Source organism: Betta splendens, chromosome 3 (assembly GCF_900634795.4).
Source record: "Betta splendens chromosome 3, fBetSpl5.4, whole genome shotgun sequence".
NCBI classification, from domain to species: Eukaryota; Metazoa; Chordata; class Actinopteri; order Anabantiformes; family Osphronemidae; genus Betta; species Betta splendens.
Genome location: NC_040883.2, coordinates 58,920 through 161,776, shown reverse-complemented (window position 1 = coordinate 161,776; position 102,857 = coordinate 58,920). Strand labels below are relative to the sequence as shown.

Here is a 102,857-nt window from a genome sequence, read left to right as displayed (position 1 = left end):
AAACAAGAGGACAGGCCTGTCTGTGCTAAAACAACAGATAAACAGTTGTTACAATTCAAATATAAAATCTAAACAGTATATACCAATTAAAATTAAAATTTTCTATTGCCTATCTTACTGTTGGTACATACAAACGTACATACCCTCACTCCTGAGCTGGGCAGCAGATGTCTGTGTACCAACAGTCTGAAGTGATTTCTCTGTTTGACAGCCTCCTTGCATGTGGGCAACTGGGATTTGCCCTCCTACAGTATAGAAAAGACCGTTACATTTACTGTAAATTGTATTGGTCCTACAAATATAATGGCTATTGTACACAAGCCAAAGGTTACTGACCAGATAAGCAGCAGTTATTGTAGAGATGTGACAAATTAGCAACTAAGCTTGCAACACAACACAGTAATCATTCCAACTAATCATGTTAGAATTTGATAGAACAATGACATAACCCAAAATCACAAGTTGATTTAGGCTGTGACACAGGACGGGGTAATAACAAACATAACCGCGTTCATCTGCAGTTTCTTTTTGTAGCGATCGACCAGCTGTAGCTCTAAAGTGCAAAGGCCTAAAGGCATGCTAACGGCTAACGCAACACACAAATAGGAGAGGCAGCACGTCAACAGGACAAAAGCTCGATCCACCGCTCCCTGCCTGTCGCCGATCGAAGGCCCATCACACACACAGGTGTGTGACTGCGCCAACTCAGAGGAGCACATTTGAAAGGGACAAAGGCTCGGTTGACTCACTGTAGCCGTTAGCAACGCTAGCGATTAGCCTGTCTCACATGTGGGTTACTGCATTTTAAACAGACCAAACTAACATATTTAGATATCACAAGTATCAAGCACAAACTTACTACAGCGAGCTAGATCCACCGCTTCCTGCCTGTCGCCGCAGGAAGGGCGATAACGATCAGCTGTTCCCCACAGGTGTATGCGATTACAGAAAAAGGACAAATGCTAGACCCACCGCTCCCTGCCTGTAGCCGCTCGATGCCGATAGCCATTAGCTTGTCTCACATGTGGGTTACTACATATTAAACAGACCAACCTACATATTAAGTATCAAGCACGTACTTACTACAGCGAGCTAGATCCACCGCTCCCTGCCCGTAGCCATTCGATGCCGATAGCCATTAGCTGTTTTTCCACACAGGTGTGTGGCTGCAGGAGCCCACATAAGCACATTTGAAGGGGATAAAGGCTCGGTCGACTGGCTGTAGCCGTTAGCATAGCTAGCTAGTAACTTGCCTCACACATAGGTTACTACATTTTAAATGGACAAACTAACATTTTAAAACATTATACGTATCAAGCGTTTACTTACTTCAGTGAGTGGATGACAGACTGTAGGAATAGATCCTTTTTTTCCCAACAGGAGCCGTGAAACAAATCCAGCATTGTACGCACCCTTGTTTGAAATGCACATACGTATAAATGCTGAGGCAGTGTTTCTGGCACCGGTCCGTTAAAAATAAAAGTGACCCACAAAGTCCTCACTTGTTGATCCCTTGGTAAAGTGAACAGACTTTGGTGTTGGTTAGAACACCTAAGAACCGAACTATTTCTATGGGAGGACTTGGGCGCTGCCATGCTCGTCTGTTCACGGTGAGTGAGAGGGGGGAAATGGCGGAAGTCCAGTTTTGGTTCGGGATCATTGTGGGGGGTGGTGGTTCTGGATTTGCAAGGAGAACTTCCTACCAGTGTGACGAAACCTGGGGAACGGCCTCAGAGTAGTAGATATCTCTCTCCATTGGATGAGAAAATTTACGTTTTAACTATTTAAGTGATCAAGTATACTTGGTTTCTACTTATAAGTATAAAAAATGTTTTTCATCTAGATTTGTAATTATACTCAAGTATATTTGACTTAAACTGACAAGTATACACAAAAGTATAAATGTGTTAGGTTAATGAGTTATGAGTTAACTGAACGTATAAGGCAGTAATATTCTTATGGCAAATGCATAGCGTGCTACATGCATAGTGTGAAGATATTTGATGTGCACATTTTAGTTTAAAGCCAAGAAAATTCTGGATTAAATCCAATGAACCATCTCGTAAGCAAACAGCACTGGAAATCTTAACCGCTTCTGGTCTTACAAACATGTATGTTGCTTTATATCTCAGTGATAAATATGACAGACTAAAGAAAACATACACCACACATCTTTGATATGGTAGACCTATACAAAGTTCTGACATTTTCTTGCACTGGACAGAGCCCAAAAACCTTGCTTTCATTTACTGTCCCATTTGTTTGTATTTTTTTTATTAAAATGAAATCCTTCCATAAATAGCGCTAATAATGCTCTTGGCATTTATTGGAAATTCCCTCCACAACATATATTTTCTGGCTATTTATGTAGGGACTTGGTTTGGTCCATAAAAATATCTATATAATACAATAGAGTGCCTATATTGGATTCAAATACAAAAGTTGATATAGCCTATAATAGCCCTTAGGGTTTCACACTGTGCGATGTCTGTGATCAAGTGTACAAAATTTTAAACAATTAGTTTAAAAAAAAATGATTTCAACATGCTAAATGCTTACTTACATTTACTTACATTTCATCTATAAAACTAGAAACTACAGGTGTCGGGGAAATATTGCATTTAATCAATGAAACATATTTTGCTGATTTATCGTAACCCTGTAAGATGTGCTTATCAAGGACAGGGAGAACCTGTGTGTAGCATCTTTGTCCCTAACGCTTGCGCTGTGCAGAAAATTAGTTCACTAATTTTTCTACAAGTGTTTTCATGGCCAGAAATTGATTGCATTGTTGTTCTGATTCCTTCTGTGAATTGGCTGACTGACGGTAAGCGTACAGTGTCACTTCCGGTTACTGAGGTTTGCTGCCGCTGTGTGTGTACGGCGTTACTCTCCGCTATTTTCTAAATATTATCGTTTTATATCTGGTAGTGACTGCTAGGAGTGGCAAAACAAGCTTGTAACACTCAAGCATCCTTTCCTTTTATTTAACGTCCTGCTAATTTACACTGTTATCTAAGTGTTTTCTCCGCTAGCGTAGCTCCTAGCTTACCTTCCTGCTATGGCTTCCCCCTTTTCCTCTCCCTCTCGCTCTGTTCGGTGCTCGGTGTGTCTTATGTTTAGCTTATCCTCCGCCTCCTTTAGTGATGGTAATGGTATCTGTAATAGGTGTACGCTAGTTGCAGGGTTGGAGGCGAGGCTGTTAGACTTAGAGTCTCGGCTTCGCACTTTAGAAAACAGGCCAGCTAGCCAGGTCCCTTTAGCCGGTGCGGAGCCTCCTAGCTTAGCTGCTACCAGTCCCCCGGCAGGTCCCAGGCAGCTGGGTAACGACTGGGTGACCGCTCGTAAGAAACGTAGCTTTAGGCGCCCACGGTTCACCACCAACCGCTTCACGTTTCAAACAGATTTTCCCCACTCAGCGACACACCCGCTGAGAAACCCACTCTGATCATTGGTGACTCCATAGTCCGAAACGTGAAGTTAGAGAATCCAGCGGTCATAGTTAAGTGTTTGCCTGGGGCCAGAGTGGGCGACATTGAGTCTTATCTTAAGCTCCTGTCTAAGGATAAACGTAAGTACGCTAAGATCGTAATACACGCAGGAGCTAATGACGCCCGGTTACGCCAATCGGAAGTCACTAAAACTAACATTGAGTCGGTGTGTGCGTTCGCCAAAACAATGTCGGACTCCGTACTTTTCTCTGGTACGGAGCTTACCCCTCCCCAACCTATACAAAGTTCTGACATTTTCTTGCACTGGACAGAGCCCAAAAACCTTGCTTTCATTTACTGTCCCATTTGTTTGTATTTTTTTTTATTAAAATGAAATCCTTCCATAAATAGCGCTAATAATGCTCTTGGCATTTATTGGAAATTCCCTCCACAACATATATTTTCTGGCTATTTATGTAGGGACTTGCTTTGGTCCATAAAAATATCTATGTAATACAATAGAGTGCCTATATTGGATTCAAATACAAAAGTTGATATAGCCTATAATAGTTCTTAGGGTTTCACACTGTGCGATGTCTGTGATCAAGTGTACAAAATTTTAAACAATTAGTTCGCTGAGAATGAAGTAAAAAAATGATTTCAACATGCTAAATGTTTACTTACATTTACTTACATTTCATCTATACAACTAGAAACTACAGGTGTGTAATGTCCCAATGTGACCAGCGATGACATGTATAGCCGGCTGTCATCGCTGCACCGCTGGTTGTCTAGGTGGTGTCCTGCAAACGATGTGGGCTTTGTGGCTAATTGGAGCACTTTTTGGGGAAAACCTGGGCTGATTAGAAGAGACGGCGTCCATCCCACGTTGAACGGAGCCTCTCTGCTTTCTAGTAACATGGCCAAGTTGCTTAATCTCCCCACTCCGTGACAACTCAGAGTGGAGCCCAGGACGCAGAGTCACAGTCTTACATGCCTCTCTGCATGTTCTCTACAGCCACCACCCACTCCTAGTCTTAGTTATCACATAGAGACTGTGTCTGCTCCCCGACCACCTAAACTATACAAGTCACACACAAATCAGAGAGGAGTGACTTACCAGAATTTAATAAACACCAAAACAGTTCCTCTTACAGAACAAAGTAACAGTAAGCTAATAAAGTGTGGTTTATTAAATATCAGATTTCTCTCATCTAAATCCTTTTTAATAAATGACTTGATAAGTGACCATCACGTAGATCTGTTCTGTCTCACTGAAACCTGGCTGCAGCAGGAGGAATATGTTACTTTAAATGAGTCGACTCCAATGAGTCACATCAACTATCATGTTCCAAGAAGTACAGGTAGAGGTGGAGGAGTAGCAGCAATTTATAAATCAGATTTATTAATTACTCCTAAACCTAAACATAGTTGTAACTCATTTGAGAGCCTCACTCTGAGGCTTTCTCAACCAGAAACCAGTTGTGTTTTGTATTGTTTACCGTCCTCCTGCTCCATATTCGGAGTTCCTAACTGAATTCTCTGAATTCTTATCTGACCTAGTTCTTAGCACAGATAAAGTCATTGTAGTGGGAGACTTTAACATTCATGTAGATGTTGACAGCAACTGTCTCAGCACTGCTTTTAACTCCCTAACAGACACTATTGGTTTTACACAGCAGGTAAATGAACCCACTCATCGTTTTAACCATACCCTCGATCTTGTCCTGACATATGGGGTTGAAATTAATAATTTAATAGTTCTTCCCCAAAACCCTCTGTTATCTGACCATTTCTTATTAACTTTTGAATTTAGCATAATTGACCTTACAATAGCTGGAAAGAAATGTTACTATAGCAGATGTATATCTGACAATGCTGTTGCCAGATTCAAGCAGATGATTCCATCATTTTTTGCCTCAATGTCTTGTAGACACCCAGAGAACAGTCACCTTAATCCTTATGAACAGGCTGACTGTCTTGTAGATGATGCTGCAGCTTCTCTATGTACAATGTTAGACACAGTGGCTCCTCTGAAGAAGAAGACAGTGAATCAGAGGAGGTTAGCTCCGTGGTATAACTCAGAGATCCGCAGCCTAAAGCACAGGACCAGACAACTAGAAAGACAGTGGCGTTCCAACAAAATAAATGTAAACTGCATTGCATGGAAGGACAGTCTAATGAAATACAAAAAAGCACTTTGTGCTGCTAGAAAAACATATTATTCCTCCCTAATTGAGGAAAAAACAAAACAAAAACAACCCCAGGTTTCTTTTCAGCACTGTAGCCAGGCTAACAAAGAGTCATAGCTGTATTGAGTCTACTATCCCCTTAAATCTCAGCAGCAATGACTTTATGAACTACTTTACTAATAAAATTATCATCATTAGAAAAAACATTCAGCAGCGACAGAAAGCACTGTCTAGATCCATCAACTTTAAATTTATTAAATCCTCTGTCTTACCTAGACAGCTTCTTCCCCATAACTCATATGGAGTTAACCTCAATAATCAACTCTTCCAAGTCGTCCACTTGTCTTTTAGATCCAATCCCAACCAGATTACTAAAAGAAGTTCTACCTTTAATCAGCTCGTCCATATTAAATCAAATCAACCAATCTTTACAACTAGGCTATGTACCACAGGCTTTTAAGGTGGCTGTGGTCAAACCTCTATTGAAAAAACCAACCCTGGACCCTGGACAACTAGCCAACTATAGGCCCATTTCAAATTTACCCTTTATCTCCAAGATTCTGGAAAAAATCGTGGCTAAACAAGTATCTGACCACCTGAGTGGGAATAACCTGTACGAAGATTTTCAGTCAGGATTTAGAAAATAATCACAGCACAGAAACAGCTCTGGTTAGAGACAATAATGATCTTCTATTAGCTTCGGACAATGGTCTAGTTTCTGTCCTTGTCCTGTTAGATCTTAGTGCTGCATTTGATACAATTGATCATAACATTCTATTACAGACACTAGAACATAGAATCTGGATTAATGGAACAGCATTGGGATGGTTTAAATCCTATTTGTTGAACAGAATACAGTTTGTTCATGTTAATGATGAATTCTCAACATGCACAAGGATTAGCTATGGAGTACCACAGGGTTCTGTGCTGGGTCCAATTCTGTTTAGCCTATACATGTCTCCTCTAGGTGAGATTATTAGAAAGCATTCTATTAATTTTCATTTTTACGCAGATGATACTCCTTGGAACCAAATGAAACAGATCAACTAGTCAAAATTCAGGGTTGTTTAAAGACATCAAATCCTGGATGTCCCAAAACTTCCTTCAACTAAACTCAGATAAAACCGAGATTCTTATTGTTGGGCCTAAAATCTGAGAGAGACACTATTGAGTCAGATAGCCACCCTGGATGGCATAACATTAGCTTCAGATTCTACTGTGAGGAACCTTGGTGTCATCTTTGACCAGGATCTCTCTTTTACATCATACATTAAACAAATCTCCAGAACCGCCTACTTCCATCTTAGAAATATAGTTAAAATCAGAAGCATCCTCTCTCAGAGCGATGCAGAGAAACTGATCCATACATTTGTTACCTCTAGGCTGGACTACTGTAACTCCTTACTCATAAGGTGTCCTAACAGCTCCTTAAAAAGTCTACAGATTATTCAAAATGCTGCAGCCAGAGTTCTGACAGGACTTAGAAAGAGAGATCACATTTCTCCTACATTAGCTTCTCTGCACTGGCTGCCTGTAAAATGTAGGATAGAATTTAAAATTCTCCTACTCACCTACAAAGTACACAATGATAAAGATCCTTCTTATCTTAAAGACCTCATAGTTCTTTATGCTCCCAGCAGAACACTTCGTTCTCAGAGCGCTGGGCTACAGTGGCAGCGGTTCAAAGTGACTAGGGTTTTTACTGCAGTACCGCCGCGTCGCCACGGCGCAGCGAGTGCGTCGCTGACTAAAGATTTTTAATCCTGCAGCCGGCTGGAAAAAATCAGGACGCTAGTCTCGTTTTAACCACCAGGTGGCGCAGCGTTGATTAGAAGCCTCCAAAGCACTACAGCGTAACTGAGGTCCGACTGTTCATTTCTACCTGTAGCACACATATATTACACCAGACCTATTTTACTACTAAGTATCTGTTGTGTGCTAAAACATGGGGAGTGTGAAGGGCAACAACTTGTTGATGGCTTAGTTATTTTCTGTTCACTGCGAAGTTATAATTGTTCTGTGTGGTTTAAAACAGGCAGCGCCACAGCAGCAACACATTCTTGTTTTCATTCTCCTCAGCTTTTTCGTGTCTTTAAATAGAAGGCGTCTCTTAAAAATATGTACACACCCACCGCTCTAACATCCGATACAACATATTGGCTTCACATAATACCATGATTATGCGTCGCGGTTTAATTAATATAATTTGAATGCGCAAGTAAAGACGTAGAGCGCAGTCCATCTGCGACTACAGCCGCTTATTTAGGTTTTAAACTTCCACAACTTGTTAATGAATGTTTTCCAATAGTCGTAGATTTTACGTAAATAACCGTAATAATCATAGGAATTTGTTTTACAGCAGTTGTCGGTCGTAATTTTGACAGGACGCCAGAAATCAGCAGATCTACAGCGACGCATTACAGCAACATGTTTGTTCCTACGCGTTTACTCTGTGTCTGCAGAACTGCAGTTTGACTTGTTTTGACTGTGCGTGTCATTGTAACTGAGGCTGAGAGACTTATTCGACCCGTGTACTTTTCTACATTTTCGTTTCCCATCCGTCCATCCAGCCACTTTCACCGGCGTTTTCGTTTCTCTTTCGATGAGCGGCAAACGGATTTTAATCAAAGCACCGCCTTACAAACCAATAAAACAGGCAAAAATATTTGTTTTTTACAAAAAGACACGGAATTGGAGTTAATATGTTTTATTGTTTAGAGACAAACGGAAAACAAAAAGTCGTTCTCTCGTTACCTTTGCTTATACTGTGGTGGAGACATCAATCTCTTACACAAACACGTGACGTGTTTCGGAGTCACGTGTCCAGACAGAGAGTGACCAATACACAAATGTATGGATGTGCAAATGCGGGCTACGAGAGGAACGGGGGAGTGGCGCACTAAATGTAGCGACTGAATGAGTGGCTGATGTGACTTATTCGGCCCGTGTACGTTTCAAAACTTTGATTTCCCATCCGTCTATCTATCCTGAATAAAAGCACCGCATTACAAACCAATAAACTGAACAAAAATATTTTTTAACAAAAACACACGGACTTGAATTTTAAGCTGTTTTTTTCATTTAGAGAAAAACGAAAAACAAAAAACCTCTGCTTTTAATTTTTAATCGAAGCTCATCCGTGGACGGGTCGCGGGGCAGCAGTCGTAGCAGAGAGCTCCTGACTGCCGCTCGAATGAAACACGAGATCGAATGAAATGTGATGTGTTTCATACTCAGATGACTTGGATCTGAGTTCGACCAAGCTTTTGCTTGTCTCACGTTTGCTCACAGTCGCAAAGGAAATCTACACACCCCTCCCCCTCCTTTGTAGAGGCGCATAGACATGCTAATGTGTTGCTACTACTCGATCAGCAGGTGAGAAATACTTCAGCTCCAGACAAAGCTCCGTGGGAGACTGGGCAGCATCGGGCGACGTGATCAGCTGCAGATCTAAGACTCATTAATGCAGCAAGTAGTTTGTTCTACATACGTTTACTCTGCAAAAATAAACGTATGTATTTATCGTAGCTTTCTGATCTAAATTATTTGTAGCACTTCGACATTCGTTTAAAATATGCAGTGCTTTTTAAAATGAAAATACTAATATTATTATTTATTACCTTTATTGTAAACACAGTATTAATTGCACAATTTGGACTGGCGAAGATTTGCGCTTCTTTCATAATAATCATGGATAATCAAGGAAGAAACTGCAGTTGATATTTGTTATTCAGGGACGGTTTAATAAAGATTCAGTATGGTTTTTGACTGAACTGTCAGCCAAGGTACGTGCATTATCAAATGAATGCGCCTGTCAGCGGGGAAGACATCAACTCTATTCAGTCGCTCTTCAGTCGCTGCTGCCGTCTCCTCCCCAGTTCACACACCTTAACACTAGGACTACTGGGTTTTCTAAATATACCAGTTCCTACTACAAGGTGTTCCTACGAAGTTAACCAGCTGTTTATTTCGTTATTACTCCTTTCACCTGTACCACATAAAGTCATTGCAGAGCTACAGCCATGTTCCTACAAAGTTAACCAGCTGTTTATTTCGTTATTCCCTCTTTCATGTCCGTCTGTTGAATGAAAGTGGGCGTGGCCATCCACGTCCCAGAGCGGTGACACTGGGGGATGGGAAACGCTTATCAACACGCAGGACAAAGATCTGCGTTTCTCTGCTGCTACAGCCTCGGCTGCGTTGTGTTGTTAGTCTCCCTTTCACCTGTACCATATGAAATGTGTTCCTACGAAGTTGCTCAGCCGCTTTCAGAATTCCCCATACAGGTTTGAACAGGGCAAACATTATTTTTATTTACAAAAAAAATTAATACGTTTACAGATTGACCGGTGATGCCGCACAGGTTGCTCTCAGTTAAAACAGCTGTTTGAAGCAGGGAAAAGCGAGTTAGCTGTCCTTGTCGATGCCTTGACAATGTTTTAGCATCGGTTAGATCTCTGAGCCCCGACTTTTATGTCTTCTTTGGATTAAAAAACAAATGTTGAATGTTCTCAAATAATATAATATTGCCGCCCTCCGCGGCTCCCAGTGTTTGTTTTTTTCATTGAAAACGTGGGTGTTACCGGTGGCAGACCTCTGGTCTAGATCATCCTTATTCACTTTTTTAAATTGTAGTAGTGTAACCTTAGTTAGTATTCCTTTTTATTTTTTTTATTTTATGTTTGGGAAACGTGACATTTCAGCTACTGTGATTTTATTTGTCATCAACATTAGTTCCTACCTGTCCTTGTTGACGGGGGACAAGAAAATGTGACGCGCGTTGGATAAGCGCGGCGTAAAGACAAAAGTGTACATGTGCCGTACTGTCTTGCCGTGTGGTGCATTAAAGAAGCATTCCACGTAAAGAAAATTGCCCGTACCAACAGCAAGAAATCAGGGTTACAGTAGCTTGTCTGCCATAAATCGAACGCTGCACGCGGGAGGGCGCACCGTTCAGCTTCCTATTTTCGGTTTTAAACTGCCATAATTTGCCATAATTTACTTACGTTCATAACTTCATACTATAACGCGACCAGCGGTTCATGGTCTTGGCGATTCATGCACTAAGTAATACAACGTTGTCATCTCGTGATCACATGATGATGATGAGACGCTGTTTTTCCAATAATTAAAATAAAAAAACTGCTTCCACTCAGACTCGAACCCCGGACAAAAAAAAAACGTTGTGGCCATGCACGTTAACCACTAGGCCACCAAAAACCTGATCATTGGTCGTTCTACAAGAGCCTATATGATGTAAGCAACTACGATGTTTCAGGACCAAAAGTGGGAGTCAATCGCCACCTACAGGCCAGAAGGACGTAACACACTCCTCCCGCAGTACAAACCCGGCACTGACGCGGCAGATTTGAAACCCAAACACGGTGGGGGTAGACACTTTTACCGGCTGCCTCTGTACTTGTGGTTCCTAGAGTGTTTAAATGTAAAACGGGGGGCAGAGCTTTTAGCTACCAAGTTCCTCTCCTCTGGAACCAGCTCCCTCTTCAGGTTCGAGAAGCTGACACACTCTCCACCTTTAAAATTAGGCTTAAAACCTTCCTTTTTGATAAAGCTTATAGTTAGAGATGGTTCAGGTCACTGGCAATGATTGTTGGTCACAGGAACCATTTCTTAGTTAAGCTGCAATAGACATAGACTGCTGGGGGACTTCATTTATACACTGAGCTCCTCTGTTTCCTTCTACCTCCTCTGTCCAATAACCTCCCATCATTGTCCCATGTTTAACTAACCTTGTCTCTTTCTCTCCAGTAGTTGTGCTTCTCTCTCTCTCTCTCTCTCTCTCTCTCTCTCTCTCCCTCTCTCTCTCTGTTGTTGCTTGTTGTTGTTGCTGTGCTTTTCTCTCTCTCTTTCCTCTCACCCCAACCGGTCGAGGCAGATGGCCGCCCACATCCAGTCTGGTTCTGCTGGAGGTTTCTTCCTCGTTAGAGAGGGAGTTTTTCCTCTCCACTGTTGCTGTCAAATTAAATGCTTGCTGTATGTGGGATTTGTTGGGTTTCGTTGTGTGAGGTTTTAAACCTTACTTTGTAAAGTGCCTTGAAATAACTTTGCCTTGATTTGGCGCTATATAAATAAATAAATTGAATTAATTTGTCCACAGAAGCAAACCATGTTGTCTTCAGTGTATAGTGTTTGAGAACCATGGCCAATCTTACAACTCCTACTAAAGGGCTACAGCACCGCCTGCTGTAAATGAATTAAATTAACGACTGACTCAAAATGATTCGTTTACTTTACTGATCAAGACTTACAGTAAAGATCTGAGTCAGTTGAAATAACGGAACTTCCCATCACTAATGAATAGAATAACATTTGGGGCATCCACAGAGAGTCAGAAATTATTCTGTAGTCTGACACACATACATCTGGGCCACATACTGTACATCTTCTATTGACCCCTGTGGTCTGACCCGGTACAAGTGTACTGTACCTTTCAACCTGTTCACTCCCCTGGACATCTGTGTCTCCCATCTTAATGGAATGGATATGTATAGTATAATGTGCAGAACTATGTTTATAAACAAGGTCTGCCAGTTTTAGAACTGGAGGAGCTGTTAATGTGTCTTTACATGCTGGTAACACAGCACGTGGTTGTTTGGGTTGGCTGACGTGGCAGGCAAAATAGTCTGGACCACAGCTCCCAATAACTCCAGTACCTTCGTATTGTAACACACACACACACAAACACACACGCTATAAGGTTTGCTCTTGCAGTACGCACGTTAGACGCAAGAGGCGCGGCCTAGAAAGTGAGACTCTTATTTTGAAACACAGTACAACGATGAGAAAAAGCCGGTACTCAAGCGCAAATTAAGTAATGGATTTATAGTTTTCTTTTTCAGACGACATTGACTGAAATCAAGGCCTTTTCTGGTTAAGTTTCCAGTAGATAAAATACAAAGAACATCCGTTTTCTCGTTTTCCCAGCTTTCATTCTGAGGGGGAAATCAAACTCTTGCGTACCCGGACCGTATTCTCGTTTCTCCCCTGATATGAGCGAAAGACGGGATTTAATCAAAGCAGCGTGTTAAAAACGAATAAATGAGCTGAAAACGGTGATTTCAAAACCAGACAAATAAATGGATTTAAAGCCGCTTCCTGTTTTCTCGTTTTGAGGAAAAACGACTCGTTTTCCCAACTTATAATCTGGTTGGGAAATCAAACTGTTAGAACGTACAGTACACAGATCATTTCTCAGCGGGTGTGTTGTTGAGTGGGGAAAATCAGTTTGAAACATGAAGCGGTTGGTGGTGAAGTGCGGGTGCCTGTCTAAAGCTATGTTTCACCCATGTGCCGAGGGACTGCTAGCTGCTAAATTAGGAGGCTCCGCATTGTCTAAAGGGCCTTGGCTAAACGGCCAGTTTTTTAAGGTGCAAAGCCGAGATTCAATGTCTAACAACTTCCCCTCCAGGGGAGGAACAGAGGCAAGCCATAGCTGAAAAGTAAGCTAGGTGCTATGCTAGCAGAGAAAACACTGGATAACTGTGAAGATTAGCAGGATGTTTAATGAAAGAATGGATGCTTGAGTATTACAAGCTTGTTTTGTGACTCTTAGCAGTCGCTACCAAATATAAGGTGATAATATTTAAAAAGGAGTGGAGAGTAATGCCGTACACTGGTATAGGCAGCAAACCTCAGTAACCGGAAGTGACAAGATACGCTTACCCTCAGTCAGCCAGCCAATCCTCTTGATGTGTAGGAGCAGCGACTGTAGTCCGAGCTCCTGTAGTACGGTATACTGCTACTTTTGATATGCGATATATATTTATTTAATTATATATTAACTTATAATAATAAAACTCCATTGAGCCCACACGTTCATCCCTGAAATTTAACCCATCCCCTGGGAAGGTAGTATAAAGTGTCATTTTCAAGCACACCTGGGGGTGTGAACCTCTGAACTTCTGCACCTTAAGCCGCACTCCCTGAAAACTATTTGCTTATGAAACAGTAAATGAAAGAAAGGTTTTTGGTCATTGTCCAGTGCAAGAAAGTGCCAGAAGTTTATTTAGGTCTACCATATCCAAGCTGTTTGAAAATCTTAGTAAGTGCTTCTGGTCTTACAAACTTTAGATGATGGAGCTGTATATTACAGTCATAAATATGACAGCCTAAACAAAAGATACAATTGTACTAGGTACATAAAAGATTGTTCATTGGGTTTTATCCAGAATTTTCTTGGCTTTAAAATGAAATGTGCACATCAAACACAGTACTGTATCTGCACACTGTGCAATGTAGTACGCTATGCATTTGCAATGATAGTATTCCTGTCTTATACTGTACATTGAGTTAGCTCATACAGTAGCTCATTCAACTAACATATTTAGACTTTTGTGTATACCTGTCAGTTTAGGTCAAGTGTACTTGAGTAAAATTACAGATCTAGACGAAAAACACTTAACCTCTTTTTCATACTTGTAATTAGAAACCAAGTATACTTGATCAGTTAAATATAGCATAGTTTGGTATATCTTAGTATATGTGTATTAAAGTGAACTAAAAGGATACATTTTCCTTTTTAGTATACAAATAGTCTAGTATGTACAACTTTTTGCCAAGGATATGGCCAGGACGTTCGTGGAAGAACCACAGGATGGGATGCAATGAAAAACGAAAAAAGAACTACAGTTTATCTCTTGATTCAAACTAGTGGCATGTTTCTGTTGTCTATTACTGACCTTATGTGACAATAACAGGATCCCTCAGCACAATGTTGGCTTCAAAAGTTCTGACTTGTTAAACAACACTGTTGCTCAACCCTAAGACTTTCTGAATCAACTCAGGATGAGATAACGTTTGGTAAAAGTGTGTTTGGACAATATTCACCTCCTACAACCAACACTGACAATTTGGTTGCAGCTGCTGCTTTGACCTATAATCTTTGGCTAAATCTGAGTGTAGTCATTTCAGTCAAAGGAAGGTTACATTGCAAGTATTTTCTTCAAAGTCATAATTAAAATATTTTAGGACAAAAATAAAGCTAAAAAGTCTTCAGCAGAAACTGCTTCATCTTTCCAAGAAAGACATTCGCAGGAATTGCATACGGGTGGTCCCCGGTTCGAATCCCCCGTTAGGGGGACCTAACAAGGTCTGTGTCAGGTGTTGGGGAACCAGAACAAGGCTCTGTTGGAATGCTACTACTCAAGTAATGCATGCAAAGACAGTGAGCTAAAGAGGCTTACTACAATCCATGAACGCCTGGCAGCACAAATGAACCAGCTGCTAAGGGATGGGACCCACCCTGAATGGCTAACCAAAGGGCGAACAATCCTGATAATGAAGGATCCCTCAAAGGGTACAGTCCCATCCAACTACTGGCCAATAACCTGTCTCTCCACAACATGGAAGCTCATGTCAGGCATCATCGCAGCTAAGATAAGTGGGCACATGGGTCAATACATGAGCGAAGCACAGAAGGGCATTGGTAAGGACACTAGAGGACCCAAACACCAACTCCTGGTAGACAGAACAGTCGCCCAAGACTGCAGAGTGTGACACACCAACCTGTGCACAGCCTGGATCGACTACAAGAAAGCCTATGACTCAATGCCACACACATGGATCACTGAATGCTTGGAACTGTACAACATCAATAGAACTCTGAGGGCCTTCATTGCAAACTCGATGAGGTTGTGGAGAACCACCCTTGAAGCCAATGGGAAGCCACTTGCCCAAGTATCCATCAAATGTGGCATATACCAAGGAGATGCACTGTCCCCACTGCTGTTCTGCATAGGTCTGAACCCTCTCAGCCAAATAATAAACAAGACTGGCTATGGATACCGACTCTGGAACGGGGCCACCATAAGTCACCTCCTCTACTACATCAAGTTGTACGCCAAGAGTGAGTTAGACTTCGACTCGCTGATCCACACCACCAGGAACTATAGCTTGGACACTGGGATGTCATTCGGGCTCGAGAAATGTGGGAGGATAGTGACAAAGAGAGGCAAGGTAATCACCACACAAGGGGTCTCACTCCCAGAAGGAACAATAGCAGACATTGAGGACAACTACAAGTACCTTGCAATACCACAGGCGAACGGCTACCTTGAACAGGCAACAAGGAAAGCGGCAACAGCCAAATACCTCCAACGAGTAAGGCAAGTCCTAAGAAGCCCGCTCAATGGCAAGAACAAATCCTGGGCAATGAACAGCTACGCCCTGCCAGTGATCAGATACCCTGCGGGAATAATAAGGTGGCCAAAGGAAGAGATACAGACCATGCATGGAGGGTTCCACCCTAAATCCAGGACCCTGAGACTGTACGCTAGCCGCAAGGAAGGAGATGTACCACCGGAACATAACTGAAGTGGCTGATCTCAACAAATCCTACCAATGGCTTGAAAGGGCTGGGCTGAAGGACAGCACAGAGGCACTCATCCTGGCCGCACAGGAGCAGGCCCTGAGCACCAGAGCCATAGAGGCCCAGATCTACCACACCAGACAAGACCCGAGGTGTAGACTGTGCAAAGAGGCCCCTGAGACAGTCCAGCACATAACTGCAAGGTGTAAGATGCTGGCAGGGAAAGCATACATGGAACGCCATAACCAAGTGGCTGGCATAGTATACAGGAACATCTGCGCAGAGTATGGACTGGAAACCCCAAGGTCAAAATGGGAAACACCTCCCAAGGTGGTAGAGAACGAGCAAGCCAAGATCCTGTGGGACTTCCAGATCCAGACTGACAGAATGGTAATGGCGAACCAACCAGACATTGTGGTGGTGGATAAAGAGCAGAGGAAAGCCGTAGTGGTGGATGTGGCAATACCAAGCGATGACAACATCAGGAAAAAGGAACATGAGAAACTAGAGAAATACCAAGGGCTCAGAGAAGAACTGGAGAAGGCTTGGAATGTGAAGGCCACAGTGGTGCCTGTGGTGATTGGAGCACTGGGGGCAGTGACCCCAAACTGGAGGAGTGGCTACAACAGATCCCTGGAAAAACATCTGAAATCTCAGTCCAGAAAAGTGCAGTCCTAGGAACAGCAAGGATACTGCGCAGAACCCTCAAGCTTCCTGGCCTCTGGTAGAGGACCCGAGCTTGGAAAGTGGATGAGACCACCCGCGGAGGGTGAGAATAGAGTGTGTATATATATATATATATACATACACACACACAGAGACTACCCGTGGAGGGTGAGAATAGAGTGTGTGTATATATAATGTATTTGAAACTGCATGACATATTGTGTTGTCTTTACTGTATGGAAGGGTTAAGGAAGGACCTTCATTATATTATATATTATTACTATATTGTATAATTATATAATTAGATGTATAACGAGGCATTTAATGAACCCAATAGATTTGTAACTTACAGAATATTTATGTAGCATTAAAACTGCTGAGGGTGCTACATTTGAACTTCATTAAATAATTTAAATAATGTCTTTTGACTTTTTAAGTTTCTATTTTTCATTACTTCTGCTGATCTTTTTTGTTACATTATATTTTATACTGTAGATGAGATACTGTCGTTGTGGTTGTGAGTTACACTCACTCTTATATAAGAACACAATTTGGACGACATGGGTGAAAACAGCTGCTGATACTGTACCAGGCTACACCCATGAACATGCATCACACGAGACCCACTCAAGTCACAAAATCTCATTTGGGTGGACAATAAAATATTAATGGATCTATAATGAACTTCTTAACTATCGCTAAAGATGAAAGTGATAAGAAAACAAAAGAACTCTGGACACACCTCGAATAGGTTTAAACTTTTACCACGTGAGTCAGAATTTGATTAAGCAAAGCAAACAAACAAAGTCAAACATAGAATGCAGTCATTTCTTTGTACATCACTGACTTATATTGGATCATATGTTTGGTCCTTCTATTATTCTGTATATCTGACTTACACTTTATAGGAATCTACATGAACCTTGAATAATGTTTTAAAAGAAACATTTCCTTCATGAAAACACTGGCTTAAACATATGGTTTGGATTGTTTTTAATCAGTTGTGGTCCCTCAGACATTTTCATTTCCAATCATTTCTCTCCAAAATGACAAACATACAACAGCCTTCTATGCGATTCAGTCACATCACCACAGTTGATACTGTTAACTGTACTGTATATAATCAAAGTCAGGTTTTCTCGATTAGCATTATTTGTGAACTAATAAAGTTTTAACTTTATTCATAACTTTTGAATCTTTTCACACTATAGATAATATGACAATCATTATTTCCACACAGCTCAGGATTGATTCAGTTGCTACTGTGTCAGGTTTACATAGTGAAGCTAATATGCGCATAATATATTACATAATAATACTTAATTTACTTAAATTCACCTTATACCTTGTTTTTTTCTTTCTTTTGTGTTAATGTTTTTGTTTTTGTCTACTGTCTTTTTGCTGCTGTGAACAAAAGAATTCCCTTATTGTGGGATTAATAAATCCTATCTAATCTAATCTAATCTAAAACCAATAGTCAGGTTGTGAAGCTGATGTGTTACTTTGTCTGCATCTCAGATGTAAGCATAGGTGCTGTTTAATCATGTGCTTCACAGGAGCTGATTGAGGGACTATGGAACAAGGGCAGTACCAGCCGCCATGAATCACCAGGTCCAGTCAGTGCCGCTCCCTTATGTGCTAGTTACCACCTTGGCCTCTGCTATAAATGAATCAGCCTCTCTTCAATGCTCTTCAGTGCCCCATAGAGAAGCAAGCGGCTATGGACCAAAAGTGGCTGCTCTGGCTGATGCTGTCTGCCATTGTAGCTGTTCAGCACATTGGTACGTACATTATACAGTAGCATACATCATGAAAACACATAACAAACATGTTCTCTTTAAATGTAGTTTGCTTAATAATGACTTAATAAAGAACTGATTCCCTTTAACAGAAGCAAAGTCTGCTGTGAATGTGTTGTGGTCGATGCCCCAGATTCCTGAAAAAATCACAGGTGAGCTTATCCTTTGGTACAAAGCTTGACATACGGTAGGTGGTATGAACTTTCATTTGAACAAATAAATTAAACATGTTTGCTTTCCTGACCCTTGGTTGTAGGTGTGAGTCCCATACACAATGGCCAGGTTTGCAGTACATGGGGAAACTACCACTTTAAGACCTTTGACGGGGATGTCTTCCAGTTGCGCTCCACTTGCAACTATGTCCTGACCTCTTCATGCAGGAGTAGCTACAATGATTTCAACATTCAGATACGTCGACAGGAGACTGTTGGCCATCCCAGCATCACACACATCATCATGAAGCTGCAGGGCTCCATAGTGGAACTCTCCAAAGGCTCTGTGGTCATTGATGGCAAAGTGTAGGTCTACACTATAGAAACCTTTTCCATTGTTTAAGGTGGAGTCTAACACATGTTTGGGACTAAAGATGTGCTACTGGTGTTATTTGTGCTCAGCTGAATGTAAATGAATTATTTATATTCCTGCAGGTGGGCTTCTCTGACGTTTTATTTATTCACTTACCTCATCTCATTAAGCAGAATAGCAAATCGTAACATCTGCTGCCATTTTAGACATTGCTGCCCTGCTACTAACAGCTCTATTCCCAGTGTCCCCTTCCGGGTTATGAGTGAAGTGTGAATGATGTGACTTTTATTGTTTTTGCAGAGTCATTCTACCCTTCAGTCAAGCTGGCGTACTCGTAGAAAAAACTCCCACATACATCAAAATCAAAGCAAATGTGGGATTGGTCGCAATCTGGAATGAGGAGGATTCATTTCTGGTGCGATTAGTGATTATATATAACCACATTTGTGTGTGTGTGTGTGTGTGTGTGTGTGTGTGTGTGTGTGTGTGTGTGTGTGTGTGTGTGTGTGTGTGTGTGTGTGTGTGTGTGTGTGTGTGTGTGTGTGTGTGTGTGTGTGTGTGTGTGTGTGTGTGTGAGAGTCCAGTGAGACAGTGGAAACAGTCGGGGGATTACCAAACTGATGCTCTCATTGTTTCTCCTTCTAGGTGGAATTAGATCTGAAGTACAAGAACCAAACATGTGGCCTTTGTGGAGATTTCAACGGGGTCCAGATCTATGATGAGTTCTACAGCCACGGTAACTTCCTAAGTTTCTTAAAGTAAAGACAACACAAAGCCACTGTAGGTACATACTATCATTTTTACATTATCCAACCAGGTGTAAAAATATCAGCTTTGGATTTTGCCAATTTCTGGAAAATGAATGGTCCTACGGAAAGCTGCTCTGTTTCAACACTGGATTCTCAAGCACAAAGCTGCGATAACATGGTGAGGACTCACACATTGACTGAATCCTCAAGTTGACAAACCCTTGCCACAACAACCCTGTGGTCTGAATTAAAATCTATCACTAAAAACTGTTTCTGCCACTCCAACCTCTAGAAACCTCTGTGTGAGCACATCCTTACTGGACCTGCCTTCAGGAGCTGCCACAGTCTGCTAGACATGGCCTCCTTCAGCTCAGCCTGTGTCGCAGACCTCTGCCACTGTGGCAACGGCACTGGAGGAGCTGCCGACCCCTTCTGTCTCTGCAACACAGTGTCAGAGTTCTCCCGACAGTGTGTTCATGCTGGTGGCCAACCAGACAACTGGCGAACTCAAGAGTTCTGTTGTGGGTATAAGAAACATTAGAGATTGACAATTAGGCTAAACCAAAATCACAGAATCATACAAAAAAATGAGACAAGCAAGTGTTTGTGGTTTGACTGTTACTGATTAAGCAATAGCAAATTAACAGTGATCTATTCTGAAAATGAAATAAACTGGCTCGTTTCTTCAGTATCGTACTATAGTACCGAAGACATTACTTTTACTCTTAAACAATCATTGGGTTTTCAGTGTGCTTCAGTTTGTGTCTGTCTGAAGTTGAACCCTTACCTGAATTCAGGGTAGATCGGCTGATTCAGCCTGACAGGACTTAGGGAAATTTAATGCTATATAATTAAAAGTCGAGCTAAATCAATCATGTCATCCATAGACATAATGCATAACAGAACCATGAATCAGGGACTTGAGCCAGGTTAAAACTGTAGCTTTAAATAATTTAATGCGGAAGTCAAGTGTTTGTGTTTCCACAGGGAAGTCATGTCCTTATGAAATGCAATACAGCGAGTGTGGGAGTCCCTGTGCTGACACCTGCTCCAACCCACAGGCTAGCCTCACTTGTACCAACCACTGCATTGATGGATGCTTCTGCCCCCCAGGTACGTCAGAGTTCAAACACAGATAAAAAAACAAAAGAAACGTTGGGATATGTGTCATCATGGTACGGCCATGACTCCTTTCAGGCACAATACTGGATGATCTAAGCGCAAAGGGTTGTGTTCCACTGAGCAAATGCTCCTGCAGTTACAACAGCAGGCTCTATGGACCCGGAGAGACCTACACCAATAACTGCAAAACATGGTATAATACACAATGATGGAAAATGTCTTTGTTTGCCCATAGTTCCACAGTCAGATTAATAAATCTTCTAATCTATCTGTCCCTGAATGTGTTGAATCTTAGCTAATTAAATTCTAACATAAACAACAGCTGCTTTAAGTTTGGATAACATCTCAATTAAAAGAAAGTTTTGTGTGTGGAAAGTGTATGTGAGAACGGCCAGTGGACATGTGAGGAGGAGAACTGCCCAGGAACGTGTTCTATGGAGGGAGGAGCTCACATCCACACCTTCGATGGAAAAGTCTACAGCTTCCATGGAGACTGCTCCTATGTTCTGGCTAAGGTTAAGTACTGCATATCATGACTGCATCCTCTCACTAACGAGGGGGACGAAGACATTGATGACCAGCTCAGTATTATCCCATTCATCAGACTAATTATAGCGGAAAATGATATGACTATATTAATGAATATAATAATTATTTGTTACAACACCACCAACAAATGTTGACATGCTGCCCTGTTGCCCATTTCTTTTCTATCCACCACCCATGAAGGAGGACATGACCGATCTTCTTCTATGTTATAGTCACTGCTGGTGCAGTACAGGCTGCAATACTAAGAAAAGATTGTTTGATTCAATCTATATAGTATAGTATTAAGTGGAGAAACTATACTATATACTGAGAAACTCTGTTATGTTAAGCTACTACTACGGATGCTACTGTAGGACTAGTATGTCACCACATTAATGTCTACTCTGCCTTCAATGGTTTTGTGGTTGTATTTGTAGGACTGCAGTGGATCTCAGTTTGTGGTACAGGGAGAACTGGTGCAGTGTGGACTGACTGAGAGTGAAACTTGCCTCAAGTCTGTTACCGTAGGACTCTCTGGAGGGGCTAACGTGAGTGAAACACACAAACACAAGCTCTTAGAATAACATATTTACATATACACTGTACTTCATGGCACTTCAAAAATATTTTTGGCTTGTCACCTAAAAGGATTTTTCAGAAAATCTGCAATTTGTAAAGAATAAGATATTTGCATTTAATAGCATTAAACAAACAATTAAAGCATCTATAGTTTCAATAATGAGGTGACCCAGGAGGAGGAGTATATCTATGCCACAGAGTGGCGACGACAAGGTGAAGCACTGAAGCTTTTCCATTTAATTGGTTCACTCATTTGCTCCACTAGTCAATCTAGTGGACAGAATAAAGGTCAAGCTATTACAATAGAATTAGAACTTTTAACAAACTGTAACAAAATGTTAGTAGATGTCTGAGGGGCCTGTATATTATACAGTACATTAATTCACTGCACTGCACTGTAAATGTTAACACTTGAATGGAATGACATTGGTTGACATTGACATAATGGTTACACATAAAAAATAAAATATAAAAATAATAAAATAGGGTGTAAGGTCAACATGATTTTGTAACTTGAACGATACTTCCATCCACCCATTTTCATCCGCTTATCCGGGGCCGGGTCTCGGGGGCAGCAATCTAAGCAGAGAGTTTCCGACTTCCTTCTCCCTGGACACTTCCTCCAGCTCTTCTGGTGGGACCCCAAGACGTTCCCAGGCCAGCCGAGAGACATAGTCTCTCCAGCGTGTCCTGGGTCTTCCTCGGGGCCTCCTACCGGTGGAACATGCCCGGAACACCTCCCCAGGGAGGCATCCAGGAGGCATCTGAACTAGATGCCAGAGCCACCTCAACTGGCTCCTCTCGATGTGGAGGAGCAGCGACTCTACTCCGAGGTCTTCTCGGGTGAGGGAGCTCCTCACCTTATCTCTAAAGGAGCGCCCAGCCACCCTATGAAGGAAGCTCATTTCAGCTGCTCGTATCTGTGACCTTGCCCTTTCGGTCATGACCCAAAGCACATGACCATAGGTGAGGGTAGGAACGTAGAATGACCGGTAAATTTAGAGCTTTGCCTTTCATCTCAGCTCCCTCTTCACCACGACGGACCGATACACCGACCCGATTACTGCAGCCGCTTCACCGTTCCGTCTGTCAAACTCACGCTCCTTCCTTCCCTCACTTGTGAACAAAACCCCAAGATACTTGAACTTGGTCCAGAACCATGACCTCAGATTTGGAGGAACTGATTCTCATCCCAGCCGCTTCACACTCAGCTGCAAACCGCATCAGCGCACGCTGGAGGTCCTGGCCCGATGAAGCCAACAGGACAACATCATCTGCAAATAGCAGGGATGCTATCCTGTGGTCCCCAAACCATACCCCCTCCGGCCCTGGCTGCGCCTAGAAATTCTGTCCATAAAAATGTTGAACAGAACCGGTGACAAAGGGCAGCCCTGGTGAAGTCCAACATGCACCGGGAACAGGTCTGACTTACTGCTGGCGATGCGAACAAAGCTCCTACTGCGGTGGTAAAGAGACCGAACAGCCCTTAGCAAAGAGCCCTGGACTCCATACTCCCGGAACACCCCCCACAGGATGTCACGAGCAATGCGGTCGAATGCCTTCTCCAGATCCACAAAGCACATGTAAACTGGTTGGGCAAACTCCCACAAACCCTCAAGCACCCTGCTGAGGGTATAAAGCTGCTCCAGCGTTCCACGACCAGGCCGAAAACCACATTGTTCCTCCTGTATCCGAGGTTCGACTATCGGACAAATTCTCCTCTCCAGTACCCTGGCATAGACTTTCCCAGGGAGGCTAAGAAGTGTGATCCCCCTATAGTTGGAACGCACTCTCCTGCCCCCTTTTTATGAAGAGGGACAACCACCCAGGTTGTCCAGTCCAGAGGAACTGTCCCCCTCGTCCACGCGATGTTGCAGAGGCGTCTCACCCAAGACAGCCCCACAACATCCAGAGTCTTGAGGTACTCAGGACGGATCTCATCCACCCCCGCTGCTCTGCCACCGAGGAGCTTACTAACTACCTCAGTGACCTCAGCCTGGGTGATGGGCGAGTCCGCCTCTGAGTCACCTGCCTCTGCTTCCTCAGCAGAAGGCATGTCGAAGGGGTTGAGGGGATCCTCAAAGTACTCCTTCTACCGTCCAATAACATCCCCAGTTAAGGTCAACAGCTCCCCACCTCCACTGAAAACAGAGTTGGTAAAGGACTGCTTCCCCCTCCTGAGGCGCCAAACGGTTTGCCAGAATCTCTTTGAGGCAGAGTGATAGTCCTCCTCCATGGCCTCCACGAACTCTTCCCAGACCTGAGTTTTTGCCTCCGTAACGGCACAGGCTGCAGCACGCTTGGCCTGCAGGTACCCATCAGCTGCCTCAGGAGTCCCACAGGTCAACCAGACCTTCAGCTTCATCTTCAGCTTGATGGCGTCCCTTACCTCCAGCGTCCATCACCAGGTTCAGGGATTACCACCACGACAAGCACCGGAGACCATGCGCCCACAGCTCCGAACGGCCGAGTTGACAATGGAGGCGGAGAACATGTTCCACTCTGACTCTATGTCTCCAGCTTCCCTCGGAATCTGGTCGAAGCTCTCCCGGAGGTGTGAGTTAAAGGTCCGTCTGACAGAGGGTTCAGCCAGGCGTTCCCAACAGACCCTCACAATACGTTTGGGCCTGCCAAGTCGTTCCAGCCTCCTTCTCTGCCAGCGGATCCTACTCACCACCAGGTGGTGATCAGTTGACAGCTCAGCCCCTCTCTTCACCCGAGTGTCCAAAACATATGGCCGAAGGTCAGGTGAAACGACTACAAAGTCTATCATCGACCTCCGGCCTAGGGTGTGCTGGTGCCACGTGCACCGATGGACACCTTTATGTTCGAACATGGTGTTTGTTATGGCCAAACTGTGCCTAGCACAGAAGTCCAATAACATAACACCATTCAGGTTCAGATCAGGGAGGCCGTTCCTCCCAATCACGCCTCTCCAGGTATCACTTTTGTTACCCAGGTGGGCATTGAAATCACCCATGAGAACGATGGGGTCCCTAGTTGGAGCGCTTTCCAACACTCCCTCCAGGGACCCCAAGAAGGCCAGGTACACCACACTACCGTTCGGCCCGACAAATGACAGTGAGTGACCTATCCCCCACTCGAAGGCACAGGGAAGCGACCCTCTCGTCCACCGGGGAAAACTCCGACACATGGCGACTAAGCTGGAGAGCTATGAGCAAGCCCACACCAGTCCGCCCCCTCTCACCGCAGGCAACTCCAGAGTAGAAAATGGTCCAGCCCCTCTCAAGGAGTTGGGTTCCAGAGCCCAGGCTGTGTGTGGAGGTGAGCCCGACTATTTCTAGCAGGTACCGCTCGACCTCCTGCACAAGCTCAGGTTCCTTCCCCCCCAGTGATGTGACATTCCATGTCCCAATAGCCAGATTGGTTTTTCAGGGATTGGGTCGTCTAGGCTCGACTGCTGCCCAATCCAATTCCTCCTGCGGATGGTGGGTCCACGTGAGGATGGTCCCATATCGATCTTTCGGGCTGTGACTATTCCCATGGGGCCCGGCCACCAGGCGCTCACATACAAGCCTCAACCCCCGGGCCTGGCTCCAGAGTGGGGCCCTGTCTGCGCCATACCGGGCGATGTCTCGGTCCTTGATTGTCTGCTTCTCATAAGGGGTTTGTGAACTGCTCTTAGTCTGGCCCGTCGCCCAGGACCTGTTTGCCTTGGGAGACCCTACCAGGGGCATTTAGCCCCCGACAACATAGTTCCCGGGGTCATTCGGGCACACAAACTCCTCCACCACGATAAGGAGGCGGTTCAAGGAGGAGAACAATACTTTTATCAGGTTTTAGTTTTGGGGTGGGGCTTGGGGAGTGGAAGGTCCAAGGTTCTAAGCCCCACCAGACCACCAAGTGTGTCCTTGAGTAAGACACTTCACTGGGTGCCGCACTGCGGTAGCCCACTGCTCCCCTCAGGTGATGGGCAAAAATGCAGGGATTCATTTTCCCAATGTTCAATTACTATTATTTCATCTGCTGTAGAGAATAAAATGCACAGAGGATGCAGGGGTGCACACATGCTGGCATTTTTCAGTCTGCCAATAGTAGACTTAATCAATAAACCAACAAATAAGAACAGAAGAAAAGAAGAATTGTACCTAATTATCACACAAACCATGCTGGCAGAAATTCAATACAAAATTGGGGGAAATCTTTCTTTGGCTCCATCTCTTTCTTTGGCTTCATCTCTGACTACCTTTACAATTCACAAGCTACAAATCACAAAAATCTCGAACCAATTCCGGAACCAGTCATGTTGTGCGTGTTTCTACTGGCAAGGCTTCATGCATTACCAAACACGTCATAGAAACTATCTCCGAGATGTGCTTCTTTAAGTATTTACTGTATCTAGTAAGTCCTACTCGAGTTTATTCTCAGAATACCTTGTATCTGGAAGCCATTTTGAGTAGGTTCTAAGTCTCCCGTCTAAGTCTCTTGCTGTCTGGTTTTCATCTGTGTGTGTGTTTTGTTGGAGGAGGACAATCTTGTGTTTTGTTTTAGTTTGGGGCCATGAGGCTCCTCTGACGGGGACATTGCTTTCCACTGAATATTGTCATGTAGAGCACTTTTTGTCTCAGCTCCCACAGTCTGACTCTGTTCAGACAAGAGCAGGGGGGTCAAACTGGAGCCACTCTCTTGCTGGTTTTCCACCTCTTCCTACTCCAGCCCCTACTGATCACCTAGATCCAGTCTGTTCAGTCTATATACAGCTAGATGAGCCAACTGATGCAATGGATCAAGGTGATCAGCAGAGAGACTTGGAGTACCAGCAGGACAAATTCAGGTTACCTGTCCTACCATTCAGACTTGTCTGATAGCAATGCCACCTGTTGATTCTATATAGCGTACTTTTTCTTTGACACTTCCAATTTTTAAAGACCTCAATAATAACTCCTTGTCCTCTTTCATGTAAAGGTGATCACCATCCAGCCCAATGGCAAGTTGTTTGTGAATGGCATCTATGCCCAGTTACCCTTTTCAGCTGGTAAGTGACACACTATTCTGCAGTAATCATCTCACCTGACATGGTGACCCGGTGCTAAAGTGACATTTTGACTGTTGTTTGGAGTTAAATTAGCATCAGATTAGATTTGTGCGTTTGTGCACATCAGATCCTGAAAGCTCTACAAGCAGTACACAGCAACAAGCTAGTCCACTGACTGATAACCTAAATTATATTTAATGATGAGACAGACATGACGGCTCATATTCATATGTATGAAGTGTGACGATGACGCAGTTTGAGTTAAGGTGGGTATGTTGCCATTGTGACTCTGTGTGATTATTTATCAGAGCACAATAAACATGTTTGCTTTAGGTGAGAACATACTTTAACAATGCTTTTAAACAGCCTGATATGTAATGCAGTTGTTAGACAGGCTTGGATTTCAGTGCAGAATCACAGTGCTTTTTGCTGATCAACACCGGCCTACAAGGAGACAGATGTCCTTTGTTGCTGCAGAATCTCTCAAGATGTCACCGATACCAAAGACACGGGCACAAAGCTTGGTCTGCGAAATTGTAATTGTTTATTTAGTTCGCAGCATTTACTTTCAACCGTGAGCTGAGACCTACACTGCTCTGACTCTGCTTTGCTTCACCCACAGCTTACTTATGCCTGCCGGCAGGTAACTACTGCTTCAGTAAAGGAACAAGACGCTCCTGACCGTTCATAAAAAACACGACACAAAACACAAGTTAAGCACTTGTCTTTTACACAGTAAACTGTGGGCACCAAGCACCAAGATCCTGGACTGAAATCTAAGCCTGTCTAACAACTGCATTACATATCAGCCTTTTTAAAACCATTGTTAAAGTAAACGTATTTATTGTGGTCTGATAAATGATCACACAGAGTCACAACGGTGACGTTACTAGAATATACCCACCTTAACTCCAGCTGCATTATAACATAGCATGGCATTGCCAATAGTCTGTTAGCTAACATGTTATGTACATGAACTTCTGATAGAAACACCAGTTTAACGTTGGACTCCATACAATTGTTACTGTATTATTGTAGTATTTGTTTTGTTAATTTTACAGTTTGCTATTGCTCACTAGATGTAACATGAACTGATTATTCTGTGATTTACATGTAGGGATATGTTGGAAGAATTTACTGACAAATTTGAGATGCCTTATCTATGATGCTTTGATCCTGAAGGGCAGAGAAAAAATAATATATTGTATAGAAATATTTTTTGTACCAGGGTCTCACCCACATGTTTGACACATTTAATTTTCCAAATCTTTTTCTGAACCCTCAGCTGGGATCTCTGCCTTCTGGGCCTCCTCATTCTACCTTCTAGTCCAGACCTCGGTTGGTGTTTTGTTGGAAGTACAACTCCAGCCAGTCATGCAGCTTTACATAACAGTGACCAGTAACTACAAGGACAAGACCTGTGGTTTGTGCACTACAATAAATCAGTATTATTGGTCATATGTCTGTGCTGTGCATTCCACATATATTATAATCTATAAGAGATTAATTTAAGATATTGTTAACATATGGCATACACGAATACCACTGGAGGAAATGTCCTTTAAACTTCTTTACACAGTGTCCCTCCTCTAATGAGCTAACTAAATGCGACACTTATTGGCGTCCAGCTCATTGATGGGTTTGCATTAATGTAGAGTTGCATCCCTGCAGGCCTGTGTGGAAACTTCAACATGAACCAAGCGGATGATTTTCTTAAGCTCAGTGGTGTTCCAGATGCCACAGCAGCTGGTTTTGTCAACAGCTGGAAGACACATGCTGGCTGCCAAGATGTTAGGAACAACTTTGAGAAACCCTGCAGTCTGAGTCTAGATAATGGTAGGTGTTGGGTGATTTTCATGCTTTTGAGTGTTCTGTATCAATATGTCTGGAATAAGTGATTTGTGTTTGTGTGGATGACAGAGAAGTATGCACAACATTGGTGCTCCATGCTGAGTGATCCTCAGGGAGTGTTTGCCTCCTGTCACTCAGAAATCAATGCTGAGCCTTACAAAGAGGTACAGTAGGAGTTCATAGCTACTAAGTTTAGTTGTGTGTGGTTTATGCCCACATAATGATGCTTCTTTATTTGCTTTCACACAGAACTGCATGTATGATAGCTGTAACTGTGAGAGAAGTGAGGACTGCATGTGTGCTGCAGTTTCCTCCTATGTCCATGCTTGTGCAGCTGCAGGAATCATGATTCATAATTGGAGGAGGACAGTCTGTGGTGAGTAGACCTGAAGTCAATTCTTCAAGTGTTTGCCAGAGCATATTTATATAATCCTATACAGAGAAATGTTTATGTTTAAACACTTCTATTTACAGTTATACGTTATTTGTTCTGTTCTTTAACTGTTTAAAAATACTGACTCCTCTTTTGCTTTGAGTTATTTGCATTTTAAATTGTTTTTTTTGAAGGCTTGTGAATGTCCTGCATGTTGAAGTTGTTCCCTTAGTTCTTTTGACTGATATTGTGGTGTGATACCTGTAGAGAAATATGCCAACTCATGCCCCAGCAACATGGTCTACTCCTACAAGATCACATCCAACAGTCGCACCTGTCGCTGCCTCAGCAACACTGATGCCAGCTGTCACTTCACTTTCCCACCTGTTGATGGCTGCGTCTGTGCAGAGGGAACCTTTTTAGATGAGTCTGGTAAATGTGTCACATTAAAGGGCTGTTCCTGTTATGACAAAGGCACCGTGGTGCCGCCCGGACAGGTTGTCAACAAGGAAGGCGTTATGTGGTATGGAGATAATTATTTTTGTTATTGTTATTGTTGCTGTTTTTATTGAGTATATTGTACATTGGAGTACTGCATACAATTTAGTTTTTTATGCAAAAATATTAAAATAAATTAAATGAACATGAAAGTTACATATTTTTGTATTTGAATAAAAAAATATTGCCTTTTGTAGTTGCAATTGAGGAAAGTAATGGGACTTACAAAGTCCAACAATGTCCTGTATATGTTTAATCTTCTTTTAGAATCTTGAACCCTTTTATTCTTTACCAGGCAATAGCGCATGTTAATTATTTAACTTGACTTAGTGTTGTATCTTTTTTACACCAGCACCTGTATAGAAGGCAAACTGAACTGCATTGGAGAGTTTGTTGTAGAGCCATGTAAGTAGTGTCATATAAATACAATACTAAAGTGATTAAGTGCCAATTTCTTAACTCTACCAGACAACTCAGGTGACTTTTTTGATATTTAGGTAGGAAAGACTAAGACCTAGTCACAAACTAAAATAAACTTTCACTTTCTATAAAACACATGTTTCATTCATTGTTGTATACAGTTCTGTACTGCTGCAAATCTGGGCCAAGAAATGCACTAATTCTAATTCTAGATTTATTTTCTCAGCAGCGTGTTCTCCCCCAATGGTGTTCTTCAATTGTTCAGCTAATGGTCCAGCTTCAAAGGGAACTGAGTGTGAAAAGAGTTGCAACACGTTAGACATGACCTGTGTGAGTAATCTTTTCAAAATACAAGAACGTCACAGCATATCTTAAACACAAATCTGATGTTCAGAGGTGATTCCGAATTTCCGTTTCTCCAGGTAACCACAGGGTGCACATCTGGCTGCATGTGTCCATCTGAGATGGTATCTGACAGTAAAGGAAGCTGCATCAAGCCAGAGGACTGTCCCTGTGTTCACAACGGCATCTCTTACCAGCCAGGAGAGGCCACCAAGGTGGACTGCAACACCTGGTAGGTCAATCACAAGTCAAGAGCTGAAAAGTTGACAAGTGCATTTTGTGGTGTTCCACAGCCTTCACTAACTAAACTGCAAGTCTGTCTTTTATTGTATGCCCAGTGGTATTTAATCTGTGGCCGTTTACAGTACTTGTATAGAGAGGAAGTGGAAGTGCACCACTAATGAGTGTGATGGAACCTGCTCAGTCTATGGGGCTGGACACTACATGACGTTTGATCAGAAACGCTTCAACTTTGATGGCAACTGTGAATACATCCTCCTTCAGGTATAATAAACAGTTAATGGGTGAATTAATGGAACTTTTACAAACAAACCTCTCCTCTTACTTTTTCTTTCATCTGTAAAACTCTAACCACAGATATGCATTGGCTGTGTCTGCTTTTGTTCTTCTTCAGGACTACTGCGGCAGTGCTCACAGTAATGGAACTTTCAGAGTTATCACTGAGAATGTCCCATGTGGAACCACAGGAACAACTTGCTCCAAGACCATTACAATCTCTGTTGGGGTAGGCATGAGGGAAAAAATTCAGAAGTACAGCCAATATTATAGAAATTCACATAAATAAACATATACTCAACAAGCAACAAGATTGCTTGTTGAGTATATATTTATGGATGTAAAAAAAAACTCCCTTCTCACCCCACGCGGGTGGTCTCTCATCCACTTTCCAAGCTCGGGTCCTCTACCAGAGGCCAGGAAGCTTGAGGGTTCTGCGCAGTATCCTTGCTGTTCCTAGGACTGCACTTTTCTGGACTGAGATGTCGGATGTTATTCCAGGGATCTGTTGTAGCCATTCCTCCAATTTGGGGGTCACTGCCCCCAGTGCTCCAATCACCACAGGCACCACTGTGGCCTTCACATTCCAAGCCTTCTCCAGTTCTTCTCTGAGCCCTTGGTATTTCTCTAGTTTCTCATGTTCCTTTTTCCTGATGTTGTCATCGCTTGGTATTGCCACATCCACCACTACGGCTTTCCTCTGTTCTTTGTCCACCACCACAATGTCTGGTTGGTTCGCCATTACCATTCTGTCTGTCTGTATCTGGAAGTCCCACAGGATCTTGGCTCGCCCGTTCTCTACCACCTTGGGAGGTGTTTCCCACTTTGACCTTGGGGTTTCCAGTCCATACTCTGCGCAGATGTTCCTGTATACTATGCCAGCCACTTGGTTATGGCGTTCCATATATGCTTTCCCTGCCAGCATCTGCAGTTATGTGCTGGACCGTCTCAGGGGCCTCTTTGCACAGTCTACACCTTGGGTCTTGTCTGGTGTGGTAGATCTGGGCCTCTATGGCTCTGGTGCTCAGGGCCTGCTCCTGTGCAGCCAGGATGAGTGCCTCTGTGCTGTCCTTCAGCCCAGCCCTTTCAAGCCATTGGTAGGATTTGTTGAGATCAGCCACTTCAGTTATGTTCCGGTGGTACATCCCGTGTAAGGGCTTGTCCTCCCATGATGGTCCCTCTTCTAGCATCTCATCCTCTGTTCTCCACTGCCTGAGATATTCACTCAGCACATCTGTGGTTTGTATCTGTTCCTTTGGCCACCTTATTATTCCCGCAGGGTATCTGATCACTGGCAGGGCGTAGCTGTTTATTGCCCGGGATTTGTTCTTGCCATTGAGCTGGCTTCTTAGGACTTGCCTTACTCGTTGGAGGTATTTGGCTGTTGCCGCATTCCTTGTTGCCTGTTCAAGGTTGCCGTTTGCCTGTGGTATTCCAAGGTACTTGTAACTGTCCTCAATGTCTGCTATTGTTCCTTCTGGGAGTGAGACCCCTTCTGTGTGATAACCTTGCCTCTCTTTGTCACCATCCTTCTCACAGTTCTCGAGTCCGAATGACATCCCAATGTCCGAAGCTGTAGATCCTGGTGGTGGGGATCAGTGAGTCGATGTCTCGCTCATTCTTTGGGGTACAGCTTGATTCATCCATGTAGAAGAAGGTGACTTATGGTGGCCCCGTTCCCGGAGTCGGTATCTATAGCCAGTTTTGTTTATTATTTGGCTGAGGGGGTTCAGACCTATGCAGAACAGCAGTGGGGACAGTGCCACCTCCTTGGTATAATGCCACATTTGATGGATACTTGGGCAAGTGGCTTCCCATTGGCTTCATGGGTGGTTCTCCACAATCTCATTGAGTTTGCAATGAAGGCCCTTAGAGCTCTATTGATGTTGTACAGCTCCAAGCATTCAGTTGATCCACGTGTGTGGCATTGAATTATCAGGCTTTCTTGTAGTTGGATCCAGGCTGTGCACAGGTTGGTGTGTCGCACTCTGCAGTCTTGGGCAACTGTTCTGTCAACCAGGAGTTGGTGTTTTGGCTCCTCTGGTATACTTACCAATGTCTGTGCTTCGCTCATGTATTGACCCATGTGCCCACTTATCTTAGCGGCGATGATGCCTGACATGAGCTTCCATGTTGTGGAGAGGCAGGTTATTGGCCGGTAGTTGGATGGGACTGCACCCTTTGAGGGATCCTTCATTATCAGGATTGTTCGCCCCTTCGGTTAGCCATTCAGGGTGGGTCCTATCCCTTAGCAGCTGGTTCATTTGTGCTGCCAGGCGCTCATGGATTGCAGTGAGCTTCTTTAGCCAGTAGGCGTGGATCATGTCAGGGCCAGGTGCTGTCCAGTTTTTCATACCTGAGACTCTTTGTTTGATGTCTGCCACTGTGATAGTCACTGGATTCTGTTCAGGGAGGTTGCTGTGGTCTTCTCTCAGATCCACCAGCCACTGTGCATCACTGTTGTGTGATGCCTCCCTCTCCCATATCCCTTTCCAGTACTGTTCAGTTTCCAGCCTTGGTGGGTCTGCTCTGTTGTTATTACCCTGCCATTGAGAGTACACTTTCGCAGGTTGTGTTGCGAACAGCCGGTTTATTCTATGCTCGCTGGATAGCTCAATCAGTCACAGGACTTGCATGTGGGGGGTTCCCGGTTCGAATCCCCCTAATAATATATATATATATATATATATATATATATTTGTAGGTTAAGTTCATTAACAATCCATGACTGACATGTTGTTTTCTACAGGGTGCAGATCTGATTCTAATGGATGGAGGCTACAAACTCGTGTCAAGTGGAAGTGAGGAAGCTGTTCCATTCCAGTATAGGACTATGGGTATTTACCTGGTTATTGAGGTCAACAATGGACTTGTTCTCATATGGGACAGGAAAACCAGCTTATTTATTAAGCTCAGCTCAGTTTATAAGGTGACGCTGCACCCTAATACCCTTACTGTGATAAATTATCAAGCAATATATCAATATTTAAATAAACAGAAGTAAGACATCCATTAAACAACAATAATATCAGAAGTTTTTTTTTTCAGGGTCATGTGTGTGGACTGTGTGGCAACTATGATGACAATGCAAATAATGACTTTACTACAAGGTCACATGCTGTGGTTGTGAATCCATTGGTGTTTGGCAACAGCTGGAAGGATTCACCCAGCTGCCCTGATGCTCAGAACATCTCCAACCCCTGTATAGATACACCGTTCAGACAGTCGTGGGCCCAAAAGCAGTGCAGCATAATACAGAGTGACGTGTTCTCTGCCTGCCACTCCACTGTAGGTTGCTGTTAAAATCGAAATCTTTCTTCTGTTTTACCTGAAAGCAGCTGTACCTATTGATGCAGTGCTGAGTCAGTGGACATCCTCCAGCACTGACCTAAAATACAATAAGAATACAAGTAGCTGCAGTGTATGTGAGAGCTTTGGGGGGCTGGAATTTCTTTTCCTGATTATTCCATTCACTTGCTTCTACGGCTGCAGCTTGTTGAGGAACTTACACTGGTCAACACGGAAGCAGATGTTGTGTGATAGAATGAAGAGTATTTGAAAATTACTTTAAAACCTAAGATCACACATTGGTCACAAACCTGAAATTGACCACAGTATATCTATTACAGCTGTTGTTTAAGCAGGAGGGAAAATGGATTTCTAAGTAGTGATTTTTGCAGTACACTGAACTTATACTTATATCTTGAAGAATATTATTTTAGCTAACTTTAGTTTGACAATATTAATGCAGGATTTTAATTGTGTAATGTTTGATAATGTGTCATATTCTCTGATCTGGTTATGCCCTGTCACAAAAGCTTTATTTAAAAAGTAATTAATGTCTGGCTGTTCCTAAGCAGTTTACTCAAACCCTACATGAGTGTGTTCTTATACATCTGTTTGTAGGTGGACCCTGCACCATACTTTGAGGCGTGTGTGTTTGACTCCTGTGCCTGTGACACCGGTGGAGACTGTGAATGTTTCTGCACTGCTGTGGCTGCCTATGCAGAATCCTGTAACCAAGTTGGCATTTGCATAACATGGAGAACTCCCAGTATCTGCCGTAAGTAAGATGATGTTAATGAATAGCTAATTATCTAGCAGATTAAGTAATAATTGACAATTTTGTTGTTACAAACTGAAATTCAAAATCCATATAGTAGATTGTGAAACTGAAACTGGGCCTGATGTGTTGTTCCATCTGTGCTGGGCCATTCTTCGGTGTAGTAGCTGTTTGGTTTTGGTGCCTGATCCTGTGAGTAAACGAGTTTCTGTATGAGTGTATTAGTGGGTTTGAAATAAACAGGTTAAGGTAGTTCCCAAAAATGCTTTTCAGAAACAATGTGCATGTACAGTAAGGAATGACCAGGTTCCTCCACTGATTCTGGGTCTCAGGCTGTTCTGTTGTACTTTTTCTGGACTCTGATGCTGTCTTGTTGAAGGCCCATCTAGGGTATCTGCAGGTCTTTTTTTCAGATAGCGACGCGTATACATGCAGTGGATTGGGGTGCTCGGCTCGACTACTTCTGTACATACTGCCTACTATCAAGAAAGATACTTGAAGCCCTAATTCAGTTAGGAAGGATCGAAGATTGGTAAACAGTGTGAACTGCACACACATCCGAAGTTGGACTTTTTTCCTCCAGAGTTAGAGTGGATTACCGCGTCCTTTCCTCCAGTTGTTGGTGACACCAGTAATCATAAAATGCCTTGAGAGAATCGTTCTGCAGTACATCAGAGATATCATCCCTGCTGGTCTGGACAGGCAGCAGTTCACCTACAGAGGGAACTAATCAACTGATTATGCAGTCCATAGCAGTCCACTCAGCCCTGTCCCCTCTGGAGCATCCAAACACTTAAGGACACTTACGTTAGGATGCTGTTTGTTGACTTGAGTTCAGCGTTTAACACAGTTATCCTGGACGATTTGTCTATGAAACTGAAGGAATTGGGTCAAGCTACATCACTGTGTTCCAGGATAAGAGACTTTCCCACCAACAAACCACAAAGGATAAGAATTGGGAACCACACATCATACACTCTGGTCCTAAACGCAGGCACGTCACAGAGCTGCATGCTTAGTCCAGCCCCCTTCTCTACACCGACGACTACTCTGCCATCCACCCATTACACATGTTCATAAAATTGTAGGTATGAAAACAACGACCTTACCCTAAACACCAGCAAGACCAAAGAGGTCATTGTGGATTACAGGAGGAGCAGGAAGGCAGAACATGCCCCTCTTCTGGTACTGTACATGGAAAAAAAATCAATTGATGAGTGATATAATCACAGACACATATTTTCCCTCTCTAACAAAAAGTTCGGCCTTTGGAAACACAGATCTGATTTCTGACAGTGTCGGGAAGTGCACGACATTGAAGGTGCGCAACTGTAGCTCAAACTGTCGGGGCTTCACACTTATTGTGTGTGCATAAAGCTGCGGTGCGACTTGGTCTTTGTCTTGTAGGTTTTTGTTGAGTGTGTTGTTGACGGGAGATCAACTAAAAATGCCAGGTCTGCCAACCATAGAGGATCACCCAGCTCGGGAAGAGGTCGGTCATTTTCCTTCCAAAACTGGTCGACCTCTGATCTCAAAGAATGAAACTGCTGAAGGAGAGAGCCATGGAGCTTAGCGAGTGCCCTTCTGAACGGTAGAGCAGGTCACTGTATTTAGCATCCACGTCAGTTAAAAATGTTTGACATTCTCTCTGGTAGAGTACTCTAAATATGTTTACCTTTTTACAACAGTGTTTATCACTTTTCCGTGTGCTTTTTGGTGGATGATACAGTGCATTTTAACTGCTTCATCTCCAATCTCCTGCACCTTGGTGTACACCAAAGAGGCCATTCCTTTCTGAGCTCTCTCAGAGCTAGCACTCCATTCGTTGTAACTTCACACAATTTGTCCCACTGTGGCAAAAATTTTCTTCTTTAATTTTGATTTGTGGAGCAAATGACTTAATCAATTAAGTAGCTTCACCTAAAATTAAAAATAAACTCTAGGTTGAGCAAAATGAGCAAAAAATTTGGAATTTGCTGTGGGCTACTAAGGCCACTTTGGAAACCCCTGCTCTAAAACCTTGTCTCAACCGCTAAACAGCCCCCATGCACTCACTTCCTCAGATGGCCCTTACTTAGATATGAAACAGTTTTTGGTACTCACTAACAAAGTACAAGAGAGCACACACCAAGGTCAAACAGTTCTCACTTTTAACATGACACTCAATGAACAATCTAGTCTGAAACTTATCACTATCACACTAAGTCTTTTTTGTGACCCTCTTCAGCTCTCTTCTGTGATTATTACAATCCTCCTGGTGAGTGTGAATGGCACTACATGGCCTGTGGATCCCCTTGCATGAAAACCTGCAGGAACCCATCCGGCATTTGCTCTACACAACTACCTCCCCTTGAAGGTATGATATGAGATTTTTGTAACTTACCTAATTTTAATGTAAGATTTAATGTCAAAATAGAATGGAACTCTAATAATGTCACTAATTTAATAATGAATGACTAAAAATGCTTAATTTTCAACTTCTTCCAAATATTAAATGACTTGATTTGCTACTTATGGATTTTTGCTCTTCATTTAGGATGCTATCCCAAATGTCCTCCCACTCAGCCATACTTAGATGAGGACACAATGACATGTGTTAGAAAAGAACAGTGTGGTTGCTATGATAATGAGAGGAATCACTATAATAATGGTGAAAAAGTCACAACAACTGAAAATTGTCATACATGGTAAGGTTCATGTACCTATAATTAATGAAAGCATGTTGAGTTCAAATTAAAAAATACTTTTTGTGTTTTCCTTTTTCTTGAAGCATATGCAGCTCAGTGACCATCAAATGTGATTATGATGTCCAAGGTATGGACTTGAAATTAGATTTTTAAACTTATGCTAGGATCATATGTTATTGACGCACACCTTCTTTTTCAGCTTGTACTTGCACATATAACGGAAACCAATATCCCATTGGTAAGACCATCTATAACACAACAGATGGACATGGGAACTGCATGACAGCTGTGTGTGGTATGAATGGTACCATTCACAAAAATTCATACCAGTGCCCACTGACAACAACTACTCAGTCCAGCCAGTCCTCATCCCCTGTTTTTACATTTACCTCAACAGGTAGGCATGCAGTGATCATAGGAAAAACACAAAGCAAGCAGGTGGTGTTAGTTAACACATATTAATTGTGTTTTCACAGAGCCAGCCACACACTCAACATCAACCCCTAACACACCACCTACAACAGAACACGCTTCGGGAACACCTTGTCAAGAAATTTTATGCTACTGGTCACAGTGGATAAATTCAGACTACCCTCAATATGGGCCAGGAGGAGGGGATAATGATACCATCAAGCACATTATCCAGAAAGGTTACGATATCTGTGACAATCCATTGTCTGTTGAGTGTCAAGCTGTGCACTACCCAGGGGTTCCCTTAGCACAACTAGGACAAACAATAACATGTAACACGCAAACTGGACTGCTGTGTGAAAACAAATTACAGTTTCCACCCATATGCATGGATTATGAAATAAGAGTAAAGTGTTGCAAGACAGTGCAATGTGGCACAACTACAACTACTACTACTGCTACATCATCGTTCACCAGAAAACCAGCACCACCTACCAGCACCACTAATACTACACCTTTAACTGCTAGTCCCACTACTAAATCAACCATAACAACCACAACAATGCACCCAACCCCTACCATCTCCTCCTCCACCACCACTACGACTACACATTCCACTACTACTCCCACTACTACAACAACCACAACAACAAGCACAACAAGAACAACTCATCCACCTCCTACCACCTCCACCACCACCACTACTAATACCCCTTCAACTACTACTCCCACTACTACACCAACCACAACAACCACTAGGTCACAACCCACTACACATTGTCCCAGTGGTCAGGACATGACCTGCACATGGTCACAGTGGATAAATCTTGGAAAGCCCACATCAGGTCCCAATGGTGGAGAAGATGAATCCATCTCGAAGATCATCTCTTCTGGCTATCACATTTGCAAGATTCCAGTAGATGTTCATTGCAGAGCAGTTCTTTATCCGGGTCTTTCCATATCACAGCTTGGACAAGCTGTTACTTGCAATAAAGACGTGGGTCTCTTATGCGACAACAAGCAACAAGGGCTTCAGCAAGAATGTTTTGACTATGAGATTCAATTCAACTGCTGCGAATGTTTAACTACATCTCCAAGTACGACTGAAACCCCTTTCACAACATCAACCACAACAACAAGTCAGCCACAATATACAACCACCACTACTACTACTACCACAACTTCAACAACAACTGAAACACCACCCACTACTACATCACCTACAACAACAACAACTACAAAAACCACAACTCGGCCACCTCCTACCACCCCCACCACTACTAATACCCCTTCAACTACTACTCCCACTACTACACCAACCACAACAACCACTAGGTCACCACCTACTACACATTGTCCCAGTGGTCAGGACATGACCTGCACGTGGTCACAGTGGATAAATCTGGGAAAGCCAACATCAGGTCCCAATGGTGGAGAAGATGAATCCATCTCGAAGATCATCTCTTCTGGCTATCACATTTGCAAGAATCCAGAAGAAGTCCATTGCAGAGCAGTTCTTTATCCGGGTCTTTCCATATCACAGCTTGGACAAGCTGTGACTTGCAATAAAGACGTGGGTCTCATATGCGACAACAAGCAACAAGCCCTTCAGCAAGAATGTTTTGACTATGAGATTCAATTCAACTGCTGCAAATGTTTAACTACATCTCCAAGTACGACTGAAACCCCTTTCACAACATCAACCACAACAACAAGTCAGCCACCATCTACAACCACCACTACTACTACTACCACAACTTCAACAACAACTGAAACACCACCCACTACTACATCACCCACAACAACAACAACCACAAAAACCACAACTCGGCCACCTCCTACCACCCCCACCACTACTAATACCCCTTCAACTACTACTCCCACTACTACACCAACCACAACAACCACTAGGTCACCACCTACTACACATTGTCCCAGTGGTCAGGACATGACCTGCACGTGGTCACAGTGGATAAATCTGGGAAAGCCTACATCAGGTCCCAATGGTGGAGAAGATGAATCCATCTCGAAGATCATCTCTTCTGGCTATCACATTTGCAAGATTCCAGTAGATGTTCATTGCAGAGCAGTTCTTTATCCGGGTCTTTCCATATCACAGCTTGGACAAGCTGTGACTTGCAATAAAGACGTGGGTCTCATATGCAACAACAAGCAACAAGGGCTTCAGCAAGAATGTTTTGACTATGAGATTCAATTTAACTGCTGCGAATGTTTAACTACATTTCCAAGTACAACTGAAACACCATCCACTACTACATCAATTACAACAACAACTCCACCACCTCCTACCACCACCACCACCACCACTACTACTACTACTACTACTACTACTACTACACCTTCAACAACCACTGAAACAACTACTACACTGTCAACAACAACTGAAACACCACCTACTACAACATCAACAACAACCACAACAACAACAACTCAGCCACCTCCTACTGCTTCCACCACCACTACTACTACTACTTCTACTGCTACTAATACCCCTTCAACTACTACTCCCACTACTACACCAACCACAACAACCACTGGGTCACCACCCACTACACATTGTCCCAACGGTCAGGACATGACCTGCACATGGTCACAGTGGATAAATCTGAGAAAGCCTACATCAGGTCCCAATGGTGGAGAAGATGAATCCATCTCGAAGATCATCTCTTCTGGCTATCACATTTGCAAGAATCCAGAAGAAGTCCATTGCAGAGCAGTTCTTTATCCAGGTCTTTCCATATCACAGCTTGGACAAGCTGTTACTTGCAATAAAGACGTGGGCCTCTTATGCGACAACAAGCAACAAGGGCTTCAGCAAGAATGTTTTGACTATGAGATTCAATTCAACTGCTGCGAATGTTTAACTACATCTACCAGTACGACTGAAACCCCTCTTACTACATCAACCACAACAACAAGTCAGCCACCATCTACAACCACCACTACTAATACTACCACAACTTCAACAACAACTGAAACACCACCCACTACTACATCACCTACAACAACAACAACAACAACCACAAAAACAACAACTCGGCCACCTCCTACCACCACCACCACTACTAATACCCCTTCAACTACTACTACAGCAACCACAACAACCATTAGGTCACCACCTACTACACATTGTCCCAGTGGTCAGGACATGACCTGCACGTGGTCACAGTGGATAAATCTGGGAAAGCCCACATCAGGTCCCAATGGTGGAGAAGATGAATCCATCTCGAAGATCATCTCTTTTGGCTATCACATTTGTAAGCATCCAGAAGAAGTCCATTGCAGAGCAGTTCTTTATCCGGGTTTTTCCATATCACAGCTTGGACAAGCTGTGACTTGCAATAAAGACGTGGGTCTCATATGTCACAACAAGCAACAAGGGCTTCAGCAAGAATGTTTTGACTATGAGATTCAATTCAACTGCTGCGAATGTTTAACTACATCTCCAAGTACCACTGAAACACCAGCCACTACTACATCAATTACAACAACAACAACAACAACAACAACAACTCCGCCACCTCCTACCACCACCACTACTATTACTACTACTACTACACCTTCAACAACCACTGAAACAACTACCACACTGTCAACAACAACTAAAACACCACCTACTACAACAACGTCAACCACAACAACAACCACAACAACAACAACTCAGCCACCCCCTACTACTTCCACCACCACTACTACTACTACTTCTACTTCTACTAATACCCCTTCAACTACTACTCCCACTACTATACCAACCACAACAACCACTGGGTCACCACCCACTACACATTGTCCCAATGGTCAGGACATGACCTGCACATGGTCACAGTGGATAAATCTGAGAAAGCCTACATCAGGTCCCAATGGTGGAGAAGATGAATCCATCTCGAAGATCATCTCTTCTGGCTATCACATTTGCAAGAATCCAGAAGAAGTCCATTGCAGAGCAGTTCTTTATCCAGGTCTTTCCATATCACAGCTTGGACAAGCTGTTACTTGCAATAAAGACGTGGGTCTCTTATGCGACAACAAGCAACAAGGGCTTCAGCAAGAATGTTTTGACTATGAGATTCAATTCAACTGCTGCGAATGTTTAACTACATCTCCAAGTACGACTGAAACCCCTTTCACAACATCAACCACAACAACAAGTCAGCCACCATCTACAACCACCACTACTACTACTACCACAACTTCAACAACAACTGAAACACCACCCACTACTACATCACCTACAACAACAACAACAACAACCACAAAAACAACAACTCGGCCACCTCCTACCACCACCACCACCACTACTAATACCCCTTCAACTACTACTACACCAACCACAACAACCACTAGGTCACCACCTACTACACATTGTCCCAGTGGTCAGGACATGACCTGCACGTGGTCACAGTGGATAAATCTGGGAAAGCCCACATCAGGTCCCAATGGTGGAGAAGATGAATCCATCTCGAAGATCATCTCTTCTGGCTATCACATTTGCAAGAATCCAGAAGAAGTCCATTGCAGAGCAGTTCTTTATCCGGGTCTTTCCATATCACAGCTTGGACAAGCTGTGACTTGCAATAAAGACGTGGGTCTCATATGCGACAACAAGCAACAAGCGCTTCAGCAAGAATGTTTTGACTATGAGATTCAATTCAACTGCTGCGAATGTTTACCTACACCCCCAAGTACGACTGAAACACCTCTCACTACTACACCAACCACAACAACTAAAACCACAACTGAAATGCCTATAGTGACAGGATCCTCATCTTCTGTTCCTACATCACCCCTTGAATGCTTTTGCATTTATAATGGTACAAAGTTCCCATCTGGTAAGTTCATTAGACTTTAAATATTTCTTTACAAAATTGCAAATAGAGTTTTAAGCTTAATTCGCTTTTTTTGACAATGGTATTAACTTCTAATTGTATGCATTAAAATTACTTTTCAGATATTAATAAGTTTTAGACTTTCCTGACGATGGTGAAACAACATTGTCCATCTTTTATAATGTGTAGCTGAAAGTCATTAGTCATTCAGACTTAATTTCTTTGTATTAATGATGATAATATCTACTTTGTACTTACAGATATAGTTTACAGGTTATGAAATGCAAAACTATTTTCAAACAAATGATATTGTGTGATTTAGACTGGCAGTAAAAAATAAAATATTAATAAAAAACATCAATATGTAATATTCTTTATGTGAGCAGTTATAGGTGTGCACATAAAAACATGCCAGAGCTACAAGTCCAGTACTGAAATGTTTCATCATATATATATAATAGATAATATTTCATTACATTTGCTCATTTACCATAATTTACCAAAGCATCAGCATCTTTCAAAAGTGTGTCCAACTGTCACATTATGTCATTTTAATTAAACAGTTTTTCACCCAATGTATTTCAGGGTCTATAGTCTACAATGAAACCGACTTTGATGGCCACTGTTACATAGGATACTGCAGTGAGAGCTGTGATATTGTGCAGAAACATCACCAATGTGCCGTCAGTGGGGACTGTGTTGATATATATCCGCCTAGAAAGGTACTTATTAATTTTTTATTCTGTGCTGTTTGTTTTAAGATGGTTACCCTCTTTTTAATTTCAAATTTTTGATTCTTTCTATAGGATGGTCAAAGTTGGAAGGAGAGTAACTGTCTAATAGGAACATGTGATAATGGAAAGGTAAACTATACGCACATGCAATGTCCAGATGTGAAGAAGGTGGTCTGTGCAAATAACTTCCCTCCCATCGAGGTGTGGGATGATGATAAATGCTGCTTTCACTATGAATGTCAATGTAAGTCCAACACAATACATTTTCTTGTTTTACTATGTATTTATATTTTGACAATGTGGTTTAATAATAAGAAAGAATAAGAATAAGAAAACCTTTAATAGTCCCGCAGTGGGGAAATTACTGTAATCTGATCTTCTGTGTCTTTGAAGGTATTTGTTATGGTTGGGGAGATCCCCATTATGTCACCTTTGATGGAACCTACTATGGGTTTCAAGGCAACTGCTCCTACTGGCTGGTTAAAGAGATCATACCTAAACACAACTTCAGTGTCATGATTGATAATTACTACTGTGGTGCGCCGGATGGTTTGTCCTGCCCTCAGTCCATTACTGTCTTCTACAGAAGCTACAAGATCTTTATTACTCAGAAAGATATCAAAGGCATTTTTTTTAACCAGGTAATGGCACCGTGAGTGCATTCATTTCACTTCAGTGAGTTTTACTTTATGATTTTACTTGACGCTTGTTTCTAAATGGTCTACACCTACACATATTGTTATGACACTGCTTCTGCTTCACTCATTCACACAAACAGGCGCACCAACATTTACACACCAGTAGCAGAGCTGCAACGCAGCTTATGCAAGACATGTTATTTACCTGGTGCCGTGCATACAACGCTGACTTAACTTTATGATGGAACTAATCCAGTTCACACACAACCATTTCTGACAGTAGTTATTTATGACACTTTCCATTTGGTGTAGGTTTCTGTGAATGACAAACCTGTGAGTCCTGCATACCAGAACGCTGACTTCCGTATTATCACCACTGGTATTGACACAGTCCTTGTCATCCCTGAAATCCAAGCCAAGATCACTTTCTCAGGGCTCATATTTAGCATCTACCTGCCCTATAGTGAATTTAGTGGCAACACTGAGGGACAGTGTGGTGAGTCCATGTACAATATTATAACCTTCAATTTTAATAACAAAAAAAAAAATGTTATCTAATGTAATGAAAAACTAAGATAGGGTCTTGTGGGGCTTTTTAGGTACATGTGATAACAACAGGTCAGATGACTGCATGTTACCCAGTGGAAAGATTGATGCTTCATGTCCTAATATGGCACACACGTGGCATGTTAACAACAGTCGCTGTGAACGTCCAGTTCAGCCCACGCCAACTCCTGTACCTTCCATGTGCAACACAAGCATCTGTGAGGTCATCAAGAGCAGGTAGGATGATTAAATACATTCTTTGAAATATACTGTTGCGGCCAATCTGTAACATTAGATATTAAATGTGTAATTCAAATATATAGCTAATCATAAATATCCAACGCAAAGCCTTTCATGATAAAGACATTTATTGAGAGTTCAAGATTCCCAGACTTTGAATTAGACAACAGAAACAAGTGATGTATCATCCAGTTTGTATCCGATGCATGAAACACGAAACCCATCTTCCTCAGTGTTTTTGAAGCTTGCCACAGTATTGTTGACTACAATCCATTTGCGGTGGCCTGTGAATTTGATGTGTGCCACATGCACATCAGTCAGATTGGCTGCACCAGCTTACAAACCTATGCTGATGCCTGTGCTGAGGCTGGAATTTGCATTGACTGGAGGGAATCCACCAAAGGCCTCTGTGGTATGCAGCAAGTCTGAAGTCTGGTTCATGTCACACCGTCAGTTTCAGCTTTAACAGTGTTTAGCCTTTACTTATATTCATTCTTTTTTGTTTCTTGATAGACTATAAATGTCCAAGTCCTAAAGTGTATCAGGCCTGTGGCCCTCTGGTGGAGCCTACATGTGACTTATGGTACAGCACTTCACCAAAATTATTTTACTCATTGCCACCAATTAACCTTCATTCATTTATGCTTCGACTCGAAGTGGCTCTTCAAATATATGATATTGTTTCTGCAGGTACAACCAAAATTCATCTACACTATAAACGTCTTCAGTGCCATGACAAATGTGAAACTGGAGGGTTGCTACTGCCCATATGGCACTTACCTGCTCTCCTCCAATTCAAATGAATGTGTCCCAACCTGTGGTAAGAGAAACATAAAATTGGTTGTTCCAGGTCAAAAGCTCAGTTTTCAGTAATATCAGCATTACAGGTAGACTGTTTGTTACACTTGGACTCTTTAAAGTCCAGTTGTGGTGTCATACACATAAATCCTTCTTAACAGGACTCATAGTCAACACACATCAACCTAAGGGGCCCAGGCTACATACACTAGAATATTGTACTCTACTTTGCACCTTTGCTTCATTTAGAAATGTTCTGTGGTTGCACTTTCCAACAAACATAAACTAAAACATCGGTGTCCAAACTTTTTTCATCAAGGGCCATATGCAGTAAAATACACAAACAGCCAGGTCACTCACTCGAGGAGAAGTACGTGTTGGCTCACCTGGTTTATTTAAGTAATAGAATAAAACCGGTGAAGCAGGGAGCTGTGTGAATGGTAGAGCAGGTTCCCATATTCAGCATCCACTCCAGTTAAGAACATCTGACATTCTCTGCGGTAGAGTGCTTGTACTCGAATTATGCTTAATGTTTCACAGTGTTCCTCACCATTCAGAGTGCTTCTTGTTGGATGATACAGTGCATTTTAACTGCTTCACCTCCACTCTCCTGCACCTTGGCGCACATCTAGGACGCCGTTATTTTGGGCCTGTCAGAGCTGGCGCTCCATCTGTTGTAGGGCCCACACAACATTTAAGTCCTATCTTGTCAATTACATTTGAGACAGCTTCAAAAATGTTTCACTTGCGTTTCTTTGGTATTGTCATTTTCAGTGTGCTGTGTCAAAATTTTTATTTTTGTTTTATTTTACACCTAGTTAAGACCAAGAAATGTAATACTGACATGTGGGCCATATTCTGGTATAAAATGGAATTGCAGGCACAGTTGGCCCACGGGGCCATAGTTAAAATTTTCCTGCAGCTTAGTATAATATGGGTATTTTTAAAGAGATGCTTAAATGGATAAATAAATTTTACAATCAGTAAATAATAGTTAGACAGACGTTGATTTTGCATTGAGGTTTTGGATTATATTTTTATTTATTTATGTTTTTTCTAATAGAAATTTGTCATCTGGCAAATGGAAACTGGACTTTGGTAAGATGTGCACATAGTCCTTTAGCAGACCGCACGTGTCCTCTGACTTCTTCTATAACACAGCTTCTGTCCTCAGGCCAATACGACATGGACGCATGGCTGTGAGGAGTGCAAATGTGAGGAAGACACGCTGCAGGTCACCTGCCAGCCTTTGTCCTGTCCAGCACTGCCTCCGCTCAGCTGTGATCAAGAAGGTCAGGTCAAGGTCATATACACCATTAACTGCTGTCAACAGGAGAAATGTGGTAAGAGCAGCCCAACAAAGTATAGCCAGAGTTTTTCTGGCCATATGTACTACTTTTTAAATTTATATATTTCTTTTGGCTGCAGCTCTTTGCTTAACATTGCTGTATTAACTCATCCGTAATTGTCGCTGTATAGAGTGTGAACCAAGGCTATGTTCCGTTAATGCACCAACCTGTCATGCTGGTTATGCTTTACATACCACAAAAGGAGTCTGCTGTGTGGAATACTCGTGTGGTGAGTGTGTGCAAATTTCTTTTTGTGCCAGATTTTGCGGTTGTACATTTAATATCCATCACCGGTTGGTTTTGTTTCTTTTATAGTGATTAAACCAAACGTGTGTGTTTTCAACAACCGTGAATATCAGGTGCGACTTCACATCTTCGACCTTCTTCTAAAAACATACTGGACTGCAACAAGGCAGGATTGTGGCTAAAAATGAATTAACCATCCTCTTTGACAGCTCTTCTGTAGTCTGTCTGTTGTGATTTGGGTTATTGTCCAACTTCTCGAGCTGACATTCAGATCATGTTGTCGTGCCTCTGTATAATACAATCATAATCAGTTTATCTAAAATAATCACTAATTATGTTTAGCTTTTTAAAATATAAACACAAATCCTGATATTTGCATTTGCCCTCCTAACGCTGTTTGATCTTCTCACCCCTTCCCTTAAGATTGGAGATGTGGTTGACATGAAGCCATGTGACATTTGCATCTGTGGAAACCAGACAGATTCCAACAGCCACCTGCACATCATAGAATGTCGGCCCACGTTGTGTGATACTAACTGCCCCATGGTAAAACTAGTGAGCATGTCAAAAATCGTCACATTCCCACTCAATGGTTCTTTTAGCAGTTACAGTATGTTGGCAGAAATAAAACCAGGTTTTGAATCAAATATCTGAAGGGTCGTCTAGATTTCACCTTCTTGATAAAAATCAAGATTCAGAAAACTTTATAAATCCCAGAGGAAAACTGTTTTGCCTATGCTTACCCCAGATAGACAAAAGGGGAACAGTAACAGAATGACTACAGATATGTCTTATTTTGAACTGATACTGATACAGAAGTATTGTGTTAAAAAATAATGAGCCTTATCCCACTTTGCATGTTTTCTGTTTTGTTTTTGTTGTTTTGTTTTTGTTTTATAAGCTGGCCAATCAAAGGTCTGAGCATAACTTTGAGATTTAATACTGTGATAAACCACACTGTCAACATGTAATTTAACAGGTTCACAAATTTTGGTTTAAAGGTGTCAAATAGTTAAATCAGCAAACAACTGAAATGTTACTTAAATTATTCAGTTATTATTGGTGTTCATTGTTATTGAACAAGAAATCATTGTGCCTCCACTCAGGGCTATGAGTACCAGAACATCTCTACCCAGTGCTGTGGGATTTGTGTCCAAACCAGCTGCATTGTCACATTAGGCAATTCCACACACATCATGAAGGTACTGTAGGTGCCCAGAAGAATCGTTTTACAGTATGACAATAAACTTCTCTGCCTTCAAAAACAGCAATGACATATTTTGCTAAATGGACATAACCTCTGGTCTTTTTAATTCCTTTTAGATTTTAGAGTATGTTGGAAGTGCTTCTTCTGTAGACAATGTCAAAGCCAAGATGGATTAACCTTGCATCCCTGATAACTTTTAGTTTATTGTGTAGAGTACCTGAACTAAATAGAACAGTCCCACTTTGCTCTTTTGTTCTGTCTGTAGACTCCCTTCTGTGGCTGGGACATTTACAGTTTTTCTCAGTCGCTTTAATACAATTCTCAGATCAGTATAAGTATAAGTTACACCTTTTTGTTTGATTGCAAGAGAATGGACAATGGCAGCCAGGAGGGTCATTTGTTTATGTGGCTGGTGATCATAACTGTCCATCCTGATACCTGATGGTGTTTGAGTGATGAAAACTCACATTGTCCCAAACTATCCCATACTTTGGCAGGTGATCTCCACTCTGACCCCTCTCTTCTTCAGGGTTGAGATCTCTGTAGAGAATTTCTAGAAAGGTGATGAGATGCTCTGTGTTGTATGGACCAATTATGGGAATATGAGGAGGCACACCATTATCAGACATAGAACGTGTTGTGCTCCAGCCATATATATATATATATATATATATAATATAATATATCTATATATCTATATATATTATCTCTATATATCTCTCTATCTCTCTCTATCTCTCTCTCTCTCTCTTGCCCGTTGATGCTTCTTGAGATGCCCTTTGTTCGAACCCCGTCCTCCCTGCCATCATTAATAATGTACAAGACCTGGGAATTGTACTTAATCATTTGAATGGATGTACCAAAGCATTTGCAACTTGTTCAAAGTAGTGAGAAACTGCTTATATGATGTGCACACGTGACATCATGATGTGAATAGTTTTGAGAATTTCATTCTGAACTGAGAATTGTACTAAAGCGACTGAGAAAAACTGTAAATTGATCCTTGTGCAGTGTAATGTAAGTGCAGCACAACTCTATCTCTGAGTAATTTCAATTCTTTTTCAGCCTGGCTCAGTTTGGACCCCTGCTGGCAACCCCTGTGTGAAGTATGAATGTGTCAGTATCTCTAACCAGTTCATCACTGTTGAGGCCAAGATCATCTGTCCTCCCTACAAGCCTGAAGAATGCATCCCGGTAGAGTGCACAGACACAGTCAGATTGTATTCATAGCAGTCCTTTAGGTGCAGAATAAGTAAAAAGCAGAGAGCAACGTTGTTGCCATGCTGCCATATGTCGTCCAATCTGCATAAATTTATATGAATATGTGTTTGCAGGGAACAGAAGTTATAGCTCCAGATGGATGCTGCCATGTTTGTACGTATCACTTCTTTCTTTTTCAACTATTAATGTTTTCTATGGCCGTTAGTAAAGTTCCCTTATAGTGAAATCCACCAATGGCTAAAATGGTTTTAACAGTTCTTGCACCACTTTTGTTTTTTTAAGCAGTCTCGTAAGAGGAGTTGAAGTTGAATTGTGGAAATGCATTTATTTAATTCAGGTTTATTTATATTGTGCCATCTGAACGAAGACGATGCGGCTTTTTTTTAACCATCATTATATCTTTAGCATTTTTCATTTATTATTGAGCCAAAATAAAAAAAAATGTAGATTTGAGCAAATGTTACTTATTTGACATTTGTTGGATTTCTGTAAGGGTTACAATTCATGAAGTGAAGTACCTGGAGATGATGTTGCCTTTTAGCAGACATGCTATTAAGGTTAATCCAGACTAGTGTGAGGACACTGGGTCTCCTAAGATTTGGTCTGACCTTCTTCATTTTTAATGACTTCCTCAGGCATTCCAAACCACCAACCATGCAGCGTGTCTACTACCACCGTGTACCTTGAAAGTCAGGGTTGCCACTCAACAGACCCTGTCAATGTCACATCCTGTAGTGGAGCATGTGGAACCTATACCTTGTGAGTCCTCATAACATTATTTGACATGTTGTCCACTTTGTTGCCATCTGGCTTCACACTTTCTCTTTTTTTCATTTTCTCTCCTCTTGCAGCTACTCCACCACAATGAGATCCTTGCAGCACACCTGCTCTTGTTGTCAGGAGTTGGCCACTTCTGAGAGGCAAATTCCGCTGCTTTGCACTGACAACAATAAGATCACCTATACCTACACCCACATTGATGCTTGTGGATGCCTCAAGACAGAGTGTTCTGTGCTTGGCGAGGGTGAGGTGGTGACCACTCCCTCCAGCATCCACTCACATCGACGCAGGAGAAGCATGCCGTGAGCCTGAACATGTACGACCCTGATTTAATCAGTGTCAAATTCATCTATATAAAATAATGTTCTTTATTTATGTCTGATATACTGGCAGACATAGCTCATGTGAAACCACAAATATCTCATTATTAAAATCATTGTGTACCTGCAGACTGGACATGTCTGTTTTTGTCCTGCTACAGTAGCTACAGTATATTTACACATTGTGAACCAATCAAAAAGCTTCTTCGCATTCCATAACAAGCTCAATAAAGGTAAAGCCAAAAATGCCTTCAAATAACTATAAGTAAAATTAAAGCTCTGGGGCTGCTAAATGTGGCCTCTTTGTGCCCCCACTGATTTACAGATATCAGCATTATCAGCATAATAACAACTGAATAATAATAAACTTTAATAACATTTATCTTGTCTTAATGATGTTAACCTGCACATGTTAAATAATGACAATTCATTCATCCATATTTGTAGCTAAATCCTGCTTTGAGTTTCCCAACCTCAAGTATTTGCAAACAACATCCTAGATAAAGGTCACACATGAGTACCTTGGCAAGGCAATGATGACACATCAGCCAAACACCACACCTGGAAGCAAACAGTCAGAGGCGAGTGCTCCTACTGTGTGACACAACCCTTTGGCCAAGGTGGTACCACAGCGCATAGTCAGCTTGCTCTCAGCTAATAGCCTTGGCAAATACAGTTTTCTTAACCTAATATTTATCCTCATTATATGCTTCAATGGAGGTTAATTCTAATGGTTTACCTTCAGCATCAGTTTGACTTAAAGAGCAAAGCAAGTGCTGGTTAAAACAATCACCTATGTGTGAGCTTTAAAAGGTACATGCTAATTTTTTAATTTGGCCAAATGTAATGATTAAAAAAAATAAAATCATGAGCTTTGATGTTGAAGGAAATAAGATGTACAAATGTTTAATTACATGCATGTTAGGAGCAACAATGCAGATTAGCATCTGACCAAAAAGCAGAAAGTGTAGAATATGCATGTGAACAATACATAGAAGGCTATGAAGTAATAGACAAAGGAAGCACTTCGCACATATTAAAGCAGATTCTCAGATGATTTTGCATTTTTGCCCAGAATTACCATTTATATCCAGCATTTGCCTTTTAGGCTATATACAGTAGGTATGAATTGATAAGTAACATCATTTACTCCAATTCACTGTTTATGTACACAACAGGAGACAGACTAAACATACCTTTTTTTGACAGTGACACTTAATAGTTGATTGTGACTTGAATGCAAAAAAGTCTATTCAACTTATTTAAATAAGTTTAAATTAATCTTTGCTTAAGTAATTGTTCTTCAGATTATTTTATGTTTAAGTTCTTACAAGCCTGATATTTCTAAATGTATTTAATAGGATCTCAATAAATATTCTTGGCCACTCTGGATGTTTGTAAATGGTCAATTTATTTAATCTTTTCAACATTTTCTTTTTTCTAACCATATTTTTTCATATAGCATAGCTGAAGAAAAGTGACTCAAACAAAAAACAGAAAATGAAAAGCTTATGGAAAACCAATCAAATCTCCAACGCAACTACTTAAAGAATGGCAGAACTACTTTAAGTGTTTGTATAATGCTGAGCCGACAACAATAGTAGATCATGACAATTTTACTGCCAGTCAAGACTTGGGCATAAACACTGGGCCAATAACCTTAGAAGAGGTCTGTAATGCTGTACGAGAACTTGAAAACTTGAAAAAACTATAAATAACCAGCATGTGATTACTCAATTACACCAGAAAACTAATTACTCAATTACACCAGAAGTTTGGTGGTAAAGGAGTCTGTGAAATACTGTGCCACATCTACAAGGATGTTTTCGAGAAAGCAGAAGCACCAAAGCAATTAACAACAAACTTAGTTATTCCAATACCGAAAAAGTTGACCAGGGCCTTATGAACAACTACAGAGGTATAAATCGATGTCTATTGTTGCTAAAGTTTACAACAAAAATCTGCTTCATCGCATCATAGATCCAATTGACCAAATACTTCGGGTAAATCAAGCAGGCTTCAGATGACAAAAAAGCTACTGTACACAGATCAGGTTCACATCTTAGAACACCCAATAGTTTCAAAAACAAGAACTTGTCTCTCTACATACTTTTTGTAGACTTCAAGATAATGAATGGAATCCGGCACAGATTCAGCTATTTTGTCTCTCTTGTGGCTCCCAATCGGCTTCTGATTTATTATCACTCTGCGCCTTATAATTTAGACACATTTAGGTTTTGAGTTTTTAAGCATTTGTTTATTCCATGTTTTGCAGCAAAGGAATAAACGGAAATGTCATAACCTGAAACACAGCAAGGGTTTGAAAGATGCATGACAGGATGCATATCCTGGACTGAAGAAGCTGACTCACTCTATTTACGCACGACTCTCGACTTCAATAATCCAATAATCCCTGTCCTCCTTACACGTCATGTTTACAGCTGAACAATGAGCCATACTGTGCAGCACCACCTGGTCATGGTGATGGGTGGGAACCACTGCGCACATTAAATAAATCATTCATTTACTTTAATTTGAAGGGTCTATCTCTCTGTCTGTCTGTCTGTCTGTCTGTCTGTCTGTCTGTCTGTCTGTCTGTCTATCTGTCTATCTATCTATCTATCTATCTATCTATCTATCTATCTATCTATCTATCTATCTATCTATCTATCTATCTATCTATAATATTTTATGTCACATTCTCAACAGACAATCCCAGAGACTTTGCGTGAACATTTACCAAACAGGACTTATCTTATATTGTGACACCTAAACCAGCTCCTGCAGTTTTTACAAATCTGGACAGCAGAACAGTGCCCTACACAGGCTTTCTGCCAGACCGACTTTCACATTTTCTTCAACCCAATTGGACTCTCTCTTCCTTGTTAATATGTGGCTCCAGCACCTTTTTTCTTTCTTCAACAAAGTATTTTTTGAACATTTAATTGTCAAGTTCAACAGTTCATCTGAGGCCCTGTTCAGTACTAAAGTCAAACAAATACTAAAAAGCAAACGTCAAAGACTATATTTGGCAGGGGTGTGTAACCTCTTTCTCTCATCTGAAGGTACCATAGCTCCACCTTGACCAACAGGTTATAAAGTGTGTGGTCTTGGATTCCATTCTCTCATACTGCTAAGTCCTCACGACCAACATGGGGACCACAGGGCTCCAATACACAGCATGGTTCCTCTACCTGATGCTGATTGTCCGCTCACAGACCCAGACTGGTGAGTGTTGCTATAAGAAAATGCTCTATTTTCTATAAACCCAACAATATTATGTTTGTGTCATAGACAAGAGGATTTGCTTAGGCAGCGGATATTGAGAACAAACATACTGTTCTACATAATATATGTAAAGATGCTGTATTGAACACCATGCTGTCTTTATATTAATTGAAGCAATGCTTGGTCAAAGCCACAAGTTCTCTTAAAATGTTCATATTTTCTATTTGAGAACATATTTGTTTGCTCTGCATATTTAACTAATGTTTCTAAATTAAACTTTTCTTGTTTCCTTTATAGTTACAATTATTCCTTCTCTAAACACAATGAGTCGGAATTCGGGTAACTATGACCTTTTCTCTTAATGCCTGTTTAAATAATGACGATAAGCATAAGAAATGTAAGAAATGGTTTCCTTTGCTGATGTTCTAGCTAACTTGTCTCACATTGGCCGTGTTTGTACTACATGGGGATCAAACCATTGGAAGACCTTTGATGGAAATTTCTTCCAGTTGGCCTCCACCTGTAACCATGTGCTGGTGTCACAATGTAAAGGCAGCTATGAAAACTTTTTAATCCAAATGAGACGCAAAACAGTCAAAGGTGTCCCCACAATCAACAACATCATGATGAAGCTGGAAGGTTCTGTGGTGGAGATTACAAGCAGTTCAGTGATTGTCAATGGGCAGATGTAAGTTTACTTGGAGAACTGTTTGATTGTCTGACTATGTCGCAACAACTGATTTTACTTTTCAAGACATTCTGTGAATTTGCTTCAGCAACAATTACTGTTAGTTGATGCACTGTGCGCAGGTGACATATTTATGATGTCATTGTTTTCAAACACAAAGTCATGTAGAAAACTCAACACACTGCCACAAGAGCTTGAGTTGCATGAGTTTTTGTTCAGGGGTTTGAAGAATTTATGATTATCCTAAGTGGTGTCACACTTTAAAACATCCCTTGCTCGGTAGAAAATACCTAATAGTACATTTTTTGTATTAATGATAACAAAATCCAGACACACACATTAAAGACACAATGGCTGAGAAGTGCAAACATGGCTGCATATGAATAGTTTGAACATACTGTATCACAGATGTCTTGCACTGAAATGGCTTTCTTTGTTTTCCTACTCTTTTACTGGATCTCAATTTCACACCTTGTTTTCCAGAGTTTCTTTACCCTTTACTGGATTTGGGTTGACTGTCAAAGTGTCCACATCCAGTATAACTGTGGACTCTAAGCTGGGAATCAGAGCTATTTGGAATTTGGACGACTCCCTGGATGTATGAAGTGCACCCTCATGTTTACACACTTGCGTCTGTGCATGAAGTTTTGAAAAGTGACTCAGTGGACTTTTCCTTTTGTAAAGAACACAAACTGCATGCAGCTGCTCTTTGCATGTGCTGACAGACCTAAATGATTTTCCACATAGATTCAACTAGACATTGCAGATTAGGGTCCATGTACAAGAGTCCTCTGAGCTCATTGAGACAGTCAATGCTGCCATGGTTCTCCACAAAACAACTCATTCAGGTCATTCTGTGGACTTTCAGAACCGAATAGACCAAAAGAAAGAAAATAGAAATGCCAAGTATATTTGGAAAAAAACTGTTGATTAGCATTCACAGTAAATGTTTGAGCATTAAACTAGAAAATTTTTGTGGTTAAAAATGTCCTTTCTGTTTAACAACTTCAGTGACTGAGGTAAGACATGAACTGTGTTGATTGCAGCTCAGTGAGTAACTGTGATGTCATCTCCTGGAGACACACTGAGGATGATCGCAGAAAAAAAGCCAAGTTGATGTGTTTTAAGTAACATTCAGCTGATTTTCACAAATGGATTTCTTTATAATAGACTGATGCAATTACCATGTTGGAAAACAGATTAATGTACAGTTATCCCCTTTACAAAGCCTGGATGTAGCTAGTGGCATTTTACATTGTTAAGGCTGTAGGTTGTAGCTACATGACCTATTTATTATAAAACCCACATTACACAAAAAATATGATCACTTTGTGTTAACTGTGTGTTTACAGATGGAAATAGACAGCAAATACCAGAATGAGACATGTGGACTCTGTGGAAACTTTGATGGTGTACCCAATGATCTCACTGTGGACGGTAGGAACTGTTCGGCGCAACAATAAACTGTGTCTGTATCAGTTCTCAGTGAGAACTTTATCTTTAACTTTAACTTTATCCCTTCAGTTTATTTTGGATCCAATGAATATATTCTGTTATTTATTGCTATACTCAACAATTTACTGTGGAAGACACTTGGTGGCTCTTCAGTTATTGTACTGGAGTTGTTATTATGAGTTTCTTAAACTAGTTGAGAAGTTCCACCCAGCAAACATTGATACTTTCTAAACTAAAAATCACAGGATTTATTGGAGAGTGATGCTGGGTCATCGTGTTGTGAGGTCAAGATTAGGAACACATGACACTATGTAATTAGATACAATGGCTAAAGTTTAGAGTTTAAACTTTAAAAAAAGTTTAATACCACAATTAACAAATTAAATATTATCTTTGTTAGTGACAATTTTGTTGGGTCTTGCTCTCTTCTCATTTGTCTGCTCTGCTGAATATTGTGGCGATGCCATGTGTAGGAGCTGAGCTGTCTGTGATTGACTACGCTGAGAACAACAAGGTGAATGGGCCAACGGAGGTCTGTGAGGAAACTGAGCTCACACCTGTTCTGAGCTGTGGCGATAAGGTAACACTTCATTCAGTGAGAAACTCAACACATATGAGACAGGTTAAACATATGTTGATTTGACGTGTGAAGGAAGTGCCTGCTAATATTACTGTATATAATATGGTTGTGTTGGGGCTGATATAGCTACATAGTTATTCTTAATTAATTACATATTTGACATTTTATGTAGTTATATTAAACACATTTCAGGTTTTCCGGCCTTGTCGATGTGTATGTTTTGAGTCATATTTTCAGTATTATTTTTATTGTTTCCTTATCATTTATTGTACTGATGCCCTGGCAAGTCCCCTGGTGAATGGGTAGCTCAGCTTAGTAAACGGTTGTTGCTGGCAGGACACTAACCCAAAGCTAACCTAAACGTCACAATATGACATTCAGCCTAGTACATTCTGCTTTTTAAACTGGACAGGTTTAAGGGGAAAAAACAAAACAAAACACCCGAATAATTTATTTTGCACTCATGGTTTAATTAATGTCATGGTTCCAGCATCATAAACGGTATTTATGTTCATTTGCAGTTTTATTTTGATTTCCTGTTTAGTTCCTGTTTTCAGCTCCAGTCAATTCATGCCTTACTTTCTGTCATGTGATACTCAGCTGTGTTCAATTAGTTATTAGTTCAGTTATTTAAGCTCCAGTACTCACCTGTTACGTTTGCCAGATTGTCGCGTGTTGCCCCCTCTTTCCAGTGTCTTGTTAGTTCACCAGCCAGTGCATGAGTCAGTACCTGATCTTGATTTAGTTTTGGCCTAGTCCCTGTCGGTACCTCTGCCTCTGTTGGATTATTCGTTTTGACCGCTGACTGCCTGACCACACTTTTGCCTGCTATTTTTGAAAATGACGCTATGAAATGATCAGTTCACCCAAGTCCCATCTCCAGAGCTGTGCGTTTGGGTCCTTCACTCCTGCTCACTCCTACTCCGTTCATGATAATTAAGGCTTACGACTGATGGAACATTGTCTTATTTATTTGTATTAAAATTTCATTATTTTGTCTGTGAGTTTAATTTTTTTGAGTTTCAGCTGCATCTTTAAACATTTACAACTCCGCACTGTTTTATAACATAAATTTGGCTTTAATTTTTCAGATATTCTGTGAAGACATCTTCAACAGTGCTCCATTCAGCAGTTGCCAAAACCTTTTGGATGTTGAGTCCTTCAGCAAAGCTTGCATGGCTGACACATGCATCTCTAACAACAACACAGACTCTGTTCTCTGCCAAACCATCTCAGAATTCTCCAGACAGTGTGTCCATGCAGGAGGGAAGCCCAAACAATGGAGGAATGCCACCTTTTGCTGTAAGGGTTTTACTAAATGTGAGCTCATAGAGCCATGTACAAAATCATGTAAATGGATATTTCCACTTCAGGACCCAGTAATTTTCATCCTGTCTTAAATACCCAACTAATATCACATGTGCTTGTCCACAGTCAGACCATGTCCATATAACATGGAGTTCCTGGAATGCAGCAGTTCCTGTGCTGACACCTGCTCCACCCCTCAGGCTAGTCAGACATGTGACAGTCACTGCCATGACGGCTGCAGCTGCCCTGCTGGTATATGCACATTTGCCACCTGTTACCTGTCCAATAAGTCACACTACAGTGCAGGACTGCGGTGTTCACATATTTGCCTTTTTTGTGTTATAGCATGACAAACTATGGACTCTCTTTTACTCTCTCTCTCTTTTACTGATTTTGTTATCTTTGCTCGTCTCCTCAGGAACAGTCTTTGATGACATCAGCATGTCTGGTTGTATTGCACTGGATCAGTGTCCATGCCAGCACAACAGCAACGTGTACAAACCAGGAGAGTCATACTCGTACAGCTGTAAATCCTGGTATGTTCATTTGTTAGGTCTTGTACTGAGGATCCTAATGACATGCATTGATCCAAACCTAAATGACTAAATGTGTCCATTTCAGCATCTGCAATGTTGTTTACGTTCCACTGTAACCGACCGCGTGTTGAGATTTGCAGGTTATTGCGTCCTAGTTTATTTACATTTACACATCATTTGGACAACAGAAATTAAAACAACAGAGCAACTGTAGAGTGCTGTGTAGGTTCTTGTCCCTCTACTCTGGGCGTGGATCTCAGAACTTATTTATGTCCTTTCCTCAGCAGATGAACAATTTTTGGTCAACCTGTTCATCTTGAGCTATAACAAGTGCAAAATGTTTTCTTGTAAATATTCTGGACATAAATGTAAAAAAATATATTTTTTACATATTTTTAAAATGAATGAATAAAGCACTTTTATAAAGTAAAGTAGAACTAGGACTTTTGCACCCTTAGGGAGTTGACAATATACTGTTGTTCTTAGTTGGTGGTGAAAACAGGTTTTTTTTCTATGACACATTAAGAACTATTAGTCAAAGTTTTGTTTGTGTGTGTGTGTGTGTGTGTGTGTGTGTGTGTGTGTGTGTGTGTGTGTGTGTGTGTGTCTGTGTGTCTGTGTGTGTGTGTGTTTGTGTGTGTGTGTGTGTGTGTGTCAGTCTGTGTGACAGTGGCCAGTGGACATGTGAGGAGGCCAACTGCCCAGGAACCTGTTCTGTAGAAGGAGGAGCTCACGTTCGCACCTTTGATGGAAAGGTGTTCACGTTCCATGGAGACTGCTCCTACGTTTTGGCCAAGGCAAAAAGATGTTCACTTACTATCTGCCTGTACAATTACTATCACATTTACACCGAAGCTGCTGTGTAATCGTTAATGTATGTGTATGTGCACTGTGTTACACAGGACAGCGGTGGCTCCTCATACACTGTGCTTGTTGATCTAGTGAAATGTGGCCTCACTGAAAGCAGAACCTGCCTCAGGGCTGTGACTGTGGCCTTATATAACAGTTCTGTGGTAATCCAAGACCCAGACACACACATGTCCTACACATTATTGTATACAGTGTATACATATAGAGAGAGAAACAAACATGCCGTTGTGCAGATGTTGTTTAATGTAGATGTTTTATTATTTCTTAACAAAAGTGGTATTTGATTTTTGCCACTGATTTGGGATGATTTCTGTTTTGGGATCCCCTTCATAATCGGAAACACTTTCACACATTCATGTTCCAGTTAATATCTGATGCATAACTAATTTTAATACTCTTTCAGGTTGTTAAAATCCAGGGATCTGGGCAGGTCTATGTGAACCAGATTCTCTCTCAGCTTCCATTATTTACACGTGAGTTCCTTTCAGTCATGCTTGTAGTGCTGCCATAGTTCTTGTAAATGACAAGAACCCACTTTGTAAGAACTTAAGGCACTATGACATGTGTGAAACACTGAAGAACATGCTATTAACTTTTTCAATGCCTTCTGATTCCTGCAGAGGAGCTAAGTCTCTTTAAGCCATCTTCCTTTTACATCCTGCTCAGCACCAAGGAGGGCTTACAAGTGATGGTTCAGCTGTCTCCCATGATGCAAGTCTTCATTACAGCTGATGCATCACTCAGTGGAACTACAGCTGGTACTTCTCAAGTGAACTATTAATTTTTGTGTACAATGTTTGCGTGATTACTTTCTTATAAACATTTATGTTGCCCTCCCAATCTGCCAGGTTTATGTGGGAACTTTAACAACATAATGGCTGATGACTTTAGGGTGATAAGTGGGTTAGTGGAGGGAACTGCTGCAGCTTTTGCCAACACTTGGAAAACCAGAGCCTGCTGCCCTGATGTTACTACAAGCTTTGACCATCCATGTAGCCAGGGCATCACCAAAGGTACAGCCAGGGTCTGTTTCTGTGATATGAAACGGAAGTAACATAATGTTTTGGGGTTGGGCTACAGTATTTTATTTGTATTCCTGTCTGTGTTTCAGAAAGTTATGCCCAGTATTGGTGCTCAAAACTTACTGATCCCACAGGAGTGTTTGCATCCTGCCACTCTGTCATTAGCCCCAAAACCTACAAAGATGTAGGTCTGCAAAGACATCTGTAAAACACAAATGATTTTAAATACAGCGGCCACCAAACTGCATCTGTGTTAACTTTGTCTCTTTGCAGAACTGCATGTATGACAGCTGTAACTGTGAGAAAAGTGAAGACTGCATGTGTGCTGCAGTCGCCTCCTATGTCTACGCCTGTTCATCAGCAGGAGTTCAGATCAGTGGCTGGAGAGAAACCATCTGTGGTAAACAAAACACCATCATCATTTATTCATCATTTAGTTTCATCAGAAATAGAGCAACATGCACAAATTAACATACACTTACATATACTATGAAGTTGTTAAATCTACTCTTGTGTTATTACTCAGCTTATTTTTCCTCCCAACAGAGAAACTGATGGATTCATGTCCAGCAGAAACAGTGTACGAGTACAAGATGACCTGCTGTGGTCGTACCTGTCGATCCCTTAGTCAGGCTGACTACTCCTGCCAAGTCAACTTCACCGCAGTTGATGGATGTGGCTGTGCTGAAGGAACCTACATGGATGAAGAAGGGAAATGTGTGTCCAGCGCACTGTGTCCATGCTATGATAAAGACACCATTGTTCCAGCTGGACAGGCCGTCAGCAGAGATGGCACCACATGGTAAATACAATTATGTTGAAAGTCACTATTGCACTCTGAACAAAAATTCTGTTCATTTTGTGGATGATTTGTACAGCAAGAAGGCAAATGTGAAATAAATGTGTTAGATGTTGTAGTGCCTAAAGGCTTGTTCAGTGAGTTCTGCTGCTTTTCAGGTCCATTTTGATGTTGTGATTGAGATGTTTGGAATATTCCAGAATGGACTTGTTCTTGTTTCTGGTAATAAATTGGCTTCATGCAAATGTGGGCCTAAGCTCTGCTAGGAAGAACATTTATCTCCTTGGTGGTAGATGGCCTCTTTTCATTCCTCACACATGGAACATGGAATATGGAATATGTTAGCTGTGTGCTACAGGCATGGAGCCCAGCCAAACCCAGTCCTTCCTATCAACTGATTATAGAGAAGGAAACAAATTACGGGGAAACTCCTACCTCTGTTTGCTTCTGAGGTGGCTTGATCTGGAGTTATCAAACTATAATCCTCATATAATGAAGAGAGAGAATCATCAACATCAACGAGTACTGAAAGAATACAGAATGTTTTCCACGTAGACAGGCCTCTGCCCAACCTAAAGCTCATCTGTTGAGGAGAAGGAGGAGGCAGGAGACATAGATGGAGGATAGAATGAAGGCTGCTGGCTGGATGTTGCTATCAGTGTTACTGTAAACTAATTGAGTTTGTGGGCTCAGTCTACATCAATCACTGGTAATTGCTTGGTCTTTCTTTAGTACAATTTGTAGAAACATGGGTACTTGCCTGGGCATGGACATGATACTGTATTTTCTCCACTTTTCAAGGCAATGGGTCCAGGCCGAGAATCCAGCTCTCAAAGGAGTCTGGTACTGGTGCTAACTTTGCTTCTTGTGCATTTGTTTTTACAGTGTCTGCAGACAAGGATCTCTCAGCTGCTCAGGAGGAACACAATTACTCTGTAGGTTCTCACAATTATTCACATACTCAACCTATTACAATAATAATATAACACATGTAATACATGTTACCAATGTCACCAATAATAATGGTCAAATTCCTGGTTCTGTAAAGTGTGCTCTACAGAACCTGGCAATAAAGCTTTTCTGATTCTGATTCTAATAGATTAATAAATAAATCCTAAGTGAATGTGGTGTATCTCTCAAAGTTTAAGAATGTCATTAGGTATGTTTTTTACCACCCAGCTGTTCCATTGTGTGTGGCCCCCATGCTTTATTTTGACTGCTCCTCCTCGCAACCTGGGGCAACTGGGACTGAATGTCAGAAAAGCTGCAGCACTCTGGACATGGCTTGCGTAAGAACAGCTGGAGACACATCCACATATTTGACAAATGCTTCGATTTACAGTACATGTTTATTCACTGTCACTCTGGGTGGTTACAGATTAGTACAGGCTGTACATCAGGCTGTATGTGTCCCGATGGTCTGGTGTCAGATGGAGCCGGAGGCTGTGTCAATGAATCCAGCTGTCCGTGTCTACACAATGGACAAGTTTACCAACCAGGGCAGACACTCACTGTGGACTGCAATACTTGGTTTGTTAGAGCTTAACACATAAAAAACATAGTTAATACACTCATAGAAATGAATATGCAATCAATAACTAATTTTGATCTTCTGATAATTTTGTTATACCAACACATAAAAGGTGTTTGTTGCAACTTAGTCAACTATGGTCATTTATTTCCTTTACATCTAACATTTGTAATGAAAAATAAAATCTGTTAAGATTGAGGTGTAATTATGAAGTTTGCAGGAATCAAATTATTTTGCAGTATAATGCATCATTGAGTAATTGAAAAGCCAGAACCAAGATTTGGTTGTTTGCCTTCTCAGCTACTGCAGTGGTAGGAAGTTCACATGTACCACCAACGTCTGTGACGCAGTTTGTGAAATCTATGGGGATGGTCACTATGTCACATTCGATGATAAGAGGTTTGACTTCAGTGGACAGTGTGAATACACCCTCATCCAGGTGAGGTGACATATTTATGCAAAGAATAACAGTCATTTTTTGCATTGGTTTTTTCGGCATGTCCAATAAAGACCTATTTTGGTTTTTAACAGAACTACTGTGGCACTGGTCAAGACGGGGGAACCTTCAGGATAATCACTGAAAATGTTCCATGTGGAACAACAGGAACTACCTGCTCGAAGACTATCAAGATATTCGTGGGGGTAATAAGTTGCCTACACACACTTTTTTTCGGACAACACAGAAGAATATGATGTCTGCCAATGTATTGTAATTTACAGATTTATATTTAAACAGCAAGGATGTTGCGTATATGAAAATTATAAGACTATTATGTGGTTGACAAACATTATAAGATCATAAGACAGTAAAATGTTTGCCAACTGCGTAAATCTCTACAAAACTTCTACAATAGAGTTCAATAATTTTTTCCATCAAGCAGAAAAGATTGATTTGATTGATTGGACAATAATATTATTCATAGAGTTGAAACTCTATGAATGAACACCTGGACTTTAAAGCTTTTAAAAAAATAATAAAGCAAATGAATCTTGATTTGAATTATATGCCTGCAGGACAATGAATTCCAACTTAAAGATGAGAGCTTCCATGTAGTAAAGGGAAACAGCCAGGTGCTCCCTGCTCAGATACAAAAGATGGGTGTCTATCTGGTGCTGACGATCATACCTGGAGTTGTGCTCATGTGGGACCAGAAGACCAGTCTTTTCATTAAACTCAGCCCAGAGTTCAAGGTAACCATCTTTTTACTCAGTGTAGTTACTTTGAGGCTTCCTGTCTGGACTTTAGTCAAGATGCATTCAACTGCAATATTCTCTATTTTCAGAAAATGGTTTAAATCACAAACTATTATATAGTTCAGCATCTTGTGGTTCCAGTGACTTCATGTAATAACTAGATAGATTAACCACCACTGTGAGCTAAAGTATTTCAAATTTGACCTTCAATATAGATACCCAACAAATCTAACTCAAGCAAACCCTAACCCTTTAGAAAGTATTAAACACGTCTAATAGAAGCCCTCATTAGTGCTGAGATTATTTAGCTTTGTTTTAAGTTATGCCCTGTTTTAAGTACCTTAGTCTATAAAAGTTCTATCATGGTAATAAATCCTGTCCTTGGGTTCCTCCCTGATTAGGAACAAGTCTGCGGTCTGTGTGGAAACTATGATGGCAACAGTAGGAATGATTTCACCACACGCTCTCAGGAAACAGTGGCAGATGTCTTAGCATTTGGTAACAGCTGGAAGGTGTCATCGAGCTGCCCCAATGCCCAACTACTCAGTGATCCTTGTACTGCCAACAGATACCGGGCAGCTTGGTCCCAGAAACAGTGCAGCATCATTACTAGTAGCACTTTTCAGAGCTGTCATTCACAGGTAATGTGTATAAACATGTTCATACAAATACACAAGGATTATTAGGTGCATGCTGCCAATTCTCTGATTCCAAAGAAATGACAGAAGGTGAGGTTAGATTGTTTTTGTGTTGGTCATTTGGATGATCTAATAAACTAAGAACCTGACAGTGCAACGTCTGTCACTACAACCAGTCACACTATCAAACCCTTTACTATTTTGTAAATAATGCATGATTGTGTTTTCAAGGTTGACCCAGGCCCATACTTTGATTCTTGTGTAAGAGACTCCTGTGCTTGTGACACTGGGGGGGATTGTGAGTGTCTCTGCACAGCTGTGGCTGCTTATGCCAAAGCTTGTAATGAAGCTGGTGCCTGTGTAAAATGGCGAACTCCAAAGCTGTGTCGTAAGTTTGACAAGCATTACACCTTGAAATCTGAGCTGCAGGGTTTCAGGATGCAGGAAACTGAAACTGTTCATTTGGTTCGCAGCTGTTTTCTGTGACTACTATAACGCCCCTGGGGAATGTGAGTGGCACTATAAGCCTTGTGGAGCTGACTGCATGAAGACATGTAGAAATCCATCAGGAAATTGTTCAAATCTTATTACTGCCCTAGAAGGTACTTTCCATATGTATTAGCATGAATAAATACATTTATCAATTACAATGTAATAATAGGAAAATGTTTCTAAAGTATGCTGGAGGTAGAGCTGGTTGTGTGATAGATGGTAAAGCTAATTTCTACATTTACTACAGCTACATTTGCCTTTAATCTAAGTGCTTTGATGGTTTTCCAGGCTGCTATCCACAATGCCCCTCCACACATCCCTACTTTGATGAAGACACTATGACGTGTGTTGCCTGGGACCAGTGTGGTTGCTATGATGAAAAAGGCTCACATTACAGCATTGGTGATGCGGTTCCATCAAACAATTGTTACACTTGGTATGAAACACACGCACATACAAACACTATCCCTTTTTTTCTTCTCACTAAAACACACCAGAGGCCTCATATACAAAAGGTACTTACACACAAAAACTATAATTAATTAAAGCAAATGCCCTTAATCACGCAAACGTTCAGATGTATCAATACCTACTTCCTGAACACAGTGTCAGGAACAGTAGTAATGTTAATGAACCAGTGTAAAAGTTGAAATGGCTCAGCTTCACCCAATCCCAGTGACTCTTTGTTTAAAAGGGGGAGGTTGTCTTCTCCTTCACAGTCACCTGTTTTAGTGACACTTTGGCGGTGGACAGCCGTATTTTGCTTTACGTCCACCTATATGTCAGACCAATTTTATTTATTTCTGCGTGTGGACCCTGCAACAGCTGCACACACGCGGTCCCACTCAGTGTACTGCAAAGATGCAGACCATTCAGTATATAAATTATTATCATATTCAAATAGTGGTGTGTCATGGGAGGAGTCTGCTACTCATTCATCTCCTCTGAATTCTGAATTGATTGGGTTGTAAAAAAGAAAACGTGTAGATCTGATCTTAGTAGAGGTTAATACATTCAGACTTTTTTTCTATTTATGCAGTTTTCTGGATTTAAATGCAAAATTTTGTAGGGAATCTATGCAAGTCTTTGTACATGAGGCCCCAGGTGATGAAAGACTGGATCGTGGTATCTGGACTTCATTGGTAGTCTCTAACAGCTCCTTGTATTGTAACTTCACCTATGTGAACTACTTTGTGAAATGGCAGCTTAATGCGTTTTAGGTTCTCCTTTCATGGGTAGGTAAAGGCAGAAGCTAAGATTGTGTTTTTGTCAAACCAAAGTCAGACTTAATTAAACCTGCAGAAAAAGTTTATAGAAAAAGGTTTAATGAAGAGATTTGGGGAACAAAAGGGCAGAATCATTATCCTAGATTCTGTTCTGTGCATTTAGGAATATCATAGTTTAAAATGGACTGTTATAAGTGGACTACTAGAGAGGTTAGTGGACATTTGTAATGTGTTTTTTAAAATGCAGAAAATTCTTTTAAAGACAAATATTTCTTTTTTCAAGCTCCTGTACAGTCTCCGGTATAAGGTGCAACTACAACTTAACGTGTGAGTGAAAGAACAGCATGAATTTTGTATAGAGAGGTGGCAAAGATGAGGCAAAAGTACATAAATCTGATTATGTATTTTATATGCCCCCTACAGCCTGCATGTGCTATGTAAATGGAACAACCTACAGATATGGGGACATAATCTACAATACCACAGATTTACTAACAAACTGTATAACAGCAAAATGTGGAATCAATGGGACAGTGACAAGGAGTGTGTACCCTTGTCATACAACTGCAACACCCGGTACTACAACCCCTTTTACATTTAGCAAAGCAACAACACAATCTAAAGAAACAACTACCAGATTAGAGGAAACAACACCATCAGGAGCAACAACGTCACAGGCTGAGACAACTAGGCCACAAAAACAAGTCACCACTGGCCCAGTGACATCAGCTACCACAGCAGTTGTAAAAACCACATCTTCAGTACCAGTTGCCACAACAACAAGCTCAGGAACATTTGGAGTAACATCAGGGCCTTCTGTCACCACGACAACCACTGGAATAACAGCAACTACAGGGGAAACTATCAAATCAGAGGAAACAACACCTTCAAGACCAACAACGTCACAGGTTGAGACAACAAGGCCACAAGAAGAAGAAACCACCGGCCCAGTGACATCAGCTACTACAGCAGTTATTGAAAGAACGACATCAGTACCAGGTGCCACAACAACAAGCCCAGAAACATCTGGTGTAACGTCGAAACCTTCTGTCAGCACGACAACCACTGGAATAACAGCAACTACAGGAGAAGCTACCAAATCAGAGGAAACAACACCATCAAGGTCAACAACGTCACAGGTTGAGACAACTAAGCCGCAAAAGGAAGCAACCACTGGCCCAGTGACATCAGCTACCACAGCAGTTGTTAAAACCACATCTTCAGTACCAGTTGCCACAACAACAAGCTCAGGAACATTTGGAGTAACATCAGGGCCTTCTGTCACCACGACAACCACTGGAATAACAGCAACTACAGGGGAAACTATCAAATCAGAGGAAACAACACCTTCAAGACCAACAACGTCACAGGTTGAGACAACAAGGCCACAAGAAGAAGAAACCACCGGCTCAGTGACATCAGCTACTACAGCGGTTATTGAAAGAACGACATCAGTACCAGGTGCCACAACAACAAGCCCAGAAACATCTGGTGTAACGTCGAAACCTTCTGTCAGCACGACAACCACTGGAATAACAGCAACTACAGGAGAAGCTACCAAATCAGAGGAAACAACACCATCAAGGCCAACAACGTCACAGGTTGAGACAACTAAGCCGCAAAAGGAAGCAACCACTGGCCCAGTGACATCAGCTACCACAGCAGTTGTTAACACCACATCTTCAGTACCAGGTGCCACAACAACAAGGCCAGGAACGTCTCATGTAACATCACAACCTTCTGTCACCACGGCAACCACTGGAAAAACAGCAACTACAGGTGAAGCTACCAAATCAGAGGAAACAACACAATCAAGACCAACAACCTCACAGGTTGAGACAACAAGGCCACAAAAAGAAGCAACCACTGGCCGAGTGACATCAGCAACCACAGCAGTTATTGAAAGAACGACATCAGTACCAGGTGCCACAAGAACAACAAGCCCAGAAACATTTGGTGTAACGTCACACCCTTCTGTCACCACAACAACCACTGGAATAACAGCAACTACAGGGGAAGCTACCAAATCAGAGGAAACAACACCATCAAGACTGACAACGTTAAAGGTTGAGACAACTAAGCCGCAAAAGGAAACAACAACTGGCCCAGGGACATCAGCTACCACAGCAGTTAGTGAAAGAACGACATCAGTACCAGGTGCCACAACAACAACAAGCCCAGGAACATCTGGTGTCACGTCACAACCTTCTGCCACCATGACAACAACTGGAAAAACAGCAACTACAGGTGAAGCTACCAAATCAGAGGAAACAACACCATCAAGACCAATAACGTCACAGGTTGAGACAACTAAGCAACAAAAGGAAGCAACCACTGGCCCAGTGACATCAGCTACCACAGCAGTTGTTAACACCATATCCCCAGTACCAGGTGCCACAACAACAAGCCCAGTAACATCTCATATTTCATCACAACCTTCTGTCACCACGGCAACCACTGGAATAACGATAACTACAGGCAAGACTGTTAAACCAGAGGAAACAACTCCATCAAAAGAAACAACGTCACAGGTTGAGACAACTAGGCCACAAAAAGAAGCAACCACTGGCCCAGTGACATCAGCTACCACAGCAGTTATTGAAAGAACGACATCAGTACCAGCTACCACGGCAGTTGTTAACACCACATCTTCAGTACCAGGTGCCACAACAACAAGCCCAGGAACATTTGGAGTAACATCAGGGTATTCTGTCACTATGACAACCACTGGAATAACAGCAACTACAGGGGAAACTATCAAATCAGAGGAAACAACACCATCAAGACCAACAACGTCACAAGTTGAGACAACAAGGCCACAAAAAGAAGCAACCACTGGCCCAGTGACATCAGCTACCACAGCAGTTATTGAAAGAACGACATCAGTACCAGGTGCCACAAGAACAACAAGCCCAGTAACATCTCATGTATCATCACAACCTTCTGTCACCACGACAACCACTGGAATAACAGCAACTACTGGGAAAGCTACCAAATCAGAGGAAACCACACCATCAAGACCAACAACTTCAATAGTTGAGACAACTAAGCCGCAAAAGGAAGCAACCACTGGCCCATTGACATCAGCTACCACAGCAGTTGTTAACACCACATCTTCAGTACCAGGTTCCACAACAACAAGCCCAGGAACATCTGGTGTAACATCACAACCTTCTGTCACCACGGCAACCACTGGAATATTGCCAACTACAGGCAAGACTGTTAAACCAGAGGAAACAACTCCATCAAAAGAAACAACGTCACAGGTTGAGACAACAAGGCCACAACAAGAAGCAACCACTGGCCCAGTAACATCAACTACCACAGCTCTTATTGAAAGAACTACATCAGTACCAGGTGCCACAAGAACAACAAGCCCAGGAACATCTGATGTAACGTCACAACCTTCTGTCACCACGACAACCACTGGAATAACAGCAACTACAGGAGAAGCTACCAAATCAGAGGAAACAACACCATCAAGACCAACAACGTCACAGGTTGAGACAACAAGGCCACAAAAAGAAGCAACCACTGGCCCAGTGACATCAGCAACCACAGCAGTTATTGAAAGAACGACATCAGTACCAGGTGCCACAACAACAAGCCCAGGAACATCTCATGTAACATCACAACCTTCTGTCACCACGGCAACCACTGGAATAACGCCAACTACAGGCAAGACTGTTAAACCAGAGGAAACAACTCCATCAAAAGAAACAACGTCACAGGTTGAGACAACTAGGCCACAAAAAGAAGCAACCACTGGCCCAGTGACATCAGCTGCCACAGCAGTTATTGAAACAACGACATCCGTACCAGGTGCCACAAGAACAACAAGCCCAGGAACATCTGGTGTGACATCACAACCCATTGCCACTACTACAACCACTAGAATAACACCAACTACAGGAAAAACTACCAAATTAGAGGAGACAACACCATCAAGAGAAACAACGTCACAGGTTGAGACAACTAGGCCACAACAAGAAAAAACCACTGGCCCAGTGACATCAGCTACCACAGCAGTTGTTAAAACCACATCTTTAGTACCAGGTGCCACAACAACAAGCCCAGGAACATCTGGTGTAACATCAGGGCCTTCTGTCACCACGACAACCACCGGAATAACAGCAACTACAGGGGAAACTATCAAATCAGAGGAAACAACACCATCAAGACCAACAACATCACAGGTTGAGACAACTAAGCCACAAAAAGAAGCAACCACTGGCTCAGTGACATCAGCTACCACAGCAGTTGTTAAAACCACATCTTCAGTACCAGGTGCTACAACAACAAGCCCACAAACATCTGGTGTAACATCACAGCCTTCTGTTACCATGACAACCACTGGAATAACACCAACTACAGGCAAAACTACAAAAACAGAGGAAACAACACAATCAAGAGCAACAAAATCACAGGTTGAGACAACAAGGCCACAAAAAGAAGAAACCACTGGCCCAGTGACATCAGCTACTACAGCAGTTGTTAAAACCACAACTTCAGTACCAGGTGCCACAACAAGCCCAGGAACATCTGGTGTAACATCACAACCTTCTGTCACCACAACAACCACTGGAATAACACTAACTACTGGCCAAACTGTTAAACCAGAGGAAACAACACATTTAAGAGCAACAACGTCACAGGTTGAGACAACTAGGCCACAGAAAGAAGCAACCACTGGCCCAGTGACATCAGCTACTACAGCAGTTGTTAAAACCACAACTTCAGTACCAGGTGCCACAACAAGCCCAGGAACATCTGGTGTAACATCACAACCTTCTGTCACCACAACAACCACTGGAATAACACTAACTACTGGCCAAACTGTTAAACCAGAGGAAACAACACATTTAAGAGCAACAACGTCACAGGTTGAGACAACTAGGCCACAGAAAGAAGCAACCACTGGCCCAGTGACATCAGCTACTACAGCAGTTGTTAAAACCACAACTTCAATACCAGGTGCCACAACAAGCCCAGGAACACCTGGTGTAACATCACAACCTATTGTCACTACTACAACCACTAGAATAACACCACCTACAGGAAAAACTACCAAATCAGAGGAGACAACACCATCAAGAGAAACAACGTCACAGGTTAAGACAACAAGGCCACAAAAAGAAGAGACCACTGGCCCAGTGACATCAGCTACTACAGCAGTTGTTAAAACAACAAGTTCAGTAACAGGTGCCACAACAACAAGCCCAGGAACATCTGGTGTAACATCACAACCTTCTGTCACCACAACAACCACTGGAATAACACTAACTACTGGCCAAACTGTTAAACCAGAGGAAACAACACATTTAAGAGCAACAACGTCACAGGTTGAGACAACTAGGCCACAGAAAGAAGCCACCACTGGCCCAGTGACATCAGCTACTACAACAGTTGTTAAAACCACAACTTCAATACCAGGTGCCACAACAAGCCCAGGATCATCTGGTGTAACATTACAACCTATTGTCACTACTACAACTACTGGAATAACACCACCTACAGGAAAAACCACCAAATCAGAGGAGACAACACCATCAAGAGAAACAACGTCACAGGTTGAGACAACTAGGCCACAAAAAGAACAAACCACTGGCCCAATGACGTCAGCTACCACAGCAGTTGTTAAAACCACATCATCAGTACCAGGTGCCACAACAACAAGCCCAGGAACATCTGGTGTAACATCAGGGCCTTCTGTCACCACGACAACCACCGGAATAACAGCAACTCCAGGGAAAACTACCAAATCAGAGGAAACAACACCATCAAGACCAACAACATCACAGGTTGAGACAACTAAGCCACAAAAAGAAGCAACCACTGGCTCAGTGACATCAGCTACCACAGCAGTTGTTAAAACCACATCTTCAGTACCAGGTGCTACAACAACAAGCCCACAAACATCTGGTGTAACATCACAGCCTACTGTTACCATGACAACCACTGGAATAACACCAACTACAGGCAAAACTACAAAAACAGAGGAAACAACACAATCAAGAGCAACAAAAACACAGGTTGAGACAACAAGGCCACAAAAAGAAGAAACCACTGGCCCAGTGACATCAGCTACTACAGCAGTTGTTAAAACCACAACTTCAGTACCAGGTGCCACAACAAGCCCAGGAACATCTGGTGTGACATCACAACCTATTGCCACTACTACAACCACTGGAATAACACCAACTACAGGCAAAACTACGAAATCTGAGGAAACAACACCATCAAGAGCAACAACGTCACAAGTTGAGACAACTAGGCCACAGAAAGAAGCAACCACTGGCCCAGTGACATCAGCTACTACAGCAGTTGTTAAAACCACATTTTCAGTACCAGGTGCCACAACAAGCCCAGGAACATCTGGTGTGACATCACAACCTATTGCCACTACTACAACCCCTGGAATAACACCAACTACAGGCAAAACTACGAAACCTGAGGAAACAACACCCTCAAGAGCAACAACGTCACAAGTTGAGACAACTAGGCCACAGAAAGAAGCAACCACTGGCCCAGTGACATCAGCTACTACAGCAGTTGTTAAAACGACAACCTCAGTACCAGGTGCCACAACAACAAGCCCAGGGACATATGGTGTAACATCACAACCTTCTATCACCACGACAACCACTGGAATAACTCCAACTAAAGGCAAAAGTACCAAACCAGAGGAAACAACACCATCAAGACCAACAATGTCACAGGTTGAGACAACTAGGCCACAAAAAGAACAAACCACTGGCCCAATGACATCAGCTACTACAACTGTTGTTAAAACCACAACTTCAGTACCAGGTGCCACAACAACAAGCCCAGGAACATCTGGTGTAACATCACAACCTTCTGTCACCACAACAACCACTGAAATAACACCAGCTACATATAAAACTACCCAATCAGAGGAACCAACACCATCAAGAGCAACAACGTCACAGATTGAGACAACTAAGCCACAAAAAGGAGCCACCACTGGCCCAGTGACTTCAGCTACCACAACTGTTATTGAAACCACAACATCAGTAACACATTCCACAAAAAGAAGCCCAGGAACATCTGGTGTAACATCACAGCCTTCTGTCACTACGACAACCACTGAAATAACACCAATTACAGGAAAAACAACCAAATCAGACAAAACAACACCATCTAGAAAAACAACGTCACAAGTTGAGACAACTAAGCCACAAAAAGAAGCCACCACTAGTCCTTCTGTCACTACGACGACCACTGGAATAACTCTAACTAAAGGGAAAACTACCAAATCAGAGAAAACAACACCATCAAGACCAACAACGTCACAGGTTGAGACAACTAGGCCACAAAAAGAAGTCACTACTGGCCCAGTTACATCAGCTACCACAGCAGTTATTAAAACGACGTCAGTACCAGCTGCCACAAGAACAACAAGCCACGGAACATCTTGTGTAACATCACAACCTTCTGTCACAACGAAAATCACTGGAATGACACCAACTACAGGGAAAACTACCAAATCAGAGAAAACAACACGATCAAGAGCAACAACGTCACAGCTTGTCACAACAACAAAGCCAAAAACAACAACAACTTCTGAAATTACTGGACCACATCAGTCGTCAACTGCAATTACAAACTCTGCAATCTTGAACACAACTATGAATGTGATAACTGAAATTACGTCTATAGGTACAACTTCTATTCGTCCAATAACGCAGACATTGCCTCCTAGAACGACTGTTTACGGAATTCATACTACGACTTTCAAACCAACCAGAATACCCACACAGTCAGTGTTCACCACAACTACAGCTTCATGTGATTGTTCTGTAAATGGAACATCATACCAGCCTGGTACGTGTTTTTTCCCTATGCTCTTTTGCATTAATGATTTGTTTTGTCTGTCACATTGAAGGTGCAATGATCATTTGTAACTTTTGCACTTTTTTACAAATTTTCCTTCACCTCACCTCTCTTTCATTGAAACCTGCTTTGTTTTTAATTGATATTTTTTTAAAGAATGATGGACTATCATTAATACGTTGTTAATATCTCCATGTCTTACTTTGTGTTTTCCTGTTTTCATTACAAAGAAATCAATTACAGTACATATCAATTTTGTTTCTTTACGATCAGCTTGATGTCAGTTTGTGTCTTTTCAGATTCAGTTTTTCAGAGTGCCCCCTCCTGCTATTTCTAGTTAAATTTTAAGTTGTACAAATATGTTATCATCCTAACCACTTCCATCCAGCTCAGTTGTTTGCACAACTGCTAACAGCCAATACACAACCACTACTATGACTTTAATGTACATCTATGTACAGGTCTTTGATTGAAGGGTTAAAAACACTGCATGTAGCTACTTGCTTTCAGAGAATCTGAATATTAACCGAATATTAACCGTAGTGCAGCAAGCATCTTTTGAAACTGCACTTTAATGGGAACTGAAATTATGCCTCTTCATTACAATCTCATTGAGGCCCTTTTGATGTCTAGTGAAAAAGGTTTTACCTAGTATAATTTGTTTCATAATATGTTACTAGCCCCTTTTTCTTACTAAAATACAATTATAATCAGATTTTTTGTGCATTAATCCTTAAATCTGCTCTTCACAGGAGACTTGGTTTACAATGTCACTGATGGATTAGGGTGGTGCTATGTTGCACTGTGCAATGCCTCTTGTGATGTTGTAACACACTCTAGTGCATGTCCCACGCCAGTACCCAGCACAACACTACATTCTACTACTGCAGCAGTCGGCTCCACAATATCAAGCTCAGTCACTACCACCTCAGGGATCTCTACTTCTACTTCCAATTCTTCAACAGTACTATCTACAACTATTGTAGACTGTAATGATGTATATCCACCAAGAAAGGTCAGATTATTAACAAATGAATTTTCAATAATATTAGCCGTTTCTGTATCCAGGATGCTTATGAACCTGTGGTAACACCTTTCTTGAATAGTGACATGCTTGTCTCAATCCCCATCTAGAACGGGGAAAGTTGGAAGTTAAGCAACTGTACATCAGCTACTTGCATCAATGGAAGGATCACAAAGACAAGAAATCCTTGTCCAACACCACAAGAACCAATTTGCAGCAATGGACGTAAAGTTGCCAAGGTTTATGATGATGACAGATGCTGCTTTCACTATGAATGTGAATGTAAGTTGTGCACATACATACAAAGCATTTATTTCAGAGTAATATACGATGACTGATGACAGTAATATACTCATTCTTCCAGTAAAATATATGTACATTTGGAATCTGTGACAATTTTACACAAATAGGCTTTTTCTTCACCACAAGAGCAAACAAAGACGGAGACAGACCACATAACATTCCTTGGTTATTCTGTGCAAACTTGGCTATTAAAGCTGATTCTTATTCTAATGTAAAGACCAGCCATCGAAGATGGTGGACTGGGTCTATGAGAGTCTAAAATAACCAACCAGGGGACTGTTTGTTTAAGGACAAGGACAGAGAGCTATGGCATGGGCTTAGGAGCATAAAAGCTATGATGTGGACTACAGTAGGAGCTAAACATAGAATTTTCTCTTAACACAGGCTCTTCTCTTAAACACATGATTTTATCTTAAACACAGGACTGTACTTGAACAACTTGGACTTGGGTACAGAATATAACTTGACTTAACTTGAAAGTATTTTGCTAACACTGGCTTGGAATACAATGCACAACTGACATGAGTGCAATGCATGACTTACTTAATTGGCCAGGAGTTTTGCTAACAAATTCTAGGGCCCGTCATGACTAGTAAGTGCACGATTATATGGGAACATGGCTTAACTCTGCTCGATATGGTATGAGTGGCAGCGGTCATCAGTTATATTTCTTTCATCAGATGCAAGGACAGTCACTACAATCAAACAAACAATTCATGAACAATGACCCAGCCCAGACTAAAAGCTTGTGGAGCCAATATCTTTTCCAAGTGCCCCAGGTTTTAATAATATTACAGTATATGTTATCCTGTTTTTCTGCAGGTGTGTGCAGCGTCTGGGGTGGATCCCATTACATGACATTTGATGGACAATCATACAGCTTCAATGAGAACTGCTCTTACTACCTGGTCAAGGAAATTATTGCCAAATATAATCTGACTATTATAGTAAATAACCATAACTGTGATCCTTCAGACAGCACCTTCTGCCCCAAAACTCTCACTGTTACGTACCAGTCTTACACTGTAGTTTTTACCCAACTGAAGACTTCAGGAACAGCATCTAATGTGGTAGGCAGCGATTTGCTTTGTCATTTGTTCCTTTAGTTTTATTAATTATTTGGAGGCATTGGCCTAATGCTACTGTGAAGGTAGACTTCTAAGTGGTCTTTAGTTTTGTTGTGTTATTAGTTTGAGTTAGACTTTTTTGGGGATTTGATACATATATTTTGATCTTATTTTAAAATAGTGGTACTTGGTTTACAGTGTTTCCTGTCATTTTTTCTCTTTCTCTAGGTGTACGTAAACCAGAAACGGATCTATCCTGCCTACAGCAATTCTCTTCTTCAACTCACCAGCACAGATATGCTGATCATGTTGGAAATACCAACACTGGGCGTTAAAGTGGTCTACAGGAGCTCATCATTTAGTATTGACCTTCCCTTTACTCTTTTTGGTGGGAACACAGAGGGACAATGTGGTGAGTTACAAATATATATGAAGAAATATAGAATTATATATATAATTTTATTTTTTGTATTTTATGTGTTATGATTCTTTTTGGACTTATGGATTATTTTTATTCTTCTACAATGTTGCCTAGTGCTGCTCAAGTGGGATTTGTTTTTGTTTTTTTTATTCTCCAGAGTAGTATTTTTGTGTTTTTAATTGACTTTTGTTCTAAATAAGCAAATGAATTGAATAGTTTTTCCATTAGTTAGACATTTAGCCTTAATTTATGATATATCACTTGATACAGAAATGATGTTGCTATCAAAATAATCAAAAGTCTGTATTCTAGGATTATATTTTGATTCATCAGAATGTTATCCACAGAAAAATTTTAAATTATTAAATGTAGTAGTGTTAAACTGTTACATACTCAAAAGGCATTTCAAGTCCTCAAGATGGTTTACCATTGTCAGAAAATGATGACTTTCTAGCAGTATAGCTCTTGTGTCTCTTTGTTTTCAGATGTAGTGGCCAGGTCTTCATTGTGCTATATTTCCTTTTACAGGAACGTGTGACAACTCCCAGACCAATGATTGCCGTTCTCCCAATGGCCAGGTGGAAAGCTGCAGTAACTCTGCACATCAGTGGCAAGTCCCAGATACATCCTGCGTCATCGCTACAACCTCACCAACTACGACAACACCCAGGATCACTTCAACACCATACTCAACAACCCAGCCCACATGCAAACCCGCTATCTGTGATCTCCTAACCACCAGGTAAAGGGAGCAAGCAAATCTAACCTAACCGTCATTACTACATTGAAACTCAATAGAGACCAATGAATGCAAAACAACTGACATTTTGGGGTTTTCACTTGCGATTTGAAGAACAGTAACAATTTTAGACATACAGTTAGGCTGAACTTCTATTTAATAGGGTGGTTTCTTTAAAAAACGATTAAAAACGATTTAAACTGAAGAGTTCATATACTGAAGTATATTGTTAACATTCACCCTCTGCTCCATTATTCTGAAGTATCATGTCAACAACGAGAAGAAAAGGACAGTCCTTGTACCTACATTTGTTAGGACTGTGGTGTGTCAGGAGACAGTTCTCTTATCAAATAAACAGCCCATAATTATTTTACTAAACACCACAGTATTTACAGTATAGTATACTACATGTGTGTCTTGTTATTGAAAACTAATAATTATATATTGCTGCAACAACAAGTGTACATGAGTCTAGTTCCTTAAGGGGTGAAGCTATTACAGAACTTGGTTATCATGAAATTATCATCATCCACATACTTACATACACATATTATTATCATCCACATACTTCACAATGTGACCAGAGAGGCTGTAGTGTGTCATCATTTAACAGTGAGCTTAGTGCCTGTGAAGCGGAAGATAAAGCTGTACATGTTCTTTACCACTCTCAGTCACTGTAAAAAAAATGTATGGCGTGTTCATTTTCTGTAGCAGAAGCTCTAAACATGTCCTGTAAAGTTTCCATTGCTGCTTCAGGCCAAACTGGACACTGTGCCCTTTTCTCTGACCAACACTGGCTTGTATGAAGGGTACAGCAAGTTTGGATATAATTCTGTATTGTGATACGAGCATCAAACAAAATTTTAAGGAAATAGATAGCTTGGAATGAATTATTAAATTAGATGAAATGCAGAAATGATCAAAAACACTACACTGTAATCTATTATGTTGTGATGTCCCCACTAGTGTATTTGCACGGTGCCATGCAATCATACCCCCTGGACCCTTTGTGTCGACCTGCACATCAGATATTTGTAGCAATAGTAATGATACCTGCTCCAGCCTTGAGGCCTATGCCACTGAATGTTCTAATGCAGGCGTTTGCATCAACTGGAGAAATGCTACAAATGGCCAGTGTGGTAAGGGTCATGCTAAATACTAGAGTTGTGTAAAAGGTTATAACACAATTGCACATAAATTTACTTCCATCTTCCAGATCACAAGTGTCCAGGCAACAAAGTGTATATGGCTTGCGGTGCCCCTGTAGAGCCCACATGCAGCTACAGGTAAAGTGAAGGTGAACATGTAGTTCAAGTGTATGTATTTTACTGTAATGAGTGTCACAGACTCAATCAAAAACAAATGTATTACGGAGAAGTAGTTATGTGTGGCTTTATTGGTCTGGAGAACCCTCGCCAATGAATAAATTTTTCCATTTTTGGCCTTAGGTACAATAATAAGTTTGAGGGAGATAAGACCAACTACACAATGGAGGGTTGCTTCTGTCCTCATGGCACCACCTTGTTTAACCCAGTCTTTGGCACGTGTGTTACCTCCTGTGGTAAGCAGAAACCATATCTAATTATGTATGCTGTGTATATCCCTTTTAATACAAATGAAGTAATAACTTGCTAAATTTCAGACTGCGTTGGACCTGATGGGAAACCAAAACAGGTGAGAGAGGTGCCTGAAACGTTAGGCATTTAAATTTGCAAAACATAAACCAAATGTCGTTAGTTTCCCTTTGTCTTTACCAGCCTGGTGAAACATGGAAAAGTGACTGCAACACTTGTGTATGTGACCATGATTCTATGAGCATCCAGTGTCAACCCGTTCAGTGCCCATCAGTGCAGAGCCCTATCTGCAACAAGCCCTTCCAGCTGGTCAACAAGACCGATGGCTGCTGCATAACACAGGCCTGTGGTATGTTCCTGTGTCTCACACACAGATCTAAAAGTGATTTAAGTATGGACAGAGAAAGATGCTTTTATTATTTGACCCATAGTAAATTAAATTGAGTCAAAATGTTTTTATGCAATTTCAACTGATCTCCATCAGGCAATAATAAACACACACACACACACACACACACACACACACACACACACACACACACACACACACACACACACACACACACACACACACACACACACACACACAGAGGAGAGGAGAGGAGAACCCAAATGTATAACTGAACTTTTGATATAAGTAATTTAATTGTAACACTGGTCAAATGACACAACTGGAAACATCTACACATAACGCACAAAACTAAAGCAGGAGTACAAGCTAAACTCAAGTGCTACACTGGGTGCAAAATACACTAACAAGGCGAAACCAAAAATCACTGCTACGCAGGAAATATACAAGTAAACACACTATAAACTAAACACACAAAGTGATGAGTTAAAAGACAGGACAATTAACAGCACAAGACAGAACAAACCTTCACCAAGACATCTGCAAACTGTGACAAACTGAAAAAGACGGAACTCAAACTAGAAATTTAAATACTAACTAAACAGGTGTAACAGATTGCACAAATTACCCACAGGAACTAAAACAGGAAGTCACATGACGACAGATCAAGACAAAAGAACACAACCCAAAAGCTCCTCAAGCAGGCCGGAGGGCCAAATCACAACAGCTGCAGAGTGGCAGGGTGCACTCTTAGAAATAGGATGAGGAGGTCTGTCTCTCGGGATTAGCCTGGAGTTGAGCTGCTGCTCTTTCACATCAAGAGAAGCCAGCTAAAGAGGCTTGGGAATCAGTTTTGGATTTCCCTGGGAAGGTGTTCTAACCAGGCCCAGGGGAAGACCCAAGACACGCTAAGGGTACTATGTCTATCAGCCTGGGCACCCAGGAAAAGGTGTCTGTGGAAGGGGGCTCTAGGGGCTCTGAGGAGACTTATGCCCTGGATAAGCGGCAGAAGCAGCATTTACTTTTTTGTGTCTTTTCAAGCAAATTTATGTTGTTCTGTTTTTGCACGTATAGCTTTTCTAGGTCATTTTCTAGTGTCCTAGTAATTTACAAATATTCTTCTGAACATGCAAAATATAGGTTGCCGAAGTTTACCAGAAATTTTAAAATTTTCAAATACACTTTTTCCCAACAGAATGCAATACAAATCTGTGTCCACCACTGGTCAACTGTCCACTGGGCTTCAGTCTCAATGCCACCAACAGCACTTGCTGCCAATCCTTTGAGTGTGGTAAGTTACCTTTTTCCACTTATGGTTACTTTCGAAAAATAAAAGCATCAAACTAAAGGGCTTTTATTCTTTATCATGAGCTAATGTGCATTAAAGGCTAAAAGAGAAATGTAAACTATCAAAATGTGTTTATGAGTAAAAACGTTTTCTGTTAATATTGATTGTTAAAATATTAGCCACTTTGTTTAATGTCAGGTCACAAAAACATAATAATGAATAATAATATTATTAGATTAAATTGCATTAGATTAGATTACATCAGATTAGACTTTAATAATCCCATGATGAGGAAATTCTTTTTTGCAGCAGCAGCAAAAGAACAGGATAGAAATAAAAAATATATATTAACTGTGCAGGAAAAATAAAACAAGGTGCTTGTAATTAAATGAAGTAAATTTACATCTAGAAATAGCATATAGTGCATATTTATAGTATTAATGGATGGTTGATAAAGTATTACACGTTTTAAGTTACACACAGTGTTAGATATGAGGAATATTGCACATGATTAGTATTGTAATAACACAGCAATGAATAAGTGCACCGTGTAGTTACACATTGTGTATCACTACAATGATGTATTGTATAGTCTGACGACTTTGGGGAGGAATGACCTGCGGTAGCGCTCCTTCACAAGGACAATATTCTGTAAAACTGTACTTGCAGTGCTGTCGTTCCTATATGTTGGGCCACAAATTCTCATCCACATCACAGTGAATATAGTGAATATCACCTCTTGTGATGCAGCATGGAAAGACTCCTCTACAGTGTCTTATCCAGCCTCTGCAGGTGTCTGTTGTGATGTCATCACAAGCTGCACCAATGTCAGCCACGTACTGTAGGTTGTTTTGTACGTGGCTGGCGATCATAAACTTTTCATCTCTGAGAAAAAATCCTCAATAGGGTTAAAAAATGGAGAGAGAGAAACCTCCTGCTTCTCAGACTATCGCTTATCCACTGAGGCACCAGAGAACTGTTGATACCCAATGTAAATATTTCATCAAACATGTACATAAATATAAGTATAAATATATAAGGTTGATGAGGTTATTCATGAACACTGAAAACACATAATTGAAAATGGTAAATTTAATACTTCATTGCTATTGCTTGGGCAATAAAGTACCAACTCCTTTAATAGTGCCTCAGATAGTGCTCAGCTGGCTCAGTTGGTACAGCTTTAGTCTGAGAAGCAGAACGATGTTAGTTGAAGCCCAGTTTATGCCATCAGAAAACAAAGTTTCATTAGGTGTAGATATTTCACATAATCATAAACTGATGAAAAGTATTAACGTTAATATGAAATTCCTTATTACCCATACAGCAAGTATTTGAACAAAACACAAGCTTTATGTGTAAAATCACGTTAACTTTATGTAATAATGACCGACCTGTTTCATAGATTTCGAGTAAAGGGTATTTGATTTTTTTAAATTCTAGCTTATAAACATGTTTTTTAGGGGCAAAAATCATTTTGAGTATGTAGAAAAGATATTGTACAGTAATGCAAAATACAAAATTCAGGAAGATAAAATGTCACTGTATAACGTGTAGACCCTCCTTTTTGATAAAGCTTATAGTTAGAGATGGTTCAGGTCACTGGCAATGATTGTTAGTCACAGGAACCATCGCTTAGTTAAGCTGCAATAGACATAGACTGCTGGGGGACTTAATTGATACACTGAGCTCCTCTGTTTCCTTCTACTTCTTCTGTCCAATAACATCTCATCATTTTTCATGACATTCTCATCAATGTTCAACTAACCTTGTCTCTTTCTCTCTAGTAGTTGTGCTTCTCCCCCCCCCTCTCCCCCCTGTCCTCACCTACAGGTATCGTTGGACTCAAAGTTTGGTGGGCAGCTGCAGATCCAATCATCCTGCCTGTGTCCAGTCCCTGGTCCAACCATCCTGCCTGTGTCCAGTCTCTGGTCCAACCATCCTGCCTGTGTCCAGTCCAGTCCCTGGTCCAACCATCCTGTGTCCGGTCCAGTCCCTGGTCCAACCATCCTGCCTGTGCTCTGTTGTTGCTTGTTGTTGTTGCTGTGCTTTTCTCTCTCTCTATCCTCTCACCCCAACCGGTCGAGGCAGATGGCCGCTCACATCCAGCCTGGTTCTGCTGGAGGTTTCTTCCTCGTTAGAGAGGGAGTTTTTCCTCTCCACTGTTGCTGTCAAATTGCTTGCTGTATGTGGGATTTGTTGGGTTAAGTTGTGTAAGGTCTTAAACCTTACTTAGTAAAGTGCTTTGATATAACTTTTTTGTGATTTGGCGCTATATAAATAAAAACGAATTGAATTGAATTGAATTGAATTGAATCGAATCGAATCGAATCGAATCGAATCGAATCGAATCGAATCCACCAGGTCGATATGCAAACTGCACCGGGTCCACTCTAATATTTTCATGAATTAACAACAAAAAAGTTATTTTTATAAGAAATGGATCATATTTGCTTCCAGTCTAATTCTGAAAAAATAATCTATATTCTATCTAATCTATTAAATTGATACAACACCTAGAAAAACAAGTAGAAACATTTAATTTGACAAATACTAAACATAATGTATGTATAATAAAGTAGACTAGGGCACGATAAGTTAAAATGAAACCTTTGTGAACAAAGGTTGAGTCTATCAGACTGTTGTCTAGTGTAATGAGATGAAGGATCTATGGAACCACATGATTAATCTGATTCATTCTTTACCTTTACTTTTGTTTTCTCATTCATACAGTTCCTAAGGGAGTATGTGTCTATGATATGACCGAATACAAGGTAAGCACACAGTTCAAGCTCCAAACATCAATATACCATATTCATCATAGCAAACATAGATAAAGCCTGTGAGAAGGTCTGACCTGCCTGTAATTCAGTTGCACTTACAAATTCAAAAGGAACAAAAGCCAGCACCATAGGAAACAGTCGAGACAGAGATAAAGGACGGAACGATCACTCATACACAGTGTCTGGTAAACAGGAGGTGGCGGAGCTGCTACTAAGCCAGGTTAAGGTTAAAATTATTCCTGCCCAGTATAGGAAAGAACTTAAACCCGATTGGGAATTTTCTCTACTAAACCACTCAGTGTCTGGCATCAACATATTTGTAAGTTTTAATCTATAGAGCTATAAAGGTACATATTTCAAACAAAGTTTTTGTGAGAGCCAAATACATTTTTTAACACTAATAGAACTAAATGCATGTAGTTTTCAACTAACAATTTTGGAGTATAATACGTTTCTGAATGTATTTTTTTTTAAATGTTCTTATATTCATTGAAATACTTCCTACCATTAATGTGACTTTTGATGCTGCATGGTTTTTGCTGAGGGATTTGTAGTCTGGTTGATACATAGTGACATTAGGCTCCATGCAGTCATTGAGCTTGTTTTCAGGCATTGATCTGTTAACCGTAACCTTTTTTCCGGCATCGATCTGTAAACCATGATGTACGTAGAGCCAAACATATTCACATGCTGCACTGTGCAGTATGTGACAGGAAGTACTTGCCAAATTTTGACCATTAGCTGGTCTGCGTATTGAAGTTTTTTCATTTCTGTCTACTTGTGTTTGCTTGCCTGCTTGCTGTCATGCAAGTCTTTCCAAATCTTCATTGTGACTTATTAAGCTATTCACCCACATGTCTGAGGCCTTCAGCAACAACTAGCTCAAAATCATTAATGCAGACACCAGGGACCTGTTTCAATATCCACAATAAGAAGTTCCAGCTTGTTTTTAAATGCAAACACTGCTCGTTAAAGGGATAAAACAGTATTTCCAATGCCTTGCATTTTCACATTAAGCTAGTTTACATTTTGAGTCCACAAGATAGTAAAACATCAGGAGCCACTCATTGTTAGCTAGGTCAGGATGGTCTTTTATTTAAAAAAAAGTCTGTATTTCGCTCAGGCAAGAGCTGAGTAGGTACATCAGATTCAGTAAACACAGCTTCACTTTTACTGAAACAAACATACTAGTTGCATCTCCTCACTCAAAAGGCCTCCAAAGTCACTTTCCTCCTTCAGTTTCCTATACAGGTCAAACTGTTTCCTCCTTTCTAAAGACTAAGATTGAGACTAAGACTAGTTGCATCTGTGACTCGTGAAGTATGAAGTGACATAGATTTTTAATGCCAGTCACACATTGCATCATCATTGTGTATTTAGCCTGGTGCCAGGATACCAACACCACAAACATCGTTTGAAGCACCATTAGAAGCACCAGAAGAACCGTCCATAGAATCAACTGCTCCAACATCTGGGCCAGCAGAACCATCAGGGAAGACAACAATGCCAGCCTTCAAACCTGGGCCTTGCCAGGATTGTTTCTGTGGCCTGAAAATGGATCCTGTCACCAAACTGAATATCATCAACTGCAATCCTGTTGTCTGCAACACAAACTGTTCCGAAGTGAGTTCATTCAATAGACTTACCAAGAACATGGACTTTGGAGAAACCCATCTATTAGTCAATCCATTGATCTGAGGGGCTAAAAAATTATCAATTTGTAATTTAATGGATTTTCTTTTAAGTCCTGAGAAATACATGAATCTATTACAGAACTGAACTACGTTACTGGCATTGTCCCGTTGCCTTATCTTATGTGTTCACATACAGTATACTGTCTAGCATGTTGATCTTTAATTGACTTAATATGTTAGATTGTTTCGCTGTTTTCCTTACTCTTGATGATTTTTACTCCAGGGGTTTGAATATGAGACTGGATCTGACCAATGCTGTGGGACCTGTGTTCAGAAGAGCTGCATATTCACCACATCTGACAACACAACACACACTGTTACGGTCAGTGTTGCGGCTGTTTGGACCTTTCTGTCAACAGCATAAGAAAGAAATCCTTTATTATGCTGTAAAATGTATAATGTATTAGCGCCAGTCACAGAATGCTTTAACCAATGGTGTATTCACATATGTCTGCATGTAAGAAGTATTACAATCCAGAACATAACTTTATGAGTATGCTATGCAGTACAGGGACACATGCTCAAAAGGTATAAATTTGTCTTTAATGCTTAATGCTAACTACTTGAGTAGAAAATATTCCGAATCATAATTATTCCAGTCCACAGCTTCTGAATGCAACATTGCCATAAACATTTTCAATCGGTCCTTTATGTTAGTAACTCCGTATTTGCAAAAAAACGTGAGCGTGATAAATTCTGATCTGAAACTCATCGACATCAAATGTGAAAATAATAACAGTGTGTTTCTAATTCATTTATATTTTAATCGAGAGTCTTTTCGTGGTCAAGTATTTTAGGTTTCAGATTCAAATAACCAATACAGAAACCGTGTGTGGAAAATGGTTGAGATTTATAACATTAATTAGTATTCTCATAATAGCTTGGATGGTAAATTCACCAACCTTATGAACCATCATGAGGCATCAGGCCTGTTACCTTGGAAACATTCACTTTTTTTCTGGGACATGTAGCTCCTTGTGTTGCAATGGCCATTATCCACTAGAATTCTGTTTATGTTTATTGGCACTAGTTTTTCAGTTTTTTTTCCAGTTGCTACTAAAGGTCTGTTCTCAACTTTTTTTCTAATCCTCTGTGGCACAGATCAACAACACATTTGTGCCCTCTAGCAACAAGTGTGTACAATATACCTGTGAGAAGATAAATGGAGTCTTTTTTACCAAGGAGACCAAAACCAGTTGTCCTCCTTTTAATCCCCTGGACTGTGAACCTGTGAGTTAATTAAACCACTGCAGCAACTAACTCATCTAATACTCTGCATCATTACTGAAACAACATGAAATTTCTTCTTCAGGGCACGGAGACAACAGACACAGATGGATGCTGTAAAACTTGTAAGTCATTGAGAGACTGAACAAATTGTAATTGCCCGATATGTAATTATGAATTAAGAAGTTTTATATTTTGTTACTGTTGGAACTGTTGTGAATTCCAGGTAAGATACAGAGTGTCTGTGAAGTCCAGAGTAGACAGTCAATCATTGAAGTGAATGGCTGTACCAGCATACTCACAGTCAACCTGACGTCCTGTGCTGGACACTGTGGCAGCGCATCCATGTGAGTATATTTAGCAATGTGTTGGATGTTTGAGGTCAAACTATCAAATCTAATTTTTGTAGTGTTTCATTAAGGTGGAGGGCCTGGTAGATTTAGAATGGCACAAACAAATACCGACCATCCTACAGCTTTTCTAAAAAGAAGCAGCTAATTGGGATGAAGGGGTCTAAGAAGCATTTACACAAAATTAATGAAACACACCATGTCTTCAACCCAGTTATATGGAGTGGTTGGTTCACATTTCAATTCATATGAAAGTAGATGAAGGTTTTTTTACATGCTTTGATTACCTGAAATTAGTACTATGAATTAAATTGTACCAGCTTTTAAAAAATAATTCATGCTTATAAAGCTAATGAATGAAAGCTCGATTTTAACAAATCAGCTTTATTATTATAGCTTTTATCTGTTTCTGTTTGAAGATATTCTGCAGCAGCTAATATGATGATGCACCAGTGTGAGTGTTGCCAAGAGGACAACACCAGTCAGAAGCAGGTGGAACTGGTCTGTCCTGATGGCTCTAAGCTCCAGCACAGCTACACCGTGGTGAAGACATGCAGCTGCAGCAAATCAGACTGCACAATGGGAACAACACTTAAACCACAACGCTGAAGACGTGAAGGCGTGAAGACGCTGACCAATTAAACCTAAAACCGACAGACACTGTAAAACCTCAACCTAGAACTCTTTAATCTTGTCAGGTTTCATATCCCAACCTGTATCTTCCACTGTGGTATGTTACTTTGATATAAACTTTCTTCAGCTTAGTATTTCTTGGATAGCAATTATTAAAATTATATTCCTGCAGTACAAACACTTGTGTCACATTGTTATTGGGGAATAATGAATATTGAAGAATATTAGAATCACCCAAAGAGAAATCGTTTGCTATCGAGACATCTTGAGTAATTGCACATTTAGAAGCTCCACATTATTCGAATGACAGTAATAAAGCAGTGATTAAATAAACCTTCTCCTGGTAGAACATTACAACTTAACCATTTTAACAACTTAACCAAACTGCTCAAGGTTCTATAATGTATTAGGACATGTAATTAATTCTTAAACAGTAATAGTGGCTGTAGGTCTGACAACATAAATAAATGTCCTTAGATAACACAAAAAACAAACATAAAAAGAATTGCTTCATTTCATATTCAGTATTTTCAACCAATTATTTCCACAGGTAATAACAGTTGATACATTTCCATTTCAACGTTGAATCATAGTTGAATCAACGTCATATTAGGGTTGAATGACCATTGGATTATGTGTTGATTTTGAAAGGTGAATCAACGTTGATGGGGCAATGTTGATTCAACGTTGATCAAATATTTCAATGTTATATCATTTTCACAACAATAACTGACATTATTTCAACTTTACTTTAAAAGTATTTTGTTAACCTTTTTACAGCCATCCGCATTCAATGTTGTTTCAATGTTGCATCAATGTCACAACAATAACTGACATTATTTCAACCATATTTTAACATTGAAGGTCGGTTGAAGGTTGGTTGTGTGCCTGCTGGGATAGTTTAACGTATAAGTTCAGCCATGTTACAAGAAAATTGCATTTGTGCTCAATAAAAGGGAGAAGAAACCAATCTTAGAAGAGGCCAGCAGGTACATCCGCTTGAACTCAATAGGATTCCAGAATGTCAAAGATAAGAAAACCTTTAATAGTCCCACAGTGGGGAAATGACATGTATTACTACTATCAGAACTCGCCATACAGGATGGCGGGTACGTGGAGTCGCAGGGGAACTGGAGCCCATCCCAGCTGGCTATGGGCAAGAGGCGGGGTACACCCTGGACAGGTCGCCAGTAGGATGGCAGGTCAAGTCTGTGAAAGATCCTGGGACCCAAGTCAGAATCAAAAATCAGATCTTAAAAACAAATAATACTTGACAGACAACAGAAAAAATGTAACTGGAAAAAAATTGCTCCTGGAAAACCAACCCAAACGAAACTCAGGAGAACAACAAGTCCAATCCCTAATCGCAAAAGAACACAACACTAAACATACAACAAAAAAGTGACTGCATAAAGCTAGCAGGCACATTGCACATCTTAGATGCTTGACAATGCGTGACTAATCGTGAGCACAGTTAACATGAGCCCGCTATTTACTGCACGTCTTATGTTCGGCACACAGCGTGACTAATGAGGAGGTAAGAACATAACACAACTGACAGGACCAAACCGTGACCGTGAGCATCCATAAATCCGTAATTCAAACAGTTCCATCAAGCAATAAGTCCTATGCTACCCGGAGGCAGTGGAGATGTCATGAAGGCAAGGTAATAAAGGTAGAGCAGCATGGATTGGCAATGACCCAGCACAGACTGATGGGCTGGGGAAGAATATGAAGGGAGCAGAGGACAGGCATATGTGAGAAATTGAACTGATTGCAGAGAATCTACTGAGGGAAAGAGAAGGGGTGTTGTCCAAAACAGAAAGAGTGGTGAGGAGGAGAGCATCAGACGGCTGGCCACGCCAGCCCTGGGATCGTAATGACTACATTATCATTATATAAACACAAAATAAAATTTTGACAATTACCTTCAGCTAGAGTGTTTTTGCATTAAAACTTGGTAAGAATTCAAGACAATATTTAAGTTTAGCTTTAAGTTGAAAGTCTGGGGAAGGGTTGTATTAAGTCTTAGTTTAAATCAAATATTATAAAATATATACAATATAAAAATTCTAAATTTAATACTTTTACAGATTATTAAAAAAATGTCACCAAAAGTAAAGTAGGACACAGCAGTAGAAGCTAGAAGTTAAATGGAAATCTGTAAAAAATTATACTATAATTACACATTTTCACTCACAACTAGTAATGGGTAGATGAGGCGTCATGAAGCGTTTCGACAAATTGCAAAACTGTATTGATACTGTGCCGATACTGTGTCACTGAATACTGACACCTGCTGGACCTTAAAAATCCCTACAGGCAACTTAGTTGACAGACTCATCTGACACTGATTTGATGACTTAATATATACAATAATATAATTTAAGTCATTGTATTTTATATAGTATTATTTCATATCTTCATTTAAATTTAAAATTGATATTTTTAGATACAGTCGATAAAAAGTGGACATGTATCATAACGTCAAAATCTAAGTGAACATATTGTGAATGAAGATGCCTTTTTTTGTTTTCTTTTTAAACAAATTTGGTCTGCCTGCCCACTACAATGAGGAGATCTTGCCAAAGGTTATCTAGAAACAACAAACTGGCATTTTAGATTTTCAAACAAGAAACAAATAATGCTGAATAACATGCCTGAAGTGAGTGTAGACAGCTGCTGTTCTGACTGCAGTCTACTGACGCCCTCCTTGCACTTGGACCCACTGAGGTGGATTTGTTTAAATAGGAAAGTTCTGTCAAACAAATGCGACATTTAACCTGCATAAAATAATATGATTGGTAAACTAAGGGTCACTTTGTAATTAATATGAATTCAGATAGATCAAGTGAAAACATTTTAAAATTTATTAATTATTTTATTATTACACTTTCACAATATTATAAAATTAAATAAAAAAAAGACACCTTATTTTCCGATATGAAATGAATTATAGATGAATATGATGATGAACGGCAAACGCTCATGGATTCCTTTTGGCAGATGCATCCCAACACATGCGCTGCCTTGTAAACACAGTTTGGCGCTGTCAGACTACGGCAGATATCGGACCCACATGCACAGTGCGGACAAGGTGTGTGGTTAACAAACAGTGTTTATTGACCAAAACGTAGTCAAGCGATCCAAGTCATACACGTGAAGGCTCAGTTTAAAGGCACAAAAGAGGCAGGCAGGATCAGAACATGCAGGGGTTCGATACAGAGGTTAACACGGCAGAGGTAAAGACTAGGGCTAGGCAAATCTCGTGGTCAGACAGTCAGAAACATTACCAATGGATCCAGGCGAAGGTACAGTTGAGGGACAGGCAGGAATCGGCGGTCGAAAAACAAACGGGATCACGCAACAAGAATAAGAATAAGAATAAGAAAACCTTTAATAGTCCCGCAGTGGGGAAATTACCTCTCACAACAGCAGTACAGATGAGCAAGAATACAGGTACAGATAACTGAACAAGATAACTGAACTAGGAACGCTGGAACGTGGTACTGAGACTCGACAATCTGGCAACTAGACTGTGTGAGAGGTGGAGGCTATATACACTGGTGTGGATTACTAATTACAGACAGGTGTTGATAATGGGAACCGGTAATGACAGAAACAGCTGAGATGAGGTATGAACAGGAAGTCCTTTCAGAGTAAAACAGGAAACAGTACGGATCGTGACAGTACCCCTCCCCCTAGGGCGTCTACCACGGCACCCACGGAGGCCCTCCCCAAACCAGGTGGGCGGAGGGCGGTCTCAGGAGGAGGGACCGAATCCCTCCCCGTCAAGGCAAACAAGCAGGGTGGGCGGAGGGAGGACTGGAGGAGGGTCAAAACAAGAGTCTATTATGAGTCCACAGTACATGAAAAACAAGGTCCAAACTGTCCTCTCACGGGGGATGGCGGCGCCGAGAGGTCCTGCCCACCAGCCGCTTGGGCAGAGTGGCACACGATGTCTCCACAAAATGCCTCCCATGACCCAACATGACCAACGACGTCCTCCAGGCGGTCGAGGCATTCGGAGGCCGAGGGGTCGAGGTCGCTGGTGACGGTAGGTACCGTACCACCGTCGCGGCCGGCGACTGCATCCTCCTGAGCTGCCCCAGAGGAAGGGCAGCTGAGGTGGCCGACGACGCAGGAGGCAGCGCCACCCCTGCGGCAGGTTGCGCCAAGGACGAGACCGCCAGTCCGCCGGACGAGATGAGAGTCGGCGATGAGCCGGAACCAGAGACGAGGACAGATGTGGAGACGTGGCCGGAGCCGGACCACCAGAAACCGATGTAGACGTGGCCGGAACCGGGCCACCAGGAACCAATGCAGACGTGGCCAGAGCCGGGCCACCAGGAACCGATGCAGGCGTGGCCAGAGCCGGGCCACCAGGAACCAATGCAGGCGTTGCCGGAACCAGGCCACCAGGAACCGATGCAGGCATGGCCGGTGCCAGACCCGCCAGGAACCGATGCAGGCGTGGCCGGTGCGAGACCGCCAGGAACTGATGCAGGCGTGGCCGGGACCGGACCACCAGGAGCTGAGACGAGCGTGGCCGGAACCGGACCACCGGCTCTGTTATAGGCAATTGGTGTTTCATACAGTGCATAACCAGCTTGTGTGGGAGGATGGTGTTAAATGCCAAGCTATATTCTACAAAACAGCATCCACACATAGCTCTCCACTGCTCCAGGTGTGATAATGCCCAAGGAGTGCTGTTGCTATGGTGTCTTCTGTGGATCGATTCGCTATATAAGCAAACTGGGTGAGGGTCAAGTTTTGGGAGCAGGGCTGCTGTAATGTGACTTGACCAGGTTTTCAAAGCACTTCATTATTACCAGGGTAAGTCCACTGGTCTGTAATCGTTGAGACTGGAGACAGTGTACTCTGCCAGGGATTGGCTGAAGAGCTTCGTTAGGACTCCAGTGAGGTGATCTGCACAATCCTTTAGTACACGTCCTGGCCATCAGGACCAGCCGCCTTCCTCGGATATACAGTATGCAGTGTACGCCTCACCTCATGTTCCTCAAGAGAGAAATGCGTGCTGCTGTGGGCTGTGTAAGGAAAATAATAAAGAAAATAGTCAACTACTCTGCTAGTAAGAAGTCACTTTCAGGACCCAGGGCTCCTAGCTTCCTTTGGGTTTATGAAGTACCTGTGACATCACCTTGTTCTCCTCAAGAGTCAGTCTCTCTCTCCATCTGTCCTCTTTCCTACTCCGAATGGGCAGAAATATTAATAAGCAGTCCTTCAATCCAGACCATCCTCTGATGTAATTCTGTCAGTCGAGTAACCATAGACCCCAGGAACGCTTTTTCCTCCGGCTGCAGCTTTTGCAATCTTAAAAAAAGCATAAAGCATGGAACCACCGAAGCCAACCATGGGTAGCCCTGTTATCAAATTCCAAAATATGAATAGATCCACTGCGTCCTCGATGGACAGTGGCTCCAGACACACATGACACCAGGACTCACAAGCATCCCACACATAGCCAGAGGCAATAGTCCCCTTGGGAAAGAGAGGTTCCTCCAGTATTTCTTTCCTTAATAATTTGTCCAATGCACCAAGTGACCTGGGGCCTCATGTACAAAGCATACTTGCTCACAAAAACCTGGCGTAAGTATGAATTTACAGTACAGTACACCAGCGTTCAGATGTATCAAGGACTATGTAAAGTAGAAATTAGCGTAGCGTAATAAACAGCATGGTTGGGATCAAACTTGAAGCTGGTACCACATCTGTGGCAACTTGGTAAGTAAATAATTTAAAAGCCCAAATATTAATTATTGTTGCGCAAAGAACCAGTGCGCCCGTCTAATATTACCATTTGGAGGCACAAAATCAAGGCAGCGGAGGAAAGTAAGCCAAATGACAGAGGCCCAGAGAGGTGCAATGAAAAGGCAGATGCCCAAGAGGTTGTAATGGAAAAATTGTACTTAAATGCTTCTTGTGTTCATTTCTGACTCTGTATAATAACCATGCATTATGTACTTGTTGATTAAACCCAGAACTGAACATTATTAGACAAACAATCTATCTTCCTCTCAAGGTTCTAATGTTGTGTTTGACTGACCGATTGTTTATGGCTTGTGTCTGCCTTTTACCCCTGGTCTCTGGCTCCTTTCTATCTGATGCCTCACCAGACCCAAGGCTGTAGACCTTGTGTATTCCCTGTGTAATGTAAACATCTTCACCCACAGTGTGATAGGAAGATTCCACCAGGTCCCGGGAGAGGGGTTAAAAGGCAGAGACAACCTTAGAACGGGGTGATCTTGCATTATACCTCCGTGGTGTATGTTCAGATCTCCCCAGCTGGCTTTTTGATTTGCTTTCCCCATTATTGTTATTTTCTTTATTATTTCAATAAATCAAAAGGACAACTCTCTCTCATCTGCCTTTATTGCAAATTTTCCACCACAAGGTACAGCCAGATGGCCATACTTGAAGCACTCGAAACTGCCAAGCAAAGGTTACAAGTCTTGGCCAGCCGCCTAAAGAGATGCACCACCTTAGACACATTGTCTGCTTCATCAAATCAATGACCAAAACTATACTCTGATTGATTCCATTTCCAGGTAAGGATGCGTGGGGCTCGGGTGCTGCGTCATGTCTGGCACAGTGGTGGGGGGGTGACTAGTGGTTGGTGGTGCCTGCCTGCCTAAGGAACCGGGACAACGGGGTTGGTGGACTCTGGGCTGGCCGCATGGGTCCCCTGCGCCGGGGGTGTGGTGGCTGCTGAGACCAGCGGCCCTGTGCCGGGGTGGGACCATTTTGAGGGTTGGCGTGTGCCTGTCTCCGGGGAGCCGGAGGCGGGCCTCCCTGCCGGTGTGCGGGGGCGGACCTGGGGGTGGAGACCTGGGTGACCTGCGTCCGGGGGACTCCCTCTGGGGGTGCCTGCCTGTGCCCGGAGGGGTGTCTCTCCCCTGGGGCGCTGCCCCTGCTCGGGTGGGGCGCTGCCTGCCCTAGCGGTCCGACGCCCTCTGGTAACTGCTCGGGCCTGTTGCAGGGGGGGTTGGCGGACTACTCAGGCTAGAACCTTTATTGGGCCCTGGGCGGAGGCTTGCCCTCAATGCACAACCGCAGAGTTTGTGTGTGGGTTTGAGTGTCACACCACACGGGGCGAGCATGGGCATACTTGAGCGAGAGAATGGGTAAGTGTGAAAGAAGGGTGAGGATGGCTCTGGCTGTGCTGCGTGTGGCGCCTGGGCAGTAGTACTGCGGTCCCTGGGTCTCGGCTGTCCCTTCCTGGCTGGGGGTTGTGGGGGGTGGTGGGATAGGTAGCAGAGCCAGTCGGGAACCTGGCTCTGCGAACCCTGGCGCTCTGCTTCCCAACTACATTTCTCCGCATTCATCCACTTAGGTCTGCAAGGGGCGTCCTGCTGATGGAGGGACCGGGGCTACTGGGAAGTGGTTCCGTCCCTTCCAAGTGGGATGCTCTGCAGTTTTAATTGCATTCGTCATACACACTTGTCCAGGAATCTGGGGGCTCCTTCCGGGGGGGCCAGTAGACGGAGCCTTCCCATTGATGGCTCTGTCTGCTGGACCCCCCGGAGAATTGGGTATCTCCCAAAGTTCCTCATACTTAGCTACATACACATACATTTAGGGCCGGGGGTGGGCTCTTTCACTGGGGCCTGGGGCTGAGGCCAGTTGTGGCCTCGGCCACTGGCCCTGATGGAGAGATCACCACCCAGTTTTAACTGCAAAAAGACATTTAGGGCGAGGGGGGGCACTGTCCGGGGGACACACCGTCAGCCAGCGGCTGTGCTCCTGGAGGTGTCACCCACCTTCAGTGCACTTTAGTTCCACACACTCACGTCCAAGCTGGGTTGCAGGGTTCTGGGGGACCTTTTTCTGCTGCCCTCTGCCTCCCCCGGGTTGGGGGGGTTGGTCGGGGCTCGGGAGGAGCTGCGGTCCCTGCCTGGGGCCACATGGACGGCAGGCCGGAGACCTACCCTCCCCACGAATGTGATCAAGCAAATGGTGTGGGTGCAAGAATGTATCTGAGAGCGCATTGGTTCACATATGATTGACTAGTTTGTTGTGAGAGAGTCTATGGTGTGTGTGTGTGTGTGTGTTGATGTGATGATGTGTGTTGCACATGTGGGTGGGTGTATGCGTCTGTGTTTGTGTGAGTTGGTATGCGTGTGGTGCGGTTGAAGTGTGGGGGGTCCGGTTTTTCGCCCGGGGTACGATGATCGTCTGCCTGGGTGGTCTCTTTTCTGCTGACCCCACCAATTGCTGGCCTTGTGCTGCAGGCCGCTGTAGCGCCAGGGGATGAGGTCGGGCCGATGGGGTAGGCCCCGCTCCGCCCATGTGGGGGTGGTGGACTGGGGGCGGGCCCCACTCTGGGCGCGGGGGCATCTTCTGGCGGGCTCCCTACAGACCGTGGGACCTCGGGCTCTACTCTTTACGCCGGGGGGGGGAGTGTTTGCCCCTGGTTCTCATGGGGCGGACAGCGTTGACCACCGGTGGCCCACTCTGGCTTCGGGTGCTGTCTCTGTGGCTGCTGCAGCTCTGCCTGGGGGGCTCTGTGTGGGCGGCTTGGGTTGCAACACCTGCCCTCCTGGAACTGAAGGTGTGTGGGCTCCCTGGCTGCTGGGATTCCTTCCTCTGCTTGCTGGATGGGCGTAGTGGCGGAGCCCCTCACGTCACCCTGGCTTCCACAAGTGGCATTGTTCATGCACCAACGTCTGCCTCACCCTTTGGGTGAATAATGTTAAGCTACAGCCTTACTAACCTTGTAGTGGGACAATTTCCAAATCCAACTGTAAGTATTATTGATACTTATCGCTACCAATATGAATAATGTGTGAATATGGAATTTGTGGTGTTGTATGTCATGACTTTTATTAAGTAGTATGGGATATGTATAATAATGCACATATGTATGTATATTGTATGTATATGTTTGAATTAGTATGTGCACATACCTTAGCACTATTATTGGTATTAGTATTAATCTCCAAGGTAAACCACAGTACAAAAATTGTTTAGTTATGAATGTGTTAGCCTAAGGTACATCCATGCTTCTTATTTATTTTATTTATTTATTTATTTTTTTTTTTTGCTCCGATTGTTTCAGCAGCTGGTTGCACTCCTTAACCCCCCCCCCCACCCTCCCGCATACACACCCTAAAGCAGAAACCTAACCTGTCCACCAACACAGCAACATCACACACATTTTGGATTAGCTAAATAAACCATTAAATAAACCATAAATCAGGAAGAGTATATATATTCTATATATACTCTTCTTGTTAAAGCAAAGCTGTCCATCACAATGTGGCATTCAGCGTAATATATGCTAAACTGCTGGACAGAACAAAAAATAAATAAATAAATAAAAATTAAAAAAAAATAAAGAGATGCACCAGAGATAATGAAGGCAGACGAATAAACCAGCTGTTCACAACACAACCTGCGAAAGTGTACTTTCAACAGCAGAGGAGACCCACCAAGGCTGGAAACTGAACAGTACTGGAAAAGTAAATGGGAGAGGGAGGCATCACACAACAGCGATGCACAGTGACTGGTGTATCCGAGGGAAGACCAGAGCAACCCTGAACAGAATCCAGTGACTATCACAGTGGCAGACTGTGTCGGAAATTTCCCATTAAGAGGCAGATGAGAGAGTTGTCTTTTGTGTGATTTATTATAAAAATAAAGGAAAATAAAAATATCGGGCAAATCAAATCAAAAACATGGATGTTAATCGTGCACATCAACAAACCAAAAACCAGCTGGGGAGATCAGTGCATACACCACGAAGGTGTGATGCAAAGAGCCCACGATCCTCAAGTTGTTTCTGCCTTTTAACCCCTTTCTCTGGCTCTGGTGGAATGTCTCTCTGCACCAATAGAATTGTTTGTGCCACTTTATCTTGTCGTGAGTGCATCATTGTGTCTTATTATCCAAAGGAAGGAACACCAAGCTTTGAAGACAAGATGCATTCGGGTTTACAGCCTTGGGTCTGGTGGGGAGTCAGATAGGATGGAGCCAGAGACTGGGGTGTAAAAGACAAATGTATATCATAAACTATTAGTCAGTCAAATGGAACATCAGATGTTTCAAACTTAATGTACGTCAGGGCACAAGAGGTTAGTTGAGTGTGTAAGAATGTTCAGTATTGCACATAACCAGCACATGACGACTGTGTTGGATACAAAAAAGCACAAAGGCACAATTTTCCCATTACACCAACAAAGAGTCTCAGGTATGAAAAACTGGACAGGACCCGGCGCTGACATGATCTATGCCTACTGGCTAAAGAAGCTCACTGCAATCCATGAGTGCCTGGCTGCACAAATGAACCAGCTGCTGAGAGATGGGACTCACCCTGAATGGCTGACCAAAGGGTGAACGATCCTGATAATGAAGGATCCCATCCAACTACTGGCCAATAACCTGTCTCTCCACAACATGAAAGCTCATGTCAGGCATCATTGCAGCTAAGATAAGTGGGCACATGAGTCAATACATGAGCGAAGCACAGAAGGGCATTGGTAAGGACACCAGAGGAGCCAAACACCAACTCCTGGTTGACAGAACAGTCGCCCAAGACTGCAGAGTGCGACACACCAACCTGTGCACAGCCTGGATTGACTGCAAGAAAGCCAATGATTTAATGCCACACACATGGACCACTGAATGCTTGGAGCTGTACAACATCAATAGAACTCTAAGGGCCTTCATTGCAAACTCGATGAGGTTGTGGAGAACCACCCTCGAAGCCAATGGGAAGCCACTTGCCCAAGTATCCATCAAATGTGGCATATACCAAGGTGATGCAATGTCCCCACTCCTGTTCTGCATAGATCTGAACCCCCTAAGCCAAATAATAAACAAGACTGGCTACAGATACCGACTTCGGAACGGGGCCACCATAAGTCACCTCCTCTAAATGGATGCCATCAAGATGTACGAGCTGTAGAGTGAGCGAGACATCGACTCGCTGATCCACACCACCAGGATCTACAGCTCAGGGTAGGGGTCTCACTTCCAGAAGGAACAATAGAAGACATTGAGGACAGTTACAAGTACCTTGGAATACCACAGGCAAATGGCAACCTTGAACAGGCAACAAGGAAAGCGGCAAGAGCCAAATACTTCCAACGAGTAAGGCAAGTCCTAAGAAGCCAATTCAATGGCAAGAACAAATCACGGGCACTAAACAGCTATGCTCTGCCAGTGATCGGATACCCTGCTGGAATAATAAGGTCACCAAAGAAAGAGATACAGCCCACAGACGTTAAGACACGAAAGCTCCTCACCATGCAGCCCAAATCCAGCACCCTGAGGCTGTACACTAGCTGCAAGGAAGGAGGCTGAGGACTAGTCAACGTGATTGCCACTATCCAGGAAGAAACATCCAAGATCCATAAGTACATCAAGGTTAAGGCCCCGACAGATGACGTGCTGAGTGAATGTCTCAGGCAGTGGAGAACAGAGGATGAGATGCTGGAAGAGGGACCATCATGGGAGGACAAGCCATTACATGAGATGTACCACCGGAACATAACTGAAGTGGCTGATCTGAACAAGTCCTACCAATGGCTTGAAAGGGCTGGGCTGAAGGACAGCACAGAGGCACTCACCCTGGCTGCACAGGAGCAGGCCCTGAGCACCAGAGCCATAGAGGCCCAGATCCACCACACCAGACAAGACCCAAGGTGTAGACAGTGCAAAGAGGCCCCTGAGACAATGTGGTGTAAGATGCTGGCAGGGAAAGCATACATGGAACGCCATAACCAAGTGGATGGCATAGTATACAGGAACATCTGCGCAGAGGATGGACTGGAGACCCCTAGGTCAAAGTGGGAAACACCTCCCAAGGTGATAGAGAACGAGCGAGCCAAGATTCTGTGGGACTTCTAGATACAGAAAGACAGAATGGTAATGGCGAACCAACCAGACATTGTGGTGGTGGATAAAGAGCAGAGGAAAGCCATAGTGGTGGATGTGGCAATACCAAGCGATGACAACATCCGGAGAAAGGAGCATGAAAAATTAGAGAAATACCAAGGGTGCAGAGAAGAACTGAAGGCTTGGAAGGTGAAGGCCACAGTGGTGCCTGTGGTGATCGGAGCACTAGGGGCAGTGACCCCCAAACTGGAAAAGTGGCTACAACAGATCCCTGGAAATACATCCGACATCTCAGTCCAGAAAAGTGCAGTCCTAGGAACAGCAAGGATACTATGCAGAACCCTCAAGCTCCCTGGCCTCTGGTAGAGGACCCAAGCTTGGAAAGCGGATGAGACCACCCGTGGAGGGTGAGAAGGGAGTTAGAGAGTTTTTTTAGTTTTTTAGGAAGGAACAAGCTCATTGATTAATTAGATGGAACACTGTGGGAGTGGTGTGTGAATATTAACATTCTGTGACAATTCCTTATTAATATAATACTTTGTGATGTATGAATATTGATTACAAATCAATGAAATGAATAAAGAGCAAAAGCAACAGTGTTTGTTTTAGACGGCGAAGAATGCTATTGATAAAATAACAGGATAGAGGACAGAGGACGTGACAGAAAAAGGTTTAGAGGATGCAGTGGATGACCATTTAGGGGAGATGAGGTAGAATTTCCTACAAGAGAAATGAGAATGTGCGCTGGCAACATTGGGTGTGATTGTAATAATCAAGAACAGAGAGAGGCATGACTAAGTGGTGAAGGTAGAGAGAAAAGTGAAAGTGATGCTGATGATGAGGAAGAACCTAAAGTAAAACACACACACACACACACACACACACACACACACACACACACACACACACACACACACACACACACACACACACACACATGCTGATGATGTCAAAGACTCAGACTCTGAAATGCTCACAGCTGTTTGTCAAAACCACACCACCTATAGACCCACTCAGACCTGATACAGAACAAGGAATAACACCCATCATAGACTCTCTGTTAAGAACTGGGATTCTAATACCATGTGACGACTCTCCTTGCAATACTCCCATATTTCCAGTAAAAAAGACTCCTCCTTCTACTGGATGGAGAATGACCTCCAGGCTATAAATAAGGCTGTTTGGCCTTTGCCACCTCCCTCAACTTCTACTTGAATTCACAGGTTTCTTCATTCTTTAGCTTCCACCACTTGGTCTTTTCTGTCATCTTACTCACTACCATGCAGTGCTGTCTGGCTACACTCTCTCCTACCACCACTTTGCAGTCACTCATCTCGCTCAAATGACCTTGTCTACTTAGGATGTAGTCCACCTGTGTGCTGGAGGAGAGGAGATGCGGTGGAGACGGAAGAATGACAGCACCCGCTGTCCCGCTGGAAGCTGCAGCTCTCACAGAGCCAGGGTTTTGGCACCATGGCCAACGAGCATCCAGCACCGCGCGGACACGCCACGCTAATAAAGCACTCTGCGAGTAACCCTTTACACAGACACCTGGCAGGTCGCAGGGAAACCAGGAGAGGGAAAACCCCAGATGCACGACCCACACATGAAATAACAGTTAACATAAACGGTTTATTTAAATACAACATAAACTTACTGCACAGCAGGATTCAGTTCAAACACCAAAGGAAAGAACTAAAAATCGCTGCAATGCAGGTAAACGCTATAAAACAATCTAAACTCACCATCAACCTAAATGCTCCGTAACACTACAGGCAGAAACCTAAACATGGAACACAAAACACATGACAGGTTTATTTTAATACAACATAAACTCACTGCACAGCAGGATTCAGTTCAAACACCAAAGGAAAGAACTAAAAATCGCTGCAATGCAGGTAAATGCTATAAAACATTCTAAACTCACTATCAACCTAAACCTAGACGTTTCGTAACACTACGGGCAGAAACCTAAACATGGAACACAAAACAATCCTCCTGCAGCCTGCTGCAGGAGTATTGTTGGGTAATGCATGGAGCCGTCGATGAAGCCTAAGGGAAAGTAAGAAAAGACATAGATAAGTACTGTACTAACCTGTGTGGTGTAACTGCTGCATTCTTTTGATGGTTTAACAGAATATGACTGATCTCACTGAGGTCAATATGCTTAAACCCATGGCTAATAATAATTTTTGTTACTAATTTTTTAGTTGTCCCTTTACATGCACCACAAAGCATCAGTTTTCATGGGAAAACAACAGCAAAAAAATAATTATATCATCACAAACTAAACATGTGAAGAGTTTGAGTTCCCTAGATTTTGCTTCCCTCATGAACTGGGAAGCATCTTTTTGTCGTGTTCTGAATGTGTCTTACTAAATCCTCCAAGCCTTGGAAGACGTCAAGCAAGTTCTCAATTTGATCCTTCACTCCATGAACAGAATCATCACTGCTTTGAGAAGAAAAAATAATTAAACCAATACTGTAGCAATCAAGACTGTTTCCCCAAAACATACATATAGAATATCTATTCATGGAGGAATTCTCTACAGCTAATAGCCAAGAAGATTGACCTCAGTGAAATCAATCATATTGTCTACACAGATTAGTATAGTATTCACCTTTTTCGTTTCTTACTTTCATTAGGCATCATGGAGGCCCCATGTATGCAGCATGCTGCAGAAGTCTTGTCAGGTTCAGATTACACACAAGGAGGCTGTCTTCTATTGACCACTGTGGTCTGACCTGGTGACAGCCTGTTACAACCTGTTCTGTGTCTTCCAGCTGAATCAGATGAAAACAACTGTGCATATATAAACATAAATGTATAGTGTAATGTGCAGAACTATGTGTATGAATAAGGTCTGCCAGTTTTAGAACTGGAGGAGCTGTTAATGTGTCTGAACATGCTGGTAACACAGCACGTGGTTGTTTGGGTTATGGCAAAGTAGTCAGGACCACAGCTCCCAGTACAACCGCGACAGGAAGCCGGTGCTCAAGCGCAAATTAAGTAATGGTTTATATTTTCCTTTTCAGACGATATCGACTGAAATCAATCCGTCTTCAGGTTAATTTGTCCATAAGATGAAATACAAAACACATCCGTTTTCTCGTTTCTCTTAAT

The 102,857-nt window shown here is 42.0% G+C and overlaps 2 protein-coding genes across 3 annotated transcripts; both read left to right on the top strand.

Annotated features, from left to right (window-relative positions):
- The first annotated feature begins 18,312 nt into the window (after window positions 1-18,312).
- LOC114852141 (mucin-5AC-like) lies at window positions 18,313-47,158 on the top strand. Of its 2 annotated transcripts, none has more exons than XM_055507634.1 (39): window positions 18,313-18,397; window positions 18,508-18,567; window positions 18,672-18,933; window positions 19,241-19,355; window positions 19,586-19,676; window positions 19,758-19,867; window positions 19,982-20,210; window positions 20,677-20,802; window positions 20,887-21,004; window positions 21,188-21,326; window positions 21,777-21,887; window positions 26,845-26,914; window positions 28,200-28,337; window positions 28,586-28,750; window positions 28,835-28,929; window positions 29,015-29,141; window positions 29,406-29,661; window positions 29,989-30,041; window positions 30,286-30,386; window positions 30,479-30,630; window positions 30,764-30,902; window positions 31,033-31,143; window positions 33,664-33,843; window positions 33,963-34,202; window positions 34,821-34,977; window positions 37,205-37,333; window positions 37,514-37,664; window positions 37,748-37,791; window positions 37,864-38,061; window positions 38,141-42,925; window positions 43,508-43,644; window positions 43,729-43,900; window positions 44,050-44,297; window positions 44,607-44,790; window positions 44,894-45,077; window positions 45,314-45,492; window positions 45,594-45,900; window positions 46,942-46,976; window positions 47,053-47,158. In XM_055507634.1, the coding sequence occupies exons 1-37, from the start codon at window positions 18,337-18,339 to the stop codon at window positions 45,881-45,883; spliced, it is 10,107 nt and encodes a 3,368-aa protein (XP_055363609.1). In that variant the 5' UTR covers window positions 18,313-18,336; the 3' UTR covers window positions 45,884-45,900; window positions 46,942-46,976; window positions 47,053-47,158. The 2 variants fall into 2 exon arrangements, with proteins under 2 accessions (XP_055363609.1, XP_055363607.1); XM_055507632.1 differs by having other exon boundaries at window positions 30,283-30,386.
- Window positions 47,159-54,115: 6,957 nt separating this feature from the next.
- LOC114852580 (mucin-2-like) lies at window positions 54,116-88,052 on the top strand. The gene is made up of 47 exons (XM_055507631.1): window positions 54,116-54,229; window positions 54,527-54,568; window positions 54,659-54,917; window positions 55,401-55,515; window positions 56,270-56,354; window positions 56,846-56,952; window positions 58,044-58,254; window positions 58,387-58,512; window positions 58,679-58,796; window positions 59,455-59,593; window positions 59,699-59,809; window positions 60,070-60,139; window positions 60,287-60,424; window positions 60,515-60,679; window positions 60,778-60,872; window positions 60,962-61,088; window positions 61,235-61,490; window positions 62,373-62,422; window positions 62,667-62,776; window positions 62,866-63,017; window positions 63,319-63,457; window positions 63,550-63,660; window positions 64,033-64,209; window positions 64,614-64,853; window positions 65,082-65,238; window positions 65,324-65,452; window positions 65,631-65,778; window positions 66,852-66,895; window positions 66,992-74,413; window positions 75,175-75,437; window positions 75,557-75,728; window positions 76,572-76,819; window positions 77,045-77,228; window positions 77,766-77,979; window positions 78,943-79,115; window positions 79,193-79,262; window positions 79,425-79,537; window positions 79,619-79,650; window positions 79,734-79,899; window positions 81,095-81,190; window positions 83,921-83,961; window positions 85,351-85,593; window positions 85,888-85,986; window positions 86,766-86,894; window positions 86,977-87,016; window positions 87,118-87,238; window positions 87,661-88,052. The coding sequence occupies exons 1-47, from the start codon at window positions 54,154-54,156 to the stop codon at window positions 87,848-87,850; spliced, it is 13,713 nt and encodes a 4,570-aa protein (XP_055363606.1). The 5' UTR covers window positions 54,116-54,153; the 3' UTR covers window positions 87,851-88,052.
- Window positions 88,053-102,857: the final 14,805 nt, after the last annotated feature.

Coding starts and splice junctions, on each gene's coding strand:
- LOC114852141 (XM_055507632.1), top strand. CDS start 18,337: ATGGACCAAAAGTGGCTGCTCTGGCTGATGCTGTCTGCCATTGTAGCT. Junction 21,888..26,844: donor GACTCTCTGGAGGGGCTAAC/GTGAGTGAAACA, acceptor TTTCATGTAAAG/GTGATCACCATCCAGCCCAA. Junction 28,930..29,014: donor ATGCTGAGCCTTACAAAGAG/GTACAGTAGGAG, acceptor GCTTTCACACAG/AACTGCATGTATGATAGCTG.
- LOC114852580 (XM_055507631.1), top strand. CDS start 54,154: ATGGGGACCACAGGGCTCCAATACACAGCATGGTTCCTCTACCTGATG. Junction 60,140..60,286: donor TCAGCTTCCATTATTTACAC/GTGAGTTCCTTT, acceptor TGATTCCTGCAG/AGGAGCTAAGTCTCTTTAAG. Junction 65,453..65,630: donor TCTTATTACTGCCCTAGAAG/GTACTTTCCATA, acceptor ATGGTTTTCCAG/GCTGCTATCCACAATGCCCC.